At 36.3% G+C, this 144,179-nt stretch overlaps 1 protein-coding gene and 1 pseudogene across 1 annotated transcript; one reads left to right on the top strand and one right to left on the bottom strand.

Annotated features, from left to right (window-relative positions):
* Window positions 1-26,244: 26,244 nt before the first annotated feature.
* TACR3 (tachykinin receptor 3) lies at window positions 26,245-121,182 on the bottom strand. The gene is made up of 5 exons (XM_045471411.1): window positions 119,897-121,182; window positions 78,031-78,219; window positions 75,264-75,414; window positions 30,047-30,243; window positions 26,245-27,654 (listed from the first exon to the last, which is right to left on the bottom strand). Exons 1-5 carry the CDS (start codon window positions 120,442-120,444, stop codon window positions 27,342-27,344), a joined length of 1,398 nt encoding a protein of 465 aa, XP_045327367.1. The 5' UTR covers window positions 120,445-121,182; the 3' UTR covers window positions 26,245-27,341.
* Window positions 121,183-124,391: 3,209 nt separating this feature from the next.
* Window positions 124,392-125,104, top strand: LOC123583173 (annotated as a pseudogene).
* Window positions 125,105-144,179: the final 19,075 nt, after the last annotated feature.

The following is a 144,179-nucleotide window of genomic DNA, read 5'->3' as shown; positions in this document are numbered from 1 at the left end:
TAGATACAGCCATATAAATCCTTATTAGCTATTTTCATTCCAGTAGGAAACATATAAGCACCAAGAACAAAATTTGGATGAAACTGGTATTGTATTGAATCCCTGTTAGAATATTTAATCACATAGTTGATCACAGATTGACTCAAAATACTTAAGTTGTTCCATCCACGTGGCTACAAAGGGCCATATTTCGTTCTTTCTCATTGCCATGTAGTACTCCATTGTGTATATATACCACAATTTCTTTATCCATTCATCAGTTGATGGACATTTAGGCTCTTTCCATAATTTGGCTATTGTTGACAGTGCTGCTATAAACATTGGGGTACAAGTGCCGCTATGCATCAGTATTCCTGTATCCCTTGGGTAAATTCCTAGCAGTGCTATTGCTGGGTCATAGGGTAGGTCTATTTTTAATTTTTTGAGGAACCTCTACACTGTTTTCCAGAGTGGCTGCACCAATTTGCATTCCCACCAACAGTGCAAGAGGGTTCCCATTTCTCCACATCCTCTCCAGCATCTATAGTCTCCTGATTTGTTCATTTTGGCCACTCTGACTGGCGTGAGGTGATATCTGAGTGTGGTTTTGATTTGTATTTCCCTGATGAGGAGCGACGTTGAGCATCTTTTCATGTGCCTGTTGGCCATCCGGATGTCTTCTTTGGAGAAGTGTCTATTCATGTTTTCTGCCCATTTCTTCACTGGGTTATTTGTTTTTCGGGTGTGGAGTTTGGTGAGCTCTTTATAGATTTTGGATACTAGCCCTTTGTCTGATATGTCATTTGCAAATATCTTTTCCCATTCCGTTGGTTGCCTTTTAGTTTTGTTGGTTGTTTCCTTTGCTGTGCAGAAGCTTTGTATCTTCATAAGGTCCCAGTAGTTCATTTTTGCTTTTAATTCCCTTGCCTTTGGGGATGTGTCCAGTAAGAAATTGCTACGGCTGAGGTCAGAGAGGTCTTTTCCTGCTTTCTCCTTTAGGGTTTTGATGGTTTCCTGTCTCACATTCAGGTCCTTTATCCATTTTGAGTTTATTTTTGTGGATGGTGTGAGAAAGTGGTCTAGTTTCAATCTTCTGCATGTTGCTGTCCAGTTCTCCCAGCACCATTTGTTAAAGAGGCTGTCTTTTTTCCATTGGATGTTCTTTCTTGCTTTGTCAAAGATTAGTTGGCCATACGTTTGTGGGTCTAATTCTGGGGTATCTATTCTATTCCATTGGTCTATGTGTCTGTTTTTGTGCCAATACCATGCTGTCTTGATGATGACAGCTTTGTAGTAGAGGCTAAAGTCTGGGATTGTGATACCTCCTGCTTTGATCTTCTTCTTCAAAATTCCTTTGGCTATTCGGGGCCTTTTGTGGTTCCATATGAATTTTAGGATTGCTTGTTCTAGTTTTGAGAAGAATGCTGGTGCAATTTTGATTGGGATTGCATTGAATGTGTAGATAGCTTTGGGTAGTATTGACATTTTGACAATATTTATTCTTCCAATCCATGAGCATGGAATGTTTTTCCATTTCTTTATATCTTCTTCAATTTCCTTCATAAGCTTTGTATAGTTTTCAGCATACAGATCTTTTACATCTTTGGTTAGATTTATTCCTAGGTATTTTATGCTTCTTGGTTCAATTGTGAATGGGATCAGTTTCTTTATTTGTCTTTCTGTTGCTTCATTATTAGTGTATAAGAATGCAACTGATTTCTGTACATTGATTTTGTATCCTACAACTTTGCTAAATTCATGGATCAGTTCTAGCAGACTTTTGGTGGAGTCTATCGGATTTTCCATGTATAATATCATGTCATCTGCAAAAACTGAAAGCTTAACTTCATCTTTGCCAATTTGGATGCCTTTGATTTCCTTTTTTTGTCTGATTGCTGATGCTAGAACTTCCAACACTATGTTAAATAACAGCGGTGAGAGTGGACATCCCTGTCATGTTCTATTTCCTTTTAATAGAAATTATTTGTTTCCTTAAAAAAATCAATAAGACAAAGGTAAACAACCACCACTATATCTACTAGTAAACTTTTCTATAAAAAAACCACAACCTCCAATAGCTCTAAAATTAGCTTAAAATAACAATTTATTTAGCTCCCATTGCTTCTGGGTTGTTCTGATCTGGGTTGGCCTTGCTGATCACAGCTAGGTTTACTTAGGTATCTATGATCAGCTGGTGTGGTGGCTAGGTCTGACTGGTTCTGAATGGCCTCAGTTACATGTTTGGCAAATGCTTGGAATGACCAAAGAGCAGGTGGACCATATATCTCTCCACATAGGTTTTAAATGCAACAATAGGCAAGCTCTATTCTTGTTCCAAGCATTAAAAACAAATTCTTGGCAACCTTCTACTTGCAAAATAATGCTTGCTAATGTTCCATTAGGTGAAGTAAGTCACATGGCTAGCCCAGATTCAAGGGCTGGAGAAATGGACTCTTCCCTTTGATGGGAGGAGAAGAGTTGGTAGCCATTTATGCAGCAGTCTCAACATCATTCAAAACTCTTTGAAAATACAATCACTCTCCAAATTTCTGTACAGCTACATGCACAAAGCTGCAATGATCAAAGTATTAGTAATAAAGTAGATGGCCTTCCATTAACTGAATGTGTTTCCCTAAAATTCATATGTTGAAACCCTACCCCTTAAGGTAATGGTATTAGGAGGTGGGACCTTTGCGAGGTAGTTAGGATTAGATGAAGTCATGGGGGTGAAGCCTTCATGAATGGGATTAGTACCCTTATAGGAGTCACCATAGAGCTCACATCTGCTCTCTGTTATATGCCATGTGAGGGTACAACAAGAAGTCAGCAGTCTGCAACCCAGGAGAGAGCTCTCATCATAGCCTGACCATGCTGGCACCCTGATTTCTGACTTCCAGCCTCCAGAACTGCAAGAAATAAATTTCTGTTGTTTATATGGCACTTAGTTATGGTATTTTGTTATAGCAGCCTGAATTGACTAAGACGATGCCCTTACTGCTGAGAAGTACTTTTCTCTAACGTTAAGTCAAGACACTTATTGTAGAGAGGCTGCTATTAAAATAAACACGTTAATGTGCACACCCTGAGCAGTCATCTAAAACTTAGTTCTTTGCAGAGGTTCGGATGAGAGTTAGTTTTTCAAAAGTTAATGTAGGTTAAGTCCATAAAAAAATAAAGATACACTTCCTGAATTGTATTTTCTTCTAGAAAGAAAGTATATTCAATGATAATAGTATAGGGAGATCTTTGTGTAATATATTAATGTATTATATACAACATGTATAATCACATATAGTTTATTTTCTCTAACAATTATTAGGATATTACATTACAGGGTTTAAAATTATTTTTTAATATCTATGTTTATTCATACTGCTGGGAACATGTACAAAGTGGCCATGATGGGGGAGATGGAAGTACGTCTGGGCCTAACAGTATACGTCTTGACTTATCTAGGTGGATGTAGCTTTGCTACTGTTGAATGTCTAACTTTCCAACAACCGAAACCAATGTTGAGCCCCAAATATTGGAATGGCTGAATAGATTGGGCCTTTTCACTCTGAAGCTCTTTTGAGAGGAATATATACATACTGCAGGTAATGGTTTGCCTGCAGGGTCTCAGCCATCACCTTTATCTGAGAGTATAGTGTTTGATCCGCTGTCATAGAATTCTCAGAATTCTTCATCATATTGGATGAAGAGACCCAATTTATAGCAAGAGTATATGGAAATACACCCATGAACATGGAATTCACTGGTCATATGACATTTTGCACCACCCAGAAGCTGCTGCCTCGTAGAGGGTTGTAATGGATTGCTGAAGGCCTGGTGAAGTTCTGTTTAAAGACAACATTTTAGTAGCATTGGGAGTCATCCTCTAGATCTCAATATATACCATAAGTAAAAGACTTTTCTATGGTTTTGATCCTCAAAAAGGGTAGTACATGGATCTGGGAAACAAGGGGGTCTAAGCAAGACCCATCACTTGCCATCATTCCTATTGACCATGTTGGAGAAATTTGGGTGCCTCGTTTCTAGAACTCTGGGTTATTGAATTATAAGCCATAATTCCACTTGTGTCCTCTGTCCTCCTCCTGGCAGAGGTAACTAATTCTTATGATCAGGACAGAGTATTGACATTATTACAAATTGAGGGCAGGAAGAAATATGTTTGACTAGCAAGCAATCCACTCAGTACTCCCCTTCTTAGTACTCTCCTGCCCATTTTTTTAAATAGTCAAAATAGTTTATTTTGTTTATGAATATGGGTCTTGAGTCATCCCAGGTAGGCTGTTCTCACTCAAGTTTTCTCATGCTGTTGTGTTCAGATAGTGGCTAGGGCTAGAGTCATCTCAAAGGTATCTTCACTGATGTGTTTGGGGCATAGTCTGGGGAGACTCAAATAGCTGAGGGCTGAAATAGCTGGGAGTCCTCAGGCATCTCTCTCTCTCTCTCAACAGCCCATTAATTTTTGTTGCTGTGTGCAAAATTGCTGTTGCTCTACTTTTTGAATGAATATACCACAATTTATTTATCCATTCTACTGCTGATGAGCATTTGGGTTGTTTCTAGCTTGGGGCAATTATGAATAGTACTGGTATAAGCATTCTTTTATTTTAATGTTTATTTTTGAGAGAGAGAGTGAGTGAGAGAGGGGTAGAGAGAAGGAGACAGAGGATCTGAAGAGGGCTTTGGGCTGTCAGCATAGAGCCTGATGTGGAGCTCAAACTCACAAACTGGAGATCGTGACCTGAGCTGAAGTTGGATGCTTAACTGACGAGCCACCCAGGTGCTCTGGTATAATAAGCATTCTTAAAAAAATTTTTTTTTCATGTTTATTTATTTTTGAAAGAGAGAGAGACAGAGTGTGAATGGGGCAGGGGCAGAGAAAGAAAGATGCAGAATCCGAAACAGGCTCCAGGTTCCCAGCTGTCAGCATAGAGCCCAACATGGGGCTTAAACTCACAAACTGTGGGATCATGACCTGAGCCAAAGTTGGACGCTTAACCAACTGAGCCCCCCAGGCATCCCTGGTATAAGTATTCTTGAATGCATTTCGTGGTACACATATGGGAACATTTTTAAGATATGTACCTAGGACTGGAACATTACAGGTTTAAATTGAAAATTAACATCTTTCAAAAACAGTTCTAGTGTATGTTTGAACAAAGTAGTGATAAAAGTTTCAACAGCTGTTTGCTTTGCTTTCTTTCTTCCAACTGTCTCTCCTTCTACCACCAACACAAGGGTTTTTTATATCCCTCTGATCTGGTGCTAACCACAGTTGTAAAATGAATCATTTGCCTTCTCGATTTTGACCATCTTTTACATATAAATAAATGAAAAGTATTTTTTCTCTGGATGAAATTGTTGATTGTGTCAACATTTTTCTGTAGTTAAAAACTTTTCTGAGTTGTGCCTGAAACTTATAAAATCTTTTTCTTGGGATGCTAGTCAATCCATCCATCATCCATCTATTCATCTATTCATTGTTTAGCTCAGTGGGCCCAGTGTAATCATAAGAATCTTATAAAAACAATATATTTGATAGAGACATTAGCATCATTCCCCCCTGTGATGGGAGCAAAACAAGTATTACTACTATCATTACTTCTATTCAGTATTTTACTGGAGTTCTTAGCAAGTATAAAAAAGCTAGAAATAGAAATAAATGTTAAAGAACTAGGAAAAAAAATAAAATTGTTATGGTTTGCAAGTGATATGGTGCTGTTTGTAGAATATACAAAAGAATCTGTAGACATATTTTTAGAACATATGAGTGAATTAACAAGGCTACCCAGATGCAAAATCAACATACAAATATCAACTTTATTCCTATGTACCAGAAACAAACAGGTATAAGATAAAATTAAAAATTGATACCATTAATATAGTATCTTAAGATACCTAGTATTTACGAATAATTCTAATGATTTCTACACAGAAACTTACAAATTATTATTGAGAAACACAAAATAAACTTAAAGGAATGGAAGTATATATGTTCATAAATTAAAAACTCAATATTGTTTAGGTGTCAATTTTCCTCTCATTTATTGTTATATTCAGTGCAATCTCAACTAAAGGTGAACAATTTTCCTGTTAAAATGACAGGCTAATGCCAAACTTTAATGAACCTAGAGTAGCCAAGACTGCTGGAGGGATTTCACCTAACACATATCGACTTACTAAAAGCAATAGTATTAAGACAGTTTGGAACACAGATAAATATACCAATGGAATAGAAAAGAATCCAGAATGATATGTACACATATTTATACTGCCAGAAAGTGGCATTTCAATGTGATGAGGCAGGAGAAAGATGGTCTTTTTAATAAGTGGTGCTGAAGCAATTAGATATATGTAAGAAAAAAAATCTTGACACATACTTCACACCATACACAGAAATCATTCCATACAGATTCCAGATCTAAATGTCAAAAGTAAAACAAAAAAGATTCTAAAAGAAATCCAAGGAGATTATGTTCATAAATTTGAGGTAGACAACCATTTCTTTAAAGACACAGAAAGCACTAACCATAAAGGGAAAGATTGGTAATTGTAGTATATTGAAATTGAGAACTATTATTCATCAAAAGATATTAATCAAATCTTAGAAAATTCAAGCCACACAGTAGAAGAATATATTTAAATGCACATAACTGACAAGGTACTCATACTTAAAATGCATAGCTATCCTACAAATCAATTAGAAGAAACAAGCAATCCAATAAAAAATTGAGCAAGGGTCTCAAGTAAGCACTTCATAAAAGAATAGATTAATATTGCCAATACATTTTTAAAAAGGTGCTCAACTTCACTGGTCCTAAGTAAAGAATTAAAACAGTAATATAACTTGTCCTGGCAGGGGCCAGGTCAGCTATTGTGAAAAAGATAACCCAAAAGTTGATGAGGGTGTGGAGCAACTAGAAACAATAGGAGAATAAGTTACTGCAACCACTTTTAAAACCTGTTTGGCAGCATTTACTAAAGCTGAACATACATATGCCCTATAACCCTATGACCAATGCATCTAAAGACAAATATAAGAATACCACTTGGCATCACTGTTCGTAATGACCCAATACTGGAAACACCCCAGTGTTCAACCATAAAATATAGTATGATAACTACATACAGTGGAGTACTATACCACATTAATCTAACATACCAATTTTCAAATCTCATACAGAAGAAGAAGTTCCCAGTGACTACTTTCAAATGTTACTTAAGTTTTGCTTCCAATGTTGAATTTTATTTTTGGTCGTGCGCTATGGATTTGACATAGTCTTAGAACAAAAATAGAACAATTTCTGTCATCATATAATAGATCCTATGTTGTATGTTGGAGATGGTGTGAATGGAAATAATTTGGGGAAAAATGTTCAATGACTGTTTCTGATAAATGTTTGGTTTTAGTGTTGTACACAATTTCATAGAAAAATCATGTTTCATGATGAAATTAATCTTTCTCTTGTCAACAAAAGTTTGTTAGATACATGTCATGATCATTTCTCGATAATGTAAAATGTATAGCATTTGTAGCTCAAAAGGATGAGGGAAGTTGAATTGCGTTTCAGCTTTTTAAAACTGCGTAATAATTTTTCCACTCTTTTAATACCAAACACCTACATAAATTTTCAGTGTAGCATTATAGCACTGTGACTTTTGTATATTTCTACACAATTGTCCTGAGCCTTAAGCATTGTTTGAGAGATAGTATTTAATATAAATAATAAGGTTATAATCCAGTCAAATGAGCTGTAAAGGGAAGACTTTCTCTCATAAATACTTCTTATTAATAGCTTACTTATTTTGCTATTATTTGAAGGGTGGATTATAACTAGAAGCTGGCGAGGAAATTATACAACTTCTATTCAATCTTCTTAAAGAAACTGTCTAGCAATTGAGTAATCTGAATGAATTGGAGTTTGTGCTTCTGATTTACTTATTTCTGTGTGTTGTCTCAAATTTTATTAGAAGCTGACTGAAGCAGATAGTTATTATTATTATTATTATTAATTATTATTATATTCTAGGAATTTCTTAGAAAAATAAAAGTCATAGTATCTAATTTAATTCCCAGAAAACCCCTGTGAAATCGTTATCATTCCCATTGTACTGAAGAAAACTAAGATTCAGAGAGATCATACATTGGGATTTAAACAATGGCCTGTATGAATCCAAACTTTATGCTTTAACAATTGCATTCCTTTGTTTAATTCATTTGTTCTTTTAACCATTAATTTTTCATTATATGTCAGTCATAGCTCTGGATCTGAGACTGCATTGGTAAATAAGCCAACCAAGATTCTTGCTCTCATCAGCTTTCAGTCTGGTAGCGGAGACAGATATAAAGGAAATGAGCAAATAAATAAACAAGAAAGATATCAGATAGTGATAAATGTATGAAGGATATTAAAAAATGATGATATGATAAGAGATTGAGAGATCAGGGAATATTTCTAAGAGGAGATACAATTGTAACTGAGATCTGATTGACAGTAATTAGCCAGCCATGACAAGATCAGAAGGAACTCTTTCCAGGCAGAAAGAGCAACTAATGTAAAAGCCCAAAGGCAAAAATCTAGTCCTAGGGACAGAGGAAGGTTAATATGGTTGAAGCAGAGTGGGTGATGTAAAGCATAAAGCAAGATGAATCAAGGAGACAGGCAGAATACAATCATTTAAGACTTTGTAAACTAGGGAAATATTGTATATTTTAAGTGTGATGAAAAACCACTAGAGTTTCTTTAAACTGACTGTTGTGTGAATGATGAATTGTTTATGATCAGAGTAAAGGCTAAGGATCCAGCTCCGTGGTCACTGTAGTGATATAGGTGAGAGATAATGTTAGCCAAATGTAGGAAGTAATGCAGATGGAAAGAAACAGTTTTTAAGACAGAGTTGACAGGACTTTTAAACTGGTTAGTTTGGGTAGGAGGGAAAGAAAAGAATCAAAGATAGCTTACTGGCTTAAGCAACTTGTTGGATGGTAGCATCATGTATTGAGACGTAGATCAGAGGAAGAGTTAGTTTTGGGGGTGTTATGACCACCTCTGATTGGTCCCATTGGTGAAGGAAGGATCCTATCCCCAAAATCTAGGAGATGGTCAAACGTCCTGATACTGGATGGATGAGATTGACAGCAGTTTATTAGTCATGTATTCTTAGCCCAGGGGAAGAGGGCACTGCATGCTAGATTAGGCCATATAGGTGTTGTCCTTGGGAGCTGGCTGAACCAGACGGGCTGTGGAAGGCAGGCCTTGTAGTAACAAAAGGGTGCAGGGCCCATTGGTTCCTGCAGAGGATATGATTGGCTTGTTTGAGGAATTTCATGGGCCAGCTGGGAGGTGAATCTGTTAGGCTGAAGACGAGGTGGGAGGGGTGCATTTGGTCCAGCTGATCGGAGAAGTACTAGGGGAACCTTTCCCATTGGGTAGGAGCACTTCTGGAAAGAGCAGGGGAGCTCACAGCTAGACTTTTGAGACCCTGTGAGACTTGAAGACATCAAGATAGCACTTGAAATGTTAGTTCTTATAATACAGGTGGGGCATTGAGTTCTTTTGACCATATTATATTCGAGATGCCTGTGTGAAGATTCCGTTCATGTAGAAATGTCAAGTTGGATAAACACAACTAGAACTGGAGATAATGATTTAGGAGATAGAGATATGTATCTAGAGGTCAGAATTGGAGGTAATGATTTAGGATATGTAACTAGAGATCAGTATTGGAGGTGATGATTTAGGAGATAGGGATATGTTAAATGATAGGTCTGGGTGGGAGAGTATATAGACAGAGAAGAGAAAAGGGCCCAGGATTTAGCTTTGGATACATTTCCACATTGAGAGGAGTATCAAAAAGACCAAGAAGAGTAGCTGGAGAGAGAGGGAGAGGGAGAATGGAAGGGTGAATTACCATAATCCAAGAGAAGCACTTCAAGAAGGAAGTGATCATATGTGACAAATGTTCCTGAGTTGTCTTGTAAAGAAGTAATCGTTGGATTTATAACCTGATAATCTTGAGCAGAGAGTATCTGTGGAGTTGTGGGAAATGGGGAGAAAATTGGACATTATTTGCTGGTCCCCATTTATAGTTCAGTGAAACCAGTGTTGTCTACTGGTCTCTAGCATTTTGTTATTGTTTAATTTTGACAGTAGCAACAACAAAAAATACCCGACGGAATCTGAGCCACATGCATATAGAAAATAAGCATTCATTTTTTTTGCATGGGAAGTTAGCCTTATCTCTCTTTCAGAGGCCACTGTAAGAATTTGTGAGGTGAGTATTTATCACATGAGAAACTGCAATAGGGCAGAGGTACAGCAACCACCACATGGCCCTGCTTCCTCTCATGTCACACTCCCTCAATACCTACGCCAGAGCATTGCTCACCTTCAGTTTCACAAGCAAGACAGGTCCCTGCTTCAAAAAATTGGATACACTTTTATCTGTGCCTGAAAAAATAATCTCCCATTTTCTTCTGGATAATCAGGATCATCCTAGGTTTCTGTTTAAATGTCTGTTTCTCGGGAAAACCTCCCTGGCCTCTCAAATTAGGTTATGTTTCCTTACTAAGCATTCTCATTGTGATTTTTTTCCCTTTACAACTCTTCAATGGTCATAATTAAATGCATACCCAGGTAATTGTTTGAGTACCATCTCTTCACTTGTCCGTAAGTTCTAGGAAGTCCTGATCTCTATTTTGTTCTTAATGATATTTGTAGTGTTTGGCACAAATCCTAGCATAGCATGAATGAACAGTACGTGTTTTGATCTTTTCCCAGTCATAAGTAGAAGTGGAAAGGATTCATTTAACAGTAAGGATAAGAACAAAGCCCATTTCAATTTTTTTTTGTTTTACCTATGCCTAAGATGACTTATTGGACTAGTTATTTTAGAATATTAGTATTGTGTATTCAACTTTGCTCTTTATAAAAATCTACTCAAAGTTTGAACTGTCATATTAACTTAATAATAATAATAATTCCAAACAGGGCCACCCTAATTAATATAAAATTCTGCAACAAAATAATTCTATCTACCTATGTATCTATCTATCTATCTATCTATCTATCAATCATTATTTTAATGTTGCATATGTCTCTTAAACAGTAATAAATGACAATTATGGGAAGGCTTTGTTAGTAATGGAATAATGCCTCAGAGTTACTTCATGCATGATCCTCATTCCAGCTTTGACTCATTCTGAACTTGATGTCACTCCATTCCAATCTTTCTATATGTCTTTCTTCCACCTTAAGCCATTTATCTCTCCACTCAAACTTGATCCTTTTCTTTTCCTTCATCTCATCCCTGACATTAAGAGGTTAGTGTCAGACATCGAGGGAACACATGTTTTATTTTTTTATTTTTTTTTCGTTTTATTTATTTTTGAGACAGAGAGAGACAGAGCATGAACAGGGGAGGGGCAGAGAGAGAGGGAGACACAGAATCCGAAACGGGCTCCAGGCTCTGAGCTGTCAGCACAGGGCCCGACGCGGGGCTCGAACTCACGGACGGTGAGATCATGACCTGAGCCAAAGTCGGACGCCTAACCGACTGAGCCACCCAGGCGCCCCTGAACACGTATGTTTTAAATACCATGGTAATAAACAAAGCTAAATATTTCATATTAAAGTCTTCCTGAAATAAACATAAATTATTGCATTTATGTTTCTGGGTCAAAATAAAATGTTTTGTATCCAGTAAAGCCAACGGCTTATACCAATAATGTAGAAGAATAAAAAATCTATTTCATTGCTTGTAATGATTCAGAAAATTCACTTCACACTGAGTTTGATCTGAAATATTATAGACAGGAAAGGCCTTGGTCATTTGTAATCAGATTAGTGTCCATTCCTATGACTTTGATGAATGGCTGGAAGAACCTAAGGAGAATGTGAGGAAGATTTGAGCACTTCTTTGGTTGTGTGAATCTAAATTGATATTGTAAAAGGTAACTGGCTCTATCTGGCAGGAGTAATTTATTATTTGGCATATTCAAACCTCAAGGCAATTTTAGTGTTGCCTAATGATGTACCATCATCTTTACTCTTTTTTTAAATAAATTTTAAAGTGCTTATTTTTGAGAGAGAGAGAGAGAGAGAGAATAGGGGAGGGGCAGAGACAGGGAGACACAGAATCTGAAGCAGGCCCTAGGCTCTGAGCTCTCAGCACAGAGCCTGACGCGGGGCTCGAACCCACAAACCGTTAAGATCATGACCTGAGCCAAAGTTGGACACTTAACTGACTGAACTACTCAGGGGCCCCTATCTTTCTTCACTCTTAATTTTGAAAGTAATTTAGAGTTAGTGGGAAAAAACTTGTGGATTGTTTAGGCCTCTTTCCCTCTGTGCACTCTGATTTCTATGCTTGACTTTTTCTTCTCTTTGAGAATGCCTATTTATCCTTCAGGATCTACCTCCAGCATCACCTGTGAAAATTATTCTCTATCCATCTCTTCTTTCCTCGTAATTCTTCCAGGTAGGCAGAGGTGCTCTCCTCAGTCTGTTTCCATGGCACCTTACCATATATTTTTTAATAATTTATTTTGTTGTAGTGAAATTATTGTTCATAAATGACTGGGCTTAATGTTTTGAGGATTCAACAAGATAGATGCTACATTTATCAACAGTGTCTTAGTAGCAGATAAGAATTGCAGTCTGAGGAAAAAAATAGAGAAAGCCAATAAAAGAAAATGACATTATATAATAGCCTTTTTTGTGATTCTGTGTTCTTCAATTTCCTGAATAATTGTTTTTCCATTGAGGAAATTAATGCGCCGTTTAGCCAATATTCTGATATTTTCTCCAGTTCCCTGTGAGTTTTGCTAAAACATCTCTCCTGATTTGGAATCAACCCTGGGATACCCTCAGCTTAGAATAAGAACCAGAACGGGAGTTTATTCATCAGGATAACTAGACCTCGTGAAATGTCTCAGCATCTTATGGATCAGCATCTTCTCTGAAACACCACATATTTTGAGAGGTTTGGAAGTAGTAGTTCATCTACTTCAAAACTGCCACATAATATTCACACTTTAAAGATTAAAATGTCAAAATGTGTCGGGGTTGTTTGTTTCCTAAGATTATTATCAGAGACAGACATATACAACCTTTACTTCACCAAGGTCATGTGGCTGGATCTCACTCTACTAGTCGAAGGCATAGGTAGTTTTTGGAGTCAGACTGCCTGGGTTCAAAGTTAAGTTTTACCAGTAGCAAGTTGTGATTTGGGCAGGATGTTTAAAATTTCTGCTTTAATTTCTTTATTACTTTATAAGATAGTGTGAAAAATTAATAAGCTATTCATGACTAAAAATATAGACTAAGTGCTCTAATTGGATAAGGAGGGTGAGGGTGATTGAAGCTGGTGATGAACTTGATTTGCTGAAATAAACACATTAACTTAAAAGTAAATCTCCTACTAAATTGGGCATGCTTTTCTCTTGCCTTCTCACAAATATTTGCTGTTCAAAACAGAGAAAATGAGAGGAATAAATTGAGCATCCTCTAAGTCTACGTTGAAAGGAAATCTTCATGGCCTTGGTAAAATATTATGGACTATTGTGAATGGTCTATACCCTAATAGTCTATATACTCACTATATTCTCTGAGGATGGTCATAATAATAAACTGAATTATTATTACATAACGTGTAATTATATTTATGCTAATTATGTAATGTTTAGATATTTTTAGTTTCTTTCACTTTTATCTATAAAGGGCTGTCCTTCATAGTCTGCTTTTCTGTTATCATATGAGGTAGGTGGGGACTACCTTTTATATTTGACCATGATCTCCATGGACTCTGACAGGCATAAAAAGGAAATAGCTGATTCATGGATGCAGGAGTTCCTTTGATTTCTGAGAGAAATCAGGAGATGAAATCTGAGAGAGGCTAAGCCAGGAGATGAAGCAGACATATCTAAATTTAAGGCAATAGGTTTCTCAGCCTGAGGAGAACAGCTAGCATGTAGATTTTAGTTGTCATACTCAGAGTCAAACGAACTTGCAAAGAGGTTGCTTAATTTTGGTTCACTAAGAATTTGAACCTCCAAGTCTGAAAGAAGGTTTCCCGTAATCCAAGAACAAGGAAGGATACTTCCTATAAAATCTTTCTTGCATGCATACTCACAAAACTTGAAAACAATTTTTTCCTAAAATATTTAAATCTTTTAAATTAAGAGTTCCATTCTTCAATGTTCATATAAGACTGGTTAAAATATTTGTTAATCGCCTAAGAAAATATAGCACCTTTCAGTATGTAAGAGTAAGCGATTGAATTACAGACCAGAATATTAAGAAAAACTTACATGTAATTAGTGAAAAATAAGTGTAATGATTAATGATTTTGCATGTTTATTTGCATATAAGGAGCACTTTTACTTATTTTATGTTTTGATACCCATAGTCAATAGTAGAGGAAGCTAATGATATCTCATTTTTCCATTTGAGTATATATGTATGTTTGTGGTGCATATGTTTTTATTTTATTTATTTAAAAAATTTTTTAACATTTATTTATTTTTGAGAAATACAGAGAGACAGAGCACAAGCAAGGGAGGGGCAGAGAGAGAGGGAGACATAGAATCCGAAGCAGGCTCCAGGCTCCGAGCTGTCAGCACAGAGCCTGATGCAGGGCTCAAACCCACGAAACGTGAGATCATGACCTGAGCTGAAGTCGGACGCTTCACCAACCGGCCATCCAGGTGCCCAGGTGCATGTGTTTTTAGATATGACAGCCATTACAATGGGATACTAAAGGAGTCCATTGCCAAGAGAAGAGGTATACCCAATACTTATCCTCTGGAATTTCATCACTGCTAAGGACCAGTACTGGCTGTGTGCTTCCCATGCTTCCCTTTTCTGAATTTGAGTTTGTAGTTATGTTCATTCTGTCCCTTCTCCACCATTGTATACTGGATGTGGAGTGGGGCAGAAGGCTTGCCATTTTAGATTGTCGATTGCAGGACCATGAGTAACCCTAGCCTTATCAGATGGAGAGGACGTGCACCACCAGGATATCCTGGTCTTTGAGCTGGACACAGTAACTGGACGCCATTTTGCGATGTCTACAGTGGGGTGTGTGGGGGTATATTCTGTGTTGAGCACTAATGTTGCGCATAGATATTTGATGATCAAATGGGTAATCTGCGGCAGAAGCTAGATTCCCATCAAAGAATTATGCTGCCCTGCCACAGTGCAAGGTTGTTGCTAAGAAGCAGCTGCCTAACCAAGGTCTATATTTCTCTGGCTCTCTTGCTTTAGGTGGTACCATGCGTCTAGTTCTTGTCAGTGGAATATAATTAGGAATGAGGTGTACCTAAACTTTCCCACGTGCCTTGATTCAAGAAAACTCACTCACATTGGAAGCTGAATTTAGAAAATACCAAAGCCGCAGAGGAAAAGAGCTTAGTTCATTGAGAGCCACATACTCTAAAAGCAAGAGTTCTATCTTTGGACTTCATATGAAAAGTAAACTGTTTAAGATAAAGTTTTTGGCATCATACATTTAATTGATCATTACTTAATGCAAATATGTATTTGGTATTTAAAAGTCAAATTATCAAAAGAAAAATTATTTAACTTTTATTTTCTGATGGCTTTAAGTTGACTATATGTTTGTAGAACTATTTTCAACTTTTGTCTGTAAGTGAATGCCACATCTGATTTTTAAAACTATTCTTCATTTTTTTTTTATTGAGGTAGTTGTCAACTTTAGTAAATTCATCATAGACCTATGTTTTCCATACTATAATCTTGTTCTTTAAGTTGTAGAGGGCTAAGAAATCATTTGTCCCTCTGGTTCCTCTTAAAGCTTTTCGGTTTGTAGTCAGCTATCTATCATTCCCACTGTAAGCATTCGCAGACCCCACCTTGGGCTAACATAAGTCTAGGAAAAAGGCAGAGCACTGAGTTGGCCAGGGGTGGTATGGGACGGAGGGAATGGATGAGATGCAACTGGAAAGGAAGAGATGGAACTCCTGTGTAGCAGCAAGGTCTACCCTGGTGAGTAGGGAGGTAACGTTTCACAATTGTTTGGACCAAATAGTCTGGATGACTATACTTAAGTAAACAAACACTGTTATTCTGACCTATACTCACAAGGCCTTGAATGAAAGGGTAAAGAGTGTTGTGTAGGAAATTGATGCTCTTTTTGATCTCTTGTGCCTTTATTATGTAAGCAGAGAAAGTTTAATTTCAGCCAAATCCTTTCATTTTTTTAGTAATTAGCCATATTTGTCAAGATTGTCATTTTAGCATGAATTCTTTGAATATACAAATATATTTTAAGGTATGCAAATTGTCTTTGAGATGTCAGGGTCCTTTTCCTAGTACCCAACATTTTAAGTCAGTTTCTCTTGCTTAAAAGCCTCATTCTACTCTTCATTGATCCAGGGTCTCCATTGGACCCCCCACTAGGTCAGTTTCACTTGGTTTGTCTTTGCTTAGTTCAGGTTCTCAGTGGCTTCTTGGGTGCTCAGAATTTGTTGGTGTCATGATTGCATATTTTGATATCAATTAGTTCAACCATGAATCCTGCAAACTCTCTCCACCCACTATGCTTACTTATGTAAGACTTAATGGTGCTATGTTAAATAAAGAGTCATTTACTTTTGGGGTCTGCCTTTTAGGAACACAAAGTTGAAGCTTTACATGTTTTAGTGTTTTCCTTAGCCTGGTGCATAAACATATATGCTCAGGGGATAAATTCATTAAAATACCATTTGTCCTCTCAGGCCACCTAAGGCCACCCACACAGATCCACTCTTGGGCTATTTGGAGGTTGGAGGCAGAAGGGACCCAGCAATTGAGATCTCTGGTACAAATGAGACTTCTGATTTAGCACACAGAACCATATTCTGATGCCTTTTCATTTATACACTAGGATCTTTTTCTGTAGCTTTTCCAATACACTTTAAAAGGAACTACAGTTGTCTTGTTATAAACTGAAAATAGCATTTTATTGGTAATAAAGTATAAATTAATCAAAAGTGTTCTTCACCTAGTCCTCCTGAAATCTCAGACTGGGAAGGGTTTCAAGTTCATTAGGAGGAGTTTGGGTCATTCCTCATTCCTTGTTTGTTTTGTCAGAGTCATAGAAGCTATTTTAATTAAACATATGTTTATGAAGGTGACATTATATCTAGACAGCAACTATGTTAATTTCCCCTAATGGTGATGTCATCTGCCAATCAGTAGCCAAATATTCTAACCTCTAAAAACTGTATCAATTGTTCTTCATGTTCGCTAGCCACAGTAACAATAACCCTGAAAAAAGTGAAGAAATTTCCTGAGAATTCAGTTAAAATAAACAGCTTCACCTTTTTCCTCAGAATAATGCTCTTGAAAATTTTGTAAAATATGGTTAACAATAGCCATAAAAATAAATAACCGAAATAAAAGGAACATTGCAAACTGTGCTTGTAGTAAATAAGATATTTACATAACATTTAAATACATTTTCTTTCCCCAAGGCACCTGTAACAGACATCTATCATTGTTACTGAATACCTAGCGTGTGTGTTTGGGGAATTTCCACTTATAAGGCAGAGCCTGTCTCCCATGTTATAAACAGAAAATCTAATAGTCCTTTTCAACTGGGCTTGGAGCTAAGGGCAAGCACCTAGCCTAGGCTGTACCAACTGGATGCAGCCACTGTGGGCTTTGGATTGAAAGCTAGTGAAGCAAAGCAGCAGAGATGCAGGAGGACCCATTCCAGTGGAGGTGTGGCTGCGGTGGCACCGACATGCGATTAACAGAGGCTAAAGCAGCAGCAATACTAGCAGCAGCCTTGGGTGCCTGGTTTTGGTGATGAAAATTTTGCAAATGATAATGATTGTGCCCAGCAGTTCTGGTGGCAGTATTGCCACTTTAACGGCTCTGAGATGTTCTTTTGTCTATGGCCAGTGACTGCATTGCCCCAGGCCTGATGTTCCAGCTCTCAAAGAGAGTTTGTGAGTTACCTTAATGTGTTTTACAAAATTCTTTTTGACTAAGATTACCTGAATTCATTTCTTTTTTTTTCCTTAATTAAAAAATATTTTTTTAAATCTTTGTTTTTGAGAAAGAGAGAGACAGAGCACAAGCGGGGGTGGGGGTGGGGGCAGAGAGAGAGGCAGACACAGAATCCAAAGCAGGCTTCAGGCTCTGAGCTGTCAGCACAGAGCTCGATGAGGGGCTCGAACTCATGAACCTTGAGATCATGACCTGAGCTAAAGTCAGACATTCAACCGACTGAGCCACCCAGGTGCCCTTGAGTTCATTTCTATTGCTTGTAACTAAAAATACCGAATCACTGGATTACTTTTTATTATATGATTGGAAACCTATTGCAACATGCTTCTGAGTCTAGGGTAAATTTTATCTATGGGCTGGGATTCTCTGAAGGAAATACTTAAGTTCAATTTCAGGGTCTTTTGGTTCCTGGACCCAGTTCCAATGTGTGTGTGTGTGTGTGTGTGTGTGTGTGCGCGCGCGCAAGTGAGGTCTTCCCACACAACACCAAGCAATTCTCAGACACTAGCAGGGAGTGTCTGAGAATTCAACTCAATTCTGACACTGTCTACCTGGAGGTAGCATCAGGATCCACAGGTTAGAGGCTCGGTCCTATAAGACTGACTGCTTCCCCAACTGGCTCCACCTCATATGCCAGTCTCAAGCCAAGGTTGCTACCTGTGTTTCTTACCCTTTGGTGACAGACTGGAGTTTCCAACAACCCTCTCCAATTCAGGATGTCAATTGCAAGTCCTGGTTGTTACCTATATTTCTGACCAACTGGCTGTAGATCAGAGGTTCCCATTACCTCCTCCTGGGGTTCAATTAATTTGCTTGAGCAGCTCACAAAACTCAGAGAAATATTTCACTTACTAGATCACTGGCTTATTATGGACTTATAAAGGATATATAAGAACAGCCAGATGGAAGAGATGCATAGGGCAAGGTGTGAGGAAAGTGTGTGGAGGGTCCATGCCCTCTCCAGGTGGGCCACTCACCTAGTGGAGACTGTGTTCACCAACCTGGAAGTTCCCTGAATCTAGTGCTTTTGTGTTTTTATGGAGATTTCATTACATAGGCATGATGGATTAAATCATTGGCCATCAGCAATTGATTCAACTTCATTCCCTCTCCTCTCTCTGGAGGTAAAAGGGTGGGACTGAAAGTTTAATAGCGTGGTTAGTTCTCACGGCAACCAGTCCTAATCCTTAGGTGGAGCCCAAAGTCCCTGCATTAACATAACACCTCATTATTGCTCTCAGAATTTAGGAAATTCCAAGAGGTTTATAAGCTTTGTGCTAGCAATGGGACATAGGACCAAACACATATTTCTTATTATAAATCGACAATACCTCATAGGATAATGGCCATAATAAGGGCAAACATTATAAGAAATTCAGTTGCATTTGTAAAAGAAGAACCAATCCTTCCACTAGTTTGTAAGGTCCTATTAACGTCTGTTCAACCTACAGTTTTTCTTGCTGATTTGATGGGTTTTTGCCTTTGGGCTCTTTTAATGATATAGGATATTGATATTCCCATTAGATTTGCTCCTTGAAATCCTTATTCCTTTTTGTTCAAACAGTTTTATTGATGTATAATTTATACCTGGTTAAAGCATACAATCCAATGGTTTTTAGCCTGTTTACAGAGTTGTGTAGATAACACAAAAATCTAACTTTAGAGCATTCTCATCATTCCCCAAAGAAACTTTGTACCCACTAGCAATCACTACCCTTTTCCACTCCTTTCTCTCCCCTCCAGCACAAGACAGCCAGGGAACAGCAAATCTGCTTTCTTTCTTTCTAGATATATCTATTCTGTTCATTTCATATAAGTGGAATCATATAGTTTGTGGTCCTTTGTGACTGGCTTCTTTCACTTAGTATAATGATTTTGAGTTTCACCTATGTTTGTAGCACCATTATTATTTCATTTCTTTTTATAGATTGCCAAATATTTCATTTTATTGAAATATCATGTATTGTCTATTCATTTGTCATCTAGTAGGCATGTGGATCATTTCCACTTTTTGCGAATTTGAATAATTCTTCTATGAATGTCTGTGTACAAGTTTTGCATGGACATGTTTTCATTTCTCTTGGGTAGATACCTAGGAGTGGAATGGCTGGAACCTATGGAAACTCTACGTTTGACGTTTTGGAGAATTACCAAACCCTTCCACAGCAGCTGTACCATCTTTCACTCAACTCAATTTCAGTATATCCACGTTTTTGCCAAACTGTGCTATTGTCTCAATTTTAATTATGGCCATCCTAAGTGGATGTGAAGTGGTATCTCACTGTGGTTTCCCTAGTGACTAATAATGTTGAACATTTTTCATATGCTTTTTTGGACATTTTTATATCTTCTTTGGAGAAATGTCAATTCAAACCCTTCAACCATTTTGTTTAAAAATTTTTTTTAACGTTTTGTTTTATTTTTTGAGGGACAGAGAGAGACAGAGTGTGAGTAGGGGAGGGTCAGAGAGAGAGGGAGACACAGAATCCCAAGCAGGCTCCAGACTGAGCTGTCAGCACAGAGCCTGATGTGGAGCTTGAACCCACGGATTCATGACCTGAGTTGAAGTCGGATGCTCAACCAACCTGAGCCACCCCACAAACCCTTCATCCATTTTTAAACTGGTTTTTTTTTGTCTTTTTGTTGTTGAGTAGTAGGAGTTCTTTATATATTTTGAGTATGAAACCCTTATCAGACATATGATTTACAAATATTTACTCCCATTCTGTAGGTTGTCTTTTTACCTTCTTGAGAATGTCCTTTGATGCTCAAAAGTTTTCAATTTTGCTAAAGTCCATTTTATCTATTTTTTCTTTGTTGCTCATGTGTTTGGTGTCATATCTAAGAAACCATTGCTGATTCCAGTGTCATGAAAATTTATCTCTATGTTTTCTTCTAAGAATTTAATGCTTTTAGTGCTTATCTTTAGGTTACTGATGCATTTTGGATTCAGTTTTGTATTCTGTATTGTAATTCTTTGCATCCTTATTCTTTTCTTTTTTGTGAATCCAGTTCTCCTAATTCCATTTGTTAAAGAGATTATTCTTTCCCCATTTAATGGTCTTAGCACTCTTGTCAAAAATCAATTAGCCATAGATGTACAGTCTGTTTCTGGACTCTTAATTCTATTCCATTGGCCCAAGAATATGTCTGTTTTTGTGCCAGTACTACACTGTCTTTATTACTGTAAATTTGTACTAAGTTTTGAAATTGAGAAGTGTGATTGGAGCCCTTCAACTTTATTGTTCTTTTTCAAGATTGTTTCATCAGTGTGGCTACCCTACAATTTCATACGGATTTGAAGGTTGACTTTTCCATTTCTGCAAAAAAAATGCTGTTTATAATTTTAATAGGGATTGAATTGACTCTTTAGATTGCTTTGGGTAGTATTGATGTCTTAATACTAAGTTTATTATTTGTTTGATACATGAACATAGAATGTCTTTTCATTTATTTGTTTGTTTTTAACTTCTTTTGGCAATGTGTTGCAGTTTTCAGTGTATGAGGTTTTCACTCCCTTTAGTAATATGCTGTTGGATTCAGTTTACTAGGATTCTGTCAAGGATTTTCGTAACTATATTCATAAGGGATATTTGTAATTTTGTTTTCTTGTGATTTTTTTAATCTGGCTTTGTTATCGGGTTAATGCTGGCCTCATAGAATGAGCTGTAAAAGTAAATCTTCCTCTTCTAGTTTTTGAAAGAATTTGAGAAGGCTTGCTGTTATTTTTTCTTTAAATGTTTGCCAGCTGTTCTTAGTCTTTTTGTTTTTATTTATTTATTTATTTTTTACTAATTCCATCTTTTTACTTGTTATAGGTATTTGAGATGTTCTATTACTTCTTGATTAACCTTAGGTAATTTGTGTATATCTAGGAATTTGCATTTTAACTGGATAATCTAATCTAGTATTTTTTTATCATTTTCATTTTTGGTTTTAGTTATTTGCATCTCTCTCTCTTTTTTCTATGACTGTCTAGCTAAAAGTTTGTCAAATTTGTTGACCATTTCAAAGAACCAACTGGTGGTTTTGTTGATTCTCTCTATTGTGTTTCTATTCTCTATTTCTTTTATCTCTGCTGTAACCTTTATTATCTCCTTCCCTTTAGTAGTTTAGGGTTTAGTTTGTTCTTATTCTAATAGAAAGTGTGTAAAGTCGAGCAATTGATTTGAAATATCTCCTCTTTTTTAATGCAGCCATTTGCACCTGTAAATTTCCCTCCAAACACTACTTTCACTGCATCTCATAAGTTTTGGAATATGTTTTACTTTTCATTCATCTCAAGTATTTTCTAATTTCCCTTGCGATTTCTTCTTTGATCTTTTGATTGTTTAATAGCATGTAATTTAATTTCCACATTTAATTTATGTCCTGATGCTTTGGATATGTGGTGGTCAGGTGAAAATATCCTGTTTCTTTTTTTCTCTTCTGTTTATGGCAAGTTGGTAAGATAAGGTAGGGGACACTTGGTTTCTACCTGAGTGGGACAGAGGAATGGATCAGGGATAGAGGAATGGATTACAGTAACTCTTGGAAATGGGTAGGTAATGAGGGTCATTGCTGACTCCTGACACAGAATTATCTTTGGGCATTCTTCTCAAAGCACATGGGAGAAGGCGTTGAGAGAGCAGTCTGTGGAGCTGCCCAGGAAGCCTACAAAGAAGTTTTTCTGCATTCTCAGCTATCAGCTGGTGGGACTTAGGTTTTAAACTTGTCTGTTGATTGTTAGAGCCCTGAAGTCATGGCTCTACAATGCTATGTTATATACTCAACTTCATACTGTTTCAGCTCCAGATTCCAATTCACTTGCTCCTGATATCCACACTGAATATTTTTCTACATTTTGATAACTTTTCTTTCTATAGATTTTTTTTTCCTGCATCAAGTTAACTTAGGAAAGCTAGATATTTTTAATGAGAAAAGATAAGGAAGGATAGTTCTGAGGGTGAGTGTGTTCAGACAAGACAGGACCTTCCATAATATATGTTTTGCTAGCCAGTAGGAAAACATTAGGGCTGCTTTCATTTTTAATCCTATTTTTAATATTTTACAGAAAAAAAAGCAACAGCAAATCTGTCAGATATTACCACATACACAAAGGGTATGAATATATTAAACCCTATTCAGTACAATTACCACAACTTAAAAATACTTTATTCACTAGTTACAAACTTTATATTCATTTATTTCTTATATACACAGAGTTTTCACCAAGCTATTTTACAACACACAATCACTGACCTTGTACAGAGAGCTATTGTACTTGATTCTTCATTCCTGCTTGGCCCTAAGGGAAATTATTACAATATTATTCTACATGACCAGTGTCATGCTTCATTTCCTTAACTTTTGGAACACTATTGGCAACTATTGGCGCTATTGGGATCTCAACTTGTTACTGTTAAACCTGTGAGAAGTTGTAACTCTCCTGCGTTTGCATTTGATGGAATCATTTACCAGACACGAATCAGAGGTTTTCTGCTGAAATTCTGCATCAATGAAAATCAAGTTCAGATTAGAGCTGGCCAGCATTGATTTCTCACATTTATTTTGTTCTTCTGAGGTTTGATACTAAGCTCCCTGGCATTCTTCTATGTGCTTTGTAAGAGTGGAGGTCACTTTGAAGTTGGTTGGATCTCTGCTGATAAGAGATTGGCAGGATCTGGAAAGGAATACAGATTTGGCTGCTGGGTCAGAAATGTCACCATCATGAAATTGGGAGATGGAATAATGCAGCAGCATACTAAGCTTACTAAAAAAATAAAAGCTGTTAGATAGGATTCTACAATAATCATGTTGCTTTAATTTTTTCCTATGAAAGTAATTTCAAAAACACCTTTTCCAGATGCAAAATAATGAAAATACAACATTATTTATTTATTTATTTTTGTCTTTTATAAGTATTTAAAATGATGCAAAGCTTCTTGATTCTCTCAGATATTTCCCAAAATATTTTGTATTTTTCTGTCACTGATATAAATCCAAAATATCCTAGGATATTTTAACTATCTCCCTAGTATTTCTAGCCAGTTTTTACCTTCAAACAATGAAAAAGATTTGCAGTGAACTTTAACCTCAGAAGGTAGGGTGAATTTTGGAGAGAAATTATTCCAAGCCCTGACAAATGTGAAAATATCAACGTAGCTTTATTTAAAGTGACCTCTACTGAAAATTACTTCCATGTGTATTATTGTATAATTGTCAGTGTCAGAATTCAGACAAAAGGGCTAAAATCTTCTCTCTTTCATACTGTTCTTGTTTTATAATTATTTTTTAAACTTTTGACCTTAAAAAGTTCCACTTTATAAGTTTTCATTTAAGAGTCACAAACAGTGAGTGAATGATGTCAGTTTCCCCTTAAAAGTGTTAGAAAGGTACTATCTGGACCTCAGGTATTTCTGTCACACTCAAAGGATGATACTTGCTACACCCAGCAACAACAAATCTACTGAAAAAACCAAAAAACCAAAGCCAAACCAAACAAAACAAAACAGCAGATTGAAGGACGATTTTTCCTTAGATGTTTTAGCAAATTATACTAAGTGCTCCTACTATGTGTGAAGGCCAAGAGTTATGTTTTTCAACCTATATTTGGTGGTAGCTGACTACAGTGAAACTGAAGGCCAAACTTCACATCCACATTCTGCAGCTAAAGATGGTCCTGTGTATCTAGAATGTTAATTAATGCTAGTCTCATAATCATTTGTAAGTTTAAGGAGATAATGTGTGCTTTAAAATATTAGACTTTTGTTGACACTTTGACATTGTATGATAAGCATTTACATGTTTTGGAATGAACATTTAAAAACATTATATTCAACAATGAGATACTAAATAATGATAAATTTGCTTATCCAAAGCATGCACACAAGCTTCATAGTGTATTGAACTGTTTGTGGCAACCCTGTAATAACCATTGACTATTTTAGCATTCAAGTTTGAATTTAGTTTTTTGAAGTTACATATATTGAGATGATTGTATTTGCACACTCGTGTCTTTATGTATGTGTGTCTGTTTATTGGTATAATCAGAAGAAATCAGCTTACATACATGGTGGAGTTGTTTAGACTTTGAACACTTTGTAACAATCAAATATTTCTGGCTTTGGGTTCAAAATAGGAAAAAGGATTGGAAAATTTACTTTAGTGGTGGCAACAGACTATGATTTCCTCTTGAATAATTGCTTTTATCTTGTTTTTCAAAACAATAGTTGACTCTATATTGATGGAGGTATAACAGTCGAGTAAAGCATTACAGGTAATTATTTTAGCTGGATAGCTTTAAAAAAAACTAACTGAATATTTTAGACTTTCTGAAAAGTTTGTGTGGTACATCCACATTCTCAGAAGGTTTCTGCTTTTGTGAGGAAGATTGACAGTATCTTTAATTCAAGGAAAGATGATTTATAAGCACTGAGGTCTGGAAGATAAATTCTACACTTAAAGTAGATCTTATTTTGTTATGGCTCTCAGAAATATGTCAGTAAATTTTTGTTATAGTAAATAGATGCTTCCTCAGGACCATTAGCTCACTTCTTTCTAGGGGGCTTCTGAATTATTTAAATAGACAAAATACACCTCTCTGTGGAGTGGTGTATATCATACTCTTGTTTGCCTACTATTAGTTCACATACATCCAAAATATTGTCCTGCTTTCTATTCTAACAGTTGATTCACCTTTCTACATATGTTTATTAGTATATACAGGTAGTACATAGACTTTCTTTTCTAAGGATTTTCACTTGAGTATATCTTCTGATACTTTTCCCTAGTCCTTACACATTTTTCAGTGGGAGGAGAGAGAGGATAAGGATGCTCCAAAATTGATGAAGTTGATGTCCAACTTCTTTGTCTCTCTTTGAGTTCTGGGGGAGAGACACTTCTTTGGTGCTGGTAGATATTCCTGTCTGCCATAATAATTATGAGTTTCTATCTTTAATTCTTGCCTACAAAAATTGGTAACCCAGTTTCAGAGACAATTGGGATTCTCCCCTTCATTAGAAGGCATCTTTAGTGTTTTATAATCTGCCTATTTTCTTTAAAAAATTTTTTTAATGTTTCTTTATTTTTGAGAGAGAGACACACACAGAGCGAGAGCAGGAGAGGCATAGAGAGAGAGAGAGGGAGACACAAAATCTGAAGTGGACTCCAGGCTCTGAGTTGTCAGCACAGAGCCTGATGCAGGGCTCAAACTCACGAACCATGAGATCATGACCTGAGCCGAAGTCAGATGCTTAACCGACTGAGCCACCCAGGCGCCCCTATAATCTGCCTATTTTCTAAAAATTTTTAAGTATTTGTGAAAAATAAAGAGGATCATAGGAATTTGCTTTGTCCTTTTAAGATCCTAACTTTGACTATTTCTTAGCTTGGTATTTTAAAGTATGTAACGGTCAAAAAGTAAAGGACTTTTTTTTTCTTTTGATGCCACTTTCTCAGAAAAAATAATAAAAAGAGTGACAGTACGTTGTATAATAATCTTACTAGATTTCCTTTCCAGTTACATTTCATGGAGAAAAATATTTAAATCTTTAAAATTTTTCATTCTTCCAAATGAGTTCATTTGAGTAAAGATTTTCATTAATTCCTACTCTTTGAGGCTAATTTTCTTTCATTCTAATGAGAAAAATGAGTCATTTAACTTTTTTTCTGTTTTATTAGATGAAAATGTTTAATTTATATAGATTTTGTTGTCACTCACCACAAAGCTTCTTTAATCTTTTGGAAAAATCATATGTCACTTTAGTGTCACAAATACATATGCAATTTTAAAATTTCTTTTATTTTTAAAAAAGTTTATTTTGAGAGAGAGAGAAAAAAAATCATGAGTGCAAGTGGGGGAGGAGCAGACAGAGAGGGAGACAGAGAGAGAAAGAGAGAGAGAGAGAGAGAATCCTAAACGGTCTCCTCACTGTCCATGCATGGCCTGACTAGGGGCTTGAACTCACCAACAGTGAGATCATGACCTGAGCGGAAATCAAGAGTCTGATGCTTTAACTGACTGAGCCATCCAGGCACCCCTGTAATTGCAACTTTTAAATGAGAAAAATGGAACATTTTAGAAGTATTTTTCAGATCTATGTTTAGTTTGTTGCATGTAATAATTTGGAATTTTCAAAGCATAAATTAAGAGCCCATTTTATTTTTGAGGGGGTAAATCTCTTAATAGTGTCGTTGTTACATTTCTCTGCTACCTTTCTCAATTGAAGCATAGCTGCTCCAAAATTGCCCTCTGTTTCCAGAGAGTAGGTAAGACAGAACTGCTAAACAGGAGAATGGGGGCTTATGCTGGCACCATGATGCCCTAACGCTAGTCTTGCACTTCAGAAAATGGATTTAGGAATATTCATCCACGGAGGTATAGGGTGAACTTATGAAGCTTGACGTGGTGGAGGCAGATTTGGAATTCCTGCGGGAACAGCCACTGCAGCTTGGGTCTCTTGGGGTTGCTCTCTTCTTTCGACTGGCTTTGGAGTTGTCTGGGTCACTGGGCTCAAACACCACTGTCACGGACTCCATCCTGGTCACCGTGTAAAGGCTGCTTTGCCGAGTCGGGTGAAACCGGGTGGTCTTGAGCTCCAGCTCATCATAGCTAGAAACTTCAATGAAAGGGCACCAGCGAAATGCTCTCTTGAAGCCAGCTCGAAATCTGAAGAGAAAGAAGCAGGCCACAGAGAGAAAAAGCCATGTTTTCAAGTGGAAATTTCCTTCAATTGCCACAGAAAACCCTATTTAAGGCAATTAAACACAATCAGTTTTTGAATTTGATTTTCTAGTCAAACTCTTAAAATGTATGCCGCACTATTGGTACTAATCTTTTAAGTTTTCTTCATGAATTGAGTCTTAACTTCATATCAGTTAGAAGCAAGTCATTGAATAGTAAAGTTGTCCAGCATCAGGTAATCCATATGCCAAAGAAACAGTGTACATTTCTTCAGTAATTTTATACATCTGCATAAGTGTACTTGAATTAGGCTTGCCAGTTAAGGCACTTAAAAATGATGCATTTCAAAATAGCTTCTTTTAGAAATGATTACACATTTATAAATTAAAGTCTCGTTTAATGTTAGAATTAATTACTAACCTTGATGGTTTTTACCTAATCATATGTGAAAATACAAAATCCTTTGCTTTGTAAACCATTAAGTGAAGTTGATGAAAAACAGATGTACTGCTTGTGAGGTGGCTTGAATTGATATATGGTTTATGCAGTTAGTGAAAGAAAAGAAGAATTAAGTAATTAACAAACGTAAAGCACTGTATAGTGGAGGCCAACTGGAAAGAAAGCCTAGGATTTAGCTTATAGTTACTTACATGAAGTTCTGTTTCTAGTTGTGCTCAAAACACATTGGTTTATTTATTTTTTTTTAATTTTTAAATGTTTATTTATTTATTTTTGAAAAAGAGAGAGAGAGAGAGACAGAGGAAGAGAGAGCACACAGGCAGGGGAGGGGCAGAGATAGGGAGACACAGAATCTGAAGCAGACTTCAGGCTGTGAGCTGTCAGTACAGAGCCCAACACGGGGCTGAAACCCGTGAACTGTGAGATTATGGCCCGAGTCAAAGTCAGACGCTTAACCGACTGAGCCACCCAGGTGCTCACAGAACACACTGGTTTATTAAGGGAATTATCAATCTTCTGAAATTTAACCATGGCCTTCCATGTTCTGACCATTACAACCAAGATGATTTTATCTGGAAACCACATTTTATGATTCTTTCCAGTCTTAAATCTGACTACAGTCAAATACTGCTTCTTAAAAAGTTTACTTTAAAAGTAGCTTGTCCTGGGCGCCTGGGTGGCTCAGTAGGTTGAGCGTCCGACTTCGGCTCAGGTCATGATCTCACAGTCAGTGGATTCGAGCCCCGCATCAGGCTCTGTGCTGACGGCTCAGAGCCTGGAGCCTGCTTTGGATTCTGTGTCTCCCTCTCTCTCTCTGCCCCTCCCCCACTCATGCTCTGCCTCTCTCTCTCTCTGTCAAAAATAAATAAACATTAAACAAATATTTTTTTTAAGTAGATTTCCTTAGCGTCTGGGTGGCTCAGTAGGTTAAGCGACCAACTCTCCCTTTCCGCTCAGGTCATGATCTCACAGTTTTGTGAGTTTGAGCCCTGTATTGGGCTCTGTGCTGGCAGTGCAGAGCCTGCTTGGGATTCTCTCTCTTTCTCTTTCTCTCTCTCTCTCTGCCCCTCCCCTGCTCATGCTCTCTCTGTCTCTTTCAAAATAAACTTCTTAGAAAAAATTGAAAGTAGCTTTTCCCTGGCCACCTCAATTTCTTCAGAACTCATTTCCATGGAGGCTGCACCCTCTCTTACTCACTGACCTCATTATGTAGGAAGGAGCGTTGGAATTCTCCTTGCCCTGACTGTTGCTTCTAGAACCCTCGCAGCAACATCTTCTATTTTGAAATGTATTTACAAAACATCCTTCTTAATAGAGTCCACTCACATATGCCATCATCTTTTCATTTTGTAGAAATTATCCATACATTTCTATGAATTATCTTCATTTCTTTCAACTGGGCATTTTTTTTTCCTGCGCAGACAAAATTCTGATGGGTTTGGAGGCAGAAATAAAAATTTCCCAGTTAGAACTTCTAAGCATATTGTTTTCAGAATGTAATGGTTAAGGTGGGATACTTCATAAAGTAGGAGGAAGTCTAGAAAAAAAATCATGCTCTGTACTCCTGTCAGTGAATTTTTCAATTTTCCCTTCTTTTTGCATTAAAAATTCTTTTAAATATTTCTTTATTTTTGAGAGAGAGAGACACAGAGCACAGATGGGGAAGGGGCAGAGAGAGAGGGAGACACAGAATCATAAGCAGGCTTCAGGCTCTGAACTGTTAGTGCAGAGCCTGATGCAGGACTCGAACCCACGAACTGTGAGATCATGATGTGAGCCAAAGTCGGATGCTTAACCAACTGAACCACCCCGGCACCCCTTACTTTTGCATTTTTAATGCAAAAGGGGGAACAACATTATATGCTTTCAGCTAAGCCAGGAGTGGCAAGAAACTTGCATTTAGTAATTTTGTTTTTACCTTTTATTCAAACAGCAGTAGATGATGGGGTTGTACATGGTCGAGCTCATTGCCAGCCAAAAACTAGCCAGGTAGACCTGCTGGATGTATTTCCATCTATTCAGCTGTTGATAGATTGCTGTGAGGATGAAGTAAATATGATAAGGCAGCCAGCAGATGGCAAATGTCACCACGACAATTATCATCATTTTTACAACCTGAAAGGAAAGAAGTAAAGAGGTCAGTTTTGGAAAATTCAAAAGTCATTAAATGTACTGCAAATCATATTTTTCTGCCAATATAGTTAAATACATGGCATGCTTAAGGCTTAGTATTAGAAAAGTAAGAGGTAATACAGGGACAGCTGCCTAAGGTAAGCCTCAAGAAAGCATGCTAATGTCACTAATCCTTCTTTACCTAGCCCACATGAATGGGTGGCACTAACTCAAACAGAAACAAATGTATCTTAACTGGCATGAAGACAATAAGTGTTTACAAAAATCCAAAGAGCTTCGGGGAGAGAGGAGCAAGATTTGGCTGTGCTAGCCTGCACAGTAAAATAGCAGAGATATTATACCTAGACAAACTGCTGCATCACTGGGGATAATTTAGGCTGTTAGGGCTGGGCTGGTTCCTCAGTATTTATTATAGCCTGACTATAGTGAAGACTATTTGGTTTTCTTTACTCTCATACCATACTCATGAGGCAACTTTCTGAATATTAATATGGTTTCTCTTATAATCTGATATTGGGGAAGCTTTCTCTGCATAGTGATGATGAATATTCACATTAGTCTGAGGAAATATCATTAACTTTAAATTTGTAAATAGGCAATCATCTGGCTTATACATTAGGTCTTTTGGTAAGCATGAATCATTTCCTCGGTTTCCACACCTCTGAAACAAAATATTCTAGAAAGCCCTGGCCGCAGAAGAATATCAACCTGTATTTCTCTACCTCTAGGCCTTAAGTTCCTAAATGGCAAAGAGAATGTCTTAATTATCTTAATATCCCCAGCATCTAGCACAATCCCAAGTATATAGTTGAACATAAACAATTAGATATAGAATGAACGAAAAATGAATGACAGTGTACAATTTGCAATAGTGGGTTGAATGAGAGGATGTTTTATGTGTCCCTAAATAAAATAAAATCTGTGCATTGTCTGTGACTATAACAAAGGTAAACTCAAAGTAGCTTGGCTTTGTGTGGAAAAGGAAATAATACTACTATCCTATGATGACCTCATTTAACATTTCTCATTAGCAATCTATCTACTAAATTTGTTCATACTTCTTTTGGCAATATGGAAATAGTAAAATGTTTAGAATAATATATGCTAAATAAACTAACTTGGGAGCTTACCCATAACAGATCAGAACACAAATCAGAGAAAGTCTTGACATAAATGACCTATGGGGCATCTTAGAACTATGGAAACACATTATTTATGACCTGGGCTTGTCATTTCTCTGCAAGTTAGGGATTCAGATGAAATGTTGGCAAAGTTAAGAGTCAGGAGAGATTCTAGAACAAGGCAAATCATGAAGTGGATCACTGTGGAAGGCAAAACTTTCCTAAGGGTCTCATCCCTCTAACATCCACGTGACTAGCATTGATCTGATGGACATTGGTCATCAAAGCTGAAGATCCAGGTCAATAGCTCACAGAATGTCATCACTGGCTGCACTACCTATAAAGCCTTTTTTCTCAGTGCTCTTTAAACTGCATTTCCACCCCGCCCCCTCCAGAAAGCTATGTTCAGATTTATGCATTTATCTCTCCTATTTCTCATTCATGGATTTGTGGCATACAAGTTAAGAGTTATATTTTATTACAATTCACACTTATACAATGTTTCACATATTTAACAACTTATTAGTTGGTTTTCAATGTGTTTTAAGAAACTGAGGCAAAGACCAAGAGTTTTGACTGCTGTGGTTCATGAAACTAGGCTAAATTTTATTTATTTTTTAATTTTTTAAGTATATATTTTTTATTTTTTTACTTCAAGAGAGGGAATGGGAGGGGCAGAGAGAGGGAGGGGGAGAATCCCAAGCAGGCTCCGTGCTGTCACTGTAGAGCCTGATGCTGGGCTCGAACTCATGAACTGTGAGGTCATGACCTGAGCCGAAATCAAGAGTCAACCAACTCAGTCAACCAACTGAGCCTCCCAGGTGCCCCTAGGCTAGAGTTTTAAAACTAAGATTTTTAATTCTTTTTTCCCCCTTGCCTACAGTTAACATTTATTGAGTGTCTGGTAGGTCTCAAAAACAGTATAGTGGGGCGCCTGGGTGGCGCAGTCGGTTAAGCGTCCGACTTCAGCCAGGTCACGATCTCGCGGTCCGGGAGTTCGAGCCCCGCGTCAGGCTCTGGGCTGATGGCTCGGAGCCTGGAGCCTGTTTCGACTCTGTGTCTCCCTCTCTCTCTGCCCCTCCCCCGTTCATGCTCTGTCTCTCTCTGTCCCAAAAATAAATAAACGTTGAAAAAAAAAATTAAAAAAAAAACAAAACAAAACAGTATAGAGAAAAATAATGAATAGAGGACTATTCCTTATCTTGAAGAAGCTTACAATATAATGAAAAAAATGTAAATTAAAAAAATGCATGGAAATGTGAATATAAAGATGTCTATAAAATTGAAATAATATTTATAAGAACTTACTAGTTTATTTTAAGTAAGAATGATGCAGTGCACGGTAACTGTAGTCTCAGGGGATGTAAGAGGAGTGAAACGAGTTCTATTGCCTTTATATCTTGAACATGTGAACATCATACTATTCCTTGAACATGATAGGCAAGCTCCTGCCCAAAAGTATTCTCCCTCCAGAACATTCTTCCCGTGGTTATTCCCGCTGGTAACACCCTCATCTCCTTCACGCCTTGGTACAGCTGTCACTTTCTCTGCTACTCCTATTCTGACCGACCTGTTTAAAATTGCAGTCTGCCTTTCCAGTTCCCAACCCCTTAGCTTGCTCTTTCTTTTCAGTTTTTTATGTTTATTCTTTACTTTCTGTCTCCTCATGCTAGAATATAAAAGGGCAAGAATTTTCTTCTTACTTTGTTTGTTGATGCATTTCACGCACATAGGCTGGACTTCACATATAATCAGCGCAAAAAATTTTTTAAATTAATGAATGAAAATGAATACAAAATGAAAGAAACTAAAGGACATATAGTTGGTTAAGAGATGTCCATAATTTATCCAGTCATTGATTACTGGTATCATTTGTCCTCCAAGTTTAAAATGGGCATGCATATATAAAATGAGCATGACATTTTATTGCTGTTTCATATTTCTAGGCAAACAAATTCAAGAGTATGAGCATACAAACAATATAACCAATATATTTTTTGGGGTGCATGATTAAATTTTATTCTAAGTGTTAAGGGCAAAAAAAGTCTGTAACAATGTGAACAAGGTACAGGCTACTATGTTAAATATGGTATGAACAAATATGCATAAACACTTCTTTGAATGCTTTTTTGCAGGCTGACCACAAACTCCCTATGCATGAAATTGTTTTCCAATAATAGTTAAAGATGTACAAAGGCTATCAGAGTCTTTTACGTGACTTCCAACCACGTGGAAGAAGTCCATAATGGGGGAAAATTAAAGTGTAAGTGGAGAATTAAATGAAAATGCCTCTGGAAGAGAAGTTTCAGATAACTTCTAATTTACATATATAGAGCCTTACGGACCTTGATATAAAACATTTCAAAACTTATTTGACAATGTTTAGGAAAAATCTAAAAGACCCTAAAAGAAAAGATCTTTCACAGTGAAACACGGCTATAATATACTTCATTCATTTATTTCTATAAAATACATTTTGACTGTTAGCTTCAGTCTCTGCTCACAAAACCTTGTGGAATTATTTCTGATATCAAACTTTCAGGACCCAGGTTTAATGTAAATGCAAAAGTGGGGTCTTGGGTGGGAGTAATTGCATTACTTTGTGAAGTGCCAAAGTTATGAAATTGTAATCCTACTCTTTAAATTGCTAAGGAAAAGAACACTTTGAAACACAAACCATGAGCAGTGACAGCTGTGCACATGCTGTGAGCAGTTCCCCTGTGTCTCATGGCTGGACAATGGCACTAGCACATAAATACTAGGCAGGAAAGGCATTCAGTTGGTAGACTTCCTAAAAATCCCAGAATTTTTAGGCAAGATAAAGAGACTGAAATGGAGATGATTCAAATCTTTCATCATGTCCTAACAAATTTTGTTGTGACTTGATAAAAACATTGATTGATGTTGAGTATTTCATGAAGCTGAGACATGCGCCTGCCTCTGAGACAAGGGGATTTGTTTTCCATGGCAACATGGACAGTTGTGGCTACCCACCACTGTCCTTGGCACAGACATTTCCTAGCAGGAGGAAGAAGGGAGGTGTGACAAGCAAACATAGGCAGGATGGAAATGCATGTCTTGGTTAGTGAAAATGAGCTTTGGGCACCTTTTCTTAGTGTATCAAAGGGGAAAAAAAATCTTTGATTTTTGTATCCTGTACAGGTTAGACTGGAATGCCTGCAGCTGTTCTTATCTTTCATATTAAATTAGTGTAGGGTGGATGATTTTGAGGTTTAGGTCATAAAAGAAAAAACGTAAGTCTAGGAAATGAAATAAAATACTGCCAACCGTAAAAAAAATCTAGGAGTCATATTCTTCAGTGCAGGATTTATTCTTTATAAATATCCGAACTGGAAATTACCAACTCCATGTGAGAGCAAGTTTCTTGTTTTGATTAGAACCTCTTCAGAACGTGCATTCTGGAGGACCATCCCATGGATCACACCCTAACACTGGCCCATGCCTTTTGTCTGCGCAAATGTTCTTACATAGACCATTATATTTCTTTAAGTCAAAATTTCAGGCCTGTTCATTCTAACCACACATTAGCAAATTAAAATGATATTCTCAGGAGCAAGATATGGAAAAAAATTTCAATAACAGCATCAAAATTTAAGGTACATTTCATGGGCTACTTAGGCTGAGCTTTTGCTACTTCTGTTTCAAAGACTAGTCTTAAAAAGTTCAGTCTCAAGTGAGAAAATAAGAACTAAGCAATGATAGCTGTGAAAAAAGTGCAGGGTGGTCCAGAAGCTGAGTTGAATTTTGCTAGCATGAGAATGGATGAGAATATGGGCATACTGGGTAAGTGCCATCCAAGAAATGTGACACTTGTGCCAACTCCAAGTAACATGTGCATGCAATTAACGTTAACTTAGAGTAATGCCTATAAGAAATTATGTCAAGGGGATATGTTTGGAACTTTTTATCCAAAACCAGCAGAATACACATTCTTCTCAAGTGCACATGGAACATTCTCCAAGACAGATCATATGATGGGTCAGAAAACAGCCCTCAATAAATATAAAAGAATTGATATCATACCATGCATATTTTCAGATCACAATGCTATGAAACTTGAAATCAACCACAAGAAAAAATTTGGAAAGAGTCCAAATGCATGGAGGTTAAAGAACACCCTACTAAAAAAAAAATGATTGGGTCAACCAGGCAATTAAAGAATAAATTTAAAAATATATGGAAGCAAATGAAAATGAAAACATGACAGTCCAAACCCTTAGGGATGCAGCAAAGGCAGTCCTAAGGGGGAAAATACATTGCAATCCAGACCTATCTCAAGAAACAAGAAAAATCACAAATGCAAAATCTAACTGCACACCTCAAGGAACCAGAACAACAAAGAAACCCCAAATCCAGCAGAGGAAGAGAAATAATAAAGATTAGAGCAGAAATAAACAATATAGAATTCTCCCCCCACCCCGCCCAAAAAAGAAACAAAAACAAAACAAAACCAACCAACCAAACAAACAAAAAAACCCCCAGTAGAACAGATCAATGAATCTAAGAGCTGGTCTTTTGAAAAACTAAACAAAATTGATAAACCCCCAGCCAGACCTCTCAAGAAGAAAAGAGAGAGAATAGATAGATAAAAATCATGAATGAAAGTGTAGAGATCACAACCAACACCACAGAAATACAAACAATCATTAGAGAATACTATGAAAAATTATATACCAACAAATTAGACAACCTGGAAGAAATGGACAAATTCCTAGACACCCACACACTACCAAAACACAAATGGGAAGAAATAGAAAAGTTGAAACGACCCATAACCAGCAAAGAAATAGAATTTGTTACCAAAAATCTCCCAACAAATAGGGGCACCTGAGTGCCTCGGTTGGTTAAGCGTTTGACTTCAGCTCAGGTCATGATCTCATAGTTTGTAGGTTCAAGCCCTGCATCAGGCTCTGTTCTGACAGCTCAGAGCCTGGAGCCTGCTTCAGATTCTGTGTCTCCCTCTCCCTTTGTCCCGCCACCTCTCATGCTCTATCTCTCTCTCTGTCAAAAATAAATGAATATTTTAAAAAATTAAAACAAAATCTCCCAACAAATAAAAGACCTGGGCCAGATGGCTTCCTAGGGGAATTCTACAAGACATTTAAAGCAGAGTTAATACCTAACCTTCTTCAACTGTTCCAAAAAATAGAAATGGAAGGAAAGCTTCCAGACTCATTCTATGAAGCTAGCATTACCTTGATTCCCAAACCAGACTCCACTAAAAAGGAGAATTACAGGCCAATATCCCTGATGAACATGGATGCAAAAATTCTCAACAAGATACTAGCAAATCGAATTCAACAGTATGTTAAAAGAATTATTCACCATGATCAAGTGGGATTCATTCCTGGACTGTAGGGCTGGTTCAATACTTGCAAATCGATCAATGTGATGCATCATATTAATAAAAGAAAGGATAAGAAACATATGATCCTGTCAACAGATGAAGAAAAGGCATTTGACAAAATACAGCATCCTTTCTTAATAAAATCCCTCAAGAAAGTTGGGATCAAAGGAACATATCTTAGCATCATAGAAGCCACATATGAAAAGCCCACAGCTAATATCATCCTCAGTGGGGAAAACTGAGAGCTTTCCCCCTGAGATCAGGAACAAAACAAACATGTCCACTCTCACCAGTGTTGTTTAACATAGTATTGGGAGTCCTAGCTTCAGCAATCGGACAACAAAATGAAATAAAAAGCATCCAACTTGACAAAAAAGTCAAACTTTCACTCTTCGCGGACAACTTGATACCCTACATGGAAATCCCTAAAGACTCCACCAAAAATCTGCTAGAACTGATACATGAATTCAACAAGTCGCAGGATACAAAAATCAATGTACAGAAATTGGTTGCATTTCTATACACCAATAATGAAGCAACAGAAAGAGAAATCAAGAAATTGGTCCCATTTGCAATTGCACCAAGAACCATAAAATACCTAGGAATAAACCTAACCAAAGATGTCAAAAATCTGTATGCTGAAAACTATAGAAAACTTATGAAAGAAATTGGAGAAGACACACACACAAAAAGGAAAGACATTCCGTGCTCATGAATTGGAAGAATAAATATTGTTAAAATGTCAATACTACCCAAGGCAATCTACACATTCAATGCAATCCCAATTAAAATTGCACCCAATTAAATTTGCATTCTTCTCAAAGATAGAACAAACAATCCTAAAATTTATATGGAACCACAAAAGACCCCAAATAGCCAAAGTAATATTGAAAAAAAAAAAAACCTCAGTGGGAGGCATTACAATCCTGGACTTTAGCTTCTACTACAAAGCTGTAATCATCAAGACTGTATGGTATTGGCACAAAAACAGACACACAGACCAATGGAACAGAATACAGAACCCAGAATTGGACCCACAAATGTATGGCCAACTAATCTTGACAAAGCAGGAAAGAGTATACAATAGAAAAAAGACAGTCTCTTTAGCAAATGGTTCTGGGAGAACTGGACAGGAACATGCAGAAGAATGAAACCAGACCACTTTCTTACATCAAACATAAAACTAAACTCAAAATGGATGAAAGGCCTAAATGTGAGATAGGAAACCATCAAAACCTTAGAGGAGAAAACAGGCAACAACTTCTTTGACCTCAGCCACAGCAACTTCTTACTCGACATGTCTCCAAAGGCAAGGGAAATAAAAGCAAAAATGAACTATTGGGACCTCAACAAGATAAAAAACTTCTGGCCTGCAAAAGAAACAATCGATAAAACTAAAAGGCAACCGATAGAATGGGAGAAGATATTTGCAAATGACATATTGAATAAAGGGTTAGTATCCAAAATCTATAAAGAACTTACCAAACACAACACCAAAAAAACAAATAATCCAATGAAGAAATGGGCAGAAGACATAAATAGGCACTTTTCCAAAGAAGACATCCAGATGGCCCACAGACACATAAAAAGATGCTCAACATGACTCATCATCAGGGAAATACAAATCAAAACCATTTTGAGATACTGCCTCACACCAGTCAGAGTTGCTAAAATTAAGAACTCAGGAAATAACAGATGTTGGTGAGGATGTGGAGAAATGGGAACCTTCCTGCACTGTTGGTGGGAATGCAAACTGGTGCAGCTGCTGTGAAAAACAGCGTGGAGGTTCCTCAAAAAATTATAAATAGTACTACCATACGACCCAGCAACAGCACTACTAGGAATTTATCCAAAGCATACAGGAGCACTGATTCATAGGGGCACTTGTACCCCAATGTTTATAGCAGTGCTTTCAACAATAGCCAAATCATGGAAAGAGTCCAAATGTCCATCAACTGATGAATGGATAAAGAAGATATGGTTTATATACATAATGGAATACTACTGGGCAATGAGAAAGAATGAAATCCTGCCATTTGCAACAACATGGATGGAACTGGAGGGTATTATGCTAAGTGAAATAAGTCAGTCAGAAAAAAAACAGATATCATATGTTTTCACTCATATATGGAACTTGAAAAACTTAACAGAAGACCATGGAGGAAGGGAAGGGGAAAAAATAGTTTCAAACAGAGAGGGTGGCAAACCCATAAGAGACTCTTAAATACAGAGAACAAACTAAAGGTTGAATGGGGGGGTAGGCAGGGGAGAGGGGAAAATGAGTGATGGTCATTGAGAAAGGGCACTTGTTGGGATGAGCACTGGGTGTTGTATGTAAGTGATGAATCACAGGAATCTACTCCTGAAACCAAGAGCACACTGTATACAATGTATGTTAGCTAACTTGACAATAAATTATATTAAAAAATAAAATAAAAAGAAATAAATTATGTCAAGGGGTGCCTGGGTGGCTCAGTCAGTTGAGACTCTTGATTTCAGCCCAGGTCATGATCTCCCATTTTGTGAGATTGAGCACCATGACGGGCTCTATGCTGACAGTATGGAGCCTCTTGGGATTTTCTCTCTCCCTTTCTCTGCCCCTTCCCCATGCACATGCACTCTCTCTTTCAAAAATAGATAAACTTAAAAAAGTACGAAATTATGTCAAGCCTAACAAATGAAAAAGAAAACTATGTGTGTATGTGTACAAATATGGAAAACATTTCTGTCTACGTGTGTGCGTGTGTGTGGTATTGTACTCTACTTCCTTACGTGTTATTGGTCATGCTTCATTTTTAGTGTGTTTTCATTTTTTCCATTGGAAACTTAGACTTTGAGAACATTGTAAGATTTTAGGCTTATGATTATCTAAAGCCAAAGAAAATGATGCAGCCATAAAAGGGAAGATGAGATGAAATTAGAAAAGGAAGTACATTATAGCAAGAAGAATAAAGACTGATGTTATGGGATCCTGGTTAGAGATGAAAATGAATGGAGGCTTCTTATGGACCGAACTGTGATCCCCATTTTTAAAAAATTTATAAGATTTATTTATTTATTTATTTATTTATTTATTGAGATATAATTGATATATACTGTGTATGTTTAAAATGTACAATGTGATGATTTGATGTATTGAGAGATGATTACCACAATAAGTTCTCTCTCCTCACACGTAGTTACTGTTTTTGTATTTTTGTGCCTGGTAAGTACATTTAAGATTTACTAGCAACTTGCAAATATATAACCCAGTATAGTTAGCTACAGTCACCATGCTTTACATTAGATCCTCAGGACATATTAATTTGGTAACTGGGTCAGTGGGAGACCTGCAGGAGAGGCATTCCCAGTTGCTTGTGGATGGGCCTGTGGTGGAGTCCATAACGGGTTAGTAGAATCCAAGTGCTTCTGATGATAGGTTCCGTTTACCCTGCTTGCTGTTTTCCCAATCACTCACCAGCTTCCTAGTCCTGCAGCTCGTGACCCAGTTCTCTGGATGGAGAGAGAGAGACGTGGGCCTTTTCGGCAGCACCTGCAGAGCTGGGGTAGTGGATACTCACTCACTCACATGCTCTCATACCCCCTCGGGAGGAATCACCTCTGAGAAAGACTCTGTTGGCATTGGGCTGGGTCACTTTTAGGGAGAGGCAAATTTCTCTTAACTTACAGCTAAGGGAGCTATAGCCAAGTTCTCAAGGGTATAGAGATGTTTCTGGGTCTATAGGTGGGACTTCGTTTCAGCCTCCTGGATGCAGGCCTGCCTTCTCAAAATGATTCTCCTCTTTCTTGGACTGCATCAGAATAATCAAGAGTGTCCTATTTGGATCCTTCAACTCCCCAAAAGGCACTTTTGCCTGTGGATAGATGCCAAATTGTTATTGAGTAAGGATATGACAAGACATGTCTTTTTGGTCATCTTGCTGATGTCACTTTTCAAAATTCCTGTTGAAGTCCTAATCCCCAGTATGTCAGCATGTGACTATATTTGTTGATAAAGTGTTTAAAGAGCTAAGTAAGTTAAATGAGTTCATTAGGTTGAGGGCTAAATCAGTCTGAGTGGTGTTCTTGAAAAAAGTGACTAGAACACTGACACACAGAGGGAAGACCATGGGAAGACAGAGGTTTGCAGCAGTCTGCAAACCAAGCAGTGAAGCCTGAGAAGAAACCAACTTTGATGACACCTTCAACTCAGACTGCTCACCTCCAGAACTGTGAGAAAATGCATTTCTGTTGTTTAAGCCACCAGTCTATTGTATTTTGTTATGGCGGCCTGAAAAGACAATAATGGTGTTTGAAATGCTGAGGATACTAGGTATCCTCAAAATAGGAGGCAAAATACTATGCAGGGTCCCAGAAAATGGAGATTTCTAAAGAGGTTTGGATTGCTTGTAGAATTGCTTTTAGCAATATAGAATTCCTTTTAGCCATATTGCTTATGGCAATATAGCATATATAGCAAGATAGGCTAGGATCTCTATTTACATCAGTTGATCCTCTCTTAGGTTATAGATGGTCTTCCTCATGAGCACTGTTTTCCATGATAATTCCTTTGCAGCAGAAATAATGTCAAGCACATAGAAAGCTTGCTTGCTGAATGAGATGATAGATTTTTCTTGGTTTTTATACAATTCAAAATCCAATTGATTAAGGCAAAACTTCTTTGTTATCACACTTAGGTGTTCACCTCTGAAGGAGCAGGGCCGTTATGGCTTATAGGTTAGAGGAAGAGAATTAAAACAGAAAATAGCCAGGGGTGCCTGGGTGGCTTGGCCGGTTAAGCGTCCGACTTCGGCTCAGGTCATGATCTCACGGTCCGTGGGTTCGAGCCCCGAGTCGGGCTCTGTGCTGACAGCTCAGAGCCTGGAGCCTGTTTCAGATTCTGTGTCTCCCTCTCTCTCTGCCCCTCCCCTGTTCATGCTCTGTCTCTCTCTGTCTCAAAAATAAATAAACGTTAAAAAAAAATTTAAAAAAAACTAGAAAATAACCAGAAAACAATTTCTATAGTTTAAAAAAACAGTAGAAGTAGATTTCTTTACCAGCATTTCATGGGTATCCAAATAATCAAGAGCAATTTTAACAAAAGCTTTTTTAAAAAAATTCTTTAATGTTTATTTATTTTTGAGAGAGACAGAGTGCAAGCAGGGGAGGGGCAGAGATGATTACATTACAAAAATGTAATAAAAGTATACTGTTCACAACATATGGACAAAACACAAAAATACTAATTCATAATGGACTATGAGAAGGTGGTCTGATAACGAGAATAGAGTCTGAAATTCTTTGATCAGTATCTTGTGCTGTTACCTACCGAGAGGGGCTGGGTTGTTAACATTTTAACTGGAGGGCAGTAAAGAGCTCGTTCCTGACTCTGCATTTCAAATTTCTCCCTTATATAAAACTCTAGAAGATACCCCAGTATTTTCAAACTAAACTTGTGCTCTGCTTAATGACGTTTTCATCCTACCTTTCAAAACTTCTATTCCCTTATTACCTTCCTGCTCCAGTTTCTGTTGATACAGACTGTGTGCTACAGAATGCAATGCCCAGCATGAGTGCTGTAGAGTATGCATCGGCCAGGTAGTTCTAACACTCACTTTGAGACTCAACAAAGGAAAACGTGCTGATAGCAACATTGTCCTTTGAGAGAGGCAAGGCCAGCAGATGCATTTGTGGGTAACACTGATGGATGACCCAGTGGAGTTGTGTTACAGGCTTAGTAACAGGCTTAGTGCTTTTTATACTCATTAAAAAAAAAAAAACAAAAAACCTTTCAAATGTATGAACTTATCATGATAAACCTTTGACCACATAGTTTCTTTATTTTATAAATAAGAGACTTAAAACCAAGGAGGTGGAGTGTTTTCTCAAGATCACAAAGACAGGTTCAGAGCTAGGACTCCTGGGTCTCTTAATTCTTCATTGGCTAAGGACTCATTTTGCATACATTCTGCTTCTCAAAACCTTTAGAAAAATAGCCCTTGCTTCTTTCTGCACTTAGATGCTCAGGGGATGTGTAAGTAAAGGATAGTCAAACATCCATATTTTGCTGAGGATCTACCCACTTGAACTTAATGTGAGATGAGATATTTTCCTAAAGCTAGAAGATGAAAGAGTGAGAAAAGAAGTTGGAATGGTGGAGTGGGCTGGGAACAAGAGGTTAGAATTCGGTTTGTCTAATGCAGTGTGAATATGGACAGATTTATGTATACTAAAACTATGAAATAGGGATTCAGTACTACAAATGTTTTATGTGCTCATGTGGTACCATTTACTTCGATATATTTCATTTATGTAGAGCGTGTTTAAAGACAAATGGAAAAGAAGTATAAGTTCTTAACAATGCTGTATTCTTTACACCCGGTAGCCATAAAGTAGGTCTACTGAGAAGACTACTTTAGTCCCAAATAAATAGTTGCTGTTAGGATTTAAGACCCTTTGACATTCACAGAAGGGGAGAGAGTGAAGAGAATTTTTTCCTCAGTTACCTTTCCGGGGAAGTGAGTGTAAAAGAAAAAAACAACTGCAACCAGTTGCCATAGGGCAACTCCTTTTCTGTGCCGGGAATTTCTGGGGTGGATCTGGTATCTTGGGAGCATGCCTGGCCAGGAAAAAAGGCTAGGCTGACATCATTTGCCAGACTGAGAGATTTTGTCTTCCTCTATACTGACATCACTTGTCCTTTTAAAAACACACTGTTACTAAGGGGTGCCTGGGTGAGTCAGTCACTTAAGCATCCAACTTCACCTCAAGTCATGATCTTGCAGTTCATGAGTTCGAGCCCCATGTTGGGCTCCGTACTGACAGCTTAGAGCCTGGAGCCTGCTTTGGATTCTGTGTCTCCCTCCTCTCTGCCCCTAACCTGCTTGTATTCTGTCTCTGTCTTCCTCAAAAATAAATAACATTTTTAAAAATTAAAATCAAATAAAACACTGTTATTAATACATTGTCGTCTGAAATGTTGATCCAGCCAGTGTTTTAAGATACTTTTGCAGTTGGTTTTTTATCTTGAAGGTGTGCACACTTTAATTGCTTTTTGAAACCGTATAAATCTAGAATGTTTAAAATTATGCTTTCCAATATCAAATCTAGTAGAAAATAAGATCAGCCACTGAAAATTAATATTTTTCTCTATAATATATGATAAACTAAGAAAGCATGGCTTATAAATAATGTTATTATCCTTATCTGTAGTTGTCCTGAAATAAATCTTTGTGATTTGCACATGCTTATCACTTTGCCTAGAGTGCCCTGATCTGATACCTTTCCATGTAAACTTCTCTATCCATTTTTTAGGAGGTCACCTCAAGTTCACCTCTGTCAGTAGCTTCTCTCATTTCTTCATGCAAGTAGTGTTAGATGCTGTCTAATTGACTTAGCATATCATGCTTATATCTTATAACACAGATACATGTTACAGTCAAGCATGCTTCTGTTTCCTTCAGTCCAGATATGGGCATATGCATTATACTTCTTTGTGTCTCCAGAACCTAGAATAGTTCTTGACATTGAATAATTACCTGTTGATTGAAGTTATCTGATTTTCCCACTCATTTTATAAACACTTTAATTGTAAGAAGCATATTTATCTTTGTTTTACCAGTGTTTTGCCCTATTATGCATGTAATAAGATTTCAAAAATATGTATTTTTGAACATGGAAGGAAGAATTTCATTTTCTTTTTTCCCCCTTATTCTGTGCTTTTTATTCCCATGCCCTATGCTTTCCATAACTGGAAGCCTGTATCTCCCTCTCCCCTTAACCCAGTTGCCCATCTCCTCCTTCCCTCCCCTCTGACAACCATCAGTTTGTCCTTTGTAATTATAGGTCTAATTCTGCTTCAAAAATATTATTTAAGTGAATAAAACAAAAATGCATTTAAATATCTTATATCTAAATTAAAATAATTATTATTGCCCCTGACTTTTGTGTTTAGCAAGATATTTGAAAAGAATAGCTATTTGAACCATGTGATGGCACAGCCTTCAGAAGGAAGTCAATTATTTTTGCTTATCTAATTATTGTACACTTAGATTATGAATGTTGTACAATAATGCCATTTTTCTAAAGAAACCAAGGCCCAGACTCTAGAGATACAGTGCTAAATTAAAAAAGAAAAAAAAGTGGGGCGCCTGGGTGGCTCAGTCGGTTAAGCATCGGACTTCAGCTCAGGTCATGATCTCACAGTCTGTGAGTTAGAGCCCCACGTCAGGCTCTGTGCTGACAGCTCAGAGCCTGGAGCCTTTTTAGGATTCTGTGTCTCCCTCTCTCTCTGCCCCTTCCCTGCTCATGCTCTGTCTCTCTCAGTCTCAAAAATAAAAAAAATAAAATAATTAAAAAAAAAGAGAAAAAAGTTATCTATTTCCCCACCATTTACATCCTATTAATGAGATATTTATTAAACAGTAAATATAAAAATACTGTGAAATTACAAATTATGATAAGTTCTATAGAAAAAAAAAAAAACAATCAGGGGCACCTGGGTGGCTCAGTCAGTTAAATATCTGACCTTAGCTCAGGTCGTGGTCTTGCCGTTCTTGAATTTGAGCCTCACATTGGGCTCTGTGCTGACAGCTCAGAGCCTGGAGCCTGTTTCAGATTCTGTGTCTCCCTCTCTCTCTGTCCTTCCCCTGCTTGCACGCTTTTGTTCTCTCTCTCTTTCTCAAAAATAAATAAATATTAAAACAATTTTAAAAAAAGAAAAAATAATCATGTCTAGATTTGTAGAATACTGTGGAAGGTCTACTTGAGGAAGCACTATTTAAGCTGAAACCCAGAGGATGTACAGACAGATGAATAAAGGGCACATCATTTTAGGCCCTGATAATAGAGTGTAAAGACCAAAACATGGCAGATAGCTTGATGTGTTCAAACAACTAAGAGCCAGTGTTACTGGAACGTGGTGTGTGATGGCAAAGTGGTACAGAACGAGGTTGGCAGAGTAAGTGACAGCAAGGTCATGTAGGACCGTATAGCTTATTTTCAGGATTTGCAATTTCCTTTATTTATTTTTTGCAATTTCCTTTATTTATTTTCTTAAGAATATTGGGAAGCTACTGAAAAATTGCAAGCTGATAGTGAGTTGATTTACATTTTAATATTTATTTATTTATTTTGAGAGAGAGAGACAGTGCTCTTGGGCTTGCATGAGTGGGGGAGGGGTAGAGAGAGAAGGAGGGAGAGAATCTCAAGCAGGCTCCACACTTACAGCTTGGAGCTGAGTTGATTTATATTTTAAAAACACCATTTGTAATATACAACATAGTGGCTATAGTTACTAACATTGTATTGTATACTAAAAGATGCTAAAGGAATAGGTTTTAAAAGTAATCACAAGAAAATAAAGTATTTTTTTACAAGAAAAGAACTTTTAACTATATGTGGTGATAGATGATAACCACACTTAATGTAGTGATCATTTTGTAATACATACAAATGCCAAATCATTATGCTGTACACTTGAAACTAATAGAACATTATATGTAAATTATATCTCATTAAAAACTCATTGTGGCTGCTGAGTGAAGAATGAATTTGGTGTGAACAAATGCAGACCTGCAGAAGTGAGTGGGAGAGACTGTTGTGGTAGACTTGTTGACCATGATAGAATCTTGGAGAATTATTTCGATGGACACAGAGAAAAGTACAGATATGGGAGATATCTTAGGGAGGAAAACCATTAGGATTTAGTAGTGGATCAGGTGAGGGCAAGAGAGCAAGGAGGGGGGCAGTTTAAGAATCACTCTTCTTAGGAATTAGTATCTGGGTAAATGGAAGTGTCATGCACTGGTATTTGGAAAAGTCAGACATGGAGACTCAGAGATCAGTTGTGTATCTTATATTTTTAAATACCTGAGAAATACTCAAAGCAAGGACATCAAGTATGTAACTGATCACATAAACTTAGAGTTCATAGAAGTAGTATTGATTTATAATATGCACTTCAGAGTCAGTGATCTATAGATGATATTTAATGTCATGGGAATGAATGAACATAGGAATGAATATAAGAATATAAGAATGAATTAATTCTGTATATTAAACGTATTCATATATATGAATTAATTATATATGTGTGTAAATATATATGTAAATATATATATTTCCTGTTGGTTCTGTTTCTCTGGAGAACAGTACTACAACTATGACATCCACTGTGCTGCACAGCTCCCTATTATAACTACATATTTCCATATTTTTGGCTTTCCTAGAAGCAGCCAATTTCTAAGCATTTTCATATAAAAAATGTATTTGATCTAAGAGAGAATACATTTTTTTTCCTGATTATCCAACCATTTATAATCAGTTTAGCTAATGGCATTATGGCATTGCTTCATACTTAATTAATTATTTCTACAAATATATTGAACATTTTATATGTGTGGTCTTGGTTCACACAGCGAGGAAGGCTGAGTAATGCCATGATTGCCATGTGCAGGCTGGAGACCCAGGAAAGCTGGTGGAGAAAACTGATGTCTCAGGTGGTCAGGCAGAGAAAAATTCAACTATCCTCTGTTTTTTGTTTTTGTTTTTTCCAGACTCTCAACAGATTGGATATTCACCTACACTGGGGTGGGCCATCTGCTTTACTCAGTCCACCAATTCAAATGCTAATTTATTCCAGAAACACCCTCAGAGACACACCCAGATATGTTTAAGTAGATCTCTGGGCATCCTGTGGCCCTGTCAAGTTGATGCATTAAATTGACCATTACAGTAGCGTAGCCTTCATATGCTCTTGGATTTGACTTTGATATTCCACAAATAGAGTAAGTTAGATACATGTCTGTGTTGTTCACTGCATTTTATTTCAATGGTGGCTACAGAAACTATTTCCACACACAAACTTATTTTTGTAGAATGTGATCTTGTGTCAGGATAGATTTATTTACACCCTAAGGCAAATATAAGTCAATAGAAGCTTGTGCTTTTGTCCTTTAATAGCAGCAATGGTAAAAAAAAAAAAAAAAAAAAAAAAAAAAGAGAAAAGAAAAGGAAAGAAAAAAGAAATGACTTTTCTTTGTAAGTAATTAACTCAAAAATGTAACAACATGTTGTACTTTTGGTTTTATAAGACAGTTTAGGAAAGAGGATAATACATACATACATACATACATAAGTACATATATACATACATATCTCAAAAAATAAAAGTAAAGGACAAACAGTTGTCTCCTAAGTTGAAGGGAAACTAAAATTTGTTGAGAAATTGTTATCTGAAAAGCCTACGCTACATGCACTGTGTGAGTTGCCTCAGTTTCACTAATGCCAATTGGTACATATGGGAGGTGCCTGGCAGTGTTTTAATTACAGTTAAATGTCAAGTAGATATGCATTTCTTCTCTAACAGGGAGTATTGTCAAGAAGTACAAGAAGCTGATTCTGGAGATAAAGATAAATAAAACATTCTTTTTTTTTTTTTAAGTTTATTTATTTTGAGAGAGAGAGAGTGGGGGAGGGGCAGAGAGAGAAAGAGAGAGAATCCCAAGCAGGTTCCACACTTTCAGCACAGAGCTCAACGCGGGACTTGAACTCATGAACCATGAGAACATGACCTGAGCCGAAACCAAGAGTATGACACTCAACTGACATACCCCAGGCACCCCAATAAAACATTCTTGTATACAGTAAGTTCTTGGTTATTCAAGTGAATGAATTCATATCGCTAACCTAGACCTCTCCTCTAACCTGTTTTTTTTCCCCTCATAATCCTTAGATGTTTTGTATATTTGTATTTTGATATATTTCTTCACTTCTCAATGGTGACATCTTTTTTAAAAGTTGGAGTTTTACATTTAAAAATCATATATTTAGTCTCATATCATAATTAAATGATCTTATCTTTTGTGTTTTAGTTCATGAAGTATAGCTTATTGTTGGTATTCTGCTTCTTGTTTCTAGGCAGCTGGGTTCCCTATGGTTTGTTTTTATTTCTTTTTTTAATTCTTAAAGATTTATAAAAATTTAAAGTAATCTCTACACTTACCATGGGGCTCGAACTCACAACCCTGAGCTCAAGAGTCACAAACATATTGTACCAACTGAGCCAGCCAGGCACCCTTGCTTTTATTTCTTTTATCCAACTCCAGGCTCTGTTCATCCTTGCCTGTGAAGATAAACTGGAAGTGTTCTCTTCAAGCAGCAAATCTGCTTATGTGTTCTTGGAAGATGCAGAGGGTAGTCTGCCCCACATGTACATAATGGGAGCTTTAACATTCTCACAGTCTCAGCAATGATGAGGTGTATTTCACACACCCCTCTGAGCTCTGCCCACTGTCCTATCTCAGTTGCTGCTTCACTCAGGAAAATTAGCAAGTTGTAGATGAGAAGGTAGAGCTTCAGTCCACCATCTTCCCCCGGATAGATGATTACATCGGGATGTCTTAGAGACATCTCAAAATTTTATGTATAAAAAAAGCTTCCATTCTCTTCCCTTCTTCAAAGCTGGTTCTTCTGTGAATGTCCCTATCTCAGTAAGTGACACCACTGCCCATCTAGCACTGGAAGCCAGACACTCAGAAGACATGCTTGTTTCTTTGTACCCCTCATTTTTACTGCTGCATTCATTGCCGAGGCAAATCCTGTTGGCCTAGTATGACCAAAATATGTTTTAAATCTCTTCATGGCTTTTCATCTCTACTGCTATAGCTTCTGCAAAAGTTACCATTATCTTTCTCCTGGTTGAATGTAATAATCACCTACACTGGTCTTTACTTCCATAGCTAGAGTGACTTAAAAAAAATGAAATAGATTGACTCTCTAGTTAAAATGATTTCCTCATCATATCTGGAATAAATAAAACCAAATCTTCTTACTGTTGCTTAAAATTTTTTCCGCATTTTGCTTCTTCCCTGTTCTCTAGTCTTACCCATTACATATTCTCCTTGGTTCTTTATGCTCCAGCACTCGTCTTTCTCATCCTTAAACACGTCAATCTCCTGTTCCAGGTATTACCACCAGTACATCTTTTCATTATTTTGTTTATCTAGGGGGTCTCTCTGCTCTGCCTGAATGCAAATCCCATGAGGGTCTTGAACATTTTAGTTTTGTTTATCCCTATATCTCTAGAATTTAGAACAATAATACATACAAGACACGATTATGCTTTTTCAGATAAATAAATAAATCTATATGTGAATGGAATAGTATTTAATATATAAAATAAAATAAAATATAAAATAAAATAAAATATAAAGTATAACATATATATTTTAGAATTTTTTAAAAAATGAAATAATTGGCATTCTTATACATAGTCCAAGGCTGTGGCAGTCTGAATAAAATATACCTTTATCTTCATAGAGAGAGAGCATTATAAAGTTTCTCCTTGGATTCTCTCTATATTGCAGAACTAATTAATATTATATGGATAATTTTGCACTGTGCAAAAATAGTCTTTAACATTGTCATATTTTCAACAGTGATAGATGGTGCTAATGCTAATGAGTCTTCACATATGCAAAGCGGTTATTGTTTAGTCTCACAACATGGGTATGGAGATAGAAGAATGGATGCAGAGCCAGGAGATAAGAATTCTAGTCACACAGCATCACTAGCAAATTATCTGTGTGATCTTGTGCAAGTTATTTAATCTCCCTAAACTTCAGCTTTCTCGTAGGATTGTGATGAAGATTATTTAAAATAATGCTTTTAAAGATTCCATGGGGGAAAACTGTCAAAACTACTATGATATTTTAATAGCTAATAATAAAACAATTGTGTTAGCTCACGCTGCTATAATAAAATATTGTAGACTATATGGCTCAAATCGCAGACATTCATTTTCTCATAGTTCCAGAAGCTACGAGTCCAAGATCAGGGTACCAGTATAGTCAGTTTCTGATGAGAGTCCACTTCTGATTGTAGGCAGCTACCATCTTACTGTGGTCCCACAGGATTTCTTCTTTGTATGTTCACAAAGAAAGAGAGTGAGCTCTCTGGTGTGTCTTCTTATTAGGACACTAATCTTATTGAATCAAGGCCCCATCCATCCTTATGACCTCATTTAACCTTAATTATCTCCCTATTGGCCCTATCTTCAAATATAATCATATTAGGGATAGAGCTTCAAAATGTGAATTTTTGGGGGTCGGGGGGACACAATTTGGTCCTTAGCAATAATAAATGTAAGATATTATATTTTCAATTGCTCGTTTATGGATGTGTTTAGTTCTTTTATTTTCTAGACTTTTCCTTTGAGTTGTTAATTATCTATTGATATTTTCTAGAAAGTAATGTTTTTCTTTTGATATTAGTTTTAATATTTATATTAATATATCACAATTCATTGTTTGGCCTAGGAAGAATGATTTCCAAATTTGGAGAGACCCAAAACACAGAATTTATTTAAGGAGCTGCAGAGAGGAATTCTTTCCCTGATATTTTAAGGATTTATTAAGTTGGTTCTATTTAGTGTTGAGGCCAAAAAATTTTAATCATTCATCAAATGGCTAATCAGTGGTGTATGTTTAAGCACAGACTCTCTGGAATAGTTACAAGGAAACCTTGAAGACTTCATTGCACAGAAATATATATGGTGTCAAGAGCACTAGACTCTAAGACTTGATTTAAATCTAGGCCTTGTTCAGAAACAGCTCTGTGGCCTTCAGAAAATTACTTAATCTTTCTTCATATAAATAGCGTTACTAGGGGGAAAAGACAAGAACACTCATCATGCAGGGGGTTGTGATGTTTAAATGGAATTGTGGATGCCAGGCTCATAAGATACTCTGGGCATGCTGAGATATTCATTTTTATTTTATTCCCAAATCTGACTAATTTATATGTGTGTTTTAAATCATTGACACACTGGCCTAAATTGACTATGAACATGCCTTTTTTAAAGGCAAAGAGAGGCTATGGCGGCAACAGGGGGATAATGGGTAAAATGCAGACTGAGTACTAGAGAGCCAAGAAATTTTGTCAAATTTTATAACAGAAAATGTGCAGACAATAGAAGTTTAAAAAACAGCTCTTTTTTCATTATAGTCCCTGTTATTCGTGTATATATGTGTGTATGTGATTGTGAATGATAGAGACAGAGATATTAAGAGAGAGAATAAAAAAGTGAGAAGTGGCATCAAATCTATGTTTTCCATTACAGTGAAAGAAAATAACAAGCCTAACTATTTTATACTTAACAGTGGCTTTGCCATTTCTCCAATATAACATATTTCTATAAAATAACAGGATAAAATGTATCCCTTGAAAAGCTATCCTATATTAAACACTATTATATTACCAGGAAGAAAAAGATTAATAAATGTTCTGTTGTTGATACTTGTTTTAGCTTTACCACTGGAAAATTAGTAAAGTGAAACTTATTTAATAAACTATTAATTGAACAATAAAAACATCATAAAATTTTTAAAAAGTTAAAAAACAGTTTGACTGTAATGACCATTTAACTGTTAACCATAATACATAGAACATAAAATCAATTCAAGGCATATAATCTCAGGATTTTCTCCTATTACTATTTGAGCTTTCAGTTGGTTTGTGGAGTTTATCTGAGAAAAAAGAACATAACCTATGTATCTACTCCTTTAGATGCATGAGTAACTTTTGGGAAAAAGTGATATTCTCTGCTCTAATGATTCCAGAAATATATTCTAAAATAGAAAATTTAAGTCTTCCTCATCATGTGTCAGGAAAATTGGAAGTGATCTAGAAAATTAAGTTTTGGGGGTTCAATTAGATCAGTAATGTCAGAAACTAATGACTTGTGTTAGAGGAAACTCCTAGCTGGGATATTGGAGAATATGAAATGAAACATTAGTCCAAGTTCGTGGGTCACTACATAGTACAAAAGGTACAACCAAAGATAAAGGACAGGACGTATATAAAGATGTTTCCAAAAAAAACCCCACTAATATATTATGTAATTTGTATATAATGTACACAAGTATATATAGAGGGTATATTGTATTGCATACAGTACATAGACAGTAGCTTGTATATGTATACACACAGGTACACATATGTATATGTGTGTACACACATAATTCATTTTTCCCCCAAATAGTTATAAATTCTTAAAAAAATATAAACAACAGTAACAACAGCAAAACTGTTTCATAACACTGGAGAGTGATCAAAAGGAGAGTGAACATGCATATATATATATATATATATATATATATATATATATATGCAAACTTTTCCTAAGTCCTTGGCCGTCCTGCACTCACATGTGCAGGACCAAGGCTATGAGCAATTTGGGAGGTAAACAATAGCTAAAAGGATGCAAGAGTGGAGAGATTTTAGCGGCCACTTCTAAAGGGGGAGACAGAATTTTAGAGTTTGAGTCTCACCAAATTAGACGGTCTCAGTAAACATCTTGGGTTTTTCCAGAAGAGCTAGGCTTTAAGAGTAAATACTATACCCACAGTTAAGAGATTAACCCTAAAACTAAGGGCAAAACTAAAATAGATTTACCCTAACAAAGTATAAAACCAATTTCCACAAATTTGAATATGCACCACTAGAAGAAAGCACAGCAGTTTTCAGATGAAGATAGTAGCATACAGAGTCTCTTAACATCCTATCTCATGATATCCAGTATAAAACCAAAAATTATTATATAAGCACATATAAAAAATGTGATCCAAAATCAAGGAAAAGAGGAGTCGATAGGTTCGGCAGTTCGCATATAAGGCCTGTAAATAACTATGATAAATATGTTAAAATAGTTACAGGAAAAGGTGATTATAATGAATTAAAGGATGTAGGCTCTCAGGAGATATATCAAAACTGTTACAAATGAAAATGTTATAACAATACCTGAAATCAATACAAGGTATTAGATATTTCAATTATGACTATGTGAATACTGATAATTACTTGATAATACTTGATTCGTTTTGTCAGTATTTCATATCACTTTCCAAAATTATACTCCTATAATATGATTTTTTTCTATCACTACTAGAAGAGAAGAATAATTTTCTTAGAACCTTTAAACTAGCAAAATCATTGAAGTGTTGAGTTCCCATTAATTGCTGCTATTTTTGACTGGAGTCTATTCTTGTTAGCAACTTATAAAACATGAAAATTAGTGTACAATGTCTTATCAAAAATTAAAACCAGATTGGAGAGCCAAAATGAGTCATGATCTTTTAATATTTGAGTCATAATATTAGAAGACCATGATTCACTTGAGTAATGGCTTAAGACACATAGGCAAGCAACATATAGCAACCTTTGATTCATTTGAAATATTCTATTCTTCACATTATGTATAAACTTTCACATATGATAACAATTATTTTTAAAGTAATGACTCACTTGAATAAAGGAATAGCAGAATTAAGCTATCATCTGTCCCCACTTTGAAAGAATTATGTTCATCAGGCATCCAGGAGAAATGTCAATTATTAAAGAAAATATACCTTGAGACCTCATGAAGCTTATAGGTAGAGAAGAAAAATGAGGAGCGAAAATTATGCAAAATATTGAAAGTTCAATGTCTATGAATTTAGAAGTATCAAATTCTCACTGTTTTTCAATCTTCTTCCAAGGGCATTTGGTCATCAGAAAAAAAATCCGAGGAAACAGCTTCATTAGTTCATTTTAAAAGCATTTATAAGAGTTCCTGAATTATGCTAGACACTCTCTAAATTGTTGAATATCTAAAGATGAATAACACATGAACGTTGCTCTTCAGCTTTGTAGAGTTTGTTGGAGGAGATAGTTAAGCAAATGGATATTTTCTATATAATGTAGTATAAGTTGCATGCTAGAGTTTTCCATATGATATTGTGAGTGTCTGAATGCAAATTGGGGTGGAGTTATCAAAGAGGCTTCCTACAAGAAGTGGTTGTGATATAATCAAAAGACAGAAAGGAAATAGCCAAGTGAGGGGAGCAGAAAAGGAAGGGGTGAAAGAGTAGGGGATAAGAGTGTCCTGGTCACAGAAAATAAAATATGCAAAATGTATGCCTTACTCTAGTAGTACAAATGGTTTGACCCACTTGCATATAGTGTATAATATAAGACGTGCTGATGACGAAGTTGGGAGGAGTAGATGGAAATGAGATTAGGGAGGGGCAACATGCAGTTTATAGGCCAGAGAAGACATTAAAGGATTTTATGGAGGGCATTAAAAAATTCAGATCTTAGAGAGATCACTTTGAAGACACTGGAATAGATTTTATCTGAGTGAGACTTAATGGAGGCAGGAGGTTCTTTCGTAGGCAAGTATATAACCTGGGGAGAAATTATGTATATCTAAATAAGAGTAGAGCCGGAGTTTAGGAAAGAAGGTAATCTGAGTGCTTTCAGAGTTAATTTGACCTTGTTATTGATTCTATTTCGGTTGATAAAAGGGAGATGTTACAGATTATTTCCAGGTTTTGTTGTTGTTGTTGTTTGTTTTGTTTTTTGTTCTGTTTTGTCTGGGCCATTCTACAGCTATTAGTAATATTCTATGAACTGGGGAAGAAGAATTCAGAAATAAAGATGATTATTTCATTTTGACCAGCTTATTTTGAAACATTTATTATATTACACATAGGACTGGGGTGAGAGATGATTAATAGAATTTTAGTCTGGAGCTTACAGCCTGGACCTCAGAAGAAAAGTCTAGATATGGGCATAATGTAAATGTAGATTTGAAGTAATTTTCAAGGTTGTTGATGTAGATGAAATGATCCCAATAAGACAAAAGCTATAAAAATAAGAAGGATGGGCCTCTGGGGTAAAGGGTAGCATTTAGAGGTGGCTAGAAGAAGAAAAGCCAGATAAAGACACTGAAGAGGAATGGCCTGAAGCAAGAAAAGAGACAAATAACACAGGAGAGACATGGCAAGTGGGAAGTGATCAGAGATATCTATTTCTTCTATCTGGTCAAGGACTGAATACATCCAATGAATTTAGTAACAAACACGGCAAAAGTAACTTTGGCAAGAATAGTTTCAGCAGAATAGTGTGTTGGAAGCCACAAAGCTTTAATGAGAGGAGTAAAAGATTGGTTAACAAGAGGAGAAGGTGGATGTAAACAAGAGATGGAAGAGATATGAGCATGCTTGAATTTTGAGGGGAGTCATAGTAAAGTGAAGGATGGTTTAATTGATGGAAGACTGCTCTTGAGAGGAAAGTGCAAAGATCAGAGCCCAAGTAATGCGTGGATAAAGAACATGAGAACACTGTGGCCAGAGGAAGATCACAGAAGCATGATGAAGTGTGTAGACGATGAGCCTTGTGAGTAATAAGCTCCACCCTGAAGTGAATCCAGATAGAATTCCGGGAATTGTTCAGTACTGCAGAAGAGCTGTGTTGCTGTGGAGCTAAGATCAAGGAGCAATCAGACCCAGAAGTGACCATTGTTAAGGCCTTAAGGGAATGGCATTTACCAGCTTTAAGGAGCCATACTTCCTAAAATTGAAATGAAATGCATATTGAAGTTTGAATCAGAATGAATTGGAAGACAAAAATCAGTAGAAATGCTTTAAGGTCATTTGCTGGATCTACCCACTCTCAAATTGGAGTATAGCTACAACACTCTTAGGAAAAGGATACAAGGGGGCACTTGGGTAGTTCAGTCAGTTAATTATCCAACTCTTGATTTCAGCTGAGGTCATGATCTCATGGTCAGTGAGATTGACCCTTGCATCAGGCTCTGTGCTGACAGTGTGGAGCCTGCTTGGGATTCTTTCTCTTTCCCACTCTCTGCCCTTCCCCTGCTTACTCTCCCTCTCTCACTGCACCTCTCCTACATGTGTGTACTCTCTCTCTCTCTCTCTGAAAAATAAAATAAAAGAAAGAGAATTCAAAATGAATAGATTCATCCTTTTCTTCTTAAAATTAATATAAACAAAACTAGAAGCTAAAAAAAAACCTAGAAGCTTTTTTTTTTTTCATCCAACTAATATAACCTGGTACTTTAGTTGAATGAAAAAAGATGATTGTGTGTGAGACAACATATTGCAGAGAGATAAGAATCTGATCTGTGTTGTTTAATCACCCAAAGACAGGGATTCTGTGACTTTTTTCCAAAACCTTTAAAAAATATTAACAACTTCACATGCTGGAAAACAGTTCCTTTTGCTTATGGCAAAATATTTTTTGGTTTGTTATATAATGGATATAATCAAACAGCCATTTGTGTATCACATATGTATTAAGAAATGAAATCACTATAGCAAAACATTCCTGAACTATGCTTCCTTTTAGGACTATGGGACTTGAGGAAGGTGTGGGTAAAAACATTCACGTCTGAATCATTTTCTCAAAGTTGCCTAAATTCTAAAATGTCTTATAGGAAGACAGGAGATCAATAGAAACTGAGTTATAAGGTCTATGGTTTCCCACTCAGTGTATTACAGGTGATCTCCAAGTAAATGCAAGTTGATTTATTAATTGTCTCCCAGCAGTGGAATTAGAGCTCCCTGTACAGAGTCCTTCCTAGTAAAAATCCTTGGTCTGGTAATGAAATGTTCTGTGAGATGTCCTATGAAATCTTATGGCTAGAATGTAGCCTGGGGTTATGATGATGGAGACCTGGTTTATTTTCTCAGTCAAGTGAATGAAGCAGTATCTTCTAGTTGTCCATGAAACCTTGTTTGGAAATAAACCAGTCTGTGGGATTCAAGCTGGATTAACTGTGGTATATAAGCTTATGACCATCAATCATCAGTTTTCAATTTCCAGTGAGGTGCTGCTAATATAAAGGAAATTACTATCTCATACTTGATCTTCCACCTTTTATTCAGCATGGATAGCATTGAAGGACCTGTTGTTTATTCTAATTAGTACTGGAATTCCTGTTCTCTTTTGGTATGCAACTGCTATTCTATCCATTGTTTTCAGTTCTTTTAAGATGCTCTTTTCCTATACAGAATTAATATGTGAAACATGTATGCGTTCCTTTAAGGTGTTGATGTGAAAATCATTCTTCTCAGCTGGGCTTAGATGGCTGTGGCAAAAGGCTTTAGAAATTCCTATTTCAGAGATTTGTATAATGCTGCCAGATCATGTTGGAGAATGATAAAATAATGAGGCAGAAATAATCTGAGGATAATACCTGAGAATGAAAACATAAGAAAAATTCACAATGTACGACTTCACCAGTTCTAAATATTTCCAAATAAAAACAGATTAAAGAGAGCTTTGGAAGGAATATAAGTGTATTTATGTATTATGTATTAAAAATACATAAATTCAGAAATACACTGAGGAAAGCATATAGAAGTACAGAGAATCATGGTCCTTTAGCATTAGCCATCTACACAAAGGAGTAAAGTCTCTCTGAAATCTTTTCAGAGATGAAATGAAAATAAAAAAAGGAGCAGAAAGACATCTGAAAAAGGCTTAGAGCAAATAATTAGAATCACATACATAAAGGGTTTATGCAACGTACTGTGACAGAAAACAATGATGCCGCCGACAACAACAACAACAACAACAACAACAACAACATTATCTTTCTATTTGTAACCATCTCCTGTCTTGGAAGGGAGCAAAATTGAGTATAAAGAAGGATACATTGTTTGCTGAGAAGGGTAATAAACATAGACGGGAATTTGCCAGTTTGGACTTATTTGAATTATAGGAACAGTGCTACAGTTTGAACTGAATTTGGGACAGTGCTAAATTTGTCTTTAAAAATTGTGGGTGCATGGGTCTTTCTGGAGCAGAGAAATGGATCAAGCAGGGGCTGCAAGAAGGAAAGGTGGAGAAAGAGAAGATAAAGAGGGAGAGAGAGATGTACATAATTACCTGGTTGCTGACTTGGGAAGACATGCCAAAGGAGTTTTATGTTTTGAGAGACAAATTCTCCCTTCCACTAATCTACAGTCCTTGGGAAAATTTACATTTTTCATTCAGGACACACGAGAAAAAGTGATATACATGAAGTTAGTTAAAAACCAGGTCACATAACTAATGGTCAATGAAAATGGGAGATTACTGGGAACTGGCTCTCATTAACCATGGGTGGGAGGGGGGAGTAAGAGTCATAGATCACTGGGTTGGGGGGTGCAGGTATCATGCCGGGCACTGAATCACTGCAAAGATTGTGTAAAGATGGGAAGGTGAAATAGTTTTAAAGGAACTGTTCCATTGAGGGTAGGGATGAAAAAAAAAGGGCTGGAGGATAACGGTGGTGAAAGGGCTCTCAAAAGCAAACTGCCAAATAAAGATGAAAAAGAGTAAAATGTTCAAGTCAAACAAACACAAAAATGGTTTCGACTTTTTCTGTTGACAATAAGCCTATTGAATGAAGTGGAGGGGAGCACTAACCTAGCCACTCTCAACTTGTTAAGGAACTTACATCTTTGTAACAGCAGAAATAGAAATACTCCTTGGTGCCAGCAAGTTCCAGAACCCTGAAATGACTTAATCAGAGGATTTCTTTCTAAAAGTTATGAATAACTTCTTTGTTAAGGGCCGAATCGTGCCCACCTCCCAAATTCACGTGTTAAAGTTCTAACCCCCAGTACCTCAGAATGGGACTGAATTTAGAAACAAGGTTTTTAAAAAGCTAAATAAGGTGCAGTGAAGGTCATATGGGTGGACCCTAAGTTAATATGACTCCTGTCCTTACTTAGATACTGAGGGAACTCACCGGAAGATTCTAGAGGAAGATGGCCATCTATAAGCCAGGGAAAGAGACCTTAAAGAAACCAAACCCTACCGACACCTTGATCTTCTGAGGCTCCAGGGCCTCGGGAAAATAAATTTCTGTTTTTAAGTCACTTAGTCTGTGGTTGTTAATTATGGCTTCTCTATCGAACTCATACATTTTCCTTGCACCTTTCTCCCCCACATCACCTCAACACTCCTAAATCATATCTGGCAGATATTTCGAAATATAACTGATATGCATATTCTGTTACCTAACCAAGGTAGATCCACAGTGAGCCCTATACTTACACATGTGGAATTCACATAGCTGCTATTCCAGTGGCTGAAGTGCCTAATGTAATCTGATATCTTGTACTGGTTGCCTCCAGCAGAGAGAGAGCCCTTGATTCTGTCAACCCCTGTGTCCCAGATGTCAACCAAAGGGGCACTAAGAAAGAAAAGCTTGTTCTTCAATGTATTCTTTGGGTTTTTGGAAGGGAGTTTTCTTTCTTTCTTTCTTTCTTTCTTTCTTTCTTTCTTTCTTTCTTTCTTTTTTAGGAAAAAGACTTATAGCTGAAGTTTACCAGCTGAGGGCATGGGGCAGAATGGGAAGTTTGTGGAAATGTTTGCTAGGCTAGCAAGTCTGCTATGGAGATACGAAAAACTTAAGCATAAAAGTATACCCCTGCTACCCATCATTCTGTTAACTGAACCTCTTGATTAATTATTTTACATGGTCAGGCAATTTATATTTGATATTGATAAGGGCTGAATTGTGTCCCCCTCCCAAATTCATGTGTTAAAGTTCTAATCCCCAGTACCCCAGAATGGGACTGAATTTAGAAACAGGGTCTTTAAAAAGCTGAATAAGGTGCAGGGATGTGTTTTTCTCCTTTATGAAAAGAGGCATTTTTTTCCTAGCATAGTTTGATACTAAAGGGATTTAGAATTGTATAATGAGTATTATATGCATAATATTAAGTGTTTTTACTGACTAGACTTCTCAGCTTATCCGAAGAATCTGTACAATAGGGAAAGTCCTATACCATATTTTACTTGTGGCTGGGCTGATAAATACTTTTATTTAATGAAATATGAAAACTTTTCAAGAGCAGTTTAACTCATTCAGCAATAGATAAGTAGACTTCATTTTTAGTGCTGAGGATATTAACATAGTTCTGAAGACACTGACCTTATTCTGCAGATTTAGACTCAAATCTTTCCTGTGTGTGCTGGGACGAGGGGCAGAATAGCAGGGTGGAGTTCAGGAAGTCTAAATTCCAGACCTCATTCTTCCCTTCAATGATTTTGACTTTTAACAAGTCACATCAGGCGACTTCACATTTTACAATCTATATAATCAGTAGGTAGCTGATTCAAAACCTTTTTCTTTCATCCATCCGTCCATTCATCCAGAGGCATTATGCTAAGCACTGAGGATACAATGGTGAGTAAGGCATATCTCCTACTCAGTATTCTACAATAGATCAGAAGCTTTACCTGTGATAAAATGACCCACATTTGTTAGGAACACTACAAACATAAGTTTAAATTAATTTTAATCTACTTTATTCTCTCAATACTCTGTTTTCTCTTCAGATCATATAGCTCATTTGCCTTTTTAATCTACCTTATTCTTTCATTCTCTACTTTTTAGAATACTCTAAAAGTACTCAAACTTAAATACAGCTTAATTCTAAAATTAAATATTGTAAATGGTTATTAAATAATATGTCATTGTTGGCAAAAGTGGATATTTCATGTATGCACACATAGCCTGGCTAAAAGTTTTTAAGTTTACATTAAAAAGTACTCAAGCATGTGAAACAGGAGGACACAGCATTTAGAGATGGACGTTAGTCTTGGGAGGGGGAAGAGACATTAATGTTTATAGAGATTTACTTTATCAGATAAGCAAAGTATCAGATAAGGTGAAAAACACTGAAATAAATTCTAACAAGAATCTTGTCAGCCTCAAAGCTGTATGTACTGAAAGTGGAATGAAAAGTCATGAATGAAGAAGAAAATTATACATTAAAGAACAAAAACCAATCTGTTCCCAGATAAGAGATTCCATGTAGAAAGATGGAAGATTATGTCAGCACTAAATTAAAAAAAAATCTAACATAAAATTCCATTATGAATGGAACATTCATGGATAACTGAAAGAGGTGAGATGTAGTGTGAGTTACATGGAAATAGAATAAGACTGATTTAACTTATGGAAGGAATTTGTTTTTTTTAACATTTATGTATTGAGCATTCATTGTATAAAAAGCTAAGCAGTGTTAGAATGGTAACATGAATTATTTCCCTTCTTTTTAAAATCTCTTTTACTGACATTATGCATAATGTACTCTAACTGTATAAAGGGAGATAGGATAGCAGTGGGTTATTTCCTTGACTTTAGTGTTAGTTTAGGATCCAAATAAGATTCCTCTACTCACTTAATACATAATTTTAAGCAAGTTAAACTCTCTAAACCTTGGTTACATCAGCCGTTAGATAGTACAGTAGAACCTCAGAGTTAGTGAGACTATTAAATGAGATCATATATGTGACTCATGAGTAGGTAGCTGATTCAAAACCTTATTCTTTCATCCATCCATCCATCCATCCATCGATCCATCCATCCATCCATCCACCCATCAGTGCTTAAGCTTCTGATCTTATTATAATTAAAAATAGTTAACTAAAGAAACATTGAGTATCAATGTTATCAAATCTAGATTTTATAATCCTAATGGCCATTTATTTCAAAAATGAATAAAGTAACAGAGGTCCATGCTAGCTTATTTACTATGAATTTGAATGAGAGGACTTCTGTCTTCATTTGAATTGCTTAAAAAAATGGCCATCTGGTTTTATGAGCTCATTTTCTTAGGGTTTAGGTTAGCTGTATTTGCTTTAATTTTTTTTTTACCACAGGTATCCCAAGTTAGCTCTTGTTCCAACAAATGGGGTCTTTTGAAATGGAAGCTGGAGAAAGTATATAAATATGAGTCAGTACCAATCAATCTGTCACCATGCTGAATAAACAGCTAGAGTCATCCCCTGCTGACAAAGTGTCAGAAGCTGAAGACTACACATGACTATTAACACAGCCTGTATGAAATGATGCAAAATTAAATAGGAATAGAAGAAAACAGGTGATATTCACTCTCTTCCTTTTGGAAGCACAAAAATAGCTGCATAAATGATCACTCGGCAATTCATCTCTTTCAAAGAATGTTTTACTAACCTGTTATTAAGTAGTTACCTCTAGTAAAGAGGAACAATGCTATCAGTGGAATTTTCCGCATTGGTTGAAAGGTTTTTTAAAATGAATTGGAAATAATAAAAAGTTGAAATAAAATAAATGTAAATAGGAGCAGGTAGTTCTGGCAGAAGGAGTTTCTCTGCACCTCTGACTTGGGCTTCAGTAGGTTGTTGGTGTGGAGAATGGAAGGAAGGAGCAAGAGAGATGAGCAGAGGAATTTGTGCTCACGATGCTCAGTAGGTGGTTGTGCCTATATTCACTATTATTATCCTTCAGGGGATGTGATATAATGTTCTTCTTATGAAAATTTGGGGAATTTTTATCATTTGTAATGATCAGAAACACATTTTTAGTGCACATTTTTACATATCTAAAGTAGATGCCTCTTCAGTTTGGTAACTGCATGCAGTCTTAGTTTACTGATGAATTGTTTATTAAGAATTAATTTTTAAGTTGATTGCTGGTACTAGAAATAAATTTTAAGTTGACTGCTGGTACTGGGAAATAATTATTTTTCCAAAACATTGTTATATATTTTGGTTAGTTTAATCTTCAAATGCCTTTTAACTCAGAATATGTCAATAAAAATGGGGCACCTGGCTGGCTCACTTGGAGGAGGGTGTGACTATTGATCTCAGGGTTGTGAGTTCAAGCCCCATGTTGGGTGTATTATTAAATAAATAAAACTTAAAAAAAAAGAATGTCAGTAAATAATATAATAATGTAATTCAATTGTATTATTGCTAGTTAAACAAATCAAAAAATAAGTAAAGAACTACTTTATCTTATTTACTTCCCCCCTTGAGCAACATACAGAAATGATCAGTGTAATAGGTTAAGAACACATTCTCTAGAATAAGATTTGCTGACTTCAAATCTTTATTATTCAATAGATGAGGCAGTTCCTTAACCTATCTATTGACTGCTTCTTCATCTGTAAAACGAAATAATAATAGTTCCTTCCCCATGTGGTGGTCAGAATTCAATTGGCTAATCTATTTAAAGTACCGAAATCAAGTGTCTGGCACAGAACAAGCACAATAAATGCTTGTTGCTTTTATAAAGCTACCATAAGCATTGTTCTTTTTATTGGTGATCATAATTAGGTTTATTTTTGTCTCACGAATAGATGAAAGTGAGAGCAGACTGGAATCGCATATTCATGAGCATTAGGTACCAGACACTTTAATACATACATTATCTTGATTAGCTCTCATCAAAAAGTTTCTAGAAAAGAAAAAGTATTTTGGTATTTTATAAATAAGAAATGGAGGGTGAGAGATTAAGAGTCAGAGAACCAGTACTTGACAATCCAGGAATCAAACCAGCTGATGTGACTCCACAGTTCATGTTTTGTTTTGTTTTTCCCATTAACCCTGCACAAATATGTTACATGTGTTTGTTTTAGGTATGATGTCAGAAATGCAACAAAGTCATGATGGCCCTTTTGTTACAAAGAAATCTTTACTTATGGCTTAAGAAACTTAGCAAAAATAAGTATATATGTGACACAATACAGTTGAAATACACAAGACACGTATTAAGAATCAAGAATAGAGAAAAAATATTTCAAATATCAGAATCCTATAAGCAAAATGTTAAAGGAATCTTATTTTTTCTAAGAATCTAATGGTAGAATTGCTAATTTTCTTCAATTCTTACTATATTATCACAGTAAGTGAGAGTAAACACTGTTGTATAATAATTAGTTGGTTTATTGTTCTTATGCCTTTTTAGAGCATCACTGATAGGAATATGGCAGTCACTACCCAGATGTGATGATTTAAATTTCGTTTTACATTAATAAAATAAAATAAAATAATTTTCATTTCTTGTTATAGTAGCTGTACTTGGTGTTAATTCATTGGATACATGTGGCTAATGACTACCACATTGGACATGGCAGCTATGGAACCTTTCCTTCATTACAGAAATTTCCATTGGACAGCACTATTCTAGAGTAAGCTCGGATGTGTAACAGAATGACCAGGCAGAAAACTTTAATGAACAAAATATTAGTTAAGGGTAGCTGCCAATTCTTTGCATTGAACATAATGGAAGGAATGGTTATCTTGCATTCCATAGCACTAAATGGGTTCCATGTGTACAACTACCAGCTGTTTAAGTTTGGGCAATGTTCACCTTCCTAGAGCCTTAATTCCCTCATTTGTTGAATGGAAGGAAATACCTTCCATGAGGCCTACTTACTGTGGAAATTATGAAGGTCAGTACAGACAATATATGGGAATGTACCTTGTATAATACAAGTAATAGACATAAGGTATCATTCTGAGACCTGGGTCTTTCAACTAGTTCTCTAAAAGAACACAGCCCTAAAAACTTGTGTCCAGGATTCAAATCCAAGTTCTGCCACTTACTAGTTTTATAAGTTTGAGACTTGGTTTCATTTTTTCTGTAAAGCAAGAAAAATTCATATAGCTATTGTGAGAATTAAATAATATATATGTGGAAGGAAGTCAGTGTAGGCAGGTGGACGGATGGATGATATAAATGAAGGCGATTAAGAGCACAGACACAATGTAGGTCAATATTATGTTTAAAAAGACAAATGGCCAACTTTATACCTCTTTACTTTGCTACCACATGATGCTTTCTGATCTCTACAATACTGGCATATATATTCATGGTAAAGTGCCTGAAGTAACAGATATCAATTACTGAGAACAGTTCTTTTTTTTTATTTTTTTTAACATTTATTTATTTTTGAGACAGAGAGAGACAGAGCATGAACGGGGGAGGGTCAGAGAGAGAGGGAGACACAGAATCTGAAACAGGCTCCAGGCTTTGAGCTGTCAGCACAGAGCCCGACGCGGGGCTCCAACTCACGAACCGCAAGATGACGACCTGAGCCGAAGTCGCACGCTTAAGCGACTGAGCCACCCAGGTGCCCCACTGAGAACAGTTCTATGAGCTAGGTATTTTTTGGAGACTTAACATGTATTGCTTCATTTAATGTCTATACAACCATATGGATATTCATGCATTATTATTATTTTCACTTCATTTTATAGGGGTTGTAGCCTCTCTGGGGCTCAGATAGTTTATACTACCCAAGATATACCCCAGAGTCAGCATTTGAACTTGGCACACTAAGAATCTCTGCTCCCAGTCATTACATTCAATTGTCAAGTAACATAAAAGAATGCCATTGGTTTATCCACTCATTAACCCTTTCCGTTTCTCCTTACTAAATATTTATGGTCCAGTTCTCCCAAAGTTAATAAATGTTATCATCTAATTCCAAAAACAAAAATCGTTTTTAAATAGACAAAATGTTTTCATAAAATTCTTATGTAAAAGTAAACAAGTAAAAATAGCTAGGAAGATTCTGGAAAGAAAAAAGACAAATGCAGTGGAGAGTTGTCCTGTTAGATATTAAAATACATTATAAAGTTTCATTAATTTAACCAATGTGGTGATGAGCATGAACAGCTCCATAGAACAGAATAGAAAGTTGACTGAGTCTCAAACACATTTGAGGAATTTAGAATATGATAATTGTGATATCTTAAGTTAGTGTTGGAAAAGATGGGTTATGCAATAAATAGTGGTGGATACAACAGAGAAGCATCCAGAAAATAAAACTGGAATCTCAACCCACAACTCATATAAATAAACTTGAGCTGGATCTAAGTTTTAGATAACACACATCAGTAGATGAGTTTTATTCAATCTCATCTGTCCATATAGAGAGTGATTTTGTAAAACCTATAATAATTGATACTATGCTCATGTGTACATTTATGTGTTTGTGTGTCCTGAAGTATTGAGAATTGTAAGACAGCGGTCCAGTTTCATTTTTTTGTATGTATCTGTCTAGTTTTCCCAATATCATTTATTGAGCATGCTCTCCTTTTCTTATTTTACATTCTTGGCTCTTTTGTTGTAAAATAGTCAACCATATATGTGTGAGTTAATTCTAGGCTTTCAGTTCTGTTCCATTGATTGATGTGTCTGCTTTAATGCTAATGCCATAATATTTTAATTACTATACATTTGTAATATAGTTTGAAATTAAGGATCATAATACCTCTATTTATGATACCTCCAAGTTTGCTTTAGCTGGCTATTCAGGGTTTTGTGTGTGTGTGTGTGTGTGTGTGTGTGTGTGTGTGTGGTTCCATTCATATTTTAGGATCGTTTGTTCTATTTCTGTAAAAAAAAATCCTATTGGAGTTTTGATAGGAATTGAGTCTGTAGATTGCTTTGGGTAGTATGGACATTTTAACATATTAATTCCTCTAATCCCTGAGCCTGGATCTTTCACTTATTTGTGTTATCTTTAATTTCTTTCATCAATTCCTTATCATTTCAGTGTATAGGTCTTTTGCCTCCTTGGTTAAATTTGTTCCTAGGTATTTTCTTCCTTTTGATACAATTGCAAGTGGGATTTTCTTTGTTTCTGATAGTTTGTTATCAGTGTATAGAAATGCAACAGATTCCTGCAGATTGATTTTGTAGCACTTGTTATAGATTTCACACACTAAACTTAATTTTCCTGTGAGAAATCCATGATTTCTGAACCTGGTCCCAATCTTCCCTGCACCTGTGATTGCAGAATGAGAAATATTAATGGGTAATCCATAGAGAAATCTTTTCAAGTGATTGCCAAGCACTGAAGGGCTGTAGATATTTCCTCCTAAAGTGCCATCTTTTCAGAAAGGAGTAAACAATTACTCTTCTTGAGTATTACTGGAAAAGCAGAAATAAATATAGAGAAACTTTTCTAGGCTTTTAAAAATGATTCCTATCCACTGCCACCCATAGAGAACAGGGAGAAGATTTAATCAAAGGTTTTAAACCAAGTGGCATTTGCAGTCAATGCAAAGCTCAGGTGCAGGAGGCACTCCTGATTGCGGGTTATAGCCCCAGGTGGGGTAAAAGTTAGTGGACTGAACAGGTATTCGTTTTCTTTAAGCTTCACTGTTTCAATTAGAAGTACTTCATGGTAATATTCTTCCTATCTACCATAAATTTCAAGTATTTTTTTTACTTTGTTTTGATCTTTGTTCTTTTTCTTGAAGACAGTAAGGTTTTTAAAGACCCAATCATATAAATATCCATCGTGTCCTGATGGACTAAAATATTTAGATAATTTTCAAAGTTAAAAAAGCAGATATGTTCTAATGATTCTCATTGATCCACCAGCCAAAGCACAAACTTTTCTCAAAGTGCCTGAATGAAAAATTGTTGATAAATTATCAAGAACTTCTATAACAAAGTGCTTAAAATATTTTTCTTTATGGAGGAGATATTTTGTGATACATGATGAAAACTTAAAAATATATTTTATAGTTCTTGATTTCATTTCCCTAGAAAATCCTACTATTATAATACTGATTTTGTACCTGGACGATAATATACATTTGAAAAGAAAGAACACATGAGAAGATGTATATTTCTTAAAAATGGAGATATTTAAAAAGGGATATATGGTTTTATGATTAATAATATGAATAATAATATTGTGCCAAGTTATTGGGGAAAGATGCATGGAAATACATGTAAATGTGTCATAGAGGCAGAGAAATGAAGGAGGAACACAAAGATAGGAAAATCACACTGCATTATATACAAGCTTGTACATCTACATAATGTATTAATATTTGAAGTCTAAATTATATCAAGTGTTTTTATTGCAACAAAAACATAAGGATTACACAATTGCTTATGGAGAAAGAGTTCAGACACAAACTTCTAGTTCATTCACAAAACCAACATTTCAGCAGATTTTCAGTTAATCTGAACATTTTCCACTGCTGACTTTGCACAGTGAGTTCTCTTTTAGAAAAATGTGCACGTGTTGTATTACTTTATTTGCTCCCGCTGGGTAGCTAAAGGAAGACAATTGTTAGGAAGAAGTTCAGATTAATAGCATAAAATTTGATGTAAATATTAAAACACAGAGAAGGAAATGTGCTATTAAATTATTGATTCACCTTATTTTAATGGAAATTTTCTAGGAATAAGGGGTTTATAGGGTGAATTTGAAAAGTTGAAACTAACTCTTTTTCTCCCTGTGGTTGAGCTGTTGTTGTACTTTGGTTAAATGTCATCACAGGAAATTTTCCATTTATATTTTTTGTTAAATTAATATATAGGAAAAAACAAGCAACTCTAGGCTTCTTGAAAACTGATTTTATAGTTAATGTATTTCAACTCTAAGTCTTGATAAAATCTACAGCCATCTTAAATGCAAATCACTGATTTATTAAAAGGAGTAAAATGAGAGTTGGGTGTAAATGTCCAGAATTGAATTCTGCATTCAGTTTTAGGTTCTCCATATTGAAAATGATAGAAAATGGCATGAGAAGAGGGAAATACCAATAAGAATCAAGTGCTTGCTAGGTAAAAGGCATGGTGCTAGGCATTAGAATCAAAGAATTTTAATCCCAAAGGGGCCTTCTTCAAACCTCCACAGTCTTCAGTAAACAGAGCCTAATAAAGTTAAAGAGATGTGTCTAAGATCACATGTTGATAGCGCAATAACTAGAATAGAGATCACTGACATCCAAACCCTGCTCTTTCTGGTCAGCCATGGGATCAAGACCGTACAAGTGTGGACAACTTATCATGCATATGACACTGTGTTCTTGGCCTTCCTAGTTATTAATTCAGTCATCTAATATTCTGTCTCTGTCTGTAGACTTGTTTATCATGGCCACATAATTCATATTCATGTTATTTATCAATTCTGAATGAGCTAGTACTAAGAGTAGATCTCTGTGGCATGCCCCTCAAAGCCTCCATTTAGACTGACTTCATTCTTTTCATCAGCACACGTGGAGCATCCAAATTCAATCAATATTAATGCGATTTGCAACAGGGCCATTTTTCTTTACCTGATTTATAAGAATATCACAAGACAAAAAAAAAAAAAGAATATCACAAGACAGCTTTTTTTTTTTTCTGATATCAGACCAACTTTATCAATGGTCTTTCCACAATGGGAACTTTTAATAAATCACCTTTGATGAATGAATTAAAGTTGATCAGATATAATTCTTATCATTGGTTTTCATTCTCTATCTAGCCACATTTATTTTTCTTATAGATACATTTAATAATTATAATTAAAGTATTAAGCTATTTTTTATGTCTACCGCATATATCTATTAATAAGTATAATTTATTTTTTCCACCTTGCTGATCACTGAGCTTCTGGAATTTAAGTTGTACATAGTTACTCCAAGATGCCAGCAGACTCATACATATATTTTGGGATATATTTTGTCATTGCAAAGAATTTAGTATCATTTATAGGGAAATGTCACATTGCCAAAAGTAGTCAATTTATGAGAATACTATGTGAGAGAGACGGATAGCAACTCTTCTCTGTTTCTAAAGTGAATGAGTTCAAATCGTAGCTGTGTAGATTTAGTTGTAGATAAGATCCTAATTCAAATAAGCATTACAATGGTTTATGAGACAGTATCTCTAGTTTTCTGACTCCTAGAAACTGAAGGAAATGAAACAATATGGACAAAGCTGAAAAAAGTCAAAGTATGTTTGATTTCTTTCACCAAAACATCCTAAATATGAGATGTTAGCACCCCCTACTCATTTCCTCCTTATACTGCATTTGATTTTAATCTAGAATAGCAGTAAGAAAGGGATTCATTAAACTTTAGCTTATGATCAGAGCTATCATTCTAGTATAGATTTTTTAAACTGCAAATGTATTTTAAATCAGCTTGTGAGTTATGCATTTGATATTTAAAATTTTTTTAATGATTATTTATATATATAGAGAGAGTGTGCGCAAGCAGGGGAGGGACAGAAAGTTGGAGATAGAATCTGTACCAGGCTCCAGGCTCTGAGCTGTCATCATCGAGACCAACATGGGACTCGAACACATGAGCCGTGAGATCATGACCTCAGCCAAAGTCAGATGCTTAACTGACTGAGCCACCCAGGTGCCCCTGCACTAGATATTTAAAATCTGACTTTTTATATTCCAACATAAAGAGATACAGTTTCAGATTTTGGTGTATAATTGTTATGACTTCAAGTAGATTACTTTCATACATGGTATCTTAGCCAGGGTTTTAAAGGTAGCCAAAATCTGTGGCTATATCCGCCTGTAAGTAGAATAAAGTAGACCAGGGTCAGTTTTTTCTTCTAGACACTAAATTATTCTCACACTGGAATGTAAGCATTAGTATAACAAGTTAAGTAAACAGGATAATGTTAGAAAAACATGCTGTCTTAAAACTTTGTAAAAATATTTCAAATTCAATTTTCAATTTGAATATTATAGCAACGTAATGTATGAAATAGTACACATTTCCTGAAGGAGAGCTTTGGCAAGAATATTAACCAATTACTACAAAAATAATAAAACTAATGAGAGCCAAGACTTTTGGGATTGTGTGGTTTTAATCAATACTTTATAATTTGCTACTATTTGAAAATACTCTTGTTTGAAGTGCTGAGATTCTCAAAGGACACAAAAATGCTGATTCAAAGGGGCACATGCACCCCAATGTTTATCGCAGCACTATCAACACTAGCCAGATTATGGAAAGAGCCTAAATGTTCGTTGACTGACGAATTGATAAAGAAGATATATATATATATATATATATATATATATATATATATATATATATATAATGGTGTGTGTATAATGGTGTGGTATATATATATATATATATATATATATATATATATATATAAAATGGAATATTACTTGGCGATCAAACAGAATGAAATCTTGCCATTTGCAACAATGAAGATGGAACTAAAGTGTATAATGCTGAGTGAAGTAAGTCAGAGAAAGATAAATATCATATGATGTCACTCATAATGTGGAATTTAAGAAACAAAACAGGTGAACATAGTGGAAGGGAAGGAAAAATAAGAAGCAAAAGAGAGAGGAAGGCAAACCATAGGAGACTCTTAACCATAGAGAAGAAACTGAGGGTTGCTGGAGGGGTATTGGGTGGGGGGATGGGCTACCTGGGTGATGGGCATTAAGGAGGGCACTTGTTGGAATCAGCACTGGGTGTTATAGGTAAATAAATCACTAAATTCTACCCCTAAAATCATTACTGTATTATATGTTAACTAACTTGGATTTAAATAAAATTAAAAATTAAAAAAAATAAGGTGCCAGAATTCTTAAGTTAATCACTTTATTACATTAAAGGTACATTATTATTTCAATATGCATTTTTAAATAGTCTTATATTGAAAGCCAATAGGTATATATCATACAATAATTTAAAATCTAGAACATTTACTATAAATTAAGGATATCTGGTTGTGCAATGAGGTATACAATGTGCTTTGAAGTTGTAAAATACACTTATATAAGAAAGAGTTTGTTAGTGTGATTGTTACCATTTTTTTGGAAGACTAGTTCTATATATGTGACTCAAACGTCAGACAATCCTTCTAGCGTTTAGTGAGCTTTGTAGAGTCATTGGATTTTAATAGTGATTTTCATTTTCAGCACTCCAGTTTTAATGAGGAAATATTTCCAGAAGTATTAACTTATTTCTTAGGACTAATATTTAGTCTTTTTACCTGGTGTTGGCTAGAACTAGTAGTATTATTTTCAAACAATATATATATATATACTTAGGTAGGACATATGTAAAGATTGAACAGGGAAGTTAATCTTCAATTATCTGAAAGTTTCATATTAGTTTAATGTTTGGATTGATACATTCTCTTTAACATAGACATAGTAATTTATTTTACTGACTGTTCTTCAGACAATTTAATCAATGTTTGAAATTGAGCACAATTTCTGCAGATTGGGGGAGAAAGAGAAATGAAAGCAATGTTTCTCAACAGTTGCAAAGATTTCAGTGATTTGACTAAAATTTCTTAAGCTTTCATTTATTCATGTATTTGGGGGTTCCACTACTCATTTATTACCAGGAGGCTGGCTGAGAGTTTCTTATGGAGTTGTTTCCCCCCATGGTCATGATGAATTTGCACTGTTATAACCAATACTCTCTTGTTTAATCTCTGAAATCCAATCTATATTATCAAAGATTTATTCTCCAGAAGATAGCGTATAATTAAAAATGCTCATCCAGAGCAGGGTTTATATTTTTGACCTAAGTTGTCATATTAAAATATAAAAATCATATGGGGCGGGGCACCTGGGTGGCTCAGTCGGTTGAGCGTCCGCCTTCCGCTCAGGTCATGATCTCGTGGTCTATGAGTTCCAGCCCCACGTTGAGCTCTATGCTGACAGCTCAGAGCCTGGAGCCTGCTTCAGATTTTGTCTCCCTCTCTCTGCCCCTCCCCCACTCATGCTGTGTGTCTCTCTCTGTCAAAAATAAATAAATGTTAAAAAAAATTAAAAAAAAATCATATGGGGCACCTGGGTAGCTCATTCGATTGAGCATCTGACTTTCGCTCCTGTCATGATCATGGTTTGTGGGTTTCAGCCCAACATCAGGCTCTGTGCTGACAGCTCGGAGCCTGGAGCCTGCTTTGGATTCTGTATCCCTCTCTCTCTGCTCCTCCCCTGCTCGTGCTGTGTCTTTCTCTCTCTCAAAAATAAACATACATAAAAAAAAAAACCCAAAACATATGATTACTAGATAAAAAACTATATTCCAAGCCATATCAGACAATATTTTAACTTTGGATACAAATAAAGAAATTAAGAGGAAAGCCAGCTCAATTTTGAAATTTTAAATTTTTAGATAAAATGAGTATTACTTCTGAGATACTGATGACCATACTAATAAATGCCTGTGAATGAAATCCAAGGACAAGTTGATTTATTATGAGAAGTTCATGGCATGAATGTCATTGTGTATTATTTTAGCCCAGAACACAATCTCAGAGAAATATGGACTGGAGCTTTTAAATGTCTGACTTTCTTAAAATGTTCTAGAAGGGTCACTCTCTCAGTTTGAGTTGATATTCATACTTTGAAATTGAAGAGTAATGAAATAAAAATTAAATATTTATGCCTTACTTTCATCAGGTATATAAGGCCAAAGACAAAATATTCTTTCTTGCTTTTCCTGTCCCTGGGACTCAAATCAAAAATAAAGAGGAACACTTAGATTAACTTTTCATTTCTTGCTAGAAGATATCACATGTATATGAGAAAAAGAGAACTATAATCAAGAAATACTGGGCTTATTTTAATTTGTTTAGGAGTAAACAGGGAAAAAATGTTAAAAAAGAAAAAAAAAGATGCCCAAGCCATAAGAAGGAAATGAAAGATGAGAAACTAGGTGAGTAGTACAAAGACAGACATTATTCTGAAATCCGTATCAGTTATTTAATGTGATGAACCTAAAGTATAGCTATAAGAAAATAGTACCTGCAAAGAGTATCTTGCAATATGAGCAAGATGTTAGCAAGTAAGGGTTGAAATTACAAAGTAGAAAGAGAAACTATTTAAGGTCACCATGTTGTTGAAATTCTTCTAGTTTTAGAGGCTTTTTTTTAATTTTAAATTTTAATTTTTTTAGATGCTAAAGGCATGATTTAGTTGTTTGTGTACTTCATTTTTAAGGTAATTTTTTGAAAGAGAAATAAATCCATAATATTATAGGCTGAAATGACTAAATTAATGTGAACTTCACTCTTACTCTTTTGTTTCCAATACTAGAGACCATGGTGAAATGTTAACTGAACATAAGTCTTATGTTCCACTATTTACCGATAACAGTGGAAAAACATATCAGTACTAAAATAGAATCAAATTTCTACATTAGATTTTAAAACCTGATTGATCTTTGTTAAGTGAGTGTTTGTAGGTAAGTGGTTTTTAAATTGTTGAGTGTTTTTTAAGGGAAGTGTCCATGTGGTAGGTAGTAGTTCTACATAAATAAGTGAATCGTAAAGGGAATAAATAATAATTGGCATAATCAGTATGACTCTTATCTTTGGGAAAGCATTTCTGATTTCATTAGGAATACATCGACTGAAGAGAGAAAGATGGAATAGATGACTGTAAGATTCTTTTTAACTCCACATATTTGTTTAAAATTTCACATATTGAGTCACATGATAGTAAAAACATCTTAATGAAAAAAATAATCCTAGTAAAATGTCAATATAATAATCTTTAGAAGCTTTTTGTTTCATGTGAATTGTTCAAAAGTAAGCTTTTTCATGCACCCAATAAGTTGTAGAAGAATATTAATGCAGCTCTCATCTCTTAATCAGACATACATGATGGCTGTGTACAGATGGGGATGAGGGAAGGGAGGGGCGGGTTGGAGGTAGGGGAGGGGCAGGAGGCATGGGAGAGGGACAGGAAGATGGATATTAGGAAACTATAGCACATACTAAGAGAGATCCTGGGGATAAAGGAAACTGCTGGATGATTAGAGGGCATCCGAGGCATTCTGTTCAATAAAGGACAAAGATAGCTACAGCTGCAGAAATATAATCACTGGGCTTAAAGTGAAATTTCATAAGTTGCAGGTGGAGTAATTGAGAATACTCTATAAAAGGTAAATAAAAGTCGTGTAAGAAAGTGACTATTCCAGACCGATTCTGCACATGGATAGTGCTTATAGAAGACAAAAAGAAATTAAAAGAAAGAGTTGATAAAAAGAAAGAAAACAAGACAAAAAAATAGGAGTAAAGCATTAAATCATATTATATTAAAATGTCATAATTAGGTTTTTCCACTCTGATGAGCCGCTTACACAAATGCTGGGTAAAATTATATGAACAGTACCTTTCTTTTAGCCTTTAGCTGCTCATGGTACTTGTCGCAGGTGTCTCCTGGGATCTCTCCTCCCCAAAGAGTAATTCCAACAATGGTGTATGTGACACCCATGACGAGCAATGGGAAACAGTACACCAGTACAATGACAATAATATGGTAGCTGCAAGAAATAAAAACAAACAAATGCAAGCTGAAGATCATATTGAGATGAAATATGTGGGGAACTTTGAATTCATTTTCTTTTAAATCATAATTGAAAATTCCAAAGATTATTTCCACATTTTCTCCAAGTCCTCATTTCACAAATTTATCAAAATATCATGCTCTTGTCTACTATATTTGTCCAAATGCTACCAGCTGACCCTTGCCAATCTTTGATTCATATACAAAAAGTATAGCTGCATTGCAGTGCTAATTTAAACTGCCCATGCTCTCCTTGCCTAGAGGTTCTGGATGAATGCCATTTCTCTGCTTGGTAATTGTTGAGCTAACCTAATTAAATTTATCATCAGAGACAAAAAGATGAGACAGAATAAACAGATCAACTGACAGGTATTTTCTGATATGCAAAATTATTCTATATACCCTTGCAACATCAGTAATATTTGAAATAAATTGTTTTTATCCAAAGAAAAAAAATGTAACTAGATATTCTAAACCACACTGGATCCACAAGATATATGACTATTATTTAAAAAACCAGGTAAAGACATTTACATGCATTTCTAATGTCATGACACATTTGATAGCATTATTAATTTGGTAAATAACATTCGGGTGTGTTAGTCACATCAGTGTCAAGATACTATAAATTAGCAAACTAAATTCTACGTTTTTATAGATTTAAGTCAAAATGATAAGGATGTAGGGGCACCTGGCTGGCTCAGTCAGCCAAACATCTGACTTTTGCTCAGGTCACGATCTCATGGTCAACACAGAGCCCACTTCGGATCCTCTGTCTCCCTCTCTCTCTGCCCCTCCCCCGTCTCTCCCTGTCTCTCAAAAGCAATAAATAAATATTTAAAAAATTGATAAGGATGCAATTGGGGAGGAATAGAAGGGCAACTGATAATATAACCACACAATTAAAATTTGTATGAAGTTTTGTATAGTTTCCACTGTCTTAGGAAGGCTTTAAGGAAATTAAAGAATTCGGTATACTAATCTTCTCAATACCTGTTTCTTTGTAAAGGGAATCTTAAACTTCCTTGCCTTCCAGTTTCCTGATAGCTTTTTAAGTATTGAGTTACAGTCAGTGGGAAGCGATTCAGTCAATAAATAACTTAATTTTATTATTATGATTACTTTTATTTTGTTATACAGCTAAGATTTATTAATATCAGATAGAATAACAGTATTCAGTTTAATAACTATTTCCTGCTTTTCCTTCAATTAAATACTTCCTAATATTTTTCTTTAAAAATCTGGACTCTGGGAAGTCAGAGAAAAACAAATACCATATGATTTTACTCATATGTAGAATTTAAGAAAAAAACAAATGAGCAAAGGGGAAAAGAGAGAGAGAGAAATTAAAAAACAGACTCTTAATTAAAAAAACCCAAACTGATGGCTATTGGAAGGGAGGTGGGTGAGAAGGGGTGGGTTAAAAAGGTGATGGGGTTAAGGAGTGCACTTCTCATGGTGAGCACCAGATGATGTATGGAATTGTTGAATCATTATATTGTACACCTGAAACTAATATAACAATGTATCTTAACTAACTGGAATTATAATAAAGACTTAAAAACAAATCTGGACTTTGGGTAGAGAAGTTTGATAAAGTGACTGCTTTAAAAAATGGCCGTTATATTAAACGTCCTATTTCAGCTCAGGTCATGATCTTGTGGTTTGCGAGTTCGAGCCCCATGTCCAGCTTTGTGCTGACAACTCAGAGCCTGGAGCTTGCTTTGGATTCTGTCTCCCTCTCTCTCTGCCCCTCCCCTGCTGTGCTCTGTCTCTCTCTCAAAATAAATAAACGTTAAAAAAATTATAAAAGATTACCATTGTATTTGCATCATTGGTTATTTTTTAAAGAAAAAAATAAGACACTGCATTAGAATTTATTGAATTAAAATTTAAATTATCGGAATAAAAAATGCAAACAGTTGCCCAATTACTTTTTTTCCTTTTGCTTTTCTTAAGATGTGTCCAAAATATGAAGTACCAAATTCTATTGTGTAACATTCATAATTATTTTCCAACCTAGTGTTTATGTTTCTTTAATGCTAAAACAAAGGAGCACAACCAAGAACCTACCAGAACTGCCTTTCCCTAACCAGGACTTTAAAAGGACAATCAGCACCTTTGGGCTTCAGTTCTTCCTTTCCCATTCTTTTCTCAATTAATAACAACCCTGCTTTCCTTTGTGCATTGCTTTCATCTCCAGGGATTTTATCACTTCCTCCAGGAAACTCTCTAGAGTTACCCCATATAAAATTCATCTCATTTTTCATGTTATAACCTTTGTAATTTATAAAACTTATTGACCATATCATATTGTAGTATTTTAAACTTTTTTTTTTTTTAAAGATTTTAAGTGATCTCTATACCCACTGTGGGGCTCAAACTCACAACTCCGAGGTCAAGAGTTACTCTACCAACTAAGCCAACCACGCACCCACGTATTCTAGTACTTCAATGTGTCTCTTTTCCCAAATAACATATGGACCCTTGAGGGAAATGTTTATGTTTTATTTGCTTAATTGTTGCTCCCAACCTATAGTTCTTTAAGTGTTCAATAAATTGAATTGAAAACCACAATAGAGAATTAACTTACGTGAAATGTTGTTTAGGACCCTCTGGCCATTGCACGTAGCAAAGAGTACGGCCTGGCATGACTTTAATTTTGGAGTAAAGACACTGAGGGAAGGCAAGTAGAAATGCTAGAATCCAAATACTTCCAATGACGATCTTGGTTGCTGTGGCAGATAGTCTGGGTTTCAAGGGATCAATAATGGCCATATACCTATACAAAAACAAACAAAACCATTTTGTTGGTTCTCTTGCTAGCAGAGTTAAAAATGGAGTTTCAAAGGAGTTATCTGTCTCTGGTAAGCAAGTTGATAAGGATTTTGCTTTGTAGAGGCAGCATGGAATGATAATCGTGGCACAGTCTTAGGAATCAGGCATACTGAGGTTCAAATCTTATTCTGTCACTTATTCAAACTTTTTGAACCTCAGCTTTATTATTTCAAAAATAGAAACAAGAACATTCACCTCATAGGGGTGAAGTCAAGATCAATAGAAATAAGGTAAGTGAAAGGTATTGATTATTTGCGCTGTGCCTTGCACGTTATCAGAATTCATAAATGTCTGTTGAATGGAACTGGAAAAGTGCATAGTAAGTGCTTAAAAATATGAGTTCTGTACCTCAAGACCTCCATTTTTCTTCTGTATGTTTAACTTTTTAGAAGAAAATTCTGGAGAACTAATATGGATAAACCTATCTGACAAAAATGAGGAATCCCTTATAAAGGATATCATCAACAACTCCATCTAAAAATATCGAGACAAGATCAGGATTCAGATAATAATAAATAAGTCAAGTTTGACTGAGGCCATGCCTTGCTGTTACCTCTAAAATTGAATTCATGGTTTACCATGAAAATCTTCACAGTGCCTGTGTAACTATGTATAACATAATAGTTATAGAAAAATTTACTTGAGACTCTCAAAAACACACATATGATTTTTAGAGAGCCAAGTTTTGGGAAATTGGAAACTTTGAATATGGTAACAAAAATCAAGTTTTATTCACTTGTTAAAATATTAATAATATATCTGGGAGAAACAATTGACAGTTTCAAATTGGATAATGTGCCTAATTGCCAAATTCTGGCTAATAGAGTAGAAAATTAATTTGAAATTATACACAAAACTAATTATATTTTTACATTTCTATCAACAAAACATTGTTGACATAGTTTTTGCTATTGACCATTATGTGTTTCTCAAATATATTTTGATTTATGTAAAATTTTCAAAGGCAACAATATAATCAAAGAATGACTATTACTTAAGTCCAAAACATTTTAATTTCAAGAATAAATATTTCAAGATAAGAATAATGTTTTTTTTTTTTAATTTGCTTATTGCCCTTTGTTTTATGACTATTAGGCAGAATTGGACCTTTAATAGATATATTGGAACTTACCTATGTACTGCTCATCATATTAACTTTAGTTGAAATTTACTTAAAGGAAATATCCTTAATTTATTATGTATGACAGCTAATAGGTAAAAATGAATGTTAGGTAAAAAATCATAAAAACAGTACCATAGTTTTGGAAATAAAGTGAACCACACAATGAAAATAAAATGCCTATGTTTGTTGTTTGTTTTCCAATATATGAAATTTATTGTCAAATTGGTTTCCATACAACACCCAGTGCTCATCCCAAAAGGTGCCCTCCTCAATACCCATCACCCACCCTCCCCTCCCTCCCACCCCCCATCAACCCTCAGTTTGTTCTCAGTTTTTAAGAGTCTCTTATGCTTTGAAAATGCCTATGTTTGAAATTGAAAATTGTTTTATAATTTATCTCTTATGCTTATGTTGGTGAATAATAGCAACATTTCCTGACTGCCAACCATAAGCAGGCAATTTATTATACACATTATATATATTTAACATCCAAAACAGCCTAATCAACCAGATAATATTATTATTTCTATTTTACAGAAAAAGAAACTGAAGCTTAAATACATTAAGTAGATTGGTCAAAATGACCCAGATGGTAAGAGCTGGAATTCTAAAACAGTTCTGCCAGTCTCCAAAGTTCATATGGATACAGATGAAGACTTTGAATATGGCAGTTCATATAAGGAATTGTGGAAGAGAGGAAAAATATTCAAGGTAGATACCGTCCAAAGAATCCTATTTTGCCTCTGAATCTGAAAGCGTTTATGTGCAATATTAAAGACAAGAGTCAAGCATAGAAAGGGAATAATTATAGCTGGGTATTTCTGTTTCCACTGCTGTTGGTTATGATTCACCACAGCATTTCTCTCATTATATTAGCTGGTTGCTTAAGGAGTTTCTAGAGTCAAGCACAGCACTTATCAATAAATTTTGTTGTACTGAACTGAATATTCTTCAACTCTATCATGATATTTTGCTTTTTTGCTTGCCTGGAAGTTTATGAATGCAATTTGGATGTTTAGAGAGTTGATTTTTTTGAGACTGAAAAGAGAATTTGACTGGCATGTGCAGTGTTAAAGTCCTGTATTACTATTACAGCACAGATCATTCAAAATAGCACAAGTTGCTTCTTGATTTTGATGTTAAGTTACTCTATATTACAGAAATTATTTCCAAACAGATAGAATATTGTTTTGTTGGGATTATATGAAGACAGTCAATTTATGTTCTCATTAACTAACACTTCAGTGAAGGCAGAAATTTAGGAACTTCAAGCTGACATTTTTGTCATTTCTGGTGTGATCTGTTATTCATTCAACCAAACATTTATTGAATGCCTACTGTGGTATGTGAAACAATAGTAAGGAGAAATGACCTTCACAGAGCTCACAGTCTAGTGAAGTAGACAGATAATAACCAAGGAATGTAAAATAAACAAAATTACAAATATGATAAGTGTTAAAAGGCAAGGAATATATAGCCATGTGAATGCATTTACTGGGAAAAACATATTTAGGTTGTGACTCAGTCTTTCCTAAGACAAGTCATTCTGGGTTGAAATTTGGAAAGGTAACTAGGCAAGGTGGCAGAAGAGTAAGGGTTGCCAGGAAGATTTCTGGAAGAACAAATGACATGTGAAAAACTCCTGCATAAATGGTGAGTTTTTATTGGTTGAATTGTGTCCCTCTAAAAAAGGTATGTTTAAGTCCTAAACCCCAATACCACAGAATGTGACTTTAGTTGTAAATGGGGTTTTTATATAGGCAAGTGAGTTAAAATGAGGTCATTAGGGTGGGCCCTAACCCAATATGACTGATTTAAAAGAAATTTGGGAATAGAGAGAAACATATGGAGAATGCCACAGGAAGATGGAGGTTTCACTGATGCATCTAAAAGCCAAGGAATGCCAAAGACTTCCAGCAAACCACAGAAAGCTACGAGGAGGCAAGGAAGATTTTCTTACAGTTTTCTGAGGGAGCGTGGCCCTTGCCAATCCCTTGATTTCAGACTTCCAGCTTCCAGAGCTGTTAAGACAGTAAAATCCTCTTGTTTCAAGTCACTCTGTGGCACTTTGGTACAAGAGGCCCAGGAAACCAAAGTGAAGGGTAAGGATGGGGAAAGCATTGCGCACTTGAATAAAGACTACTGTAATGGAAACAGTGTGAAGGAGGAAGCGGTCTGAGATAGAATTGTAGAGCAGGTCGTAGATTTTTTGTCCTATGGAGAAAAATCAAGGTGATCAGTCAAAGGAAGAGAATAATCAGACTTTAGTGAGGAGATTGTAGTATTAATTGAAGGAAGGAAAATAATGCAAGCCGTGGGAATAAGTAAACTGGCTATTGTTTTGGGTGAGAGATGATTGCTGCTTGAAATAAGGTGTTACCAGGGAGATTGAATTATGGTAATGGTTTGAGGAAAATAAAGGAATGTTAAAACATTGTAGAAAGGGAGAGCCAGTTGGCCATAGAAGTAGGTACAGTTGCCAGGCACTGCTGACAAGATTAATTTGAAACTGGTAATTAGGAATTCATTGGGGCATCAATATTTCCTGTTCTGTGGCTCTCTCCAGCAATAACAAACAATTTGCTCAAAAGTAGGTGTGAAAAAAATGGATCCTTAGGCTCATCCAAATAAATATGCTCTGGACCTTGAGAAGAAATAATCCAATCTGCGATATAATATCACTCAAATGATTGTTAGTACTTTATTTCTCCTTTAAAGAAATATGTATCTTTGATATGATCACATTAGCTTTTCCTAGGTTTTTGTCTGAGCTTCTCACTACCATTCTTACCTTTACTAAACAGATTCTCAAGTACATTAGTGCCCTTAGTATGATCATTTGATATGTAATAGCTAAGATTGGATTCTTCACTCTTTCAATTAGCATATCACTCAAACAAGTTTAAAATTATGTTTTATAGAGTCTGTAATTCTCAGAATCATCCACTGAAAGCTCCTATTTTAAATGCCATCTTTTATCAATTTTCCTTTCCATTCTAAGACAAGACCACATTCTTTTACCACTTACTTTTCTGATATAATTGAAGGGTCTTTTCTGGTTCTTTGATGTCTAAACAGAATATTTCGACATACTGTTACTTACTTTCAATAAGCAAGCCTTTTCCATGTGCGATTGTTCTTGATATCTGGTATGATTCTTCCTTTTGTTAGCATTTTTAGTAAGCTCTGTTTCTGGATTTTTATATGCCTCTACACATTTTAAAATTTTGGTATGAAAGACAGTGTACAGCCTTCAGATATGCACTTGATTAACAATGCAAAGAATATTTGCCTCAAATGATGTGGATTTTGCTGTTTTCCAATTTGCTTCTGGTCACGGTAGACAATGTTTTAGGCTGTAAAGCCCATATATATAATGTTGTCTGCCTATTGTCTGTACAAAATAAGGGTTCGTTGTAACAGCTGTTCATGACCCATACTGTTTCAACTTCTGGCCTTTGGTGCTAAGGCATTTTCTGCTTTGAAAAATCACTAGAGAGAAATATAATCTTTTTTGAAATGGCATTTTGCAGACAAATTTTATTTATGCTTTTTCATAAGTATTTTAAATGAGTGAGCCAGTTAATTATTTTGTCATAACTATTGTCTTAGTGAATTTTGAACGGAACAAGTATTTATTAAAATAAGCTTGTATATACATACATTCAAATATATGTACACATATAATAGGAACTTCAAAATACTATCAAGCAAGAAACAAATAACTTGCTTATTTACCCAGATTTTTTGATTTTTATAAGTAAAATTTATAGACTAGCACTTGAGGAAAATTAGATTTAAAAAATAAAGTTTCAGGGGTGCCTGGGTCAGTTGGTTAAGTGTCGAATGCCTGATTTTGGCTCAGGTCATGATTTCAGGTTTCCTGAGATTAAGCCCTGCCTTGGGCTCCATGCTGACAGTGCAGAGCCTACTTGGGATTCTCTCTCTCCCTCTCTCTCTGCTCCTCCCCCGCTTGAATGCATGCATGTGTGCTCATTCACTCCCTCTCTCTCAAAATAAATAAATAAAACTTAAAAAAATTTAAAAAATAAAAATAAAGTTTCATAATAGTGAAAGTACTTGACTTTCATTTTATATACTTTTGGTTTAAATTCAGCAATTAGAGGGGCGCCTGGGTGGCGCAGTCGGTTAAGCGTCTGACTTCAGCCAGGTCACGATCTTGCGGTCCGTGAGTTCGAGCCCCGCGTCAGGCTCTGGGCTGATGGCTCAGAGCCTGGAGCCTGTTTCCGATTCTGTGTCTCCCTCTCTCTCTGCCCCTCCCCCGTTCATACTCTGTCTCTCTCTGTCCCAAAAATAAATAAACGTTGAAAAAAAAATTAAAAAAAAAAATAAATTCAGCAATTAGATTTACCTATTCATTTATTAATTGACTATCAGCTATTTGTTTTCAATTATTTCTTGAATGCTTTTTTCCCAAGATTTTATTACATTCTTTGACCATATTGATAAATAAGATAGATATGGTTCCTACTCTTGTAGAATTCAGAATCTAACACAGAAGAAAGACATTATTCAAATAATCACAAAATATGTAAGAAATTACTACCTAAATGTTCTATGGGAAACATCGCCTCTTGGATATTTGGTTAAACTTTCCATGGAGCTTTACTGTAATGGCCTGTGTGAGTTCAGCACTTTCCCCCATGATTTCTAAGTGAAATACAATCTAACCTATTTGGTACCCTCTGTTTCCATTCTTGAATCTGTATAAAATACTTTCATGTCACCCATTATGAACCTGAATGCAAACTTGTACTGTCATATGATTTCCACAACAAATCCAATTATATAAAGCATTTCAGATTTCAAAATTTTATTGGATTTAGGAATTTAGGGGAGGGGAGAATACACCACCACTTTTTATCCTATGATTCTAAACTTGACTTTTCTTCTCTTTGTTATACTCATTTTATATTCTGCAATTTTTAAAGAACTCTGCATGTACCATGGGTGACCCTGTCATTTACAACCCCTTGACAAGTTTAGCCCAGTTTTGCATTTCTGTCAGTAGGCTAGTTTATCTAGCCCAATCCTTTAGGAAGTCTGCAAAATTATCTCCACTGTGTACACAGTGTTAAGAAGACATGTACTAGTAATCATAAAGCATAAAATAGGCAATTTGACCTAGGCTGGGGTGTGGGTTGAAATGATGGTAGAGATATTAGTAGGCTTCTCCGAGGAAGCAACATTGGTTTAGAACAATAAATAGGAGTTAATTAGAATTGGGATTTGAAGAAAAAGTGGAACAGCAAGTACTGAGGTTGGAGGAAGCAAGAGGTATTTGAGAAACTAGAAAGGCCAGATTCTCTACAGCACAGAGGAGGGAAAAGCAAAGATGTCAAATACAGCTGGAGAGGTATTAATCATGACTTCACTGATATATATCCAATATATATTTAGGTTTTCTTTTTTAACAATAAAAGCAATAATTGCTAACACCTGTACCAGACTCTATTCTAAGAGCTTTGTGTATAAATCAGGTAATCTTTAAATTCTGATTATTTATAATAATTACAAAATGATTTATAATAAAATGTTACCTCATTAGTGAGTACCACATAAAACAATTTCTCCTCAACATTTCAGACCTCAATTTGGAAGTAGTTTTCTATATTAACAATATAAAATTTACTGTTAAAAATTATTTTATGATATTTATATTATCTCTGATGATAAATAATTTAAAAATCAGAAAATAATAGGTTATTTCATCTATGAAATACCATAAATACTGTAAAACTATAAACCCTTTTTTTAAAGTCCAATTTACTAATATTTTGTGTCATCTCTATATTGTCTCAGAAAATTAATGGGAACATATATAACCACTTCTATATATCACTTTGAAAGTGCTGCTTTCACAAAGTCATCTTTATGTTATCAATCATATATTGAAAAGTTAACTTTGTTAAGAAACTAGTTCCTGGGGTGCCTGGGTGGCTCAGTTGGTTAAGCATCTGACTTCAGCTAGGTCATAACTTCACAGTTTATGAGTTCCAGCCCTACATCACGCTCTCTGCTGACAGTGTGGAGCCCGCTTCGGATCCTGTGCCTCCTTCTCTCTCTCTGCCCCTCCCCTGCTAATTCTCTCTCTTTCTTTCTGTCTCTTAAAAAATAAACATTAAATAAATTATATATATAATATATATAGAAACTAATTCCCCATGAGAATAGTTTTGAACTCTTGGCAGATTATTTTCTTGAAAACAATGCTTTCATTAAAATATATTTGAAGCTGAAAAGGACTTATATTTTTAGTATTCAATATTTTATACAGATAACACAAAACACTAGATGTAATTGTGTATAGTGTAATTATACATGATATTCTATTTATACTATAAGGTAATATGCTTCCTAAAATGCATCCAAAGCCCTTTTTCAGGTCAATAAGAAAAAAAAAATTCAATCCAATTTTATTTCATTCTATAAGGAAAAGAGTTTTTAGATGAAGAGAGAATTCAAAAGTTTGCCCCAAAATGGAGGAGTTAGAATAAGAGCTAAAGAAACTCCTAGGTAAGGGCAATAGACAGGTCATATTATAGTCAATGGGTGAAGGAAATGAAATTTCTTAACCAGAAAAGACTTGAGACACTTGCAAGCTTTAGTCAAATGTCGGGGCACCTGGGTGGCTCAGTCGGTTAAACATGTGACTCCTGATTTCAGCTTAGGTCATGATCTCGTTGTGATATTGAGCCCCAAGTTGGGCTCCACGTTGGGCATGGAGCCTGCTTAAGAGTCTCCCTCCCTTTCCCTCTACCTCTCTCTTTCTCTCTCTCAAAAAGAATATATACAATATATAATACATAAAATATGTTATATATTATATAAGTATATAATTATTAAAATATATAAATATAAAATAGATATTAATACACATATTAATATATATGTGTTTATATATTTATATTAATTTATATTAATATAAATATAAAATAAGTATTAATACACATAAATGAAGAGCTATAGTGTAGACAGTAGGGCAGTTTTAGACTGCTACAGGAGGTAGAGCTCAGACCACATTTTCTGGAGAAAGATGAATCACAACTCTGTAGGGCACAATGGACTGTCTCCAGTGGTAATACTTTTTTTTTTTTCCTCTGTTGTTGAAGGCACTGAAGAATCAGGAATAGAATGAATCACCACTTACTGAGTGAGTTAAGGGATTATAAACTTCAGGTGAATTGTTGAAATAGATGAAAGTAGTCTCCCGCATAACTTTGAGATTATAATTTTAATCAGAGGGAGGTTGTCTGAAAACTAATTATGGTCCCAGGCCCTTATAATCGGAATTATGACAGGAAGCAGATTGTTGGGACAACCGAGTGAAGTAACTTAGTTTGTGTAATTTGCAGAGTACTACAGTGTGACATATATCAAATAGTATTGAGCCAAAATTTCCTTCCATCTATTAGCTTCCCCTTATAATTACTTGGCTTTCCTTTTATATGTCTTTTATATACATGTGATTAAGTAAAGCCACATATTATAACTGGTACTGCAAGTCCATAGTTCTGGCAGACAGTTTTATTTTATTTTTTTTTTAATTTTTAACATTTATTTATTTTTGAGAGACAGACAGAGACAGAGCATGAGCAGGGGAGGGACAGAAAGAGAGGGAGACACAGATCTGAAGCAGGCTCCAGAATCTGAGCTGTCAGCACAGAGCCCAACATGAGGCTCAAACTCACAGACTGCGAGATCATGACCTGAGCCGAAGTCTAATGCTTAACCAACTGAGCCACCCAGGCCCCCCTGACAGACATTTTTTTTTTTAACCAACAGTGAAATTAAGAGCTTTATGAGAATGGATGGAAATTATTTTATATACACCCTTTTACAGTGTGAATATCTTCAGAAAAAAACATGAATATTACTATGCATATATGAAAAAAAAGCTTATGTTTCAATAATAGGTTTTTCATTTTTGGAAAATGAATACTTTTTTGAGTATACTCATTATAAATATTATTTGTATATATGTATGAGTTACTCTGAACATCTTCTTTTTCTCATTTCCTTTGCACAATCATAAATCTTATCAGTCCACCTTCTGACATCACCAAATCTGTTCTTTTCCTCTCCTCCAACTCTCAATGCCTGGATTATTGCAACATCACCATAATGGGTTTCCTGGATGCTACTCTTTCTTAGCTTTCTTCACAATGTCTTTCAAGTTATCTTTCTAAATAATTTCACTGTTTCTTCACTTTTGACAAGATTAGCCACAATTCTGCACACATTTTACTACAGTGGCACTAAATATCTTAACTGGCACTAAATATCTTAACTTTTGCTCAAACTTGCTATGTTGTATAAGTCAGAGCTCCAGGAAAAGCAGTGGCACACTCAAGTGGGAAAACTCAAGAGAGTTTAATAAAGAGGTCATTTACAAAATTAAATAAATAAGCCATTTACAAACCCCATTTTACAAAGTTGTTAAAGGAAATCAACTTGAAATGAATATTCCTGGGACTACCAACAGCAAGGAGTTGGGAGGCATGGGTGTCCTCCTGCCCAGGTCTCAAGGATGAAAGGATGCTATAATCTGAACTGAGGAGATGAACACTTCGGGGAGTAGCACTTGACAAGAGATATGGATACTGTTTTGGGCTTAGCCAATTTGCAGCAATCCTGAATGGAAGGAGAGTGGATACATTCCAAAGTCGCTCTCCTCTCTTCCTCCCATCTCCTTCAAGTGTCTCCCACTAGGCAAAGCCATAGAAGAGGCCAGAGAGCAAGGGACCCTTTCGATGCATATAGTCCACAGAAATATTCAGCCTGGGAGGAGGGGACAGAAAAAAGAATAGAATAAGTACAGAGAAGATCTGACTTGAAAAATAGAAATTGTCCAGCTCACATATCCTTTGACAATTTCATGTTTCTCACATGGTAGTTTCTTTGCTGGAATGATTTCCCTCTCGCTCATACATACATTATTGTAAAGTTCTACGACTGCTAAACTTCTAGGCATTCTTCAGTTTCCACTCAGATTACAGAATGATCACCGTGGATTTCTTCCCTTCCCTCTGTCCAGAGTTAGTTTTTAACCTTCTCAGTGCTCCAACAGTATTATGCTCATACTTTGATTTGAACTCATTGGAGATTCTGATTTATTCATCTCTGTGTTCTGTAACACCTAACAAAGTATCTATAGGAGTCAAATGAGAACTGAATACTGACTGCAAATGGCTATTGCATATTTGGACAGTTGAATATTTGACTACTGCTAAGGCTGTTGAATATTTGGATAGAGTGAATAACTGTTTACAAAAGGAGACTTCAGCATGTGTGCATTTTTTTTTAAAGGAATAGTTTCCTTAACTTTACTAAATGGGAACAATAGAGTATGATCATGAGGTTAAAATGTCATTAAATAACACAGTATATACAAAGAGATGTAGATAATGTCAGGCGCAGTAGACACTCAATCTAAATCATCCCAAACTATGTTGAATAAAATGAAATTAACACTTAGGACAAAAACAAAAATAAAAAACCAGCTAAAGAGGTAAGTTTGAGATAAAAACAAACAAAAAAATTAACGTGGTTCTTAAAACTTGTGATTGGCATGGAAACAAAAATAAGTTTACGCCAAAATTCTAATCTAAAGATTGGAAAATCTTTTGATATTGTCCCTAGCTCTCTAATACAAACCTATCCCATCAGGGTGGCACAGTATATCAGTTATTTCTTTTCTAAATCTCCATCTGAAACAAATTTCTATACAGAGAGTAATGCAATTTTCTATGCAGCTTCAATAAGAACAACTCCTGCTCAATGATTCAATGATTAAATGGAAACATTCATTGTTACACTTGGAGATTGTTAAATTTCTTTGCGTGTACTAGGAATTAATTCCCACCAGTTTTGTCTAATGTGGATCTACACATCAGACTGCTTTCTGAAGTAAATACTGGCATGTAGCAGCTCCACTAGATTATCCTTAAAATCATAGGGATGATGACACTCATCAAGCAGGAGGATTTCCAAATCTGTGAGTATTTACATTGCGATGATGTAAAGGCTTATTTAACTGTGCAAATGGAAGAAACACAGGCAATGGATAACCTTTAAACTTGGATAATAAAGATGGAAAATGAAGGCTTTTTCATATCTTATTTTTCTTTTTAATTATATTTTCATTATATCTCATTAAGATAAATTGTGCCCACATTATTCAATGGTAGGAAGTGATAGGAGAGCAATTTAAAAATGTCTTCTGGAGAGGATTAGCAGAACGGAGTCTCCGGAGCCAAGCGCTGAAGAGAGGCCCACGGAAGAGGGTAGGAAGGGCGGAGAGGCGGTGCGCGCTCCATGGACTGGCGGGAGGGAGCCGGGGCGGAGGGGCGGCTCGCTGGCCAAGCAGAGCCCCCGGGTCTGGCTTGCAAAAGCGGAGGGGCCGGAGGGACGGAGTGTGTTCCGACAGCAAGCGCGACTTAGCGTCTGGGAGGTCATAAGTTAACAGCTCTGCTCGGAAAGCGGGAAGGCTGGAGGACAAAGGCAGGGAGAGCTGCTGAGCCCCCGGACGACAGAGCTCAGTTTGGTGGGGAACAAAGGCGCTCGCCAGCGCCATCTCCCCCGCCCATCCCCCAGCCAAAATCCCAAAGGGAACCAGTTCCTGCCAGGGAACTTGGCTCACTCTGCGCAAACACCCAACTCTGTGCTTCCGCAGAGCAAAACCTCCCGCAGCGGATCTGACTCCCTCCCGCTGCCACAGGGCCCCTCCTGAAGTGGATCACCTAAGGAGAAGCGAGCTAAGCCTGCCCCTCCTGCCACTGTGCACCTTGCCTACCCACCCCAGCTAATACGCCAGATCCCCAGCACCACAAGCCTGGCAGTGTGCAAGTAGCCCACACGGGCCACGCCACCCCACAGTGAATCCCGCCCCTAGGAGAGGGGAAGAGAAGGCGCACACCAGTCTGACTGTGGCCCCAGCAGTGGGCTGGGGGCAGACATCAGGACTGACTGCGGCCCCGCCCACCAACTCCAGTTATACACAGGGGATGTATATATGTATACATATATACAGGGGAAGTGCCCTGCAGGTCCTCACCACTCCAGGGACTATCCAAAATGACCAAACGGAAGAACTCCCCTCAGAAGAATCTCCAGGAAATAACAACAGCTAATGAACTGATCAAAAAGGATTTAAATAATATAACAGAAAGTGAATTTAGAATAATAGTCATAAAATTATTCACTGGGCTTGAAAACAGTATAGAGGACAGCAGAGAATCTTTTGCTACAGAGATCAAGGGACTAAGGAACAGTCACGAGGAGATGAAAAGCGCTTTAAACGAAATGCAAAACAAAATGGAAATGACGACAGCTCGGCTTGAAGAGGCAGAGGAGAGAATAGGTGAACTAGAAGATAAAGTTATGGAAAAAGAGGAAGCTCAGAGAAAGAGAGATTAAAAAATCCAGGAGTATGAGGGGAAAATTAGGGAACTAAGTGATACACTAAAAAGAAATAATATACGCATAATTGGTATCCCAGAGGAGGAGAGAGAGGGAAAGGTGCTGAAGGGGTACTTGAAGAAATAATAGCTGAGAACTTCCCTGAACTGGGGAAGGAAAAAGCCATTGAAATCCAAGAGGCACAGAGAACTCCCTTCAGACATAACTTGAATCGATCTTCTGCACGACATATCATAGTGAAACTGGCAAAATACAAGGATAAAGAGAAAATTCTGAAAGCAGCAAGGGGTAAACGTGCCCTCACATATAAAGGGAGACCTGTAAGACTCGTGACTGATCTCTCTTTTGAAACTTGGCAGGCCAGAAAGAATTGGCACGATATTTTCAGTGTGCTAAACAGGAAAAATATGCAGCCGAGAATCCTTTATCCAGCAAGTCTGTCATTTAGAATAGAAGGAGAGATAAAGGTCTTCCCAAACAAACAAAAACTGAAGGAATTTGTCACCACTAAACCAGCCCTTCAAGAGATCCTAAGGGGGACCCTGTGAGACAAAGTACCAGAGACATCACTACAAGCATAAAACATACAGACATCACAATGACTCCAAACCCATATCTTTCTATAATAACACTGAATGTAAATGGATTAAATGCGCCAACCAAAAGACATAGGGTATCAGAATGGATAAAAAAACGAGACCCATCTATTTGCTGTCTACAAGAGACTCATTTTAGACCTGAGGACACCTTTAGATTGAGAGTGAGGGGATGGAGAACTATTTATCATGCTACTGGAAGCCAAAAAAAAGCTGGAGTAGCCATACTTATATCAGACAAACTAGACTTTAAATTAAAGGCTGTAACAAGAGATGAAGAAGGGCATTATATAATAATTACAGGGTCTATCCATCAGGAGAGCTAACAATTATAAATGTCTATGCGCCGAATACCAGAGCCCCCAAATATATAAAACAATTACTCATAAACATAAGCAACCTTATTGATAAGAATGTGGTAACTGCAGGGGACTTTAACACCCCACTTACAGAAATGGATAGATCATCTAGACACACGGTCAATAAAGAAAAAAGGGCCCTGAATGAGACATTGGATGAGATGGACTTGACAGATATATTTAGAACTCTGCATCCCAAAGCAACAGAATATACTTTCTTCTCGAGTGCACATGGAACATTCTCCAAGATAGATCACATACTGGGTCACAAAACAGCCCTTCATAAGTTTACAAGAATTGAAATTATACCATGCATACTTTCAGATCACAATGCTATGAAGCTTGAAATCAACCACAGGAAAAAGTCTGGAAAACCTCCAAAAGCATGGAGGTTAAAGAACACCCTACTAACGAATGAGTGGGTCAACGAGGCAATTAGAGAATAAATTAAAAAATATATGGAAACAAATGAAAATGAAAATACAACAATCCAAACGCTTTGGGATGCAGCGAAGGCAGTCCTGAGAGGAAACTACATTGCAATCCAGGCCTATCTCAAGAAACAAGAAAAATCCCAACTACAATATCTAACAGCACACCTAAAGGAAATGGAAGCAGAACAGCAAAGGCAGCCTAAACCCAGCAGAAGAAGAAAAATAATAAAGATCAGAGCAGAAATAAACAATATAGAATCTAAAAAAACTGTAGAGCAGATCAACGAAACCAAGAGTTGGTTTTTTGAAAAAATAAACAAAATTGACAAACCTCTAGCCAGGCTTCTCAAAAAGAAAAGGGAGATGACCCAAATAGATAAAATCATGAATGAAAATGGAATTATTACAACCAATCCCTCAGAGATACAAACAATTATCAGGGAATACTATGAAAAATTATATGCCAACAAATTGGACAACCTGGAAGAAATGGACAAATTCCTGAACACCCACACTCTTCCAAAACTCAATCAGGAGGAAATAGAAAGCTTGAACAGACCCATAACCAGCGAAGAAATTGAATCGGTTATCAAAAATCTCCCAACAAATAAGAGTCCAGGACCAGATGGCTTCCCAGGGGAGTTCTACCAGACATTTAAAGCAGAGATAATACCTATCCTTCTCAAGCTATTCCAAGAAATAGAAAGGGAAGGAAAACTTCCAGACTCATTCTATGAAACCAGTATTACTTTGATTCCTAAACCAGACAGAGACCCAGTAAAAAAAGAGAACTACAGGCCAATATCCCTGATGACTATGGATGCAAAAATTCTCAATAAGATACTAGCAAATCGAATTCAACAGCATATAAAAAGAATTATTCACCATGATCAAGTGGGATTCATTCCTGGGATGCAGGGCTGGTTCAACATTCGCAAATGAATCAACGTGATACATCACATTAACAACAACAACAACAAAAGAACCGTATGATCCTGTCAATCAATGCAGAAAATGCCTTTGACAAAATTCAGCACCCTTTCTTAATAAAAACCCTCAAGAAAGTCGGGATAGAAGGAACATACTTAAACATCATAAAAGCCATTTATTAAAAGCCCACAGCTAACATCATCCTCAACGGGGAAAAACTGAGAGCTTTTTCCCTGAGATCAGGAACACGACAGGGATGCCCACTCTCACTGCTGTTGTTTAACATAGTGCTGGAAGTTCTAGCATCAGCAATCAGACAACAAAAGGAAATCAAAGGCATCAAAATTGGCAAAGATGAAGTCAAGCTTTCGCTTTTTGCAGATGACATGATCTTATACATGGAAAATCCGATAGACTCCACCTGCAGTGTGCTAGAACTGATACATGAATTCAGCAAAGTTGCAGGATACAAAATCAATGTACAGAAATCAGTTGCATTCTTCTACACTAACAATGAAGCAACAGAAAGACAAATAAAGAAACTGATCCCTTTCATAATTGCACCAAGAAGCATAAAATACCTAGGAATAAATCTAACCAAAGATGTAAAAGATTGTATGCTGAAAACTATAGAAAGCTTATGAAGGTAATTGAAGAAGATATAAAGAAATGGAAAGACATTCCCTGCTCATGGATTGGAAGAATAAATATTGTCAAAATGTCAATACTACCCAAAGCTATCTATACATTCAATGCAATCCCAATCAAAATTGCACCAGCATTCTTCTCGAAACTAGAACAAGCAATCCTAAAATTCATATGGAACCACAAAAGGCCCCGAATAGCCAAAGGAATTTTGAAGAAGAAGACCAAAGCAGGAGGCATCACAATCCCAGACTTTAGCCTCTACTACAAAGCTGTCATCATTAAGACAGCATGGTATTGGCACAAAAACAGACACATAGACCAATGGAATAGAATAGATACCCCAGAATTAGACCCACAAATGTATGGCCAACTAATCTTTGACAAAGCAGGAAAGAACATCCAATGGAAAAGAGACCATCTCTTTAACAAATGGTGCTGGGAGAACTGGACAGCAACATGCAGAAGGTTGAAACTGGACCACTTTCTCACACCATTCACAAAAATAAACTCAAAATGGATAAAGGACCTGAATGTGAGACAGGAAACCATCAAAACCTTAGAGGAGAAAGCAGGAAAAGACCTCTCTGACCTCAGCCGTAGCAATCTCTTACTCGACACATCCCCAAAGGCAAGGGAATTAAAAGCAAAAGTGAATTACTGGGACCTTATGAAGATAAAAAGCTTCTGCACAGCAAAGGAAACAACCAACAAAACTAAAAGGCAACCAACGGAATGGGAAAAGATATTTGCAAATGACATATCGGACAAAGGGCTAGTATCCAAAATCTATAAAGAGCTCACCAAACTCCACACCCGAAAAACAAATAACCCAGTGAAGAAATGGGCAGAAAACATGAAAAGACACTTCTCTAAAGAAGACATCCAGATGGCCAACAGGCACATGAAAAGATGTTCAGCGTCGCTCCTTATCAGGGAAATACAAATCAAAACCACACTCAGATATCACCTCACGCCAGTCAGAGTGGCCAAAATGAACAAATCAGGAGACTATAGATGCTGGAGAGGATGTGGAGAAACAGGAACCCTCTTGCACTGTTGGTGGGAATGCAAATTGGTGCAGCCGCTCTGGAAAGCAGTGTGGATGTTCCTCAGAAAATTAAAAATAGACCTACCCTATGACCCAGCAATAGCACTGCTAGGAATTTATCCAAGGGATACAGGAGTGCTGATGCATAGGGGCACTTGTACCCCAATGTTCATAGCAGCACTCTCAACAATAGCCAAATTATGGAAAGAGCCTAAATGTCCATCAACTGATGAATCGATAAAGAAATTGTGGTTTATATACACAATGGAATACTACGTGGCAATGAGAAAGAATGAAATATGGCCTTTTGTAGCAACATGGATGGAACTGGAGAGTGTGATGCTAAGTGAAATAAGCCATGCAGAGAAAGACAGATACCATATGGTTTCACTCTTATGTGGATCCTAAGAAACTTAACAGAAACCCATGGGGGAAGGGAAGGAAAAAAAAAAAAAGAGGTTAGAGTGGGAGAGAGCCAAAACATAAGAGACGGTTAAAAACTGTGAACAAACTGAGGGTTGATGGGGGGTGGGAGGGAGGGGAGGGTGGGTGATGGGTATTGAGGAGGGCACCTTTTGGGATGAGCACTGGGTGTTGTATGGAAACCAATTTGACAATAAATTTCATATATTAAAAAAAAAAGAAAAAAAAAAAAGAAAAAATAAAAATGTCTTTTGTTCATCCATTCAGCCAGTCATACAAGAAATATGTAGAGTGCCAACTATATGCAGTCAGTATCCTAGATGCTATGAATATAGTAGGAAACAAAATAGTAGTAAACATTGTGAAGGAAAATAAATTAGAAAACGTGGATAGAAAGCAACATGAGGCTACTCTTTAGATGGTGATCACTCAGTTCACACATGAGATACACTGAGAAAATGAAAACATAGTTATTCACTTTTTTGTAAGAGTTGCTTCTTTCTCCTCTTACAATGCACCTGTAAATATAAGATAATTTTATCTTAATAGTCTTTCTTCCTTGTGGGCCATAACTGTAACAAGTCTTCCTGAACAACAATATGCCAACAAATTAGGAAACTTAGGTAATATTGAAGAATTCTTTTTTTTAATTTTATTTTTTAGTGTTTATTTATTTTTGAGAAAGAGACACAGAGACAGAACACAAGCAGGGGAGGGGTAGAGAGAAAGAGGAAGACACAGAATCTGAAACAGACTCCAGGCTCTGAGCTATCAGCACAAAGCTCAACGTGGGGCTCGAACTCGGGAACAGCAAGATCATTCCTGAGCCAAAGTCGGACACTTATCTGACTGAGCCACCCAGGTGCCCCCAAATTGAAGAATTCTTAAAAGGAAACAAAAGACTGTGTACTCAAAACTCTTCCAGCAAACAGAGGAGGAAACACTTCCCCCTCTCATTATGCAAGGTTAGTATTACCATGATACCGGAACCAAAGGGTGCATAAAGGTACAAACTTCTAGTTATAAAATAAGTAAGTCATGAGGATGTAACGTATAGCATGGCTACTATAGTTTATACTGTTTACATAGTTGAAATTTGCTAACAGAATAGATCTTAAAAGTACTCATCACAAGAAAACTATTTTAACTGTGTGGTGATGGATGTTAACTAGACTATAGTTAATATAATATTATACAATAAAATTTTATAATTTATACAATATTATAAATATCGTATACTTTATAATTTTATAATGTATACAAATGTCAAATTGTTATATTGTATACTCAAAACTAATATAATGTTATATGTCGGTTATTTCAGAAACATACGAAAAGTATTATCCATCTTGGAAAAGTGGGTATTATTTTGGAAATTCAAGTTTGATCTGAAAATTGATTAATGTGATATACTATAGTAATAGGATAAAGAACAATGACCACATGATCATGACAACAGATGCAGAAAAGAATTTACCAAAAACCCAAATCTTTTCAGAATAACAACTCTCCACATACGGGGAATATAAAGAAACTTCTTCAACTTGATAAAATGCATTGATGAAAAAATCTACAATTAACATAATACTTAATTGTTAAAAATTTAATTCTTTCTCCCTATAATCTGGAAAAAGGCAAGGATGTCCCATTTCATCAGTTCCATTAAAAGTTGTACTGGAGGTTCTAGCCAGGGTAATCAATCAGGCAGAAGCCAAACAAACAAAAATAAAAGAAAAAATAAAGAAAAGAAAAAAAAGGGAATAAAAGTCACCCATATTGAAAAGGAGAAAGTAATGTTTATTAGCAGATGGCATGATCTTCCATGGTGAAAATCCTCAGGAATCCACAAAAAACAAAACTCATTAGAATTAATCAATAAGTGCAGCAAGGTCACAGGATACAAGTTCAATCAATTGGATTTCTACATACTAGCTATGCACAATCTGAAAAGGAACTGAAAAATTCCATTCAATAGCACCAAAAATGAAACCATTATTACATTATATGCTAACTAACTTGGATTTAAATAAAATTAAAATAAATAAAAAGCCGATCTTAAAAAAATTTGGAAATGCAAATCTCCTAGAACAGTCAAAACAATTTTGAAAAATAAGGACAAAATTGAAGGACTTACACTTCCATATTCTAAAACCTATTACTAGGCTACAGTAATCAAGATAGTATAGTACTGGCAGAAAAGTAGACATATAGATCAGTGAACTAGAAATACCAAGGGTCCAGAAATAAACACTCACATTTATTGCTTGATTTTTGACACATGTGCTAAAGCAACTCAATGGGGGGAACCGTAGTCTTTTCAACAAACAGTACTGGGACAATTGGATATTCACACAAGAAAAGATGATTTGTCCTGTTATCTCATACTATACACAAAAATCATCTCCGAATGGATATCATATACAAATGTAAGATCTAAAACTATAAAACTATCAAGAAAACACATAGAACTGAATCTTCACTATCTTGAAGTAACTAATGATTTCTTAGAATTGATCACAAAAGCACAATGAAGGGAAAAATGATATACTGTACTTCAGCAAAATTAAAAATTTTTGCTCTTCAAATACACCATGAAGGAAGGGAAAAGACAAGCCAATGACAGGGAGAAAATATGTGTAAATAAATAATATGTCCAATCAAGGACTTGTGTCCAAAATACACCAGTACTCTTACAATTTAATAAGAAGACATATAACTCAATTTAAAAACAGAGAAAACAGGTGCACCCTGGTGGCTCAGTTGGTTAATTGTCTCACTCTTGATTTCAGTTTGGGTGGTGATCTCATGGTTGGTGAGTTTGAGCCCCACGTCGGGCTCTGCACTGACAGTGTAGAACATACTTGGGATTCTCTCTGTCTGTCTCCTTCTCACTGCCCCTCCCCTGCTTTCTCTCTAAATAAACAAACAAACAAACAAACAAATAAATAAATAACACTTAAAAAATAAAAACAGAGAAAACAATTTGAAGTATACACAAAAAACTAGATATTGTATGATTCCGTTTATACCAAATTCCAGAAAAGAAAATCTATAGCAGGAGAAAATAGCATAGTAGTTGTCTAGGTATGGGTGTGGATCAGGCAGTGACTACAGTTACAGTGAGGTTTTTCTTTGGGGTAATGAAAATGTTCTAAAATTAGATTGTGTTAATGGTTACATAACTAAAAACTTATGAATAATTATTGAATTGTGTACTTAAATGACTGTATTTTACGGAATGTAAATTATGATTCAATAAGGCTATTAAAAATAGTATCTCAGCTATAAGAAAACAATCCAATTGAAAAATGGGCAAATGGTTTGAACTTCACCAATGAAGATATAAATATTAGTGAGAAGCACACGAAGATGTCCAACATAATTATCCATTAGTGAAATGTGAATTAAAACCACACTGGGATACAACTGTACACACACTAGAATTGCTAAAATCAAAACAAAAATTCTGACAGCATCAATTGCTGATGAAGATCTGCAATAAGTAGAACTCTCATATACTGCTGGTATGAATACAAAATGGTACAGCCACCGTGGAAGACAGTTTCATAGTTTGTTTCTCTTTTTCATTGAAGTATAGTTGACATACAATATTATATTAATTTCAGGTGTATGTCACAGTGATTTCACATTTATATACATTGCAAAATGCTTACCAAGATGAGGGTAGTTACTATCTGTCACCATACAACGTTATTATAATATTATTGACTGTATTTCCTATACTGTGCTTTACATCCTCATAACTTATTTATTTTACAACTAGAAGTTTGTACATCTTAATCCCCTTCATCTGTCTCGTTCATCCACCCACCCACCTCCCCTTTGGCAACCACCAGTTTGTTCTCTATTTATGAGTCTGTTTCTGTTTTGTTTGTTTTATCTTTTAGATTCCACATGTAAGTGAAGTAATATGATATTTGTCTTTCTCTGTTTGACTATTTCACATAGCATAATACCCTCTAGGTCCATCTATGTTGTCACAAATGGTATGTTTCCATTCTTTTTTTTCCTTTTCCTTTTTTTTTTTTTTTTTTTTTTTTTACAGCTGAGTAATATACCATTGTATACATATACCACATCTTCTTTATCCGTTCATCTACTGATGGACATACAGGTTACTTTCATATCTTGGCTATTATAAATAATGCTGCAATGAACATAAAGGTACATTTTTTTTCATATTAGTGTTTTTGTTTTCTTTGGGTAAACACCCAGAAATGGAATTGCTGGATCATATGGGAGTTCTATTTTTAATTTTTTGAGACATTTCCATACTGTTTTCTATAGTGGCTGTTCACCAACAGTGCACAAGGGTTCCCTTTTCTCTACATCCTCACCAACACTTGTTATTTCTTGTGTTTTTGATGACAGCCATTCTAACAGGAATGAGGTGATAGCACAACTTTATACCTTTATCATAGGGTGCAGCAATCTCACTCTTTGTTATTTACCCTAGAGAAATGAAAGCTTTTGTTCACACGTAATTCTGTGCATGGGTGTTGGTAGCAGCTCTATTCACAATTGCTCAAAACTAGAAACAACCCAAATATTTTCCCAGGGGGGATGAACAAACTTTGGTACATCCACACAATGCAATATCCTCAGCAATAAAAAGGACCAGACTTTTGAAGCACTCAAAAACTTAGATAAATCTCAGAGATGGTAGCGAAAGTATCCAGTGTCAAAGCGTATATATTATATGATTATGACCAAATTACAGTGGTGGATGATAAATCAGTGACTACAGGAACTTAGGCCAGGGAGAGGGTATGAATACAAAGGTATAGCATGAGGGGAAAAATTGTTTTGTGTTCTGTTTGTGGTGGCTGTTAAAGGAATCTATACGTGCATTAAAAGTCCTACACTTGCATATCAATTAAAATCAGTTTTACTGCATGTGAATTTTGAAATGAAATGAAGTTATATAGTTGGAACTTAGATTCCCACACATCACTGAAATCAAATTTGTGATTTCTAATAATATTAGATATTCTTGGTATAAAAACATTTGCTCTGTGGAGGTTATCATGTAAACATTAACTCCCCCAGAAAAGATTGGCTGTGTAAGTATCACAAACATTAGACTTTAAGGCATGAAGTGATACTAAATAGAAGAATGGACATTTAATAATGATAAAAAGATATATTTAAAAGGAAAGCATAATAAATCCTAGAATTGTATTAACATTGCTATAAAATATACAGAGCAAAATGGACAGAACTAAAATGAAAAATACATTCTCATAGTTGGACTATCACATACTTCTCTCAGTAGCTGATAGAACAGAAAACAAAACAATGACTATAACAAAACCTAGTAAAGATGAGGAAGATTTGAAGATGATTAATGAACTTCATAAAACTACAGAGGAAAGTTCATCATATCAGACAATGTCAACAATTTTTTCCATCTCCATTTATTTTGAATCTTTATATATGTGGTGCTTGTAGGATTTTTTTAAACAACCTATCAGAGTGTTTTTCCCTGAAAATTAACAAATCAAATAGTTGAACTGTATGCAAATAGCACACAAATGGGAAATACTGTACAAAGGGTCATTAGATATCCTCTTTTGTATAACTCCAGAGATTTGCAGAAACAGGTACATGTAAAGAAACTCAGGATGAGCTCTAAGGAACTGGTTATAGCAAAGGCAGAACCATTGTCCAGGCTTCTATGGAATAAATCAACAAAATAACAGAGTAATGAGAAAGCATATGAACATTCAGGTCTCACTACAAAATGAAATTCTGGAAAAATAATCTTATCCTGCTTTAGAGAAAGTTACAGTTTTTCCCCAGATCCTAGGGTATGCGAAGAAAATACAAATTCCCACAATCCTCCTACTGAAAGACAACATTGCTATATATCCTGGTTCATTTCTCATTTCCTTTTTGCGATTTTATTTTTGTATATGTGTATTTATTCATGTATCATTATATAATTATATTTTTTATCTATTTAAATAATTACCTACATTCTCTTTAATTAATATTTTATTGCATGCTCTTTGAATATAAATATTTTCAAAACACTATTCTTAATCACCATGTAATAGCCTAAAACATGCATAAGAAAGTCTATTTCTGACCTATTGTAATGTGAAAAAATTACAAACAATGAATCATTCTTTGCAACTTTATTTTTTGTGGATAGATACCTAGAGGTAAAATTGTTGTGTTTAAAGTAATGAGCAATTTCAGTATATACATTACCAAATTGATTTCTTGAAAGGTTGTTCTGATTTCTATTTCTACCTGCTTCTTTCTTTAGCACTGTATTAATATAAAATATTTTTAGGTGTATGTGCATTTATTTCATTATTGTGAAGATAAATATTTTTCATTTATTTATGTAATAGTTTTATTTTTAAAAATTTTCATGTTTTGCATTTTGCATTAATATTATTTTATTGATTTATAGGAGTTCATTATAAGTTAAAGTTATTAACCCTGTGTTTATCACTTATATTGAAAATAATGAAAGAAGTTTGCTTGCTATTTAATTATGCTTTTGATTTTGTGGTTAAACTATATAATGATTTGGTTATACAGTTTCTTACAGTCAAATCAACTGATATCTTTCTCTATATTCTTCTGCTGCCCTATTGCTTAGGAATTTTTTCCTAGCTAAGATTATTTAATGATAATATTTTGTTTTTTCTTCATGGTTTAATTGTTATATTTTAAATATTTAGTCTATCTGATATTTATATTAGCACATAGTGTAAAGTGAGGCTCTAACTTGTTTTTTCCTAATTAGATAAATTCTGAATTTCTTATTTTTTTACTAATTATGCTTTTTTTATTGCCTACTGGTATTTTCTTTGTATAATCTTACATGTCTAGGAATTTCATTACACATACTGTCAACCCTCTTTGGTTCTTGTTCAAGTTCCAAATTTTCTCTTTTATTATAATTCATAGTATTTTCTCATTCTTATTGGCAATTTCCTTTATTATCCTTTTTATTATTAACAAACATTTCTTGATTAATCTAAGCAACTCCTTCTCAAAAAATTTTTAGTAGACTATTTTAGATTCTATTCAACTTCCACTGTGGTTTTACTAGAATTACATTAAGCCTTAAAACAATAGATATATTATTACTATTTAGTTATTTTTTACTATATATCTTCTGTTTTCAAGCGTGTGTGTGTGTGTGTGTGTGTGTGTGTGTGTGTGTGTGTGTAAAGTTTATTTCATGTAATTCTGACATACTGTATTTGGGGATAAATATTTGGTTATCATGTTAAGAAAATATCATATATTGTAATTCACCAAAAATTGTATTAGGAATGTGTATTGAGTTATCCTGCATGCATTTCAAAATCTATTTAGATGATCATTGGCTTTATTTTGACATCATATATACATAGTTTCTGGTATTCAGCTGTTCTTATTTGTCTGGGTTGTCTTTCCTTGCAGATGTTTCCTTTCTCCCATTTCCCTTGCAAAGCTATATAATTTGTATCTCTGACAAAGGTACTTTTTTAAAGTTTGCATTTAAATTCTATTGGTTAACATGCAGAGTAATATTAGTCTCATGTGTACAATATAGTGACACAACACTTCCATACAACACTTGGTGCTCATCACAAGTGCACTCCTTAATCCCCATGACCTATTTAACCCAACCCCCCCACTCACCACCTCTCTGGTAATGTTCTTTACAATTAAGAGACTGTTTCTTAGTTTGCCTCTCTTTTCCTTTTGCTTGCTTGTTTTGTTTCTTAAATTCCACATATGAGTGAGATCATATGGTAATTGTCTTTCTCTGACTGAATTATTTCACTTAGCATAATACATTCTAGCTCTATACATATCATTGTGAATGGCAAGATTTCATTCCTTTTTATGGGTGAGTAATACATTAGTTATATTTGGTGAATAGAATGGTCTATATGTGCCAACTAGCAAAATAGTGGGCAAATGTCTCAGAGAAAAGTATCTATTTATTACCAAACTTAGGCAATTAGGTTGTGATATTTGACATACAAGCAATTCTCTCTTTGGAAAGTATTAGGGGAACATCATATTGACCATGCAAGTTGAAACTGCAAAGTCATCTTAATAATCAATGAGAAAAATGACAAATTTTCTGTGACCTTTAAAAATTTCTGTCAAAAAATTTAAAACTCTTACTTTCAGTTACATATACATAAGGAAACGAAAAAATAGTAAAATTAATATTGAATACAGTATAATTTGAAACATTAGAAATGTTAAAAAAATAACTTTTTTATAGAAAATAAGTACCATGGGACTTCTGGTTTCTGGTTCTCTATATAGGGAGATTGGAACTTGCTACTCCATCCTAACAAGTAAAATGGTGCACAGACTGAAAAATCAACAACTTTTCTTGGGTCTGTAAGAGAGGGGAGGATGCACTGCCCTGAAGCTTGGTAAGATAGACAAGCAAATACCTGAGCAAAGACTCACATGCAAAACCTCTGTTGGAACTAGTGTCGAGGTAGGAAAACCTGAGCTGTAGTAGATGAATTGCTGGAGGCCCAGAGTGGACATGACTGGAAGTTAAAGACTTCCTTTATGCTTGGGTCCCCCACAGTATCATCAGATTTATCTCCAGGAATTTGACCATGTTATCACATTAATTATTGGAGGAACAACCCCTCATGCTCTGGCAGGGAGAGGGGAAAAGGGACCATTTTGAAATGTATCAAAGACTGTTCTTCTTAGCAAGGCCTGCCCTCAGAGGAAATTAGCCAGAGCTTAATCAGACAGAGTACTATCAGAGTCCAACTGTCCTAGGGGAAGCTTATAGCCAAGTCCAGCCCCATATAGCATTACCAAGTAGGAGAAGGGACGTATCCCACTCTAACCCACTCTAGCCATCCTGGCCCATCTAAGGGGGTAGTAAAAAAAAAATAAAAATAATAAAAAATTAAAAAAAAATAAATAAAAAAAAGGAAAAACACTTATGAAGTTCACAGGCCAGAGGCATATGCTCACTCACACTGAGACCATGACAGGACTCTAGAACACCCACTCTTTCTTCACACTTCACCAGTACATTGCAGTTAATATGACTTAGTAACTGAAATTTTAGCCATGTTCTTGAGAGGACTGATATTACATAACTAAATCTGGTAACTGAAGTGTGTGCAAAGTATAAAATTGGTAAACTATTTATACAGATATTTATTTATTTATTTATTTAGTCTTTAGCATGTGTATTCTGTTTGTGAGCTGCTAAAGCTATAAAATTGGTATCTTTTTATATGTTTCTAAGCAGATCTGTTTCACTCCTGGTCATTGAAGATATTTATCAGCAATGGTTCTGTGACTGGTGAATGAGGATTGCCAGTAATTTCTTGGATAGGAAAGATATTTTAATCTATTATTTTTACTTTTTAATTTTTAATTTTATTTATTTTCTTTTGTTTTTGAGAGAGAGAGGGCACAAGTGAGAAAGGGGCAGAGAGAGGGAGAGAGAAAGAATCCCATGAAGGGCAGAGAAAAAGGGAGAGAGAGAGAAGCAGGGGTCACCTGAAGCAGGACTCATGCTCACCCGAAGCAGGACTCGAGCTCACCAAGTGCAGTTCAAACTCACCTGATGTGGGGCTGGAACTCAAACTGTGAGATCATGACCTGGGCTGAAGTCAGATGCTTAACCAACTGAGCCACTCATGTGCCCAAAATCTATTATTCTGTTTTTAATAATACTGGATTATACCTGTTTTGTTGGATTCTAAAATGCTAGAGCCTGCAACATGAAATTAGGATTATGTAAATCTTTGTTGAAAAGATCTTGAAAGTATTTTGATTTAAGAAGTAAAATATTTTAGCTAATGAAAACATGATGCATAGTTTAAGAATTTTGAGCTCATCCTGAGCACTGGGTGTTGTATGGAAACAAATTTGACAATAAATTTCATATATTAAAAAAAAAAAAAAAGAAAAAAAAAAGAAAAGAATTTTGAGCTCATCCTGGGAAGATGGCGGCATAGGAGGACGCTGGGCTCACTGCGCGTCCTGCTGATCACTTAGATTCCACCTACACCTGTCTAAATAACCCAGAAAACCGCCACAAGACTAGCAGAACGGAGTCTCTGGAGCCAAGCGCAGACGAGAGGCTCACGGAAGAGGGGCCCCTCCCGAAGCGGATCTCTGAAGAAAAAGCGAGCTGAGCCTGCCCCCCCCCACCCCTGTGCACCTTGCCGATCCACCCAGCTAATATGCCAGATCCCCAGCACCACAAGCCTGGCAGTGTGCAAGTAGCCAGGATGGGCCATGCCACCCCACAGTGAATCCCGCCCCTAGGAGAGGGGGAGAGAAGGCACACACCAGTCTGGCTGTGGCCCCAGCGGTGGGCTGGGGGCAGACATCAGGTCGGACTGCGGCCCCGCCCACCAACTCCAGTTATACACCACAGCACAGGGGAAGTGCCCTGCAGTCCTGCACCATTTCAGGAACTATCCAAAATGACAAAACGGAAGAATTCCCCTCAGAAAAACGTCCAGGAAATAACAACAGCTAATGAACTGATCAAAAATGATTTAAACAATATAACAGAAAGTGAATTTAGAATAATAGTCATAAAATTAATTGCTGGGCTTGAAAACAGTATAAAGTACAGCAGAGAATCTCTTGCTACAGAGATAAAGGGACTAAGGAACAGCCAGGAGGAGACAAAAATGCTATCAATGAGTTGCAAATAAAATGGAGACAACTACAGCTCAGATTGAAGAGGCAGAGGAGAGAATAGGTGAACTAGAAGATAAAATTATGGAAAAAGAAGAAGCTGAGAAAAAGAGATAAAAAAAATCCAGGAGTATGAGGGGAAAATTAGAGAAATAAGTGATGCACTAAAGAGAAATAATCTACGCATAATTGGTATTCCAGAGGAGGAAGAGAGAGGGAAAGGTGCTGAAGGTGTACTTGAAGACATAATAGCTGAGAACTTCCCTGATCTGGGGAAGGAAAAAGGCATTGAAATCCAAGAGATACAGAGAACTCCCTTCAGACATAACTTGAATCGATCTTCTGCACGACATATCATAGTGAAACTGGCAAAATACAAGATTAAGAGAAAATTCTGAAAGCAGCTAGAGATAAACGTGCTCTAACATATAAAGGGAGACCTATAAGACTCGTGACCGATCTCTCTACTGAAACTTGGCAGGCCAGAAAGGAATGGCAGGAGATCTTCAATGTGATGAACAGAAAAAATATGCAGCTGAGAATCCTTTATCCAGCAAGTCTGTCATTTAGAATAGAAGGAGAGATAAAGATCTTCCCAAACAAACAAAAACTGAAGGAATTCGTCACCACTAAACCAGCCCTACAAGAGATCCTAAGGGGGTCCTGTGAGACAAAGTACCAGAGACATCGCTACAAGCATGAAACCTACGGACATCACAATGACTCTAAACCCATATCTTTCTATAATAACACTGAATGTAAATGGACTAAATGTGCCAACCAAAAGACATAGGGTATCAGAATGGATAAAAAAAACAACCCATCTATTTGCTGTCTAAAAAAGACTCATTTTAGACCTGAGGACACCTTCAGATTGAGAGTGAGGGGATGGAGAACTATTTGTCATGCCACTGGAAGCCAAAAAAAAGCTGGAGTAGCCATACTTATATCAGACAAACTAGACTTTAAATTAAAGGCTGTAACAAGAGATGAAGAAGGGCATTATATAATAATCACAGGGTCTATCCATCAGGAAGAGCTAACAATTATAAATGTCTATATGCTGAATACCGGAGCCCCCAAATATATAAAACAATTACTCACAAACATAAGCAACCTTATTGATAAGAATGTGGTAACTCCAAGGGACTTTAACACCCCACTTACAGAAATGGATAGATCATCTAGACACACAGTCAATAGAGAAACAAGGGCCCTGAATGAGACATTGGATCAGATGGACTTGACAGGTATATTTAGAACTCTGCATCCCAAAGCAACAGAATATACTTTCTTCTCGAGTGCACATGGAACATTCTCCAAGATAGATCACATACTGGGTCACAAAACAGCCCTTCATAAGTTTACAAGAATTGAAATTATACCATGCATACTTTCAGATCACAATGCTATGAAGCTTGAAATCAACCACAGGAAAAAGTCTGGAAAACCTCCAAAAGCATGGAGGTTAAAGAACACCCTACTAACGAATGAGTGGGTCAACGAGGCAATTAGAGAATAAATTAAAAAATATATGGAAACAAATGAAAATGAAAATACAACAATCCAAACGCTTTGGGATGCAGCGAAGGCAGTCCTGAGAGGAAACTACATTGCAATCCAGGCCTATCTCAAGAAACAAGAAAAATCCCAACTACAAAATCTAACAGCACACCTAAAGGAAATAGAAGCAGAACAGCAAAGACAGCCTAAACCCAGCAGAAGAAGAAAAATAATAAAGATCAGAGCAGAAATAAACAATATAGAATCTAAAAAAACTGTAGAGCAGATCAACGAAACCAAGAGTTGGTTTTTTGAAAAGATAAACAAAATTGATAAACCTCTAGCCAGGCTTCTCAAAAAGAAAAGGGAGATGACCCAAATAGGTAAAATCATGAATGAAAATGGAATTATTACAACCAATCCCTCAGAGATACAAGCAATTATCAGAGAATACTATGAAAAATTATATGCCAACAAACTGGACAACCTGGAAGAAATGTACAAATTCCTAAACACCCACATGCTTCCAAAACTCAATCAGGAGGAAATAGAAAGCTTGAACAGACCCATAACCAGTGAAGAAATTGAATCGGTTATCAAAAATCTCCCAACAAATAAGAGTCCAGGACCAGATGGCTTCCCAGGGGAGTTCTACCAGACGTTTAAAGCAGAGATAATACCTAACCTTCTCAAGCTATTCCAAGAAATAGAAAGGGAAGGAAAACTTCCAGACTCATTCTATGAAGCCAGTATTACTTTGATTCCTAAACCAGACAGAGACCCAGTAAAAAAAGAGAACTACAGGCCAACATCCCTGATGACTATGGATGCAAAAATTCTCAATAAGATACTAGCAAATCGAATTCAACAGCATATAAAAAGAATTATTCACCATGATCAAGTGGGATTCATTCCTGGGATGCGGGGCTGGTTCAACATTCGCAAATCAATCAATGTGGTACATTACATTAATAAAAGAAAAGATAAGAACCATATGATCCTGTCAATCAATGCAGAAAAGGCATTTGACCAAATTCAGCAACCTTTCTTAATAAAAACCCTCGAGAAAGTCAGGATAGAAGGAACATACTTAAACATCATAAAAGCCATTATGAAAAGCCCACAGCTAACATCATCCTCAATGGGGGAAAACTGAGAGCTTTTTCCCTGAGATCAAGAACACGACAGGGATGTCCACTCTCACTGCTGTTGTTTAACATAGTGTTGGAAGTTCTAGCATCAACAATCAGACAACAAAAGGAAATCAAAGGCATCAAAATTGGCAAAGATGAAGTTAAGCTTTCACTTTTTGCAGATGACATGATCTTATACATGGAAAATCCGATAGACTCCACCTGCAGTGTGCTAGAACTCATACATGAATTCAGCAAAGTTGCAGGATACAAAATCAATGTACAGAAATCAGTTGCATTCTTATACACTAATAATGAAGCAACAGAAAGACAAATAAAGAAACTGATCCCATTTGAAATTGAACCAAGAAGCATAAAATACCTAGGAATAAATCTAACCGAAGATGTAAAAGATCTGTATGCTGAAAACTATAGGAAGCTTATGAAGGTAATTGAAGAAGATATAAAGAAATGGAAAAACATTCCGTGCTCATGGATTGGAAGAATAAATATTGTCAAAATGTCAATACTACCCAAAGCTATCTACACATTCAATGCAATCCCAATCAAAATTGCACCAGCATTCTTCTCGAAACTAGAACAAGCAATCCTAAAATTCATATGGAATCACAAAGGCCCCGAATAGCCAAAGCAATTTTGAAGAAGACCAAAGCAGGAGGCATCACAATCCCAGACTTTAGCCTCTACTACAAAGCTGTCATCATCAAGACAGCATGGTATTGGCACAAAAACAGACACATAGACCAATGGAATAGAATAGAAACCCCAGAACTAGACATTGCATTGAAGACAGTTTGGCCTGAGGCTCAGATTTTGACCTCAAAAGAGTGCAGGGGTAAGTTTGGAGGAATATCAGGAAGTCAGTTTGGATGTAAACTCTGGGGCTATCTCAGTCTCAGTAAAGTCTGAGCTGCCTGTTAGACATCTGAATGGTGAAGTTGAATAGGTTGTTGGATTTAAAATTCTGAAATACAGCTGAAGGGTTCAAGATAGATATATTAATTAAGCGTTTCATTAAGGTATGGGCCATATCTAACTTGTTTATTCCAATGTGCACCATACCTACGTTTAGTAGTTGGAAGGTACTCGAGAAGTATCTGTTAAGAGAGTAACTACAAATATAGTGAGTCATGTGCTGGTAAATGTTTAACTACAAGAACTCTGAGGGGAAAAAAATCAAACAGAAAACAAAACTTCTGGTTTCTAGTGTCTTCCGATTTCAAAGTGTAAACTCTAACCATGATTTCAAGCTACAAAAGTAATATCACTAAATGCTGAGTTGGGAAGAAATGCATGCAATTGATTCCCTCTAGCCAGCTCTAGAACACTGAGCCCACTTGCTTGCTTAGTGATATAGTCATATACATATTTTCCTTACTTTACAGGTATGCATAAAAAATAATTTTAAATAACCTTGATACTTGAGCAGATGGGAAGAAAAATATCTGATAGATGATAAAAAAGCTCAAAATGGGGGATTTAAGCAACTATTTAAAAACCTATGTCACCCACCGGGATACTAGTGTGTTGTTTCAAGGGACACATGCACCTCCATGTTTATAGCAGCACTATCAACAATAGCCAAAGTATGGAAAGAGCCCAAATGTCCATCGATGGGTGAATGGATAAAGAAAATGTGTACTCCATATACAATGGAGTATTACTTGGCAATCAAAAAGAATGAAATCTTGCCATTTGCAACTATGTGGATGGAACTGGAGGGTATTACGCTAAGTGAAATTAGTCAGAGAAAGACAAAAGTCATATGACTTCACTCATATGAGGACTTTAAGAGACAAAACAGATGAACACAAGGGAAGGGAAACAAAAATAATATAAAAACAGGGAGGGGGGACAAAACAGAAGAGACTCATAAATATGGAGAACAAACTGAGGGTTGCTGGAGGGCTTGTGGGAGGTGGGGATGGGCTAAATGGATAAGGGGCATTAAGGAATCTACTCCTGAAATCATTGTTTCACTATATGCTAACTAATTTGGATGTAAATTTTTAAAAATTAAAAATAAAATAAAAAAAAAAAACTATGTCACATACCAAACTAAATTTATCCTTGTACCTTTAGCCAGGCTTTTAAATTATCCCACACAGCTGAGATATCGTTATACAATTCCTGGGAAAAAGACTTCACAGCCTATAAAATAATCTGTTATAATGTTAATAGTACTGTCTTGCCAGAGATTTCTTCATAAATTTGAATTCAGCTTAGAAACTGTGTTTAATAATGTGGCCATAACACATCTACCACAAAAGTGTCTGTACAAAGGTTAATCAAGTCGTTGTTCTATTCTGGAGTCCAAACTGTTTGGCATATACCTTAGAGTCACTATTGGTTCTTTAAAAATATGTATTTTAATTAATATTTAAAAAATTAGTATTGTGGCAAAATATAAATAAAATTACCATTTTAACAATTTTTTAAAAGTTAATTTTTTTTTATTTTGAGGTAGAGAGAGAGAAAGAGAGAGAGAGAGAGAGATAACTGGGAAGGGGCAGAGAGAGAGGGAGAGAGAATCCCAAGCAGGCTCCATGCTATTAGAGCAAAGCCCTATGTGGGGCTTGAACTCACCAACCATGAGATTATGACCTGAGCTGAAATCAAGAGTCAGATGCTTAACCGACTAAGCCACTCAGGCACCCCTGTTTTCTCTGTTTTTAAGTGTACATCTCAGGTATTAAGTATATTCATATTGTTGTGCAGCCTTCACCATCAATCTCCAGAACTTTAATTATTTGTTTCATGTAAAAGAAGTGCATTTTGTTATAGATCATTAAAAAAGAAAAGTACAAAGCAAAATAAAATTACTGAGAAAGTCTCACCAATCAGAGCAAGTCAATCTTATTGCACGTATAGAATTATATTAGACTGTTAATCCATAGTCTAAAAATTCTTCATGTGTTAGAGATCCTGCTGAGTCTCAATGGGATTCAAACTCTGTGTCTAATGAAGTGGTAGGTCTGCCAACCCCAATTTTATATTTTGCAGAATTTATTTAATGTACCAGTGATCAAACCTCAATAAAAATGATTTATGTTCAGAGTGATGAGGCATGGGGGAGAGGAGGTATGGACAATTCCTCATCCTGGACATGCCATTTATTGTTGAGCCCCAGGGAGAGAAAGTTGCAAGTAGAAGATGAAGGAATATTAGTCATTAAGAATTTGTTAATGGAGCAAAGATTAGGGACAAGATCATTCTTCCAAAGTCTCTTTCAACACAAATAATCGTAACAAAAATTTCAAGCTGAGGGCAAAGTTTGTGACTTACGAGTTTTGCAGATTTAGATGAAATTTGCCCGAAACAACAATCTGGAGTAGGACTTGGCTTCCCCATCCAGAGAAACTGTCATGCTCTGGACCAATGTAAGGATGCTGATTTTCTTTTCTTTTCTTTTTTCGCTAGTGTGGGATGGGGGAAATAGAAATGCTAAAGAGGACTACTGATGAACTGTTTGTCAGACCTCCCTAGGGACTCTGAAATCATTGGAGACTAGTAAGAAGGGGTTTATAAGGAAAGGTTATAACATTTTAAAAATTTTGGATATTTATGCTAATGTTACCACATTAATACATGTGTACCTGGAGACTTGAGAGGACCTATATTGTATTCAAATGTGATTTAAAAACTGAGAACAAACTGAGGGTTGATGGGGGGTGGGAGGGAGGGGAGGGTGGATGATGGCTATTGAGGAGGGCACCTTTTGGGATGAGCACTGGGTGTTGTATGGAAACCAATTTGACAATAAATTTCATATATTAAAAAAAATAAAATTAAATTAAAAAATGAGAAAAAGAAAATAATAAATTTCTACATGGAATTTCATTTTTTAGATGCCTCATTATTTACTCTATCATTTTCTTTTGTTGGAATTTTTAATGTTTTCAGTTCTTTGAATTTTAGTTTGAAAAATATCCTTGAATATATTGGCAAATTGAACTCCTGAAAATTTTTGACAAAATCTACACAACTGCTAGGCTAAACCATATGAAATAGTAATTGACATTTTAAACGATAAAAAATGGCAGTTGCATAAGGTTCAACCTAAAAGTTTGTGTAAAAATGCCCTTTTCACTACATACGTGCCAATGTCTGATAATTTTAATAGATAAAGATTTATATCTCATTATTTTAATTTCCATATGTTTAATCACTCTTCTGATTCATTTATTCAGCAGTCTGGACTGTGTGCTTATCATGTGCAAACCGGTATGACAGGCATAAGGATACAAAGAGCACTCAGATCAGAATGAAACCTGTGTTCATGGTGTTTACAAATCTATTAGAGGGAATTATTAATCACATAGTCTTAAATATAAATATGCATTTTAATATGTGAAAAATGCCATGACAGACATATGCTAAGAGAGTCGATGAAGGGACATCTATTTAAATTAGGAGGCTCATAGAAGGTTTCCCTGTGAAAGTGACATTTGAGGTCTTATCTAATAGAAGAGTACACTTAACTTATGAAGAATTGGCAGAGGGGAATTTGAAATGGTGTACTGTGTTCAAAGATTTTGTGGCAAAAATATAGCATCATACATTCAGAGACTTGAAAGAGGATAGGAGTGGCTGGAACAGAGCTTAGGCCAGTTGAGTTATAGTATGAGATTAAATTGGACAGGTCAAGAAATCAGTCATTATTGTCTGGCTTAAGAATATTTTTTTTCTCCCATGAGCAGTGGGAAAACATGGTAGGAGTTTTAAGCAGGGGTGAAGAATCATGTTCTTAGATATATTTTGAAAGCATCATTCTTTTTTTACAATAGGACCATGATGGTAGCTTGGACTTGGGAAGTGGAGACAGAGACAGAGAAAAGGTAATAGACTTGGGAGCTATTTGAACAACTGAATGGATCCTTGTGCTGTGTCTTGAAATGGGAAACAGTGGAAGAGGAAAATGTTTAGGGGTAAGATAACATGTTTGGTGGAGTTTAAGGAGCTTTTCAGACATCCAGGTGGAAATCTCAAGTAGATAATTGAATATACACGACCAGAGCTTGAAGAAGGTTTAGATACAGGACTTTCAATTGTGAGCCGTTTATTTTTTGAGTTTGAAACCAAATTTATGTATTATCTATTAAAAATTAAAGAACATTATAGAGTAAGATAAATTTCTAATTCTCATATCAAATAATGTCTAAGATTTATAATTTGTTCAATAAATGTTTAGTAGTTTGTTAAATTAAAAATGACATAATAATTTTGGGCACCTGGGTGGTTCAGTCATTTAAGTGTCTGACTTCTGTTTAGGTCATGATCTCACGGCTTGTGGGTTCTAGCCCCACATCAGGCTCTGTGCTGACAGCTGGGAGCCTGGAGCCTGTTTCAGATTCTGTCTCCCTCTGTCTCTGACTTGTGCTCTGTCTCTCTCTCAAAAATAAATAAACATTAAAATTTTTTTTAAGTGACATAATAATGTGACATTATTTTAGTAATTTAAGGAAAGAAATCTATATTTATGCATGTGTATAATATACTGTGCACCAGAGTGTGTGTATATATATCATACATATATGTGAGATATATATAAATATATCATGAAAATGAGACATGGATATTTGGAATTTTTGCACTGTGAATATATGCCCCTTAAAATGAATGAGTGACAAAATACATTGCAATAAAAGACTGGTATAGAGGATGTATAAGGATCAGAGATTAGGGGCTGGAATAAAGATGATTTGGAGAGTTTTAGCTGTGTATTACAACTTTGAGTTATCTGCTTCCCAAGGTATATCCAAAGTTCAGGTGAGGAAAATACTTCTAGCAGAAATGTGCTTTATCCTTTCTTATAATTTCTTCAGTGCATCAAATCTGGCCACCTGGAAACTGTTCAAATAGAGATTTGGTTCCCTGAAGACTTCATTCACTGAATTCTGCTTTGGCACATGCCTCTAGCTCACCCAGAGGAACACTTAACAAACATCTGTAGGAAACCTGCTTTTGCATTGTGACAGTGTTGTTGAGGACAGTGTCTTCTTTATTACCCATACAAAGAATTTCTTGAAACTCAATACTAGAAATCCCTTAGCCCTTAAGGAATGTGTATGTATTGTTTTTATAGATAGTGTAAACTATATTACTAATTGTATTCTTTTGCATGTATATTAAGAGTCTCAGACATATTTCAAGTTCACCTTTCATAAATGATTAGGACTCTTTCTTTCATAAATGTTAGGACTCCATCCATGTTACAACTTCACACTGTGTTTGTATTTTCTCTCTTTATTTTCTCCAGTCTTAATTTTTCATTCATTTATATTTGTCTACTGTATAGATTGTTATGCATTTTTATAATCCAAAAGGAAACCAATTTGATAATAGAAAAAAATGGTAACTCTTTATTCAAAAGTGAAAAATAAAGCCATGGGTTTAGATGAGTTTACTTGGGGAGAGAGAATAAAGTTAGGACAAAATCAGGCCCAGGATTTAGCATTGAGGAACCTATATATTTAATCACTACATAGAGGCAGAGAATCAGAAATACAAGCATGGAAGACAGGCCAAAGAAGGAGGGGACCAGGGAAATTGGAAGCCAAGAAACAGTAGCCACATGATAGGTGGTAGCCACTACTGAAAAATCAAGGAAGTTGAGGACTGAAATGCCCCCTGGATTTCACAACAAGCCTCTCTAGATAGAGTGTTGGGAGATGAAATCAGATTTAAGTACCTTGAGGAGCAAATAGCAGGTGAAGAAACGGAGATACAGAATGTAAGCAACCCATAAATTTATGTTTGTTAGACATTTTAATTTTTCTTCTATCAACTCTGTTTATGACTTTGGTTCTTTTCATATAGTACTATATCTTCTTATTAGTAAGAATGTGTTATATATTTTAAAGGTTTTGTTTTTACACTAGGTCTGTTAAATATGCTGCAAACTCTTTTTCAATATATTCTTTCCCATTATGGTGAATATAACCTTAATATCAACTGAAGTTCTGCTAGTTATATAAGAGCATTTGTGATGACATATGCTATGATGATCTGATGTTTTACCCATTCGATTAATGTATATTTATTGCTTTCACTATGTGCTCATGACTAATTTTGTAAGAATTTGCAGTATAGGGGTGCCTGGGTGGATTAGTAGGTTAAGTTTCTGACTTTGCCTAAGGTCATGATCTCACTGTTGGTCAGTTTGATCCCCGCGTAGGGCTCTGTGCTAACAGTTTGGAGCCTGGAGCCTGCTTCAGATTCTGTCTGTCTGTCTCTCTCTCTCTCTGCCCCTCCCACACTCCACACTCACGCTGTGTCACTGTCTCTGTCTCTCTCAAAAATAAATAAACATTAAAAAACTTCAAAAAAATAATAATTATCCATATTTGGTGTGTCCCTGGATTTCAAGAATATAAGGTATTTTTTGTTATTTTGTTAATGTTTTTGGACTATTAAATAAAACATCCTGAATTAGTTCCTTAAGGTTTCCAGGTAAGAAATAGTGAATGTCATTTTAAAAATTCTTTAATTGGGGCGCCTGGGTGGCGCAGTCGGTTAAGCCTCGGACTTCAGCCAGGTCACGATCTCGCGGTCCGTGAGTTCGAGCCCCGCGTCGGGCTCTGGGCTGATGGCTCAGAGCCTGGAGCCTGTTTCCGATTCTGTGTCTCCCTCTCTCTCTGCCCCTCCCCCGTTCATGCTCTGTCTCTCTCTGTCCCAAAAATAAAAAAATAAACGTTGAAAAAAAAATTAAAAAAAAATTCTTTAATTAAATATTCCAATTAATACTGGCCTATGAGCTTGGAAATTGTTCTTTACTATATATTAATAAACCTTCCTAGAGCTTCTAACTTGATCTCAAAAATGCACTTAGAAAATGGAAGAAAATATTTTCTGTTTTTTAATATTCCCATATATCAAGTAGTATATGCCATAAATGAATCAAATGACAATATTTTTATATATTTCCAATATCTACATTCTTAATTAAAACAAAGGTAATATATATATATAAGATGTGTTTATTATACATGTAAGAGATATAATATACATATAGTTATATAGTTTATGTACTATAAATAAGCACTGAATTCTAATTTAAATGAAAGTAATAATTTTTGTCTAATTAAACTCTTCAATCATCAGAATTCCTTAGGAGCAGTAAAAGCGTAGAGGCTGAGAATAGCACAGGCCCTTGAGTGGATTACAGTGGTTTGAATCTCGGCTTTATTGTATGATCTTGGGAAAGCTTAGCATCTTTTAGATAAATGTTATATTTAAATGTTAAAATTCAAAATGGCAAATTTGGGAAGGATGGTGAAGAGAAACGGTGACCTTGTTGGCAAAGAATTCCAGTATGTGTGTGTGTGTGCATGTGTGTGTGTATTATGGGTGTGTAGGGATGCTGAAGTAGCCTTCCAGGCAAAAGGAAACTTTGTAGAACTGAAAGATGGTTTCTAAGCCAATAAAAACTGTTTTGCAGATTTCGAATAAAGCAGAAGGTAATGTGTCTCAGGATGAGACCAGAACCTATGATCTCACATTCAGATTGTTAGTACAGATACTAATATTATACAAAAAAAAAAAAAAAAAAAAAAGTGGAAGTAGAAAGCAAGCAATTCTCTCAGTGCAGAATGAGTACCAAACACTTAAAGAAATACGCAGTGCCTTTTATTCAACAAAATGTGTGACCATTACCGTAAGGTTCTCCGTTTATGAAATACAGGTGTTCATTAAGGGATTATCTACAATCAGGTCTAAAATTTCCAAGTTCATAGGAGATTGCAAGCATTTTGCTGCAGCTGAAGAAAATCCATTTGTGCCTTTGTCAAAGCTGAAATAGTTTTTAAGCTCAGAAGATCTTTTGATTTTATGCAGAGGGACAGAGTGAGTTAAATATGTTTTCTATTGAGGCTGGGAGGATACAATTCAGTTTATATTAAATGAGGGTAGAAAATACAATTCAATAAGACAAGTGTTCACACTGCAGTTTAAATGATGTATTCCTTTATCAATAAGAACTAATTAGGGAACTAATAACCTTTGTGATTATTTCAATAAAGCATTAATTATACAGGAAAATATGATTTCTGTGAGTACATACTGTTACCTATGTTCTATATGAAGTGGAGAGTCTATGCAACCATAACCAAAGGCGCCACGACTCACCTGAAATATCTCAGAGGAGGTCAAGCATGTAAACTTGAATCTATAAAGTAATTGCAGATATCACAGGACTACTTTTCCAGTTCATGTTTGATAAGACACTAGTGCAGAAAGATTCTGTGGAACAGTAAACTTTGGCAGTTCTAATAACTTATATGTCTTATTTTATTCTAAAAATTTTCTTAATGAGGTTTTTCTGTATTTCTTTTCATCAGTGGTCTACCCAAAGTCTTACTATAAATTATAGTTTTTAAAAGATTTTCAGAATCTGAGCTGAGCATGCTTCAAATTTTGTTGCAAATTTCATGCTCCATAAATTTTGTATTGTTTTGGTGATTAAATAATGTTTCTACTAAATAAATAGTAATGAATAGTAAAATATTCATTAATTTCAAGCCAGTGACTGAAATAACATTACATTATCAATTAAAGCAATTCCAAGACCACTTCAGACTTTGTATAAATGGAAAAATACCCCTTTTGACCCCTTAGGCTTGAAACATCAATTTCACACACACTAAATTTTCATCAAATTTCATAATGAATTATTAATATCTCAAGAAGAATATTCAGGAGAATTTTATAACATGATATGCTAATGTCCCTCCTGATCACATTAAAAGTCACATGCTTACAAGTAATGGATTAGAAAGGAACCCAAAACAAAACAAAAAGGCAGATGCTCAAACTAAAGGAACATTCATTTCTATCTTGGTAGAGCAAGGTCAGAGGCAATTTCTCCTGTTCCTCAACTTGGAGCTGATTTTTTCAGTTCCTTCTTTATACTCACTTCTGACCCCACAAAAGTGAAGGGGTGAGATACACGTAGACAATCAGGGATAAAGGGAAGATTAGCAGTTTCAGAGGCTTTTGAAAAATGTGATTTTGTGCTTATTTATCCTCATTAGTGGCAACCAACCATTGCTCTTTCAGTTTAATCCTCTAAGCCTAGCATGTGAAAGTAGTTTGTGCTCACTGTTTCAAAATGGTAAATGCAGAGGATGGATTTACGGAAAGAGTTGGTTTTGTCTTATTTTTTCTCATAGTAGTGGCTTCATGTAGTGAGAATATCGTCTCATTTTATTTTGAAACAGTTTTGTTGATATAGAAAGAAGCTCACTTTTCTTTTCAAAGTTGAGGACATTGAGTCTTGAAGTTAAAGTCACTTCACCCCCACACATCCCCCGTGAAGCTGCCAATCACAAAACAGGGACGGGATCAACTGTTACTGATTTTTTTAAAAAATTAATTTAAAATTAATTTAAAATTTAATTAATTTAAAAATTTAGATACCAGAAAAGTATTGGAGCTTCTTTTAATTGCTTAAGAATTTCAGAATCCTCACTGTAGATGGGGGAACATTCTAAAAAATTACCTTAAATAGCTATGTATAAAGTGGTGTGTATTGTTTTGTAACCATTTATTATTTGGGATTTTGTTGTTGTTGCCCATTATCGGAAACATTAGATTGTATGTAATCTTCCAGGCACAGGGTGTATCCAGCTTATAGCCTCCCCAGATTATTAAGAGTGAAATTTAACCCAAGACCCTGTAGAAACTTATAGCATACAGCAATCTTTTGGAGAGGTATTATTACCTCTGATGGATGTTCCATGACTGGGAGGCCAAACCAATATTGGCTTTGGAGCAAGGATAGAGAATAGGATGGGTGGGGATGAGGAAGAGCAGACCAGAGAGAGGAAGGAAGGATGGAGGGTGACTCATTGTCCATTTCTTTGACAGAATAGTGACTAACAGAGAGAAGGAAGACCAAAAAATACATTTTACAGAGAACGTAAGTTTTGCAGCAATTGTTTGCAGCCATTTGGGAAAGCTCGTATTAAGTGTTTCTAGCTGAGTTTGTCCTACTTGGAATGACAGACTTTCCCTATCTCCCTCATTGGTCTTCTCAGTCCCTCCAGATGCCATTAATAGAGATCAGGGGGGCGTTGAGGGAGAACGGGGGAAGCCATGGAAGCAGAAACTGGTTCAGCCAGCTGGGGCATTATCAATGTGTTCGTGACTTCTTTCTCCAAGAGCTCTTTCCTAGTCCCTTTCCTTTTATCAAAGCCATCCTGTCATTGGTAACATTGTCCCACTGCCCAGCTTTTCTCTCTCCCTTCTCCCTCCTTCCTCCCTATTCTCTCCTCACCTGTCCACGGCAATGGCCGTCATAGAGTAGATGCTGGCGAACACCGCTGTGATGGGAAAGAAGTTCTGGAAGCGACAATAGTTGGCGCCGAAGTACCACTCGCTGTGAAGCGCATAGATGAAGTTGACCAAGGTGTTGAAGGCAGCCATAGAGGCGTCGGAGAAAGCCAGGTTCACGAGGAAGTAGTTGGTAACGGTCCTCATGCGCTTGTGGGCCAGGATGATCCAGATGACGATGAGGTTCCCGAACACCGCCACCGCCACAACCACGCCGTATGCCAGGGACCAGAGCGCGATGCGCCAGGACGGCTGCACGAACTGGTTGGTGAGGTTGGCCCGGGGTTGCGAGGGCGCCGGGGAGGTCGCGGGCAGTCCTAGGGCAGAGGACGAGGCCGAGAGGTTGCCAGCTTCGACTAGCAGGTGTAGCCACTCAGCCTCAGTCGCCCCCGGAGCGGCCCCTGCCGCGAGCGCAGCGCTCAGGTTCCCGGGATCCGCGCCCGCCGTGCTCGCGCGGTCGGTCCAGTTCGCGGCTGCGGGGAGAGAACCCATCGAGGCTAGTCTGCAGCCCCGATCTCCCCACTCACGGACGCCAGCCGAAGGTCTGCTTGCTGGTCCCTTTGCTGGTGGGCAGACCTCAGCGCCGCCTGGAAGCAAGGTAGAGAGGCTACCGCAGCCCTTGATGGTTAAGAAATGCTTTGAGCCAGCAGGTGATGGGTAACGGGGGAAGCACCTTTTCCGAGGAGTTTGCGTCTCTAGCCGGCAGGAAGGATGAGACAGTCGAGAAGCGAGGTGTTAGGAGCTGTCACCTGCGGGGAACTCCGGGATCGCCCCTGCGCGAGTTCCCGGGCACCGGCTGGATCACTGAGGTTCAGGCGCTGCAGCGGGCTTTATAGTCTCTTACAGTCCCGGCTTTGGTGACGTTGTGGGGGCCGCGGAGCTGACGAACCCCTTCGAGGGCTACGATTGCACTCCTTTCCTCCGTCGCCCCTTTTGCGTTTCATTCATTCGCTACCGGTAGCCGCGCAGCAGGCGCTCGGCGCGGTGAGACGCTCTGGAAAGACTGCACTTTCTCAGCTGTAATTAAAATCTGTACGAGATTGTTTTTCCCCTTTTAACTTCAAGATATTTTTACTGAGGTCTGTGTTCTCAGACATCTATTGTGGGCTGCTCGTTTCTAAACCAATTAAACTATTCACCTCTAGGGCGAAGGCACGATGCGGAGAGATTTGTCAGAAAGAGCTTGTGTGGCTATTACCTGCCGCAAGCTGGGGCACAGCTAGACGCGCATTTTGTTAGGTGTCACTGGCTCTTGGAATTTCTCCCTACTTGCTGCTTGTGTGTTTATGTTCTCACGTACCAGATCCCTTTTCCTCTCGCTCCCATTTGCAAAGTCTACCCGTTTCTCCTCTTCTAATCTCCGTCACCAGAAACCAGTCTCCTCCGCCTTCCTCCCTGGCAGAGACTATGGATTCTCCTGGAGGATTCTGCTCCCGTTGGAATGCAGTTACCCACCGAGGATGGATCATCGATTTTCTTGAAATACGATGAGGAGACTTGCACCTTTTCATTTCCCTGGCGTGAACATATCTTGTAAGCAACTTAAACATGTTCATTTGGTTATACGGCTTTGGACATTTGGCGCCTTGGTTTTCCGGCCTGTCGTGAGGACACATTGATAAGGATGCATGACAGTAACCTTACTGTCCTGTGCAGACCAGAGGGCCTGACTTCTGAGCTTTGGCTGGCAACATGTGAGCAGCAGGGCTCTGTAGGGTACAAGCAAGAGGAAGTAGTCTGTGCTTAGATGGATGTTACAGGCAATTTATTAGTATGTTCCAGAGCAGAAACTCTTCTTTATTATTTTCTTGGGGGCAGGAATAAAGGGATTTAGGGCTAAACATATTAGCAACTCCCCCAAAACATTGAACTCTTTGAAACTCAGTTTTCTCATTTGAAAATGAATATTAAAAAAAATCAAATTTACATAGTTATAATTATATGGAGCAAGTAGTTTCAACAACAGGAGGCAAGAGGGAGACCTTAATAAATGTTAGCACCCTTTGCTGTTGTTATCATTGCTCATTTTGTCTAAATGTTTTCAAGTAAGATAGACTAGCATAGCAAGTTTTACTTGCTTCAAGAAAATGTAGTGTGTGATTTGTGAACATTCTGTATTCTTTAGTTTCCTGGTGTTAGAACATATTTCTCAAAAACTGCAGTTATCATTGTTCTTTTTTTAATTTTTTGATGTTTATTTTTTAAGAGAGAGACAGAGTGTGAGTGGGGGAGGGGCAGAGAGAGAGGGAGACACAGAATCTGAAGCAGGCTCCAAGCTGTCAGCACAGAGCCAGATGCAGGGCTCGAACCCATGAACTGAGAGATCACGACAGGAGCCGAAGTTGGAAACCTAACAGACTGAGCCACCCAGGCATCCCACTGCAGTGACTACTGTACAAATAGACTTAGGATAATTGGTAATGATACTGTTTTCCTTATTGTAATTTTTATGATAAATAAGGCACTATATAGAAATAAGTTTGAAGCAACCTGATAATAAATATATTATACAACTCTGCTTCAAAATAAATGCATGCTGAAAATGATAATTATCAAGTTATTATTTAGTATTTCTTCTCAGTGAGGCCTATGGAAATACGTGATAAATCATAAGTGAATTTGATAGAGATTCCACATGTCCTGCTTACTAATTCTAAACTAAACCATTTTCTTTTGAAAGGCAGATTATTTCTTTCTGCCAATTCACCATTTAGAAATTACTTGAGTTACAAATGAAAACTTCTTTCTTCTCTAATGAAATCAAGGAAGAATTTAAAAAAAATTTTTTTTGTATGACATACACCATTCATCAAATGAGTCATGTGGTGACTTGGTAATAATTATGCATATTTTGATCAAATATTTAAAGTTGTAAAATTGCCTACTTGTGTAGAAATCCATTCAGTTTACTCTGTTGCTTTACTTATCATGTCTGTGATTTTGCCTTTATTGGACTTTGCCATGAGTGGAAATGATATGAAAAAAAAAGTGATAATGATGGAATTAGAAGTACTTAACAATAAAAGGGGTTTAATGAGTTCTTTCAGAGGAAGAGAGGAATCCAGGATATGGCTTTCTTTTTAGAGCTACCTTCTATAGAATCTATCTGTTTCCCCATAGAGGACTTATTGTTCATTCATTGCTTCAGTCATTCCCCTCATCAGTATTGAGTATATTTCCTTCTAAGAGCTGTGCCAAGTACTAGGTATGTAGCAGGTAAAACTAAAGATATAAGCCAGATATGAACCCTATCCTCACTGAGCTTGTAGTCCAACAGTATTTTTAACATTAGAGCAAGTATTATGAATAGTGGAATAGGAAGGTATAGAGAAAAATGGGAGTGTGCAACTGAATAAGAGGATGTGTTCATTGAATTCTGGATTCTGTCAACTTCTCTTAAAGAATTTCTTTGTGAGGAAAAGATATTCATACCCCTCTGTTTACTGTAGCATCATTTACAATAGTCAAGATATGGAAGCAACCTAAGTGTCCATAGATAGAAGAACGGATAAAGGAGATGTGGTATATACACACAATGGACTATTACTCAGCCATAAAAAAAATGATATCTTGCTATTTGTGACAACATGGATGGCCCTAGAGTGTATTATGACAAGTGAAATGAGTCAGAGAAAGACAACTACCATATGATTTCACTTAAACATGGAATCTAAAAAACAAAATAAAACAACAAAAAAGCAAGAGCAGACCCATAAATATAGAGAACAAATTGTTGGTTGCCAGTGGGGAAAGGGAAGGATGGGCAAAATGGGTGAATGGTAGTGAGAGACACAGGCTTCCAGTTATGGAATGAGTAAGCCATGCAGGGATGAAAGGTACAGCTTTGAGAATATAATCAGTGGTGTTATAAGAGTGTAATATGGTGGCAGATGGTAGCCACACTTGTGGTGAGCATCACATAATATATAGAGTTGTTGAATCACTATGTTGTACACATTGTATGTCACCTACACTTCAGGTAATAAAAATTTCTTTGTGAGGATGAAATGAAATGCCAAATAATAGACTTATCAGAAGAGTATGCCTTGAAAAGTGGGAAGGCTTAGAAGATAATGGCTAAGAAACATTTCTTAGCCTTCTTCCTAAGACAATTTGATGAATAATCTGCTCATTATAGCTCCAGAATCTGAATCCTGCCCCTACCTGAATGCAGTCTGCTGGTATTCCTTTTTCTCTTACTATAAGAAAGCCAAAAGTTTTAGTCTTGGACTCCTGAAGGAAGGAGAAGGCAGAGGAAATATTAACATACCAGAAGGCATCTCTTAAGATCCTATACTCTTACATTCAAAACTTGGGAGTGTGGCTTTTCTGTCCCCTTTCCCCTCCTCCCCAGTGCTGCTCAGGCTACATCATGCTAGTTCAGACCTCTGGGTGCCTGCTGAACTAACACCATGATGGCTCCTCTCCATCTACCATCTATGATCATCCACCAGGACTTCATCAGTCACAATGAGATGTTCTCTGACATCTACAAGATTCAGGAGATTGCGGACCCACTGTGTCTGGAGGTGGAAGGGAAGGTGGTCAGGAGGACAGTGAATAACATTGATGACTCACTCACTGGTGGAAGTGCATCCACTGCAAGGCCCTAAGGGTGAAGGTAATCACTGGTGTTGATATCGCCATGAACTATCACTTGTAGGAAACCAGCTTCACAAAAGAAGCCTACAAGAAGTTTATCAAAGATTATATGAAATCAATCAAAGGCACACTTTAACAATGGAAGCCAGAAAAAGTAAAATCTTTTATGACAGGGGCTGCAGAACAGGTCAAGCATATCCTAGCTAATTTCAAAAGCTACCAATTCTTTATTGATGAAAACATGGATCCAGATGGCATGGTTGCCCTGCTGGATTACCACAAAGATGGTGTGACCCCATATGTGATCTTCTTTAAGGAGGGTTTAGAAATGGAAAAATGTTAATGAATTTGGCTGTTACTTTGGATGTATCACCCATTGTCATAACTGGCTAATTCTCTTCCTCCACACAACACTAGAACTTAGATGAATGGGACTGATGTCATCTGGAGCTCTTCAGTTATTTTGACCTTGATTTATTTGGAATAGAGGCATTGTTTTTAAGAAAAAAGAAACATTTTGTGTGGGTTGTCTAAAAAAATGCATTTAAACCAATTTGAGAGAAAGGCTTTTAGTTTAATACATATTTAAATCCATTCTGTGTAGTGTCCTGGAGAAGCTAGAGCCTGGTTGTAGACTACTGCTAGAAAGCATAAGACTGCCTGAAGAAGTGGAAACTACTTCTGGGGCTGGAATATTAAAAAACAAAAACAAAAAACAAACCAAGAACCATAAGTCTTAATTCTGAGTTCAAGTAGAGGGAAAGACCGTACTCATAGCTGTGTGAACATCTGAAGTGGATTCCTTATACATTTCATCATCAACAAACAGAAGTAGTTAACCCTAGAAGAGATTTCCAAAAGAATAAAAAGAAACTAATAGTGTAAGAAAAAAAAACCTCAGGAGTGTGTTTGAGCACATTTAAAACCTATGCAAATGCATGAGGATGCTAGGAAATAAGCCAAGCATGGTATCATGGGAGATATTAATAGATTTTACATAATAGTGATTAAATCTTGATTTGCCTGCATAAATGTTAATACAAAGTATGATCTTTTATGTGAATGTTATTTATTCCTAATGACAAAGAAATATTTACCTATTTTATTATGCTAATAGATTACATTTCTTTCAAATTTTATTTGTTCTCCATATTTTTGCTTAGAAGACATATTGGTAATGTGCCCTAGTACTTTGCTAACAACTTATAATAATAGAATGGAAACTGATGACCTGCTTATTCCCTCTCTTTTCTCCTTTTTTACTCTTACAACTTAAGGAAACAGTATGGCATATTTCATACTTGTATTTTTATTTTAACAGTCCTCTTAAAAACAAGCATGATAAGGTGGAATTTCAGGTATTAGTGCTGGCCGGTGGAGAAGTTATTTTCAGAAAGAGGAGCTGGTCAGAATTTCAGATTTCTCTGACATCAACCTTCTCTTTGACAGTTCTCTCATGCTTTTGGTTTCAGTATGTTCAGCGTTCCCACTGTGTTGAGATTTCTTTTTTCTTATGAATTTCAGATCTGATAGTCCACACTTTGACTCCTGCTTTGCAATTTTTTCTTTGTTATTTCATCATAGCTGCTTTACAATTACATTGGGTCATTTTCACTCTCTGAGTTGTGGGCTCTTACAATCAGTTTACTGAGTATTGCTGGTAATCAACGAATAATCAACAATCAATACAACTCCACTCAATTGTGTAGACAGGCCCTACTTGAAAATTCTTGCTGTCTACCAGATACCCTTTCATGTGGGTTTGTCTGTGATCAGTTCCTATTTTCCCAAATCCCAACTTGCCTTCAGTGTTCTTTCTCCATCATCCTTATTCTGCTCAGCAACTTGTCTCCACTTTATCTGAAAAAAATTAAGAACATCAGTCAAGAATTTCACATTTCCATGTATTTCAACCATCTTTTCATCATTTGTTATCATTTTGGTGAAAGTGGTTTATCTTCTCCTAAGACCCATTCTTTCATCTCTGCTACCTGTTCTTTCAACATCTCTTTCCCTCTTTTTTTTTTTTTTTCCTTTAGGGTTGAAACATATGTAAGAATCTACATTAAAATAGCCCTTTTCTGACCACATTTCCTGTTAGTTACTACTTTTCTCTCTCTTCTATTCCCACATGACCTTCTTTACCAAAATATCTAAACTCAATATTTTCACTTCCTCACTCACAATAATATTCTTAAGTATTAAATCTTAATACTCCTCTGTCAATGCACTGTCCTATCAATTACCTGCACGTTAAACCAAACTGTCACTTTCCGCCCTTAACTTCCTTGACCTCTCTGTAGTATTAGCATTTGACATTTATATTAGTTTCCTAGGGCTGTCATAATAAATTACCACAAACTGAGTGGATTAAAACAACAGGAATTTATTCTCTCACAGTTTGGGGGGCTAGAAGCCTGAAGTCAGGATATGGGCAAGGTTGGTTCTTTTTGGAGACTCTGAGGGAGAATCTATTCCATGCCTCCTTCCTAGTTTCTTTTAGTTGCTGGCAATCTTTGGTGTTCCTGGGCTTGTAGATGCAACACTCCAATTCTGTCTCTGTCATCACATGATGTTCCCTGTGTATCTTTACATCACCTTTTCTTTGTCCAGATTAACCTCTTCTAATAACGAGATCAGTAGATCAAACTCATTATATAGGGTTTATATAAGGCCAGTATATCAAACCAACATACCTCATCTTAACTTGATTATATCTGCACTTTATTTCCAAATAAGGTCATATTCACAAGTACTAGGAGTTAAGACTTGAATATATTTGAGGGGGGGTACACAATGTTGAAGGTCATATTTAAGGAATGTTTTAAATTGAAGACTAACAGCTCAACTGTTGTGTATAGATTTGCAAATCAAGCACTGGGTGGGAAGCAATGAGTAAAGAGACTATGAGTAAAGATACCATGAATCCCTCCCCGCTTCAAAATAATAACCATTTTTAAAACAATGGCCCTCAATGAAGTGTATGAATTACTAAGAAAGTGGAAAATGGTATGATGTAAAGTAATATATATCAAGAATCTTAAGTAGTACTTGGCAATGAGAAAGAATGAAATCTGGCCATTTGCAGCAACGTGGTTGGAACTGGAGGGTATTATGTTAAGTGAAATAAGCCAGGCAGAGAAAGAAAGACAGATACCATATGTTTTCAGTCATATGTGGATCTGGAGAAACTTAACAGAAGACCATGGGGGAGGGGAAGGAGGAAAAAAAAAAGTTACAGAGAGGGAGGGAGGCAAACCATAAGAGACTCTTCAGGATTGAGAACAATCTAAGGGTAGATGGTGGGGTGGGGGAAAGGGGAAAGTGGTGATGGGCAGAAAGAAGGACATTTGTTGGGATGAGGATAGGGTGTTGTATGGAAACCAATTTGACAATAAATTATATTTTTAAAAAAAGAATCTATCTCACTCTTCAAGTACAATAATTTCGCTCCTAGTGATTTGATCTAAGGAAGTAATCAGAAATTCAGACAAAAATGTATGTACAAAGATGTATATTGGAGCTATATTTATGAGATCAAAAATATAAAAGTCATAAATGTAAAATAATTTTGGCATATCCAAAAATTGAATCCTACTATCATCAAAGGTGGGCTTTTCTCCTATCATTAGAAGAGCATGTTTTATTTTTTTTTTTATTTTATTTTTTTTTTAAATTTTTTTTTCAATGTTTATTTATTTTTGGGACAGAGAGAGACAGAGCATGAACGGGGTAGGGGCAGAGAGAGAGGGAGACACAGAATCGGAAACAGGCTCCAGGCTCTGAGCCATCAGCCCAGAGCCTGACGCGGGGCTCGAACTCCCGGACTGCGAGATCATGACCTGGCTGAAGTCGGACGCTTAACCGACTGCGCCACCCAGGTGCCCCGAAGAGCATGTTTTAAATGTTCTAAAATTAGGTAGAAGTGATGGTTGCACAACACTGTGAACGTACTAAAAGCTACTGAATCGTACAGTTTAAAATGGTTAAAATGGTTAAAATGGTGGATTTTATGTTATGTGAATTTCATCTAAAACAGGAAACGGTTCCTAAAAGGACCAGAGAACTAATAGTTCAGAAGGATTCATCATGTCACAATCAAGATTTATGCAAAAGAATAAAGTCAAGACATAGTCAAAGGAAGTTACAAGACCACTGGACTTCTAGATAAAGAAATAATATTATATGCAACAGGCAAAAAAAGTCAAATCACCTGTAAGTTTAATAAATTAACAAATTAACATAGTCTTGAAATTTTATACATTACCTGCTGGAAGAGAATTGAGGAATTCTTAAAAATTCTTAGGGAAAGGAAAATGTATTCCAAAAAATTTATCCCACTAATGAAATTCTGTTTTCAAACATAAAGCTGACAGACATTTTCAAACATGCCAAGACTCAGATATTATAACACTGATGACAAAAAATACTCCAGCAAACCGACCAACAAACAAGCAAGCAAAGAGATAATCTCTTTGGAACTGAAACCCAGCCAACAAAGGTGGACTGGAGTAACTATCATTTGAAGACTGGAGTCATGGACCAGACTTGGGTATGAACCACAGTGATGACTTTGAGGTGATTTATATACTCATTCCCAATGTTTCTAAACATATGCGTGCATAACATAGTCACAGATTACATGAAGAGTACTATATTTTGTGTGCAAGAGAAAATCATGTTACCAAAGTTGCCATAAAGAATTCTCTATATCATCTATAAAATATGATATATGTACACACCATATTTCCTAAGGAACCAAATAGCTAGTCTTCAAACTGGAATCTGTTGCTGCTTCTTCAGTTGAGCACAAGATAAATTATTACATTGTATTCAGAGTCCAGATGGTGTACAGGGTACATTTTAAACACTAGTATCATACTTATTTGCACGGAATTTTTACACAAAGAGAGATGGGAATGAAGAATGACTGAATTGAAGATACATTTCTCCTATCTCCTCTTCTCACTGGGACTATGCTAAATCAAGAAAATGGAAAGTGTATTAGCTGAAAACGTAAATTATCTCTCTTCTTCCTTTTTTTCTTCCTATCTTTTTCGTTCCTTATTTCCCAAGTATATTTATTGGAATTTTAGAAAATTAAATGCATGTGTGATATAATTCCATAGAAGTATATAGTGATGATAACTTTGCTACCTGCATTTATACTCTAAATTAATTTGGAGATTATTTCCAAAGAAACAAAAATATATTCATACAAATTCATTAAAAGAATTCTAGCAACGTTAAGATTTGTTTACTTTTTTGTAAAAAAGGAGAAAGGTTTTACTTAAGTAAGTATTGGGGTGGTAGGTAAGACATCTGTTGGTTATCTAAAAATACTGGCATTGCCTATGTTGATTTAAGAGATACAGGTGACATAATTAAGAGAAAAATTCATCTTTCAAAACTCATTAAAGTGTCTATTACTCTAAATTAAAAACTGCTAAGTATGTGTGTGCGTGGGAGTAGCTGGATAATTCAGCTTTTTTTTAGTTCTCAGAATAAGAGCTCCTTAGAGAACTCCTATCTGTTAATTAAATCAAAGTTAATCAGTGCAATTACAGGATTCCATGATTGGTATATAATTTCTGTGCTACACATTCACTTACTATCATTTAAAGGAGGAATCAGAAATTAGTGCGTACAGAAGTGCTGATATCTTTATTTACATATGTTTCATTTTGGTTGGTATAATTTTTAATTTCAAATATTATCACTGTGTAAACTCCACAAGAATGGAAGTTTATCAAAGAGAAAATAGATAAAATCTGCTCATAATAATGCACAAAATTTTCTGAATATGCATTTATTCCAAAATGTTCTTAGTGGTCTAAGAAGATTTCTAAGAACATAATCTATAATAAGATCAGCACTTTATATGGCTTAATCTATATTTGGGTATTTATGAACAAATTATATATATTGCATTATTGCACTAATATATTATGTACATTTAATATATTAAAAAATAAAAAAGAAAGATGAGGCCATTAACAATAGTTTTAAAAATATACATATAGGGGAGGAGTTAAGATGGCTGAGAATAGGGGGACCATGGGCTTTCCTTGTCCCTCAAACACAGCTGTATTGACATCAAATTACTTGGAACATCCAGGAAGTAGATCTGCAGAGCAGCAGAAGGATCTCCACAGTTGGAAGGAGACAGCTTGGCGGATGCCAGGTACATGGATCTGAATTGGGGGAGAGAAAACAGTGGAGCCATGGAGGGGAGGGAACCCTTTCTGTGGAGAGACAAAAGGGAGACAAAGAGAGAGGAGTTGAGAGAGTGTGGCATAGAGTTAGCACAAGAGGAAACGTCGCCGGACCCTGGACTGTGGAGCAAGAAGTACTGAGTGTCCCGGTTCTTTTTTGCAAACAGCTTTTGGAGCTCAAACTCTGAGGTTTTGGAAGTGCTCAACTTTCCCAGTTCTTGTTTCAACAGCTTTTGGAGCTCAAACTCTGAGGTTTTGGAAATTTGAGACTTTCTCTGGAGAGGAGCCGTGGTACGAATTCCTGGGGAGAAGAGAGCTGGCTCCGGAGTGCATAGCATAGTGTCTACATCTCGGGTGCACTGGGAGAGAGCAGTCCCCTTCTTGGGGTACTTTTGGAAGAGAGTTTATTGCCCCCCCCCCCCCCCCCCAAGGACAAAAGACCCTGCAGATGCCAGCCAAAGGCCTTTAGTCAGCTGGGTGGAGAGGCTCTACTCCAGAGGAGGGGAATGGATCCGTGCTGAGTCCTTTAAGACTTTGAGTTTTGAATCCAGCCAATCCACCAGGGAGAAGGCGCAGGATAGTTGTGGAGCAGGACGAGCTGACTGCCATCGCTATTCTGTGAGGGCTGCCTGAGCAGTGGGGATTGAGATTCCCTGGACTGAGGGAAAGATTGGGGCACCATTTCCCGCCAGCCCCCCTTCCCACCCCCCCACCCCCCCACTGCAGGACTTCAGAGAGCAGCACTGCAGTCCCCATTAGAGGCGGGACCCACTTATACCAAACCTTGCTCCTCTGTGCCTGGCAACCACTTATTTACAGGGGCAAGACTGACTGAGCCAATGCAGCAGGCCTCTTCTCGAAAGCAGCATCTACAGCCACCACCTCCTAGACACTAACAGACAACTCCTCCCATTTTCTTTTTCCCTCCTTTTTTTCTTTTGTAATCAGGCACGTAGTTTCTGATTTGTTTTTTGTCATTTCACCTTTTTTTCCTTGGACCAGGCTTTTAAAATTCTTTTCTTTTTCCTTCTTTTCTCTTCTGCTTTTTGTTTTCTTTCTTTTCTTTTTCCTTGGAATCAGCCTTACAGTTTTTTGGTTGTGTGTGTGTGTGTGTGTGTGTGTGTGTGTGTGTGGTGTGTGAGTGTGTGTGTTCCCTTTCCTTTTCTCTTTTTATTAGGCTCCCCCTGTCCCCCACCGCTTTGTTTTCCAGGGTTACTTCAACAAACAAATCAAAGCACACCTAGTTAAAAGTCCAAGCACTCTACCACTGCAAGCAAGGAGGAGCTCTGCAGAGGACTGACAAGTGGGTAAGAGCAGCCTAAATGCAACAGCAGAGTGCACACAGCATAGACCAGAAACACTTCCTGGAGTGCCAGGCCCTGGACAATGTATAACCCCTAAAAGTACTCTCAGGTGCAAGACACATAGCAAGCTTTTAAAATACGCAAAAGACAAAAACTTAGCCAAAATAATAAAAAGGAGGAATTTTCCCCAAAAGAAAGATCAAGAAGAAATCACAGCCAGAGACTTGTTCAAAACAAATATAAGCAATATAGCTGAACAAAAATTTACAATAATTAACAACTTAGGAAACAACAGATGTTGGTGAGGTTGTGGAGAAAAGGGAACACTTTTGCAAGTTCATGGGAATGCAAACTGGTGCAGTCACTCTGGAAAACAGTATGGAGGTTTCTCAAAAAATTACAAATAGAATTACCCTACAATTCAACAATTGTACTGCAGAGTGTTTATCCAAAGGATAAAAAAAATGCTAATTTGAAGGGACACATGCACCCCAATGTTTATAGCAGCTCTATCAACAATAGCCAAAATATGGAATGAGCCCAAATGTTCATCAGATGATGAATGGATAAAGAAGATGTGGTGTATATATATAATGGAATATTACTTGGCTATCAAAAAGAATGAAATCTTATGGCTCCTAGGTGGCTCAGTCGGTTAAGCATCCAACTTCAGCTCAGGTCTGATCTCGAGGTTCATGGGTTCAAGCTCCCCATCAGGCTCTGTGCTGACAGCTCAACGCCCGGAGCCTGCTTCAGATTCTGTGTCTCCCTCTCTCTCTGTCCCTCTCCTGCTCACGTTGTCTCTATCTCTCAAGAATAAATAAACATTAAAAAATTTTTCTTTAAAAAGAATGAAATCTTTCTATTTGTAACAATGTGGATGGAAGTCGAGTATATTATGCTAAGTGAAATGAGTTAGGTAGAGAAAGACAAATATCACATGATTTCACTCATATGTGGAATTTAAGAAATCAAACAGATGAACATAGGGGAAGGGAAGGAAAAATAAAATCAGAGGAGAAGCAAACTGTAAGAGACTCTTAAATGCAGAGAACAAACTGGGGGTTGCTAAAGGGGAGATAGGAGGGGGGTGGGCTAATGGTGATGGGCATTGGGAGCACTTGTTGGGATGAGCACTGGGTGTTATATGTAAGTCATGAATCACTGGGGTCTAGTCCTGAAACCAATACTATACTGTATATATATACACATATATGCATATATATATACACATACATACTTGAATTTAAATTATATATATATATATATATATATATATATATACACACACACATACATACATACATATATACATATGAACACACACATGTGGGATCTCAGTAGGTAATCTACATTCACATAAAATAGATTTGGTCATGGATATGAAAATTCTCCTACTGTGATTAATTTGGAATGATATTAATGATGTTCCATAGGTACTTCCCTCACACAACTTGTACAAATAAGTGTTTAGTAGCAGGCTGCTATATAGCTGCCTATACAGTTGGGAGTCAGCAGGTGTGTGCAGAAATGACTATCCTACCTTTTTTTTTTTAATTTTTTTAACGTTTATTTATTTTTGAGACAGAGAGAGACAGAACATGAACAGGGGAGGGTCAGAGAGAGAGAGAGGGAGACACAGAATCTGAAACAGGCTCTGGGCTCTGTGCTGTCAGCACAGAGCCCGACGCAGGGCTCGAACTCACGGACTGCGAGATCATGACCTGAGCTGAAGTCGGCCGCCCAACCGACTGAGCCACCCAGGCGCCCCTATCCTACCTTTTATAACATTGATATGCTTCCTAATTAGTTGAAACACAGATAGTTTCCTTTTTTCTCTTGGAAAGTTTTATCCTTTTCCCTGGGAACATTTAGAGTTCCTCAGTATCCCAACAGCTAAAGATATGATACTCTATACCGAAGTACCTGTAGGTGCTAGCTGGCATGAGATTGGCAAATGAGGGAATGATAACTCTATTACTGGGAAGTTGGTGCATTTTTAATATGTGTTGAGGCTGCCTCAGTCATGTTGAGCAGTCTGCTTTGGTAGTCCAAAGTCTCTCCCCCAGGACTGATTGTAAGATTTGATAGTGCTCTTTTTATTAAATTGTATAAATTTTGAAGAATGTCCCTGATCCTTTTTCTCCATAGGCCGTCTTTTTTTTTAATGTAACTATTTTTTTTTTCCTGAAAGAAGTCTTTCAGGAATATACATAAGACATTAGAGTGGGGTTGACCCTTGAACAACAAGGGTTTGAACTGCATGGGTCCACTTATATGCAGATTTTTTGCATTAAATACAGTATAGCATTGTAAATGTGTTTTCTCTTCCTTATGATTTTCTTTTCTCTAGTTTACTTTATTGTAGAAATATAGTATATAGTATATGTAACATACAAAATATGTTAATTATGTTATCGGTAAGTCTTCTGGTAGACAATAGGCTATTAATGTAAAGTGTTGGGGAGTCAAAAGTTTGGATTTTTGATTGTATAGGAGGTCAGTGCCCCTAAACCCTGCATTGTTTGATGGTCAACTATAAATATGTATATAGTCCAAAAATATATTTAGAAATGTAATGCCATAATTGTTAACATCTGTATTTTATGAGTGAGGAAACTAACAGAGAAGTAATTTGAACTTAACTGACAGGGCCAGCCTTCAAATCCAGATGTCATAACAGCAAATCCCACAGTCTTAATCAACCACTCTTTGGCCTCAATTTAATTGGCAAATTATTGGAAGAGATTAATATGATTTTCTATAACCATCACACAGGTTTCATAGAATCATTTCTATACATATTACATGTGTAAAATACACAGGGTGAAATGAATAAACAATACATCAGCATTCTCTAAAAGTCAACAAATAAAGGGAAAGTAAAAGGGCACATATTTTAAAATTATTTATAGTTCAATGTATATTTAATTTCTATTATTGTACTGGTTAGATATATTTTTTAATTTATTTTTGAGAGAGAGAGATTGAGTGTGGGAGGTGTAGAATGCAAAGCAGGCTCCAGGCTCTGAACTGTCAGCACAGAGTCTGATGTGGGGCTCGAACTCATGAGCTATAAGGTCATGACCTGAGCTGAAGTTGGACACTTAAGTGACTAGCCACCCAGATGCCCTGATATTTTGAATGGAAATTAGCTCTTATCAATTTCTCAAAGAAACAAAGCACCTCGGAAGGCATTTTACTTGAGAGTTTTATTATTGATCTGAAAAATTACATGTTCTTGGCAGGGGTAAATTACTTGACAGAAAAAGATCAAGTACTTCTAGGAAATTGTGGCCAAATATCTAATGTTGATAGAGTCTAAGGTTTACAAAATTTTATGATTAAGGGCAGGAAGTATTTCTCTTTTTTCTTTTCTCTTAAAAAGAACTCTGATCTTAATATGATAGGTATATTTTAAGAAAAAATGCATTTTCTAATCTGTAAAGTAAATTGATTTTTTTTTTTAATTTTTTTTTTCAACGTTTATTTATTTTTGGGACAGAGAGAGACAGAGCATGAACGGGGGAGGGGCAGAGAGAGAGGGAGACACAGAGTCGGAAACAGGCTCCAGGCTCTGAGCCATCAGCCCCGAGCCCGACGCGGGGCTCGAACTCCCGGACCGCGAGATTGTGACCTGGCTGAAGTCGGACGCTTAACCGACTGCGCCACCCAGGCGCCCCTAAAGTAAATTGATTTTAATTTGATGCTTGAATATGAGAGAACTATATTACAGGCATATCTTGTTTTATTGTGCTTTATAGATACTGAGTTATTTATAAACTGAATGTTTGTGGGAACACCATGTTGAGCAAGTCTATCATCATCATTTTCCAACAGTGTTTCCTCACTTTGTGTCTCTATGTCATATTTTGGTAACTCTCACAGTTTTAAAATTTAAAAGCTTTTCATTATTATTATGTTAATTATGATAATATGTGACCAGTGATCTTTGATGTTACTATTGTTAGGATGCCATAAACCTCACCCATATATGCTGGCCACCTTAATTGATAAATGTTGTATATGTTCTGGCCATTTTCCCATATCTTTCCCTCTCTTTGGACCTCCCCATTCCCTGATACACAACAATATTGAAATTAGACCAATTAAAAACCTTACCTTCTAAGTTAGCCAACTTGTGAATGCAAAGGAAAAGCTCTTGAAGGAAAATAAAAATACTATTCCGGTGAACACATGAACAATAAGAAACTGAAACAGGCTTATGGCTCATATGGAGGAAGTTTCAATGGTCTGAATAGATCAGATCAGTCACAACATTCCCTTAAGCCAACACATAATCCAGAGTAAGGCCCTAACTCTCTTCACCTCTATGAAGGCTGAGAGAGGTGACGAAACTGCAGAAAAAAAGTTGGAAGCTAGCAGAGGTTGGCTCCATAACATAAAGTGCAAGGTGAAGCATCAAGTGCTAATATAGGAGCTTCAGCAAGTTATCCAAGATTTAGCTAAGATCATTAATGAAGCTGGCTACACTAAACAATAGATTTTCAATGTAGACAAAACAGCCTTCCGTTGGAAGAAGATGCCATTTAAGACTTTCATGCAGCTGGTGACTTTAAGTTGAATACAGTGCTCATTTACCATTCCAACAATCCTGGGACCCTTATGAATTATGCTAAATCTTCTCTTCTTGTGCTTTGTAAATGGAACAGCAAAGCCTAGATGGTAGCACTTCTGTTTACAATATGGTTTGCTGAATATTTTAAGCCCACTGTTGAGACCTACTGCTCAGAAAAAAAGATTTTTCTCAAAATATCACTGCTCATTGACAATGTACTTGGTCACCCAAGATCTCTGATGAAGATGTACAATGAGATTCATGTTGTTTTCATGGATGCTAATACAATATCCATTCTCTAGCCTATGGATCAAGAAATTATTTAAATGCTCAAGTCTTCTTATTGAAGAAATATATTTTATAAGGCTATAGCTGCCATAGATAGTGACTCCTCTGATGGGTTTTGGCAAAGTAAATTGAAAGCCTTCTAGGAAAGATTCGCCATTCTACATGCCATTAAGAAAGTTCATGATTTGTGGGAAAAAGTCAAAATATCAACATGAACTGGAGTTTGGAAGAAGTTAATTCCATTTCTCATGGATGATTTTGAAGGGTTCAAAGTTACTTCACTGGAGGAAGTAACTGAATATGTGGTAGAAATAGTAAGAGATCTAGAATCAGAAGTGGAGCCTGAAGATGTGACTGAGTTACTGCAATCTTATGATGACACTTTAACAGATGAGCTGCTTCTTAAGGATGAGCAAAGGAAGTAGTTTCTTGAGATGGAATCTATTTCTGGTGAAGAAAATATGGAAATTGTTTCAGTGACAACAAAGAATTTAGAATATATAAACTTAGTTGGCAAAGCAGTGGCAGAGTTTGAGAAGATTGAGCTCAATTTTGAAAGAAATTCTACTGTAGATAAAATGCTATCAAACAGCATTGCATGCTACAGAGAAATTTTTTCTGAAAGGAAGAGTTATTTGATGCAGCAAACTTCATTGTTGTCTTATTTAAAATTTTTTTTATTATTATTATGTCTTTATTTTTCAGAGGCAGAGAGAGACAGAGCATGAGTGGGGGAGGGGCAGAGAGAGAGGGAGACACAGAATCCGAAGCAGGGTCCAGGCTCTGAGCTGTCAGCCCAGAGCCCGATGTGGGGCTTGAACCCACGAACTGTGAGATCATGACCTGAGCCAAAGTCGGATGCTTAACTGACTGAGTCACCCAGGTGCCCCATTGTTGTCTTATTTTAGGAAATTGCCACAGCCATCCCAACCTTCAGCAACCATGAGCTGATTAGTCAGCAGCCATCAACATTGAGGCAAGACCCTCCACCAGCAAAGAGATTACAACTCACCCAAAGCTCAGATGATAGTTAGCATTTTTAAGCAATAAAATATTTTTAATTAATGTATATATACTGTTTTTTAAGATATAATGCTATTGCACACTTAATAGACTACAGTATAGTGTAAATGTAACTTTTAAATGCACTAAGAAGCCAACAAAATGTATTTGTCTCCCTTTATTGTGATATTTGTTTTACTGTGGTGGTCTGGAACTGAACCTGAAATATATATAAGGTATGCCTGTAATTTTGGAAACAACGCTCATAATCTTATTATTTTTATTATTTCCTATGGCAAAACAAAATTTCCAAGATAGTTTAATCTTTAAGTTCAAAATTCTTAAAGGATTTTTGAAAATGCATTAAGTTTATAAAAAATAAAATAGTGTGAAAATCTGAAAAAACTGAGAAAAATAACATTTGAAAATTTCTAGGAATAAGAATTTATCAAAGAATAAAAAAGGGAAGCATTGTTTCATCCAGATGAATATAAATGGTTCTAATCCCAGCATCTCTTCTTTATACCATCGCTCTCCAAGTGAGGTGCAAATATTCCACGTAGTGCTAAAGAAGATTCATTAGGATGGGGGGGACATATTAGAACTGTTATTATTTTTATTATTTATCTCACCCTTTAAATGTTTTATGCTATTGGTATATATTTTAAAATTTACATAATGTATTAGTATAGTATAAAAAAGGCATAAATTATACGATAATGATTGTGTGTGTGTGCATGTGCTGATTTTCAATTGGTGAAAATCTGTTATAGAAGATCATAATGCTGTACTTCCTTTTCCTGTCTCTTTTCTCTCACTGCCACCACAGTCTTCAGCCATAGAGAAGGCGCATTGCTTTCAGTCCCTGGGAGATTTCCCCCTGTTGACTTAGAATAGCAGGACGCAAGGATGCTGACATGACAGAAAACTACATTTCTTCTCTTGTTTGTGCCACCTTCCTGAGTCCTAGGGGTGTTGTGAAGAGTAAGGCCACCTACCTGATGGATTTTGTTGAATCTTAGGAGATTATAGTTACCATTTCTACTCTATATGGCAGACCCTTAATCCAACCCTGATGTCTTGCGTTCTATTCAGCTAGTATTAATCCTTGATTCAAGTATTTAACATTATTTCTCTAGAAATACTAGACTAATAGACTTATTGAATTCTTCTAGTTTCTTTACATTAGGGTAGATCAGGTATAATAGTGGGGGAAATGGTGGGGGAAATGCCTGAATAAATCATTCTTAAAATGGGAAAATTCTGATCTTAGTCTTTGCAGTGATTACTGCTGGTCTTTTTTGGCTGCTACAATTTGTTGATGATAAAAAGTATTATCTGATGAGCTATAATTAAGACTGTGTTTCTGAAATCTTAGTGAATAAACTTATGAAAAATGCAGTTTATTTATAGAATTCTTCAGACAACAGTATATAGACCCAACTGTTTTCCCTGGGCCTAAAAGAAACTGATTATTTTCTCTGCAGAAATAATTTCCTTGGATGGCTGAAGAAATAAAATCAAGGGAGAGAAAAATTATTCAGAAGTCTCTTATTTTGGAGGGATTGTAGAGATCACTCAATCCAAAAACCTTAGAGATAGAGTGACTGAGTCACCAGGAGTCGAGAAGTTCTTTGCTTTTGTGTAAGTACAATAGCGTGGGGGTAGTGAAGAAATTTTATTAGTATTGCTAGACACTGGTGCCTATTGTACTGCCATACCTGGTTAGCAATTGTTAACTTCTTGGGCTTTAATTGAAGTTTCTATTGTTGAACGCCATGCAAGTATTTTGAGGCCTCAGATACCTATTTTGTTTTGTGTTATATCAGATCTTCATCCCAATAGGATAGGAAGTACACAGAGACTTTTCTTAGTAAGTAGAAATGGAAATATTCTTGGTCCTTGGAAGTGTTCAAGAAATGCAACAGGGGAAATCATTGAGGGTGCCAACTACATAAATGAAAACACAGCTGCTTGATATTCTTTGCATCCCACTCTAAATCTTCCTGAGGAATTACCTAACATTCTGGCTAAATGGGCCCCTCCCAGTGATCAGTTATTTGAGGGTTGTAAAAATGCAACATAGCTGACAGATAACTCAAGAGACGAAGGTTAACAATATGGAAAGCATTTGTACTGTGACTGGTTGATAATAATATGGTATATATTTTTTAAACATATATAGGGAAATAGCTAATGAACCAGCAATATATATAGAAAATGACACATAGGTAACTGGGAAGTAAAAATAATCTCAGTGGGTGCTATGTTATAGAAAATGTTGTGGATTTAGCAAGTGGGAATCAAAGTGGGCCATATTGATGCCCACCAAGAGAATGCCATCAAAATTCAGAAAGGGACTACAACAAACCAGTAGATACTCCTGATGGTCCCTGAAAAGTCATCCCTTGCACACATGAATGAGTTGGCATGGGAGGGGTACCAAGAAATACACAGACTGGCAGAGAACTATGTATCCTACTGTCTCAGAATCTTACAGTATTTACTTGTTTGTCAACAGGAATATTAAAGACTAAAAGAAGCCATGGCTGCATGTTGAGCAGATCTAGGAAGGCCCATAGTTTATAGATTACATTGGCTCTTTACCCATAATGCCGGATGGATACCAAAGGGCCTTAACCAGTGTAGACACTTATTCTGAATTTAGATTTACATATCTATTAACTTAAAAAAATATACTTCTAACACTGTAATGCCTAGAGCAGGAAACCTTTCAGTTTGGACCTTCTGCTTATATAGCATTTGACCAAGGAACTCATTTTGTTGCTGGTGCAGTGGAACAATACACTGAGAAACATTGCATCTTACCTTCTACAAAATGGTAGAGAATTAAAAATTTGAATGTAGAATTGGAACAGCTGCTTACTACCTTGCAAAATTGAACAAATATGTATTAAAACTTAATATATGTGAACTAAAGGGGGTTCATGATTGGACGTATCATTCAGACATTGTGCAGAAAATAGAGAAGAGGGAATGAGGGATGGTACAGGCACATAGCATTAATTTCTCTCCCACTTCTAATACTTTTTTTCCTTCCTGTCCCTGATTCTATTGTGTGGATCTTGGATTGCATTTATGCATTCCAGAAGAAGAAAAGATTTTTAATATTTAACATTTTTTAACATTTAATCATAAGGTATGATTCATAACAATATCTCTAAAGGAAAATGAAGTAAAAATTAATAAAGTAAAAAAAAACTCTTCAAGAGAAAATTAGACATGCAAGGACTATTCAATATACTATGATTAGCGTCTCCAAAGTGAAAGACAATGAATGGACTAGAACAAATACTAATAATTATAAAAGAAATCATGAAATAAGGTGATACTTAAATCTATGTACTGAGACACTTCAATACTATATGTGAATTCCAACTGAGAATGATCAACACCAACAAATTAATGAATGTCAAAGATCTTTAAAAAGGGATTTGGAAACCAGGAAAGAATTAAATTACTTATAAGGGAAAAAAAGCAAATGGGTACAAAACTTCTTGAACATAATATTTCATAATAGAGCAACTTACTGAACATATTTGAGGAAGCAAGGATTTTATATCCATCCAAAATATAGGTCACCGACAATTACGAACATGAGAATAATTGATTAGTGTTGTCCCATGAACTATTTACGAATAATCTTCTAGATAATTATTTTAGTCATCTGAGAAATTATAAGGGAAGTTTTACAATTAGGTATAGTGATAAGCATAAAATATATTAAACTGTATGACCAAGCTAAATGTTTAGCTTGGTTGATGCAAAAATTACAAATATATATGCTTTGGCATCATAGGTATAATAGAACTATCATAAATTGGCAGATAAGAGAGAGATTATATAGAAATGAAATGTTTACTAATTGCTTTATAGGTATTAAAAAGTAAAATAATATGATTTTAATCAGATAGTTGGGGAATAGGGAGACAAAGGGAAGAAGATTTTATTAGCTTAATTATTGTTGGTAGTAGGAATCATAAAATAGTGTGTGAAAAAGAGAAGACCTAGAATATTATATATGGTTATTGTTAGCAGTATAAAGCCAATTGTCAAAACAAAAAAATTATAAATTTATCTACATAACAAAAGATATGACAAAATAAAAAGAAATACACCACATTATGTAGGCTTTCAATAAAACAATGTGACAGAATTGAGAACAAACGTTTGGTCATATCAGTAAGTATAAGTGACTGTAACTCAAGGCATTTTTTTATTTTTTATTTATTTTCTTTTTGAAATTTATTGTCAGATTGGTTTCCATACAACACCCAGTGCTCATCCCAAAAGGTGCCCTCCTCAATACCCATTACCCACCCTCCCCTCCCTCCCACCCCCCATCAGCCCTCAGTTTGTTCTCAGTTTTTAACAGTCTCTTATACTTTGGCTCTCTTCCACACTAATCTCTTTTTTTTTTTCCCTTCCCTCCCCCATGGGTTTCTGTTAAGTTTCTCAGGATCCACATAAGAGTGAAACCATATGGTATCTGTCTTTCTCTGTATGGCTTATTTCACTTAGCATCACACTCTCCAGTTCCATCCACGTTGCTACAAAGGGCCATATTTCATTCTTTCTCATTGCCACGTAGTACTCCATTGTGTATATAAACCACAATTTCTTTATTGATTCATCAGTTGATGGACATTTAGGCTCTTTCCATAATTTGGCTATTGTTGACAGTGCTGCTATAAACATTGGGGTACAAGTGCCCCTGTGCATCAGTACTCCTGTATCCCTTGGGTAAATTCCTAGCAGTGTTATTGCTGGGTCATAGGTTAGGTCTATTTTTAATTTTCTGAGGAACCTCCACACTGTTTTCCAGAGTGGCTGCACCAATTTGCATTCCCACCAACAGTGCAAGAGGGTTCCCGTTTCTCCACATCCTCGCCAGCATCTATAGTCTCCTGATTTGTTCATTTTGGCCACTCTGACTGGTGTGAGGTGATATCTGAGTGTGGTTTTGATTTCTTTTTCCCTGATGAGGAGCGACGCTGAGCATCTTTTCATGTGCCTGTTGGCCATCTGGATGTCTTCTTTAGAGAAGTGTCTAATCATGTTTCTGCCCATTTCTTCACTGGACTGTTTGTTTTTCGGGTGTGGAGTTTGGTGAGCTCTTTATAGATTTTGGATACTAGCCCTTTGTCTGATATGTCATTTGCAAATATCTTTTCCCATTCCGTTGGTTGCCTTTTCGTTTTGTTGGTTGTTTCCTTTGCAGTGCACAAGCTTTTTATCTTCATGAGGTCCCAGTAGTTCATTTTTGCTTTTAATTCCCTTGCCTTTGGGGATGTGTCAAGTAAGAAATTACTATGGCTGAGGTCAGAGTGGCCTTTCCCTGCTTTGTCCTCTAGGGTTTTGATGGTTTCCTGTCTCACATTCAGGTCCTTTATCCATATTGAGTTTATTTTTGTGAATGGTGTGAGAAAGTGGTCCAGTTTCAACCTTCTGCATGTTGCTGTCCAGTTCTCCCAGCACCATTTGTTAAAGAGACTGTCTTTTTTCCATTGGATGTTCTTTCTTGCTTTGTCAAAGATTAGTTGGCCATACGTTTGTGGGTCTAGTTCGGGGGTATCTATTCTATTCCATTGGTCTATGTGTCTGTTTTTGTGCCAATACCATGCTGTCTTGATGATGACAGCTTTGTAGTAGAGGCTAAAGTCTGGGATTGTGATGCCTCCCGCTTTGGTCTTCTTCAAAATTACTTTGGCTATTCAGGGCCATTTGTGGTTCCATATGAATTTTAGGAATGCTTGTTCTAGCTTTGAGAAGAATGCTGGTGAAATTTTGATTGGGATTGCATTGAATGTGTAGATAGCTTTGGGCAGTATTGACATTTTGACAATATTTATTCTTCCAATCCATGAGAAATGTTTTTCCATTTCTTTATATCTTCTTCAATTTCCTTCATAAGCTTTGTATAGTTTTCAGCATACAGATCTTTTACATCTTTGTTTAGATTTATCCCTAGGTATTTTATGCTTCTTGGTTCAATTGTGAATGGGATCAGTTTCTTTATTTGTCTTTCTGTTGCTTCATTATTAGTGTATAAGAATGCAACTGATTTCTGTACATTGATTTTGTATCCTGCAACTTTGCTGAATTCATGTATCAGTTCTAGCAGACTTTTGGTGGAGTCCATCAGATTTTCCATGTATAATATCATGTCATCTGCAAAAAGCGAAAGCTTGACTTCATCTTTGCCAATTTTGATGC

This window comes from Leopardus geoffroyi, chromosome B1, assembly GCF_018350155.1.
Source record: "Leopardus geoffroyi isolate Oge1 chromosome B1, O.geoffroyi_Oge1_pat1.0, whole genome shotgun sequence".
NCBI classification, from domain to species: Eukaryota; Metazoa; Chordata; class Mammalia; order Carnivora; family Felidae; genus Leopardus; species Leopardus geoffroyi.
Note: the sequence above shows the minus strand (reverse complement) of the source record. Positions and strands in the feature narration are given on the sequence as shown.

Coding starts and splice junctions, on each gene's coding strand:
- TACR3 (XM_045471411.1), bottom strand. CDS start 120,444: ATGGGTTCTCTCCCCGCAGCCGCGAACTGGACCGACCGCGCGAGCACG. Junction 75,415..78,030: donor GGTCCTAAACAACATTTCAC/GTAAGTTAATTC, acceptor TATTTCTTGCAG/CTACCATATTATTGTCATTG. Junction 27,655..30,046: donor TACTGCTGTTTGAATAAAAG/GTAAAAACAAAA, acceptor CTTTCTCTTCAG/ATTTCGAGCTGGCTTCAAGA.